This window comes from Quercus robur, chromosome 2 (genome assembly GCF_932294415.1).
Source record: "Quercus robur chromosome 2, dhQueRobu3.1, whole genome shotgun sequence".
Classification (NCBI taxonomy): domain Eukaryota; kingdom Viridiplantae; phylum Streptophyta; class Magnoliopsida; order Fagales; family Fagaceae; genus Quercus; species Quercus robur.
The window spans coordinates 63,372,257-63,511,701 of NC_065535.1; the positions used below are offsets into that span (position 1 = coordinate 63,372,257).

The following is a 139,445-nucleotide window of genomic DNA, read 5'->3' on the forward strand; positions in this document are numbered from 1 at the left end:
TTGAGAAAAAAATAATGAATGCATTTTATAGACATTTATATTATAATTTTTCTGTTTGTTTCAACATAAATATTTTTCGGAAAATAAATCATTTTTTCAAAATATATTTTCTATAAAACTATCTCATTTTTCTATATTTAGTCAATGACTTTAAAATGAGTTGAAAAATTATCTTTTAACTTTCTTCATTTAATTTTGCATGAATAAAGTTTTTTTTTTTTTAATATTTAGTTCCGCGTGAGATAAAATTGTTTTAAAAAAAATTTTGCGTTCTGATTATTTTGATGGAAAACTTTTTGTAATGATAGTTTTCTGTGTTTTTCAGTGTTTGGTAATATAAAAAAAATAAGTTAAAGGAAAACTATCTTTAGTCAACAGAAAAAGTATAACTTATTTTTAGAAATTGTTTTCTATTAATTTTTTTTGGAAAACAACTCTATCTCATAGCAAGTTAAATAAAAGAAATTAGAAGATTATTTTTCAACTCATTTAAAGTAATTACCAAATATAAGAAAATGAAATAGTTTTATGGAAAATACCTTTTAGAAAATGACTAATTTTCTAGAAAATATTTTTGCCTAAACAAATAGAGCATAAGTGGAAAACATTTTTATTTCCTGCTGAGTTAAAATATGGGAAGTTAAAAGATAATTTTAATTTGACCTTTTTTTTTTTAATATACTAACAAACAAATAAAAGATACAGAAAATTATTTTCATATAAAGTTTTTTATTAATATAAACAGGCGTGAAGAAAATTTTGATGTGACAAAATTTTATTGGGGGTATCGTAAAAGTTATTTTAAGAAATCTTTATAGAATTAAATTTTTATTTTTAAAATACAGAGGTCAAATAGTAGCTTTTGATTCCTTCAGGGCTTTCCTTTCATGCATGGCAATGAATTCTTCTCCAAAGATAATGATCACATTTTCCTTCCTTTTTCTTGAAGACCAAACACCCACGACCCACCCAACCCCTAGAAATATTTTAAGCCCTTTCCCATATTAATAGTCCTAGGAATTTTGGACAATAAACTCACTACCCCCACTCTACTAACTTCTTATATTCTCCATTAACTTCTTTTTTTTTTTTTTAAATGTTATATTGGATTCAAAAGAAGCTTGTCGTATACCATCTTCATTTTGGTTGGCGGTGTCAAAGATCGACCGACACGAAGTTTTACGAATGCGACCAAATCTTAGAATTTTCGGCGATCATTTAAACCCACCATCAACTTGTGTTTTAGTTGGTGCTAGATTGCCATTTATTAGTACTACAAATTTGTGGTCCACTTCTTTTGTCCTAGAATTAACATTTCATTTTGGCTGGGAATTAAAAAAAAAGAAGAGAATTATATACCCATTAATTGGTTCTTCACCACAGAGGAGTTAAAGGAAGAAAAGGACCACTACGCAATCGTCATTTTCCAACGTAGAAAAGAGGGGACGTCCTAATTGGTATAACCATGTTTTTAACGAAAACATTCAGAATTTAATTATCAATTTATAAAAAAAATTAATAATAGAAATAGACTTAGAAAAGAGCTATGGAGAAGGCATCTTTGTTACAAGTACATAGGCTTATTTTATTGAACTATTATATAGGCAATTATGCGCATGATATCTTCTTTATAAGGACTTATCCCAATGTAATTTGAAAAAAAAAAAAAAAAAAAAGCCCTTTCTTTAATTAGCCCTGAGAAGGGAGCCAAAGAACTTTATAGCCTTTACATATTTCTTTAACTGATTGCTTTGTGATTGTGATTCAGGGTGGAAATTTTTCTTTAGTTAACTAATTCTTCTTTCTTTTTTTGGGCTTTAACCCTTTAATTGATTAGAAGTCAAGTTCTACTTGCTGCTATATTTTTGTATTATAAATTGAACATATTTAGTAATGTTACTGTTCATGGACTATATTCATTATTATTTGCCACTTTAGGCATGTCACAGAAGAATTCACACCATATATGGACCTCCATTGGAAATTGCATAGACCGAAATTATACTGAAGTGAGACTTTGAAACTAAGCTACTTTGAACACTCAAAAGACAAATTCTTTTTTTTTTCTTCTTTGGTTGACAAGTATGGGAAGAATTTCATGTGCTAAGAAGTAGAACTTTTTAGAGTTGTCAAAAAGTCATAGAGAAGGCTTTCTTGTTGCCCCAAGTTTCTTAACAACTAGAAGGAAAGGTGGAGGGAATATCAAATAAAAACTTTCTAGATTCATTTTAATTCTATTGATTACCAAATTAATTAAGATGGATTGGCTTTTTTTCAAAACCCCTTTAAAGGTATCATTTGCTTTTACATTCAATAGTAGCACTTTCGAGATTGAAATTGTATAGAACTTGCAAGAATAGCAATGCGAATGTAAAATCAAAGAAAGGCACAGCTTGTTTTGGATGGTTATGAAAGTCAAAGATGACCTTGTCTTTGTGAGAGGGATCAAGAAATTAATGTAGTTGGTGGTGGTTCAGAAGTCTATTGGATCTCAATGAGCAGAATCGTAATGGACGTAAACAAATAAATCATGCAAAGGAGGTGGATATATGGAGTAATAAATAATGGTCTTATTCAATTGTACCAATTTTTCTTCTTTTTCATTTTTTTTTTGGATAATCAAATTGTATTTAGCATATCACAGATCCTGCAGGTACATGTATTATTTAATTTTTTTTCAGTAACCATATTGGTAGTTGACATTATTTTATTCATGCTAGACAAATTTGTTCGATGAAGTCATAAATTTCAAACTGTGTAAAAACATTACCTGTAAAGCCCAACTTTCAGCTAAGAAACGATTCTCTGAGTAAAATTGAAGCTATACTGAAATAAGAATTCCACACTGAATTGGCTTTTTCTTTATTATTATTATTTTTTACCTACTAATGCTGAGCTTATTATCAAGAACTATTTGCAATTGATGATTGAAAAACATTATGTGTGTCCATTGTACACTTAGTACCTACGACCTACGGGGACCATACAGAAATAAATGTTCTCAAATGATTGTGGTTCAAGATCTTAAAGATAGCCCCCAAACCTTTTCAAAGGATAGTTCTGTTTATAATTAATCAGATTAATGCCAGAGTATCCTGTAGTTGCAAGCAATAAATGAGTTATGCACATTTGCCAGAACCACCTAAAAGCTTATTTCATTTGAATACGAGAGAGCAGAGAGATCAGTAATTGTTTAGAGGCTTCACATGCTTTTTATGGCATAAAGAAGCTTACCATACCCCATTAAGCATTTTAATGTTGCAGTTGAATAAACTTTTTTTCTTTTTTTTTTGGTTCTCCTCTTTCTTCTTTACCATTTGGTCAAATCTCCTTTACCATTTGATAACATAACAAAATATTAAAAAAAGAAAAAGAAAAAGTTTCCAGTTTCTTTTAAGTTTTGTATGATCTTTAGTTCTGTGAAGATTCTACAAAAGCAGGTTCGGCCCTGATTCCTGAATGTCAATATATTTCTTTAATTGCTTGTGACTCTTTTTGCTTTCTGTAAGCAAGGTATGGGTGGTGGAAAAGAGTGGTTGCAATTTGTATACTTTAATCAATGCCCACCCACATAGCTGAAATTTGAGATAACTTCCCAACTGTGCAAATCTACTCAAAATTAATTTAGCCCTCTTTCTCTCTGTCCTATTGATTGCTTAAGCTTAAGCTTCACTCTGAACTGGTTTATTCAAAAACTAAGTGCTTTTGTAATATAAAAGTGTTATTAAATGATAGTATTGGCATAAAGATAGCTAAGCCATTTGGTGGTTTCTAATTAGGGGTTGCAATTTGTGTTTGCAGGTCGGGTTTGTGTCATGTCAAGCCATGAGTATTTGGCTGTATGGGTTGACCCAAACCCAACCTATTTACATGTCAGGAATCTTCAACTTGAACACGACCTGTTTATTAAATAGGTCAACCCGACTCGACACGTTTAACTCGTTTAATTAACAAGTCATGTAAAGGTCAATACAAATGACCCATTTAATAATCTATTTCATGAATAGGTCATACCAAACCTATATAATTTTTCTCAATTCCCATATATCTAAAACTAAAATACAATTGCAACTATAAATATAGTAATAAACATATAAAAACAACCATTAAAGTATTCTAAAAAAAAAAAACCATTAATTAAGCAATAATATCAAAATAATTAATAATTTTATAAGCTAAACGGGTCAAACGGGTTCGCATATTAAACACGAACACGACCCGTTTACTAAACGGGTTAACCATGTCAACTCGAATATGACCTGAACCCGTTTAACCTCAACCCATGACCTGTTTATAAATGGGTTAGTCATCTCGGGTTCGCGGGTCGTGTCAGATTTTGCCACCCCTATTTCTAATGATTCAAAATTTTTTTTTTAATTTTAATAAAAGGCCAAATTACTCAAAACTGAACTAACCGACTTTTGTAGAAATTTAAGATGGGGTTATGGAAAAGGAGAAGAGAGAATAGACAATATATGCGAATTTCAAACGGTTACGTATGGCCTACATCCACATATAGGGTGAGTTTGGTTCAGCTTTTTGAAAAAGTGCATAATGAAAAAGTGGAGTTTTGTAAAAGTGCATAATGAAAAAGTGGAGTTTCAAAAAGCTGAGTGTTTGGTAAAAACTGTTAAAAAGTGCATAATGAAAAAGCTGAGTGTTTGGTAAAAACTGTTAAAAAGTGCATAATGAAAAAGCTGAGTTTTTGGTAAAAACTGTTAAAAGTGGCTTTTTGAGGGATAAATGACCAAAAAGGACAATGTATATATAATCAATGTAAAAAGATAATAAAATATACACCAATAATCCAAGTTTAAATTATACTACATATAAATGTAAAAAAGATAATAAAATACATAACAATAAACAAAGTTTAAATTATACTATATGATATTAAAAAAGAAAAAAAACAACTACTAATTATTATCCCCAAATAAAATTAACAATGGAATAACGGAGATCCACCATTGCTCTTTTTCACCTTTTACCATATTTTCTATTTAAATAATATTTATTACTATTATTTTATTAATATCTATCTTTTTAATATCTAATTCATCTTATCCTCATCTCAAGTCTCCACCGTGTTTCTCCCTCTCTCTAAATTCTTCTCTGCCTCTAGGACTCCCTCAACTCTCTTCCTCTTTCATGTCTCAAACCAAAAGGTCTGGTACTCTCTGAACTCTCTTTTTCTCTCATATATCAAACCCAAAACTCACACATGGCAGAAAATCTAGCGGCGGAAGCAAGCAGATCCGGGCAGCAGCAAGGCAGATCGGCAGCGGCAACAACGGTAGCAGATCTAAAGACAACAATGGTGGCAGATACGGTGGGTTTGGCTTGATTTTAAGTTGGATTTTCTGATGGTTTGGTTTGATTTTCTGTTGATTTTATGTCAATTTTGTGGTGGATTATCAACTGTTGAAAAAGGATTGCAGTGGTGGGCGTTTCGCTCTCAACTCACCAAAAAGGAAGACGAAGCGGAAGAAGAAAAGGAAGACAAAGAAAAAAGACAGAGAGTAGAGAGACTTACGATGGCAGAGCAAGGCAGAGAGAAGAGATGGAGGCGTCAAATGCGAAGGGAGAGCAGAGATGAGAGATGAGGGGCGTCAAACGTGTGGGTATTTCGGTCTTTCAATGATTGCAACGGTAATATAACAAAACGCGCATAGCGCGTTTTGATTTATGGATCGCTGATGGTCCATTTTCATTGTGCATTTTGTCTTCAGTTTTTTCTAAAAGTTCAAAACGCAACTTTTATAAAAAAGTTGCGTTTTGAACTTACCAAACGCAGAAACGGGCTTAGCTTTTTTGAAAACGCCCGTTTTGGGCTGAAAAAGTGGAACCAAACGGGCTAATAAAAGTTAAGATGAAACTATACTATTAGTCTATGAAGTTTACCATGTAAGTGCAATTGGTCCCTCAAGTTCTAAGTGTGCACTAGTCTCTCAAGTTTTTAAAATTAGTAATATTAGGATTCGTTTGGAATTCGCTTATTTTGCTGAAACTAAAAATTTTTTGCTGAAAATACTGTAAATAAAGGTAAAAGTTAGCTAAAATAGTACAGTGGGACCCATGAATAATTAATAAAATGACTAAGTGTCCATTTGGCAAAGATTATTTTTGCCAACTTATTTTACTATCAAGTTTATTTTTGGTACTATTTATGAGTCCCATTACACTTTTTGATACTACTCATGGATCCCACTATACTATTTCAGCTAACTTTTACCTTTATTTACAGTACTTTTAGCAAAAAATTTTCAGTTTCAACAAAATAAGTGGATTTCAAACGAACCCTTAATCATTTTGTTAACTATTGTTAATGTATCGCTTATGTGGCTAACATAACCATAACTTGACAATTTTTTTAATGAAAAAATTTACAAAAATGATTAGACTAGAATCAAAATGACCCGGTTTCAAAATCTAATCTTAATTCTATCTGGTTCCAAATCAAAACCCCACTTGGCCATCAGATTTTGAAATGAGAGAGAGTGATTAAACGGACCTTACTCACATCCAATTCAGACGGCCCAAAAATCGGATCCCATAGTGCAATCCTCAATGCCGACTGACTCAATTTGAGATTGGGAATAGGCATTATGAATTTCTCTATCTTTAGTCTTCACAATGCTGTAATTCTAAATGATCCCAAACAATAAAGAAAAAGTTTGGCTTGCAATTCAATTATACAATGATCAAAGAAAAAAAAAAACAATAGATAGAGTAGGAATATAGATCCAGATTCCAACAATCTTCAAATGAATAAGTAGCAGAATTAAATAATCAACAATCAAAGCACATGATATACGAGATAATAACAAGGTACAATGTCATTGATCTCTTAGAGAAAGAAAGAGAGAAGTCCTTCTTGGACCACGGTTTTTTTTGTGTGTAGCGTTAGTTAGAGGAACAAGGAGAAACAAGTGCAATGCCAGCCAACAACGGAGCCCATTATGTCTTCTTCTTTGATTGATTGAGGCGATGAGGGCTTTGCTGAAGAGAGATCTTCTCTCTCCTGCGTTTCAGAATCAGATGGGGATAGCCAAGCTGGGTTTGATTTAGAACAACGTAGGATAAAAATTTGATTTTGGTACCGGGTCAGTTGCGTGTAAAATAATTTTTGTAATTTTTTTAGTTAAAAAAATTTCAAGTCACTATTCTGTTAGTCATATAAGCAATATTACTAATGGTAGCTAACAGATGGACTAATACTGTTTATTTTTAAAATTTAAGGGACCAATAGCACATGCTTAAAACTTGAGGGACCAATTGCACTCATAAAGTAAACTTCAAGGACCAACAGTGTAGTTTCGCCAAAAATTAAAAGTTACATGTTTTTTCATTAGCTAATTGTAACAATTTTGATTGTGTACACAGCTCTATATTTAGAGCTTTATAATGTTTTTTTTTTCTTTTTTTTCTTTGATAGGTAGATGATTTGGGCGGGAGGGAGCTTTACAATGATTTTGAAATAACATGAATAAAGACAATATCATAATTTATGGAATCAAATTAAATATCACTCACTAATTTGTTGTTGATGCATAGTCCTTAATCTATAATCTATAATATTTTTTTTTTAGAACCCTTTAATCTATAATCAAAAAAAAAAAAAAATATATATATATATATATATATATATATATCATATATCATATACTATATAATAAAAATTGAGTTTATAAGTCATGATTGTGTCAAATGGTTACTCTCACTAATTATTAAATTAATTTTATATTATTTTTTTGAATAAATTTCCTTAAATTGAAGGATAATATTTAACAATTGTTTAATTTAGATCAAACATATCATTTAAACTTCAACAATTTCAAATTATATTTAAACTAAAAGTCTATTATCAAAAATTCTAAACTTAAATCGTAGACAAAAACCAAGTTTTCTTTCTAAATATATAAACAACCTTTTGACTTCTACTCTAACTAAAAGTCTATTATCAATGTCCTAAGAACAACTAATTAGTAAATTAATTTATATTATTTGTTATGACATATTTTCTTAAATTAAGGGATAATATTTAACAAATATTTAATTTAAATAAAACTAAAAGTCTATCATCAAAATTTCTAAACTTAAATACCACATAACTCACGAATCATATCATATACTATATATATAATAGGGATAATTACAGTAAACCTACCTGAGGTTTGGCCCATTTACACGTTACCTACCCGTGGTTCAAAACTTATCACTTTGCCCACCTGAACTTCAATTCGTTACCCACCTTTGGCTTTTCCGTTAGAAAACAACTTTTACAACCAAAACACAACATAACATGAATCAAAGAGTTAGGGTTTGAATTTTTTCTAAAGAGCTTGGAATATGGGGTTTTGTGTCTCTATGCAACAACAACCGTGTCATCTCTCTCTCTCTCATCTCTCAACCTCCGTGGACCTCCAGCTACTCAAAGTTACATGCCTCGGCTTATGTACCTTGAGTCCCAGCACAGCTCGAGCCAAATCGTTCAACCCAGCAAAGTTGGAGAGTGGCAACTGGGTTTTCGATGTTGTGGTTGAAACAGGGTCGCCACTCGACGTCGAGGCCGACAATGAGGCGATGGAGACGGCGGCGGTGGATGCGGTAGATGTCAGAGAGCCAGGAGTCGACCATTTGGAGAGTATGGGTGACGAGGGTCTAGATATGGTTGGACTCGAGAGTGACTTCGAAGAGGTCATGGGTGTCTTGGTTCACTTCATCTCCAGCGACTGCATCTCCAGCGACTGTGACTTCGATCCGCCTCTCTCTCTCTGCTATCTTATTTTCTTTGCTGTGGGTGTAGTGGGTCTGGGTTTTGAAGAGGGGTTTGCTTTGGTTTTGGTTTGAGATTTGAGAGAGAACGAAGTTGTGTATGATTTTTGTGAATGACTGAAAGGATTTTTGTGAAATTAGAGTACAACACTTTCAAGTGTAGGATTTTTGTAAATATTTTTTAAGATTTGTGCGAATATGAAAATTTTATTCGGATTGATTGGCTCAAGATTGTTCATACCAAGAGCAAGTGTGTTCTTGAACCCAAGCTACAAACCCCCTCTTTGATCTTGTTTGTTTGAGTTTTCTCTATTATTTTTTGTTTTTAGAGGAGAGATGAACAATGGTGTTGTTTTTCTCTCTTTGGTTTGTTTCTATTTTCTGTTTAATCTATGATTGGGTTCTAAAACTTTTTTTATTACAGTTTGGGTTTGAAAAATGTGAGGGATTTTGGTATGGATTTAGAGGATTTAATTGGTTTTGGATGTGTGTAACTGAAAATTTTGAACTATATTTACAAATGTTGTGTTCTTGTGTTTGTGAGGAAAAGATTTGATGGTTCGTGTTTGATCCGTGTTATGTTCTATTTTTAATAAAAGGGTGTTTTTCTAACGGCAAATGGAGAGGTGGGTTACGGAAGGCTAACAGAACTAACTTCAGGTGGGCAAAGTGATAAGTTTTGAACCACGGGTAGGTAACGTGTAAACGGGCCAAATCTCAGGTGGGTTTACTGTAATTATCCCTATATAATAATAAAAGTTGAGCTTAGAAACTGTGGTTGTGCCAAATGACTACTCTTACTAATTAATAAATTAATTTTATATTATTTATTAGGATATATTTCCTCAAATTAAAGGATAAGAGTAATGCTACAGATACAAACTATTTTACAACATTTTTACAAATTGCTAATGTGGCAAATTCTTACTAGTTCTAATATGGGTTCATCACTAATATCACATTTTTACTTGCAATAATTATGTGGAAAATACTAAAGCCACATCAGCAGTTTGTAAAAATGTTATAAAATAGTTTGTGTATGTAGTATTACTCTAAAGGATAATATTTAAAAACTAGTATTTAATTTAGGTAAAATTTTATCATTTAAATTTGAACAAATTTAAATTCTATTTAAACTAAAAGTCAATTATAAAAAATTATAAACTTTCATCTCAAACAACTACTCAGGTTTTCTTTCTTAAAAAAAAAAAAAAAAAACCCCATGTTTTGACTTCTACTCTAACTAAAACTCTATTATTAATATTTTAAGAACAACTAATTAATAAATTAATTTTATATTATTTGTTATGATATACTTCATCAAATTAAGGGATCATATTTAGCAATAGTTTAATTTAGATAAAACTTATCATTAAACTTCAACAAATTTAAATTCTAATCAAACTAAAGGTCTATTTTCAAAAATTTTAAATCTAAATCCCAAACAACAACCTTCATTTTCTTTCTCCAAAAAAAAAAAAAAATCATTTTGACTTCTACTCCAACTAAAAGTCTATTATCAACATTTATAGAATAATTAATTAGTAAATTAATTTATATTATTTGTTATGATATATTTTTTCAAATTAAGGGATAACATTTAATAAAGGTTTAATTTAAATAAAACTAACAGTTTATCATCAAAATTTTCTAAATTTAAATACCACACAAGTCACAATTTTATTTTTGTTTTGTTTCCTCAAGTTGCATCTTATTAAATTAATATTTTATTAGAATATTAGTCTAAAAGACTCTTGACAAAGGGATAAGATTTAAAAATAATTTAATTTAGATAAAACTTTATCATCTAAATTTTAGTAATTTAAATTCTACTCCAACTAATAGTCTATTCTACTCCAACTTTATCATCTAATTTTCAAGTTACACTTAGTGTAATTCTAAGTAATGTTACACCACTCAATAACTTATTATTGAATTTATATTTTGAAAATTCAACCATTGAATTACATGTTTTATATGTTCTTAACAAACATGTCAAATTTCATGTCAATTAAATGTAATTTACCATTCGATTCACAACTAATTTTTTGTGCATTATTTCAAACTACAAAAACTTAAATTTAAATAATTGATTGATGACATGTCTATTGATCTTTGATTACTTTGAAATTTTGCAAGCATGGAGAATATATGAAGATAACGTAATCTAACGGTGGATTTGTCAATATTCGCATCCAATTAAAAACTATTGGTTGTGGTAACATTACTTAGAGTTACACCAGGTGTAACTTGAACCTAACTATATATATATATATATATATATATATCTCAAGTCATGACTTTTTGATATAATCACTCTTAACCAGTAAAGTCATCCATATAATTAAATCCTACATAATACTTCCCATGTTTTTGCATTTTTTTCACTTTTTTTTCCCAAGATGCAACTTACACTTATCCTTCATCACACTTATTGTTTTAATTTAATAAATTCATCTTACTTGTTGTTCTTTACTTTTGAATTTGTGTGAAGAATATTATGCCAAAGGAAGTTTACTATAAAGAAACAAAACCATAGGCACCATTTAAGTTCTTGATTCTCTTATGTAAGTTTTTAATTTATTTTTTATTCTTAAATTTTGAACTCTTTTGTGTCTATTTTGATTTTGGGTTTTGATTATTATTGTGGGGCCCAACGATTTATGGGCCGAGCCCATTTATTCATGGGGAGCCCTAAGGCCCAAGCCGAAGAGGGTTACAATCCAAACTTAATAACATAAAGCCCAAAATGGCCCAGAGATGTTGCCGAGGACAGTTCAGTCCTCGGCAGACCCAAAATTCCACCGAGAAGAAGGGCAAAAACGGTATAGGAACAAGCCCGAAAGAAAATCCAAAATATCTAGAAAAAGCTGCCCTTCCCATGCAAGGCTCTGACCTAACAGAGTCGTATTCGTCAGCTTTATCAACCATCCCCAACGACTTTGGGTTTGGATTGACGGGACAAGTATCAGTCTTGGAAATGTCGACCCTACACGTGGACGAAGGAAAGTGAATGCAGACTAGTATAAAAGAAAAAATAAGTAATCTAGAGAGTGGGGGCTGGGAAGACTGGCCAAAAAGGAAGGGCTTCCAGTCCACCTCCAGGAGAAAGACTCCAAGAGGGAGGGCACTTTAATCACATATGAACACCACAACAACCACCGCCGGGTAACTAAGGCCTAGCCTTTTGAGTCCACTCTCTACAAATGATATTGTTTGGGCCCATTCACGTGCGAACCCAACACTACTGCGGTTCGTCGCGGAACGTGACCCTACAATTGGCGCCGTCTGTGGGGAAGGCTTGCGCGTTAGCTCGAGCGGCGGTGGAGTTGAGATTCTGTCGAACAAGGGTCTACGAGGATGCCTTTACGACCAGTGACACATTGTTGTTGTTCCGACACAAGTCTCCACTAGGGGCTACGCCTCGTAGTGCCAATGGCATAGCAAGTCTAGGGGCTTTAAACATCAAGTTAGCTTCCCTCACCTTATTCGAGGAGCTAACCTTTAGGAAGTAGGTAAATTAAGAAACGGAATACAAGTTTTTGACAGAACCAAGGCCTTGTATGGTCCTCGGACCCAAGCCTCTGGGGAAACCAACTACTTACAAGAAAAATACAAGTTTTGGACAGAACTAAGGCCTTGTATGGTCCTCGGACCCAAGCCTTTGGGGAAACCAACTACTTACAAGACAAATACAAGTTTTGGACAGAACCAAGGCCTTGTATGGTCCTCGGACCCAAGCCTCTGGGGAAACCAACTACTTACAAGACAAATACAAGTTTTGGACAGAACCAAGGCCTTGTATGGTCCTCGGACCCAAGCCTCTGGGGAAACCAATTACTTACAAGAAAAATACAAGTTTTGGACAGAATCAAGGCCTTGTATGGTCCTCGGACCCAAACCTCTGGGGAAACCAACTACTTACAAGACAAATACAAGTTTTGGACAGAACCAAGGCCTTGTATGGTCCTCGGACCCAAGCCTCTGGGGAAACCAACTACTTACAAGACAAATACAAGTTTTGGACAGAACCAAGACCTTGTATGGTCCTCGGACCTAAGCCTCTGGGGAAACCAACTACTTACAAGACAAATACAAGTTTTGGACAGAACCAAGGCCTTGTATGGTCCTCGGACCCAAGCCTTTGGGGAAACCAACTACTTACAAGACAAATACAAGTTTTGGACAGAACCAAGGCCTTGTATGGTCCTCGGACCCAAGCCTCTGGGGAAACCAACTACTTACAAGACAAATACAAGTTTTGGACAGAACCAAGGCCTTGTATGGTCCTCGGACCCAAGCCTCTGGGGAAACCAACTACTTACAAGAAAAATACAAGTTTTGGACAGAACCAAGGCCTTGTATGGTCCTCGAACTCAATACAAGTTTTGGACAGAACCAAGGCCTTATATGGTCCTCGGACCCAAGCCTCTGGGGAAACCAACTACTTACAAGAAAAATACAAGTTTTGGACAGAATCAAGGCCTTATATGGTCCTCGGACCCAAGCCTCTGGGGAAACCAACTACTTACAAAGACAATACAAGTTTTGGGCAGAACCAAGGCCTTGTATGGTCTTCGGACCCAAGCCTCTGGGGAAACCAACTATTTAAAAGGAAAAATTACGTTACGTGGACCTTAGAATCTCCCCGAGGAAAACTCTCCATTAACAATTGGGTTAATTCCTGAACTACATGGATTCTCTAGTTTGCCCTCGGATCATCAACACCAAAGGGACTAGTACGGAATGGAGCAACATGTTTCCAAAAGCATAAGCGAAGTCATTCAATGCTCGGTCATCCCTTTGGATGAATTATTTAGAATTTGTCGTTCTCAGACAGTATTCTCGCACTTATTACAGAACGTTCAACCATTATCTCGGTTAGTTTCCTAAGTTCAACTTACTATGAATTGTTATTATTATGCCTGGTAGTGTCGGCAAATTAGAATTAGTTGGATTGTATTTCACGGGTTCTTGCTTTAAATATCGCCGAGAAGAAACAAATACGTGGAGCACACCCATTCACAAAGTGGTGTTGCCAAAAGAACAGTATTCAAAACAAGTAAGTAAGTTTCCATTTTCACTAAAACAAAGAAACAGTACAGCGTACAATGAAAAGCTGAAATCAGCTTATGTTAGAGCTCACTACATAATTGGAAAGGAAGATACAAGAGAATAAAACAAAGCAGAAGAGGCAGTACAGACGAGAGGTTGGCTTCTAAAGCTAACCACATAACCAAAAAGAAAGAAAGATACAAGAAAATAAGATAAAGCCGAGGAAGTGGATCAGAGGAGAGGTTGGCTACTGCTCCAAGACCTTGTTCTTCCTCAATGCCTTTATATGTCCATAACTCAGGCAGCAAAAGAAACCCAACTTGAGCCTCACACCGCTGAAGGAAAGGTGCAGGGAGCCGGAAGTTGAGAAGCCTTCACCAAAAATTTTCCTGCGACAGGGCAGAGACGCTGATGGCGGAGAATCTTTCTTCTGACACACCAAAATTCTGGCATGAACAGAACCTGCTTCGGATTTTGACTAGAAGAGGGAGAAACACCCTTTCCCCTCTGTCGAAGTGGAGTATTCTCTTAAATTTATGCTTCCTTTGCTCGTACCTCACTATTCTGAGTCTCAAGAGGACACGGCACCTCTGTGGCGGAGAGAGTTTCTTCTCCCCAACCCTCGCCTCAAACATGTTATGCTAAGGGGGGATAGCAATGGATATGGGAGTGGTGATTTGGGAGGAAACTGAAGAATTGGTGCGTAGGTAAAGCAACTTTCTCTCCTATTTATTTAAAGAGATAAGGTGGTGGCATTTAATTCACGCAGCGTCCCAAGGAACTCTACAGACAAGATGGCTCTGGCTCAATCTCCAACGCCACCTGCAACCATGGGATTAAAGGAGTCTCGGGAAGGTGCACCTCGAACATTGGGACGCCAAAAAGTACTGCGTGACCAAAAACTACATAAATACCCTTTAAGTTGTGGGCCTAGTGAATTCGCGGCCCAGGCCCGTTCTGCATGGGGGCCTAGGGACAATGGCCCACGCCGAGGAATAACCGTTGCCGAGGACAACCTCCTGCTCGGCACCTCGCGAAATACCTGAGGAAAGGGAGAAACTGAACTACAGCCTTCGGACTCAAGCCTATGGGGAAACCAACTACCTGGGTGACAAAACTAGGTTTTGGACAGAACTAAGGCGTTGTGAAGTCCTCGGACTCAAACCTATTGGGACGCCCATTACTCAAATGGGGAAAGCCCTCGGCTCAAATACTTTAAAATGTTGAGGCCGATAAAAGTGTTAGGATGATGGCGAGGTGCCCCACTATTTGGTAGCCTACGGGGGTTGTTCATTCTTGTGGGAAATATGTCTTCGGATGATTATATCCTACACCGCATAGAGCATCCAGTTCTAATGTCGGCATTGTTTTGGGTAAGTATCGTTATTCACAGTTAGGCATTGCTGTGTCAAATAATGCTATTAAAGTTATGGTGACATCTTTTTATTAGCAAGTATTTCGGCCTTAGTTGTCATTGATTCAAATGCTATATTATTGTGCCGAGCAGCGCTTGTAAACTTGTAAAAACATAGAAACAGAACGTGCGAAGAAAAATAACAACAATTTTTACTAATATGAAAAATTATTACAACGTACAAAGAGGGGCTTAAACAAGCCTATACAAAAGGTAAACTGCCGAAGCAACAATAATATTCGCAATACAGATAAGTAAACAGTCAGGTGTCTTTTAAACTCGTCTTCAAAGTCTCTCCAATCTCTGCCTCAGTATTGCTCATATTGAGAGAAGAACTTTCTTTAGAAAAGTTGAAGGAGAAGGAAAAAGAAAATGAAGGACAAGGAAGAAGAAGATGGAGGAGATGAATGAGGAAGATGGAGGAGATGAATGAAGAAGATGGAGGACATGAGTAAAAGAAAGAGGAGAAGAAGAGGGAAAAGATGAGAAGGAAGAAAGAGAGGCGGAAGGAGGCGCCAGTGAACGAAGAGAGGAAGAAGCAGAGGCACTTAGTCCCTGCCCCAGTCCTGACTCCTAACACACTGGCGCCATATTAGATATGCTCATGAGAGAGCGGGTAGTACTGATGATGTGTGTCCTCGGCTCAGTCACGCCAAAAATGTGACGTGACGAGTCCTTGCTTCGGATTTTGGCTGAAAGAAAGGCGAGACAAATCTTGAGTCTCCGCCATCCTTGCCCTGATTGAGCCATTTCGAGTTTCGTTAGAACATAGTGTTTCTGGGAGGGGAATAGTTTTTTCATTGCTTATTACTACGGTGAGTGTGTTTCGGGTTAAGGTATAACCGGAGAATAAGAGTAAACTCCGGAAGGAATCTAAGGGTTTCAAATTTTGGTGGGAGTAAAGGGATTCATTTGTGGGAGAAACCACTCCTGTTTCTCCTCTTTATATAGGGGACGAAGAAAAGAGTGCTTAATGAATTCAGATCTCCAAGGAAATCTGCAAACATAAATACGTCTGTTTCATTCCCCCACGCCATCAAAAACCGTTGAACTTGGGAGGTCTCGTAAAGGGAAGATATTAAATACGCGCTTCAGATAACCAAACGGCATAAACGCTTCGTACGCAAATCAAGGGGAATATCTTGTAGACCGGTACATTCCCTGGGCAGGTGAAGAGTCGCCAGCGTCAGTCAAGGGCTGAATTAAATGAGCTATAATAAAGGCTCGGTATTATCAAAACCCCCTTCTCCAACCAGGAAGTCGGACAGCAGGGTTTTGAGGGGCTATTGTGGGACCCAACGATTTATGGGCCGAGCCCATTTATTCATGGGGAGCCCTAAGGCCCAAGCCGAAGAGGGTTACAATCCAAACTCAATAACATAAAGCCCAAAATGGCCCAGAGATGTTGCCGAGGACAGTTCAGTCCTCGGCAGACCCAAAATTCCACCGAGAAGAAGGGCAAAAACGGTATAGGAACAAGCCTGAAAGAAAATCCAAAATATCTAGGAAAAGCTGCCCTTCCCATGCAAGGCTCTGACCTAACAGAGTCGTATTCGTCAGCTTTATCAACCATCCCCAACGACTTTGGGTTTGGATTGACGGGACAAGTATCAGTCTTGGAAATGTCGACCCTACACGTGGACGAAGGAAAGTGAATGCAGACTAGTATAAAAGAAAAAATAAGTAATCTAGAGAGTGGGGGCTGGGAAGACTGGCCAAAAAGGAAGGGCTTCCAGTCCACCTCCAGGAGAAAGACTCCAAGGGGGAGGGCACTTTAATCACATATGAACACCACAACAACCACCGCCGGGTAACTAAGGCCTAGCCTTTCGAGTCCACTCTCTACAAATGATATTGTTTGGGCCCATTCACGTGTGAACCCAACACTACTGCGGTTCGTCGCGGAACGTGACCCTACAATTATATATATATATATTGATTATTATATTTAATTTGTGAGTGTGTTTATTTTTTTTAATTAGACTATCACTAGGAAAAAAAAAATGAATTGAGGAACTATTTTGTTTATTATTAGTTGTGTTGGCTATGGCATAACCCAAATAGGAATAATCAAACTCATTACATATCTCATATTAAGAAATTAACACAAAGCACAAAGAGAATTTTAATATATAAAAATAGATAAACACTGATAATGTCCAAACTCTAAACAATCAGAACTTAAAGTAATTTTTTTTATTAAAATTACTTACTTATTTTAGAATTTATTATTACTTTTTATTTAATAAATTTGTTTAAAAAAAATTAGCTTGCATATGAATCTTCATCAAACTGTGCATCGTACGAGAATAATACTAGTTTATATATAAAAGTAGAGATCTTATATGGATTGCATAAGATTCTGCCAGGTGGCATATTCTTCATTCATGCTTCCACCTCAATAAAGATTACATTTATGTCAAAATATTAATTCATTGACTGTGCACTATATATGTATATAAATAGTTTTTTTTTTGGTTTTTTTTTTTTTTTTAAATAAGAAAGCAAAAATCTCATGTGAGAGACCATGAGGTTCTGCTATGTGGCACAATTACACTATATAATAAACATCAATAATATTGAATGGATTAAAATGCTTTTATAATTATTTAAATTACAATATTCCTACATTATTCTTTAATCGTTTAATTACTTTTTATTTTAAGTGAAAAATTGTAATGGACATGTGTGCGCAATTTTAAATTCTCACTTTTCATGATGAATTCACTACTTAAACTAATTTCTATGGCATACTCTATTTCTTTATCCTCTTGAGATTAAAAAATATATATTTATGCCCTTAATTTCGTATTACTTTAATTTAATAAAAACATGAATATGTTTTTATTAAATTAAAAACATGAATATGTTTGGCTATTAGTTACTATATATATATATTAATAGCCAAAACTCAGAGAAAATCCAATTAGATTTTAATTGAATTCTCAATTTTAAGCCACGTGTCCCATTTTATTTTTAATTTTGCACCAAGTGAATTATTGATTGTAAAAATCAAAGAGTCCAAATCCAATTAGATTATAAATTGGAGTCCAATTTTCCTCAATGTGTTCATCTAAGTTTTTAATTTTTGTGGCAAGTAAATTACTGGGTGCAAAAATCGAAGAGTATAAAATTAATTAAATTCTAAATCATATATATATATATATAGAGAGAGAGAGAGAGAGAGAGAGAGAGAGAGAGAGAGAGAGAGAGAGAGAGAGAGAGAGAGAGAGAGAGAGAGAGAAACCATTATATATTTTAGAAATGTATGGTTTTTAAAAAATGTAAACTAATACCAAGTATAATTTGAATCTCTTCTAAAAATTATGTATAATTTGAACCGTATAGTTGTGATTATTTTTAATTGTACCCATACATATGCACGAGACTACACACTAGTACATATAAAATCAAAGACGTTTGATTTTTGGTTAACGTTATAGTATTCTAGCACATAGGTTTTTAAAGGCTTACAACTTTACACAACATTATTCTAATATAATTTTTAATTAAAATTAGACTCTAATCTATATCAAAACACTCCATTAGAATCTTAGAACATCATATTTTTATTAAATGGTAGAATATATAGTTCTATATATAAACACAGTCTTAATAAATGCCTAATACTAAAATATATAATTTCATATACAAAAACAATCATAATAATTACAAATAAATTAAATCTCATAATGATTGAATTTCATATTTAGAAAAAAAAAATCATATTATGTGAAACTTTTCATATCAAATTTCTTGCTTTTTATAATTAGACTAATTCATCAATTGGTTTTTGATTTAAACGAGGATTGAACTCCAAATTTTTTATTCAACTATTAGAAACTTTATTTGTGGAACTAACTAAAACTCATAACATTCATCCCACATTGATTTGTTGTTGGTTTTTTTTTTTTTTTTTTGGGGGGGGGGGGGGGGTGGGTGAAGGGAACAAAGAGGAGGACATTGGGTGCTTCAAAGGCACATCAACAACTATGGTTTGACATTATTTAACATTAAAAAAAAAAAAAAAAAAAACCATGTTGACATTGACTATTCTAACCAGAATATGGGGAATGATCTGTTATGATAAATAAAATATTTTAAAAAAATACTGTAGATTGAGAGCAAGAGAGAAGGAGAAAAACAAAGACGTGATTTGTTGGGATCGAAATAAGATTAGAAATGGAGAAATCGTGTCGAGGTAAAGCTTTGAATAAGAAAGGATCTGTTAGGAACTTAGGATCTTAGTGACAGAATTTGAGATTAAAAAAAGAAAAGAAAAAAAAGGATCCATTGAGATCGGAAAAATATGATTATATATTATTTTTTGTTTTAGAGGGAAAGACACTTTTTAAAGGAAATATGAGAATAAAAAAAAAGAGAAACGAGTTTTGGGTCTTGTGGCATTAAGCATGGGTGGTATTTTGTAATGAGTAATGTTTATTACACACACTCTTGCATGTAACCGTACACACAAGTAAAATTTGTAATGAAATCGTGACTTGGCATAGGTGGTATTTTACAACAATTGGTCTAAATCACGATTTCAATACAAATTTCGTCATGTATGTGTATGGTTGTGTGCAAGAATGTGTCATGTTTAGAATTTCCATCCTTGTTGATATTGTGATTGCAAAGGCTTTGACCAATGGAGGAATTGAAGAGTTCTTGAAAAAAATCTCACTTTTGGATCAAATGGCTCTAATACCATTTGTTAGGAATTTGTTGGTTCATAAGAGAATTTAATCACCTTGGATATAAATGTAAGAGAAATTTAGAAGAAAATTTCTAAAGAGTAAATAGAGAATGTTTCATCTTATTTTTTCATTGTCAAAATGCTATAGCTTACAAATATTTATACAGGTTGCTTGCAAAGCTTATTAGCTAAGAAAGCCCAATAACAACATGTAAGTTGTAACCAACTTCTAGATTACAAGGGTTAGTATATTAGTACAAAAATTATACTTACACACCTGTAGCACATATTTGGGTCCTTACACACTCTTTGGTGGACAAAGGGTACATAATTATTTATTTTGGCACCTAATAACATTTACTCTTTTTTTGTTCTTGTGTTTTTTATAAGAAAGAAACTTTCTCTTCCCCATAATAAAAATTCAAATAAATGACAAAATTAAAATAGGAATTTGAGAGAATTTTTAATACTCAAAATTGAAGTTAATAATGGGCAGGTTTTGTTCAAATCAGAGATGGATTTAGGACCACTTCTTCTAATTCCATCAGGCTTTTGCAACCGAAGTGAATACCACAAAGACATCATAACGAAGAATATGGTTTTGTACTTCCATCATCAACAAAGCATTATGGATGAAGATTTATATATACAAAGCATGTGGATGATTAATCATGGGATACATGATATGCACTTGATCCCAGTGATCCTCTTTCAAAGTAACATGTGGCATAGAACTTTGGCATGCTTGACTTTAAAGGGTTTGTGCACTTGAAAAGCTGACAAAAATGTGATCATCTGGTTGATGCCACTGTTTTTAATGAGGCAAAGAAGCCTAGACTTGTAGTCAATTGCTGTTAAACAATCTCTAATCTCTTATTTTTAAGCAGATGATTTGTGTATACCAATGTCTTTTTTGTTGTATATTATTAGTTGTCCTAAAAATACATGTGCCTGCTTGTGTTGTGTATTTGATTGGGTGGTCCAAGTCCAACTCTTCTTCTATGGATCCGTAAGTACAATGAAAATTAAGCAGGACCACTACACATTTGAGATGCATACGGTGGTCATCATAGTCTGACATGGTTCTTAAGAAGTGGGTTGCAATAGGATGTTCTCTTTTTAAACGTTGGGGACATTGGACTTGCAAGGAACCATCATTCATTTAAAGTCCAACAAAGTGTTTATAACTATTTCTTTTTGGTTAGATTAAGTGTTAACAGCCTACACGCTAAAGAGGCAACAAAACATTTAATGGTCTGCTTGGATTGTGGAGGAAGGGAAGATGAGTAGATTAAAGTTGATAGGAAATTAGACTAATTTTCGACTAACTCTACTCTACTCATCTTTATTCACCCCCCCCCTCCCCCCTTCCCCTCAGAGTGAGTGTGCTCTTTGTTTTTATTTTTTAAATGATAAGGTGTTAAACAAGCCAATTATCCACACACACACACAAAAAAAAAAAAGCCTTACTACCTAGTTAAATTAATGCTCTCTTGACCTTTTAAAAAAAATTATATTAGTGCTATCAAGACTTTGACGTCCAAGTTTGCTATATAATCCTAATAAGACTACAGACACAATTTCCTTCAAAAAGAAAAAAAAAAAAAAAATTACAGATACACTAAATTTCACAATTCTTTTTACAATTTGTAGAAGTAATAGATTGTGATTATTGTAACATCATTTTCATGGGACTATTCGTGACATCAATTTTATTGTACACTAATCACAACCTATCATTTTAATCTATACTATTTATAATAGGACTATTTTTTTGAAGGTCAAAAATACCCCATCTAGTAACCAATGACTTCTCCTACAAATGTTTTAGCAATTAGATCAATAATGTTAAAAAATATTCCATAAAATCTCTTTCTTGAACTCAATTTTTATGGGTTTCAAAAATACCCATATACTGTAAGTATGAAAAAACTTGAGAACAACATGGTAAAGATACATCTTTAACTTCACCTAATAAAGCTTTGCCCACAAAATATGACCACTCTCCTACTAACTTATGTCTTTAAAACAACTCTACTTAAAAATAAAAATATTTTATGATATCTATAAAATGATTTCCCTCTTTGATCTGGACTTTTCTGGAGGTAAAAAAAATACTCTATCTAGTAATCAATGACTTTTCTTATAAAATTTTTAAGAATAGGGCCAATAAGATCAAAAAAATTCCCATAAAATTCTCTCTCTTGAATTGGCCTTTTATGCGTTTCGAAAATACCCCTATACCCTAATTTAAGCATGACGAAACTTGAAGACAACATGGTAAAAATATATCACTAACTCCACCTAAAACTTTGCCTACAAAATAGGACCACTCTCCCATTAGCCGATATCTTTAAAACAATACTTTAAAAATAAATAAATAAATAAAGGTCATTGCGTTTCACCTTTTTTTACTTTATCAACGGGACTTACTAGTTTATTATTATTATTATTATTATTGAATTTTTGGTTTCCTTAATCCCTTAATCTCACATTTTTTTTTGTTCGTTTTGTTTTGTTTTTTTTTTTTTTTTTTTTTTTGTTTTGTTTTTGTTTTTGTTTTGTTTTGTTTTTTTTTTTTTTTTTTTTCGAATTTTCCATTTTCTTAATCCCTACTCTTACATTTTTGTTTTTTATTTTTCCCTTCTCAAATTTCCTATTCTTTATTTTGAATTTGAAGAAAAAAAAAACACCCCTAATATAAAATTGTAGGGTCCTTGGGCCCAGAAGTGCATTATCTATTCATATGTTAGGCCTATAGCCCAAGCCGAGGACAAAGATCCGTCCAAGGATGAGATGTCTTCGTCAGCGAAAATTACATTGATGAATAAATGGTGGAGTTTAGTCCTAAAGGCTCCAGAAAGTTTGCCGAGGACGAAAACTTCCTCGGCCGAGCTTGGTTGAGGTCCTGGGAAATGGATTGACAGCAAAGATGGCAATCCCTAAAATTCGTTTGGGGTGGACAAGCACGGTAGGGATATGAGATAAGGATGAACCCCAAAATATCTGGGGAGAAAGCTGCTGCCTCCGCATTAAATGCACTGCAACTAATCCCCTGGCCGCATTAATGTGGAAGTGATGCCTGAACAGTGTATTTCAGCCTTACAGCTACTGCTTGAAGACTTATGAGAAGGACTGATGGGACAAGTATCAACCCTAACCATCTAGCATATAGGTGGACGGTTGAGGTGAAGGGAGAAGAGAGTATAAAAGAAGAGGAGAAAGAACAAGAGAGGGGGATCGAAAATAAGAAAGAAAAAAAACTGTAGCAATTCACAATCAAACTTGTAACACTTTCTAAGAACATTATATTAGAACTATTGTCCTCGGACCAAGCCGAGGACGTTCCTTCTTTATTTCATAAAAGTTCATTTTTATCTTTTTGTCATGAAGCCTATCCATGTCGTTGTCTGATTAACTACAGCCTAGTGTTTCGACCCATTTCTTTACAAATTCATTTTTTTGGGCCTCTTGGGCCAAAGTCTGTCCACGTTCTGGGCTAGCTTTTCCAAACCGGGTCTTTACAATTGGCGCCGTCTGTGGGAAATTACTGGTGCAATAGTGAGTTAGACACTCAACGATGGTAGGATCAGGTCCAAATCCAGCAAAATCTATGGGCTCTCAGCATCAAGATCATTTCCGTGAACTTGAGCGAAAGAGAGATTGGGAGGAAAGTGTGCACACTATGCACACCAGCAAGAGTGAGTCTTGAGGTAAAAACCATATCTCTCATGAGGAAAATGCCAGAAACATGCAAAAGGAGATTGACCACCTAAAGAGAAGCTTACGCCATGAGCGCAGAAAGCGATCTCCATCCAACTCTGACTACTCTTCTGATGATGAGGAGGATCAAGATTATAGGCAAAGGTCAAGAACTCCCCCCCAGTGAATATTTCTTGTATGACGAAGATTACTGCCATAGCCGTAGAAACAACAATTCGTCTTCAAGAGGCCTGGTGAATGATGCTTTGAATAAAGCACTCAATCAAGTTTCTAAATCACCCTTCACCCGTTGGATTGAGGAAGGAAGATTTCCTCGGCGATTCACTTAACCCACTTTCACCTTGTATAATGGCAGAACGAACCTTGTTGAACACGTTAGCCACTTCAATTAAAAGAAGACGGTACACTTTAACAACGAAGCCTTGATGTGCAAGGTTTTTCCGTTCAGTTTTGGGCTTGTGGCAATGAGGTGGTTTGATGGTTTGAGTGTAGGATCCATCAAATCGTTTAAGAAGCTCATCCAGACGTTTGGGTCTCGTTTTATTACGTGCAGTAAGGCGCCTCGTCCTTTGGCTTCTTTGCTATCTCTGTCCATGAGAGGGGGCGAAACTTTGAAAACATACTCGGACCGATATTGGGAGATGTTCAACGAGATAGAGGGCAATTTTAAGGACATGGCTATCAATACTTTCAAGCTCGGCTTATCTGCAGAACACGGTCTAAGGAAATCTTTGACAAGGACACCTGTCACTAGTATTCGTCAGTTAATGGACCGAATTGACAAGTTTAAGAGGGTTAAGGAAGACCAGCTGCAAGATAAGGGGAAGGGGAAGGGTAAGGTTATCCTTCAGGAGATGAGGGATTTCAAGTCAGAACGTTATAATAATAACAAACACCGGCGAGATTTTGCCAGATAATTTGAACCCGTAGCCCCACAGGTAGTAAACACCGTGTTTCGAGAACCGGTGCATCAAGTTTTGGAAAAGATCAAGAGCGAGCCGTATTTTAAATGGCCAAACAAGATGAGTGGAGATCCTTCAAGGCGTAATCAAAGCCTCCATTGCCAGTATCATCAAGACCGAGGGCATACCACTGAAGATTGTCGAACATTGTGGAACCATCTGGAATAATTGGTTAAGGAAGGGAAGCTGCAACAATTTCTGTACCGACCAAATGGACAGGGAGATCAGGCGAGGTCATAGGGCCAGGGGAGTGCTTCTTCAAGGCCACCATTGGGCACGATCAATGTTATATTTGCTGCACCTAGAAGGACTGGCTCTCAACTTGCCAGGATGATGTTTGTGGCTAGGTCGCTAGCCGAGGACTTAAACTCTTAATCGAAGAGAACCAAGCTAGAGATCCGACCTTCATTGAGTTTCTCGGATGAAGATAAGATCGGGACTATCCAACCACATGGTGACGCTTTAGTGGTTACTCTTCGGATAGGGGGGGTATGATGTGAAGAGGGTAATGGTGGATCAAGGCAGTTGTGTAGAAGTCATGTATCCTGACCTATATAAAGGATTGAACTTGAAACTTGAAGACCTGAAAGCTTATGATTTGCCTCTGGCGGGTTTTGATGGAAAACTTGTTGCCTCGAAGGGTTAAATTAGATTACCAGTGCAGGCTGGTTTAGAAGTGGTAGAAGTGGATTTCATAGTGGTGGATGCATACTCTCCCTACACGGTCATTGTTGCCAGACCCTGGCTTCACACCTTGGGTGCCGTTTCTTCAACTCTGCATAAGAAGGTTAAGTATTTGTCGGGAGACAAAGTTGAGGAACTAGTAGGGAACCAAGCTATGGCTAGGCAATGTCTCGTATCTGCAATTCAGCATCAGCCAGTAACTGAGTCCTCGGCCGTAGTCAAAGAAGGTTTATAGCAATCAATGTCTCCGGAATCACCAAAGGGGGGGGGGGGCCTACCGAGGATGCCAAATGTGAGGATTTGGAGAAATTCCCCATTGGTGATGACCCAAACAAGTTCTTTCAGGTTGGAGCTCAGCTTCTATCTCGGGAGAAGGAAGAGTTGGTTATCTTTCTTAAGAATAACATTGATGTGTTTGCTTGGGATGCTTATGAGGCTCCGAGAGTGGACCTGAGCTTCATTTGCCATCACCTAAACGTATCCATCAGTCATCCCCAGGAAACAACCACCTTTGCGTTCATCCAAAGAGCATTCGGACGCTGTAAAGGACGAGGTGATGAAACTTAAGCGAGCTGGGGCTATTAAAGAGGTTTTTTACCCTGAATGGTTGGCTAACACCGTAATGGTTAAGAAGAAGACAGGAAAGTGGCGTGTATGCGTAGATTTTACAGACTTGAACAAAGCTTGCCCAAAAGACCCTTTTCCTATGCCTCGGATTGATCAATTAGTGGACGCCACTGTGGGCCACCCTCGAATGAGCTTTTTGGATGCCATTCAGGGGTATCATCAAATACCTCTAGCCCTGGACAATTAAGAGAGGACGGCTTTTGTTACTCCTGTGGAAAACTATCATTATAAAGTGATGCCCTTAGGTTTGAAGAATGCAGTTGCTACTTATCAAAGGATGATGACCAGGATGTTTGAACCACAGTTGGGAAAAACCATTGAGATTTATATCAATGATATGGTGATAAAAAGTAAGGCAGAGTCCAAGCATGTTAGTGATCTCGGGAATATTTTTGATATCTTGAAGAAGCACAAACTACAACTTAACGCTTCCAAATGCTCTTTTGGTGTTGGGTTTGGCAAGTTTTTGGGATACATGGTCACGCACTGCGGAATTGAAGTCAATCTTGACCAGATTAAGGCAATCAACAATCTGTAGCCACCTCGGAATCCAGAAGAGGTCTAGAAGCTTACGGGAATGACCGCTGCCCTGAACCAGTTCATCTCTCGGTCAGCTGACTGGTGTAGACCTTTCTTTAAATTGTTAAATAAGTGGAAAGGGTTTGGATGGACTGATGAATGTGTTCGGGCTTTCTAGGAGTTAAAAGAATACCTTTCTTGGCCACCAATTATGTTAAGGCCTGAGACGGATGAAGTTCTTTTCGCTTACCTTGCCGTGGCCACTTATGCAATAAGTCTAGTTTTGATTCGTGTCGACTGTGGTGTGCAGAAACCGGTCTATTACATAAGCAAGTTATTACATGAATCTGAAGTCCGATACTTACCACTTGAAAAGGCTATTTTGGCAGTCGTGCATGGTACACGTAAGCTCCCCCACTACTTCCAATCACACATGGTTGTTGTTTTGACTCAATTCCTGCTCAGATCCCTACTTCAGAGTGCCAATTACACAAGGAGAATTGCGAAATGGGGCACGATCCTAGGGGCTTTTGATATCAAGTATATGCCTCGCACTTCGGTCAAAGGTCAGGTCCTCGCTGATTTGGTAGCTGAGTTTGCCGAGACCCCATCAGAAAATAAATTAGAAGAGCAAAACATGGATGAAAAGTCGGTTGGCATAATCTCTTTGCAAGAACCTTTGTCATGGAAAGTTTACGTTGGTGGTGCAGCTAACTACAGAGGATCTGGAGTGGGGCTAGTCTTGGTATCCCTAGAAAGGATCACAATCGAGAAGTCCTTGAGATTGGGATTCTCGGCTACAAATAATGAAGCCGAGTACGAGGCTCTTTTAGTAGGGATGACTATGGTTCAAAAGATGGGTGGAAAGGCAGTAGAGATGTTCTCTGATTCAAGACTGGTGGTAGGCCAAGTCCAAGGGGAGTTGAAGGCAAGGGACCCCAGAATGCAGGAGTATTTGAGCCAGGTTAGACACTTGCAATCTGGATTTGAGTCTTTTGTTTTATCGCAAGTTCCTAGGAATAAGAATGCACATGCAGATTCTCTTGCCACATTGGCAACCTCCTCGGCACAGGGCTTACCTCGGGTAATCCTTGTGGAAGACCTACATAGACCCTCCGGAGAGGTAAGAAATATGATTCAAGTTCATCAGGTTAGAATGGGGCCTAGCTGGATGAAACCTATTGCACTATTCCTTAAAGAAGATGTATTGCTCGAGAATAAGTCTAAGGCCGACATGGTGCGAAGAAAAGCACCTTGGTTTTGGCTGTTCGAGGACCAAAAACTGTATAAAAGATCCTTTTCTGGCTCGTATTTGTTGTGGGTGCACCCTGAAGCAGTGGAGCTGCTCTTAGAAGAATTGCACGAAGGAATATATGGAAGCTACACGGGAGGTAAATCCTTGTCTCACAGGGCCCTCGCGCAAGGCTACTGGTGGCCAAATATGCAAAGGGAAGCTCAAGACTATGTGAAGAAGTGTGACCAATGCCAAAGGTTTGCACCAAACATCCACCAACCTGGAGGAGTCCTTAATCCCTTGACCAGCCCTTGGCCTTTTGCTCTATGGGGCTTAGATATTGTGGGGCCTTTCCCTAAAGCAGCAGGGAATAAGAGATATTTGTTGGTCGGCACAGATTATTTCACTAAATGGGTCGAAACTGAACCCCTGTCAAACATCAGGGACGTGGATGCCAAAAAATTTGTTTGGAAGAATATCGTCACACGGTTTGGGATTCCTCAAGCTCTCATCTCAGATAACGGGCTACAGTTTGATAGCAAAGCCTTTAGGAGGTACTGTTGTGACCTTGGAATTAAGAATAGGTATTCCACTCTGGCCTATCTACAAGGAAATGGGCAGACCGAGGCTGTAAACAAAGTTATAGTGAGTGGACTTAAAAAAAGGCTAGATGATGCAAAAGGGAAATAGGTAGAGGAATTGCCATATGTCCTTTGGATCTACAGGACTACACCTCGTAGATCCACTGGAGAGAAGCCTTTCTCAATGACTTATGGTGCCGAAGCTGTCATCCCTTTGGAGACTGGTTTCCCTACACTCAGAACAAGTTCTTTCGACCCAGGCGGCAACGATGGGATGTTGGAAAAAAGCCTAGATTTAATTGAAGAATGGAGAGAGAATGCCAGAGTCCAATTAGCTTATTATCAATACAAGCTCAAACAAAAATATGATGCTAACGTGAAGCTAAGGCCACTGATGCCTGGAGATTTGGTTCTAAGAAAAGTTATAGGGACAACCAAGAACCCAACATGGAGAAAGTTGGGACCTAACTGGGAAAGGCCCTATTGCATTACATCAGTGGCCGGGATTGATGCTTATTATCTAGAAGATCTAGAAGAAAGGGTCGTACCACGCCCTTGGAATGTATATAATCTAAGGAGATATTATTATTAATGGAGGTTCTTTTTGCTTCATTTTGGATTTGCTATATTGTTTGTCACGTGTTCTAGGCATCTACTTAAGTATCAAACTGAACCTTGGCCCTGCCTGGCACCTCGAACCACATGCCTTGGGAAAATTGATAACTTTATTCATTATTCTAAGTATTAAACAAAACCTTAGCTATGCCTGGTTCCTCGGACCATTTGCTTTGAGAAAATTAATACTCATTGACATCTACTTAAGTATCAAATTGAACATTGGCCATGCCTGGCTCCTCGGACCACATGCCTTGGGAAAATTGATAACTTTATTCATTATTCTAAGTATTAAACAGAACCTTAGTTATGCCTGGTTCCTCAGACCATCTGCTTTGGGAAAATTAATATTCATTGGCATCTACCTAAGTGTCAAACTGAACCTTGGTCATGCCTGGCTCCTCGGACCACATGCCTTGGGAAAGTTGATAACTTTGTTCATTACTCTAAGTCTGGTTATTTATCCCTTTGCCTTAAGTATTAAACAGAACCTTAGTTATGCCTGGTTCCTCAGACCATCTGCTTTGGGAAAATTAATATTCATTGGCATCTACCTAAGTGTCAAACCGAACCTTGGTCATGCCTGGCTCCTCGGACCACATGCCTTGGGAAAGTTGATAACTTTGTTCATTACTCTAAGTCTGGTTATTTACCCCTTTGCCTTAAGAAAGTAAAAGCAATTAGACCATCACCTAAGTGACTAAGCGTGACATACTCTAGGTACAGTTACAATGGTCTAAATTAGATGCTCATGAGCATCACTTAAAGCATTTGCAGGTATACCCATGTTTGTATGAAAGTGGTCTACTACTCAACTCCTTTAAGGTTATTTTTAAGTAAGTTTTTTTAAAAACAATTTATGCTGGGCCGAGGTATTTAACTTAATAGATTCAGGTCATTTTAATATTGATCATATTTTTGTGTAAGGCACGTGTTATTACTTAGATGGATTAGTCATTCAAGTTATATTCCATCACAACAAGTAAAATCATAAAAAGAAAATCTGCAACTTCCATTAAAGTTTAGTCTTTAACAAAGGCAATTAACTAACAAAGAAGAGATACATTTATTTTTTCATCTTTATTACAAGTTTTTCTTTAACATCTTTGGGAGGCTGGGTATCTACTGTTGTAGGGGTACTTGAGCCCTATCCTTAGGATCTGCTTTTGAAGGTACAACAAGGGTTAACAATACCAGCTCCATGTTCTGGGAAGTTTCTTTGGGAAGATCCCCTGGAATAGTTGGAGCTAAACCAGCACCCTGGACTGTAACTTGGTTGGCATCTCCAACTTTTGGAGTATCCTCGGCTTGCTCCCCACCCTCAAAAGAAGTGTTGACTGTAGGAGGGGCTTTGGTTGGACTTCCTTGGGCTTCAGCTGCTTCCGAGGACGCTGGGTCGGCCTTAGAATCCGAAGAGCTCGCAGGGCGTATGGCCGGCGGGTAGTAGACACTTTCTACCCTCTTGAGCACGGAAGAGGCCTCAACCCCAGCCTGGTTGAGGGCTTCTTCCCATGTCTGGGCGCAGTAAGTTCTGCAAACGGCTGGGACCTCGGCCCTAAAGGTGTCCTCAGTCTCAGCCACGCCTACGTCATAACCGTGTTGCTCAGCTTCATCTCTGGCTTTCTCTGCCTCCTCTTGGGCTTTCTCGACAATAGCTCTGGCCTTCTAGACCTCTTCCAGTTTCTTTTTTAATGCGGTGATTTGAGTTTTAGAAGAGGTAAAGTTGTCCTCAGCGGTACGCAGTAGCAACCTCTAACTTTCAGCTTGCTTTTCTACGCTCTCCAGAGATGCCACCACATACTTCCTTTCCTTCTCCTCCTCCTGCAGCTTCTTCTTAAGCTCTTGGATGCTTTTATCAACCACTTGAAAAGCTTCCACGACAGCGTTGCGCCTACCTTCTTCTTCCTTCATCTGCCTATGGTAGGAATTGGTAATCTCCTCTGCCCGGAAGGAAGCCTGAACAGCCTGCCAAAAAAGTTAACAAGGATTAATAAAAGAAGGTAAAAGAGAGTAGACTAAGGATAAAGGAAAAGAGTGTACCATGGCGAGGTATCTTTTAAGGCAAAGGAAGACCTCATGTCTCCTTATGCCTCGGAGCTCAGCCATATCCCCGAGCAAGAGCAAAGCCTGCTCCACCGCGTCTACAATGTATCCACCCTTTCCTCCTTGGAAATCGCGGATAAAGGCATCGGCGAGAAGAGGTTCTCCATCCAACATTGGGGCAGGGAGCCAGGCTGGGGGCCTCATCTGAGGGTCACTTCTCTTCTCGGCTCCCCTTTGCCCCACCCTAGCTTGTTTGGGGGCCCTTTGAACCTCATCCTCGCGGGGAGGAAGGATTTGTTCAGCTCCAATCACCCTCTTTCCCTTTGCATCTCTTTTCCTTTTTAGCTCTGCTGCTTGAGAGGGTAAGGTGGGTGAAGGAGCGGGGACCCTAGTCTGGGATGGAGTGGGAAGTTTAGCCTGAGCAGCCTTTCCAGGCACATCCCTCCCGGGTTGTGACTCTATTAAGTCAAGCAAGTTGGACTTGGGTTTGCGTTGTATCCCCATCTCGTCGATTAAGGGTGAGAACGGAGGGCCGAGATCAAGATTTGAAGCTTCCGAGGACAATTCTTGGTTGAAGACTTTAAACTCGTCCTCGGAATCAGCTACCTCTACCACTTCTTCTCCTTATATACTGGGGGGGGGGGGTAAGATGAAGTGGTTACACTGGTTGTTTGTTGTAGTGAAGAGGCCCCTACTGTTGGTATACCTTTAGGAATGGGGGTTGTAACTTCTTCGACTTCTACTTTTGGGTCAAGAAGAAGGAAATAGGGAGCAACTACACTAATTCGATGTAAGCGGGGGTCTCTGGCCCTTCTAACGCACTTCGGAGCTTGAAAGTTGGACGAGATCGGCGTGTATCCGAGGATCAAGTGAGCCGCTCGTAATTGGCTGTCCTTATTTACAAATACCTCGGCTTTAAGGATTTTGTCTAGGCTATCCTTGTTGACCAAGTTGAAATTCGGTTCAGCAACGCGTCTGTCTGCAAATTCATCAATGAAATAAAATGTTGTCAAAAATAAAGATATAGTGAATCAAAAGAAGGACTTGTAAATGAATACCCCAGTCTAAGTACCCCACCTGGTTCTCCTTCTCTTGTCGGGCAAGGGAGACCATCACTCCACTCTCCTGACAAGATCAGGAAGTCTTTATTCAGCCCCTTGTTGGATTCGGGGAGACACTGAATGAGTCTAACCTCGGGATACCTTGATTTCAAGTAGTATCCCTGTCCCTTTAGGCAGTGAAGGTTATAGACCTAATTAACATCATGATGGGTTAGACTAAACCCATTTTTTCGTTGAGGGCATCCACGGAGCCTAGGATCCTAAACATATTAGGGGCACACTGAGTGGTGGCCAACCTATGAGCTCTAAGGTAATCTCTAGTGACTCCACCCATGGGGATTTTCATCCCTCCTTCTATAAATGCCATCATCGGGATCACTACCTCCCCGACCTGCCTATCCTCATGCCATTGACTTTCATCACAATATCTAATTCCTACTCCTAGAGGGATGTTATAACGAGCCCTAAAGCTTTCTATCCCCTCCTCGGAATCTACTAAATTCTTAAATCTACCCATTTCCAAAAAAGGCTGGGAAAAACTAAAGAAATTGAAAAAGAAAGAACGTGAAGGAAAGAGAAGGATGTAGAAACTTAAAGAGCAAAAGTTTAAGAAGACTTACGGGGAGAGTAAAGGTGTCCTCGAACGGGTCCTTAGTATTTGTAAGGGCTCAAGAAGGTTGAAAGGGTGTGCAGGTTCAACGTATGAGTGTTAGAACAAAATGAATGCTAAAGTGAGGGAAAAAGTTGATTTAATTGGTATTTATACCAATGAGAGAGCAGAGAGGGGGAAAATTCCTGCTCAATTCCCAACGAAGCTCTCAGCCTTACGATTTGCATCACGTCGTAGTACGTTGGGGACAAAGAGCCGCCATAATTTATTAAGGACGTGCCTCGAATGCTGCAGCGTTAGGAGCACGTTTTGGGCAGGCAAAAAGGCGTCTTCATAAGCAGAGGAGGAATGAAATGGGCATGGAGCTAATTTGGAGACATAGAAATCCTCCTTTTTTTCCCGAGGAGACAGAAAGGAGAATCTTGAGGGGCTATTGTAGGGTCCTTGGGCCCAGAAGTGCATTATCTATTCATATGTTGGGCCTATAGCCTAAGCCGAGGACAAAGATCCGCTCGAGGATGAGATGTCTTCATCAGCGGAAATTACATTGATGAATAAATGGTGGAGTTTAGTCCTAAAGGCTCCGGAAAGTTTGCCGAGGACGAAAACTTCCTCGGCCGAGGTCTTGGGAAATGGATTGACAGCAAAGATGGCAATCCCTGAAATTCGTTTGGAGTGGACAAGCATGGTAGGGATATAAGATAAGGATGAACCCCAAAATATCTGGGGAGAAAGCTGCTGCCTCCGCATTAAATGCATTGCAGTTAATCCCCTGGCCGCATTAATGTGGAAGTGATGCCTGAACAGTGTATTTCAGCCTTACAGCTACTGCTTGAAGACCTATGAGAAGGACTGATGGGACAAGTATCAATCCTAACCATCTAGCATACAGGTGGACGGTTGAGGTGAAGGGAGAAGATAGTATAAAAGAAGAGGAGAAAGAACAAGAGAGGGGGATCGAAAATAAGAAAGAAAAAACACTGTAGCAATCCACAATCAAACTTGTAACACTTTCTAAGAACATTACATTAGAACTATTGTCCTCGGACCAAGCCGAGGATGTTCCTTCTTCATTCAATAAGAGTTCATTTTTATTTTTTTGTCATGAAGCCTATCCATGTCGTTGTCTGATTAACTAAAGCCCAGTGTTTTGACCCATATCTCTACAAATTCATTGTTTTGGGTCTCTTGGGCCAAAGTCTGTCCATGTTCTGGGCTAACTTTTCCAAATCGGGTCTTTACAAAAACCATTACTATGACTTCATATATACATTCCTTCAATTTAGGCACTATCACATATCTTCTTCTTTTTTTGGAGGACAAGTCAATTCCCAACTATCACATCACAACTTCTAAGAGATGACTATTTGAATTAGTAGCATTTGTTCAAGCATTCAAAAAAAAAAAAAACTACCATCCCACATAATCATGATTCCATGATTCCATCAAGAAAAAAAAAATCATGAATCCATGATTAGTTGCCAATTGCCACACTTCAGTTTTTCTCACTTTTCCCACTTTATTGCACCAAAAAAATATGATCATTTCAAGCCCAAATTCCACGGGAAGAATATAGGATATTTTTGTAGTTGGTGACACCATTTTGCTGTTTGGTGGAGGAGTCTAAAACTTTACAGTTCTTGACTTTTTCTATAAGTCTATTCTCCTATAAGTGTTTTAAAAATAGGTATGTTATATTTTTTTTTTTTTTTGAGAAAGAAGGTATGTTTATAAATTGTATTTTGTTGTTCATTAAATTTTTTTTTTTTTCATTAGTGAAGAATTAAGACACTAAACCCAAAAAAAAAAAAAAAAAAAAAAAAGCCTTATCACATGCACAAAGTGTATGTGAAAAGGCTAGTAGTGAAGAAGGTTGTGATTTATTTTATTTTATATTATTAGACTTATTGATACAAATACAATTGTGCTTATCATCCAATACCTTTAGCATATACATCACTTAATAAGTGTGAAGATGGAGTTTATAAAATGCTCATGTATACAAAAAAATGTGCAAGAGTAACTTTTTATTTTATTTTATATTTTAATGTAAAACAATAGTTATAACGAAAAATGAGGATTTAACATTGAATGTGTTAGGATCTAAAAGTTTAGAATAATTGGCAAACTGTGAACACAAACTTGTCTAGATGTAGATCTTAGAGTCTATGAAGTCATATTAGACAATATTCAAAGTGCTGCAAGTAAAAATTCAAAAAACATACAAGTTGTTGGTTCAGAAAGTCAAAATCAAACTGGTTCAATCGATCAGGAGAATTTTTGATTGATCGAAAGTCGCAGATCAGCAAAAATCAACAAACGTAAAAAGCTCATAACTTGTCTGTTTGAAGCCCAAATCGCAATCCCTTTTTTTCTAGTATTTAAAGGACATTATAAGCTAACCCTAAGAGTGGTTTTTAGAGAGAAAAGAGTGCATCTTGTGCCTTCAATTGTAGATCTAGGGTTTTTGTACCCAACACTCTTTCAAGTCTTCTGTCGGCAATATTCTTTGAAGAAACTCAAGATCTAATATTGTAGAAGTTACTGCTACAAGATCAACTACTGATGGTGATCTAAAACCTTTGAGGGGGGATTTCAAAGTCACAAACGTGGGTGTTTGTGTGCAACAGATTCAAGATAGAAGAGTCCGTGGATTTGGAGTTGGACATGATCGTGTGAGTAAGTACTACAAGAGGTAGCAGTAGATTTAGGGTTAAGTCTATTGTAAAAATTTCTATTTTATCATAGCGAATCTTTTACCTTGAGGATAGTTAGGTCAAATTCTCCCTAGATTTTTTACTTTGAAACTGGATAGTTTCATTGGTTTTCCTAGGTAATCATATCGTTGTCTTCTTTATTTTTCCGCACTTCATGATATGATCTTTTACTATTTAACCTAGATATCATAATTAACCTAAGTAAACATTTGGCTAATTCATTAGGTTAAACAATCTTTTTTAAGGGGTCTAAACAGAATAAACAGAATGTCTTTGAAACATGAGTTGGTGTTAACTGGTTGAGTTATAAGATTTTTGACAAATTTATGAGAGTAACATTAGTTCATAACAATGATGCGTTGATGGTAGACTTAATTTATTTTTATTTTTTGGGGTAAGTTTATAGTATAATACATCATTCTTATAGCGTCCACAGCAGATGTTCTATAGAAAATGTCATTTTGACACACCAAAAGCCTATTTTATTATTTTACCACATCATTTTACAACATCTCATTTATCAGATGTTTTATTATTCAATTCTATACATTAAAATAATATTTACTACACATTAAAATAATATATTAACTCTTCCCACCAAATACCAAGAAAGAGACAGATTAGAGAAAGTAAAAAAGGATAAGAGAGAAATGAATAAAAAACTTTTTTTTTTTAGCATTCTTGTCCATACCGTTTCAAAATGGAACGGTACTGTTCACATGTGGCAAAAATTATGAGATTTGAAATATCTCATAAAGAGGGTTTTTTGGTGTTTGGTGTGCCAAATATATCAAATATTTGACATTTGGCATATTTGACATATCTATTGTGAATGCTCTTAGAGGATAGAGTATTTCTCAATTATTGTACTAACTCAAATTAAGTCCCCATAAAAAAAAAAAAAACGGTGATTGCACGTGTCAATAGACTTGCATACCTAGTGATACTTTTAAAGGAGAAGTTAAATGTTCAAATATCTTATTCTTCTCTCAAAATTATCGAATTATAAAAATTAAAAAAAAAAAAAAAATCACATTGTACGTGCAATGCTCATTTATACCTACCAAAAATTAGCGAAAAAGAAAAGAAAAAAGGGCTAGTCAAGTCGCAAACCCAACCCACCCAGAGTTAAGAAGTTTGTAAACAAGCTTTTCTGGGCTGACTGTGAGAGTTCATACTTTTCTAGGCTGGGATACTGGGCTTGGCTTTTATACGACTTTTGGTTTTACAGTAAACGTCGTAGAATATGTGTGAGGAATGAGGATCCAGTTTTAGTCTTTTCATTTATCCCATATATAAACATAAACATACCGTGGATTTCGTCTTCTTCTCTTTTTCTAAAACTCAAAACGGGCGCCTCCACCAAACAAAAAAGGTCACAACTCTCTCTCTCTTTTCTCTGACTTTTTATGGTTTGGACAAGCTATACTCATTTGAATACAAAGAATGGTAATATCCTAATTGCTTTTGTGTGTGTGTGTGTGTGTGTTTTTTTTTGGTTGGTTTGCTTTTGTGTGTTTTTTTTTTTTTTTTGGTTGGTTTTCTCAGAAACCAACCAATCAACCAGAGTGCATTAGTTTTTGTTAGTTAACTTGATTGCCTTCATTTGGTGATTTGTGGGCGTGTTAGTTTTGTGTCTGTAATCTATATTCTTACTTTAATATGATTTGATATGATATGTTTTGGGTATAAATGGGCAGAGGCGGCCCTAGACATTTTGGGGCTTAAGGCGAGAATTAGAAATATATGTGTATGTGTATGTGTATGAGTGTGTATGTGTATGTGTATGTGTATGTTTATGTGTGTGTATGTGTATGTTTATGTTTATGTTTATGTGTATGTGTGTTTATGTTTATGTTCATTTATATTTATGTATGTTTATATATGTGTGTATGTTTATGAATGTGTATGTGTATGAGTGTGTATGTACGTGTGTATGTTTATGTATGTGTGTATGTTTATATATATTTATATTTATAAACATAAATATAAACATAAACACATATTTACATAAACATACATGAACACAAACACAAACACAAACAAACATACACAAAAACAAACAAACATAAACACACATACACATAAATACGCATAAACAAACATAAACAAAAACAAACAAATATAAACACACATACACATAAACACACACACATAAACATAAACATACATAGACATAAACACACATACAGACTAAAAAAAATTAAACCTTCATATAGACTAGAAAAAATTGCAAATTAACACCAATCCTCAAACAATTTCGTTAGTTACTTTAGTGTGCTAAATCGAGTTTTTATGTGTGTTTATGTTTATATTTAAGTTTATGTGTGTGTATGTTTACGTTTATTTGAGTTTATACGTGTTTTTGTGTATGTGTATTTATGTTTATGTATATGTATATTTATGTGTATGTGTGTATATGTTTATGTGTATTTGTATGTGTATGTATATGTGTATGTGTATGTGTGTGTATGTGTGCTTATGTATGTGTATGTGTATGTGTTTATGCGTGGTTATATTTATGTATGTTTATGTGTATGTGTATGTGTTTATGCGTGCTTATGTATGTGTATTTGTATGTGTATGTGTATTTGTAGATCTCTTTGTCTTTTTCAGATTCAAGTGCAATACCCTGATGCAATTATAATTAATGGCTGAGATTAAAAGTTGAAAAAACAACTTTCAATCTCAACCATTAAATAAAATATATTAAAAGAGAGTTAAAAAGTAAAAAAAAAAGAGTAAAAAATGTATAAAAAAATACCTGCGACAGTGCACCTGATCTCAGTTCGTCTTTCTTCTCTCACTATTTTTCTTTTCTTCTTTTTTATGCGGTGCTTTGTTCTTCTTCCTTTTATTTCTCTTTATACGTCGTCTAGGCTGACAGGAGAGGAGCGAGCGAAAGCCACATTAAGAAAGGAAATTGAAGATTGTGCTGCCGAGCCAAAAACTATGAAAATCTCTTCCTCTCAACTCAGACGATCTATTTAGGTGAAATTGTAGCTCACGAGACTTCACCAGATTATGGTGTGTGATTTTTGTTTATTTATTTATTTGTTTGATTAATTTGGATCTAAAATTAGTTCAACAAGATGATTATTCTTCTAAAATATAATAACAAAACCAATATATATATTTTTTAATGGTGGGTTCACTTTCAGTGTTTTCATTTTGTGATTTTGGTTGTTTTGTGAGTTTTGTTTTTTGATTTCGGTGGGTGTGATTTGATTTGTGATTTGGTGGGCTTTTGGGTTTTGGCCGTGGTGGTGGTCGTGATTTGATTTTGGCTGGGTTTCAGTAGTGATGCATGATTAGAGGTGATGAGCTTAAAAAGCTCCGGCCATAGAGGTTTAGAAGGAGAGCTTGGTGATCAGCCATGGAGCACGGTGTGACGTGGGTTGAGGCAGAGAGAGGATGAGAGGGAAATAGGGGTGACCCTAGACATTTTGGGTCCTAAGGTGAGAACTAAAAATTGGGCCTTTTTTTATACTTATATGCTAATTAAATTAATGTTTATTTAATATTTTTATATTATATTTTTCATAATTATTTTCATTTTCTTCTAAATTATTTTGAAGTTCATTATCAAGATTTGTTGTATTGCAAAATTGAACATCATCTTCTTCTAAATTATTTTGGTGAATTTCTTGCTTATTTGTGATATTTTCATCTAAATTTTGTGTTATATTTTGTTTATTATTAATAACAAATTTATCCATTGATCCTTTTTGAGACTTAATTAATTTTTCTTCTTTTTTTAAGTTTTTCATATCCAGATATATATTTTCTAGTAGACATTTCTAATCAAACAATATATTTATAAAGACTAAAATAAAAAAATAACTTTCAAGTGTAGAGCAAATGAGAAATAGAACTTGATTTATATAAAAAGTATTGTTGTAGTTTCACTGAATAATAACAAGTTTTTAGCAATCTCAACCTACATAAATTGAAAAAAAAATTAAGTACAAGCATAACAAAAATTTAAGCACAGCCATAACACTGACACAAGACTTATTAATAAGACCCACCCACCAAAAAAAAAAAAAAAAAAAAAAAAAAAAAAAAAAAACAAACAAACAAACAAAAAACAAATCCTATCTATAACTAAAAAAAAACCTTGAAGGCCCAAACTTAACGCCCAGTCCAAGGAGGGTCCAGGCAGCCATAATGATAAACTGATAAGTGATAAACAAGTTACAAAACCAGCCAGGGAGGGCCCAAACAAACAAAGTTATCTTAAGTTCTTAACAAATAAAAGCCCAAATATTTATAATTTTATACCTGATTCCTGAACCTCAGAACCTGATACGGTGAGGTGAGGTGAGCAGTTGAGACTTGAGAGAGGCGGAGAGCAGAGAATCAGAGAGAGGCTGAGGCGGTTCAGCTGGAGACTAGAGAGAGGCGGAGAGCAGAGAGTAGAGAGAAAGGTAAAATTTTTAGGGTTTTGAGTGGATTTATTTGTTTTGATTTGTGATTGTTTTGTGGTTAATCTCTTAGATCGGATTTGTAGTTTATCTGGTTGATTTTTGGTCAATGATTTTGTTTAGAACCAATGTTTAATAGGATTTACCAAAATTTTTGTTTTTTTTGGTTAAAAGGATGTGCCAGATTAATTTTGTAATTCATTTGAAACTAAATATATATATATATATATATATATATATATTTCTTCCACTTGGGGGCCTTAGGCAATTGCCTAACTCGCCTAAGGGAAGGGCCGGCCCTGTAAATGGGTATTGAAATGGTTTGGTTCAATGAGTATGAGCATGATGTCCAATTACTCTATTTATCATTTACTTCTCTTTTTCACATTGGCTAATATGAGTTCACCTAGTGGGATTTCCAATCTCAGTAGTAGCTTTTCAAAGAAACATGATTAGAAGTGCTTGTTATGACTTTTAGTCTCATAATTTAGCTCTTACTATTACTTTTTAATCCTACTTAGTGCACAAAACTCCCACTTCTTCAGGGTGGGAAAGGTGATTGTTAAGTAGCCTTATCCCCAAATTTTTTTTTTTTTTTTTTTTGGAAAGGCTGATTTCTGAACTTGAACCGTGACTTTTACTTTTTCCCCCCAATAGAAAGTTAGATAGAAAAAAAAAGTTAGTTATCTATATAATCACATAGTAAAGAGAATTTTTGGCTATCACTATAAAATTTTTCCCTTTTCGATACTTAGATCAGTCTGTTAGCAAAGAAGGTTTCAATATCATCATAACTATAAATCTTGGAATGGTGTCCCATTATGCATTTTGTGGACAAGTTGGCAAGAGTGTAATAATAGAATTTTTGTGTGTAATGCCCAATTCATGTTATCAATCAAGCAGTCCTTGCTAAGATGTTTGTTTGAGTGGATGGTTGTCTTAGGTAACATTCCCTCTTGTTCTTTCTTAGAGTTCTTAGATAGCTTGCATTTGACTTCGTGATTCACCTTTGTGGTGTGCATGTTTTCTTGTTTGCGTTGAATTAAATTATTTTCAACTATAATAATAATAATAATATTTAGATTAATCAAATTGACTGTAGCTTAGTTATCTTAAGGAGTATTGTGATTACATAATTTTTTATTACATTTTCTTTAATTCACGTTGGCCCTAAGGTTGTAAACAGTGGATTAACTTTGGTTTTGTGGATCCTGTAGGTGAAAATATGCATAAATTTCTTGCAGAGTTTTCCATTCAAATGGTTAGTGTGGCTGGAGTTTGAATAAACAATCAGATGTGATAATTTTGTTTGGATGGTGACTGTGTTCAGATTTTGTAACTTATTATTTCATTGAAGCATCCACCTGATCCCTTGTAATTAAATGTTAATTGAAATTATGAATAGTGAGACCTGTCACCTGCTTATTTAATGGTGCAAGTGAATTTTGGCGAGTGAGCACTTGTCTTAGCAACCTCCTACGGCATCTTATGGAGCCTATAAAGGAGATTTGTTGGCAACTGGAATCCTTGATTTCAAATACTTGTTTATCACTTTATCTTCAAATTACTTGGGCAGGTTACAGTTCCTGGCCTTTTTTTTTTTCATGATTTACAGAGCTATATGTATAATTATTTGTATGATTAATGATCCTGAATTGTTGCTTAATTGACCCATATATCTTTTGCTGTTTGTTTATGCTTTCCTCTGTCTCTGTCTCTCTCTCACATGGAGGTTTTGTCATCTCATTTGAATCATTTTCCACTGTAAATAATTGTGCAGGGCGTATTAAGCGAAGGGAATGATAAAGGATCCCATAAAACATGTGGAACCCGATCCAGTTAGGGAAAATAATAGAAAACGCTCCATACATGAAAGTTATAAGGTCTTTAGGAATACTAATTCTTCCTCAATGGCCAAAAATGACGTGCAAGATACAATCTTAGAAATAGATCCGACAATGTGCCCTCCCTTTGCCGGTATTAAACAAACGGGCATAGAATCAACCCTAGATCCTGTGGAAGTGAATCTGTTGAATAGAAAGAAAAGGAGAAGGAAAAATCGGAAAAAGAAGACAAATGTACTTCAAAATAGTGGACAAGTTCAAAAGTTGCCAGAGGAAGGTTGCCCTACTAGCATCAATCATATGAGTAGTACATCAGAACTAAGTATATCAGGTGAAAGAAACTGTGAAGAAAAAGTTATTTTATTGGGCACTGATGAAACTAATTCCTTTTCAGTGACTAATCCTTCACAAATTCTAGCAGATGACAAATGTAAGGTCTTAACCAGCGCACATTCTTTTTCAATGCCAAGGAGTGAAGTGGAAGATACTATCTCAGGAGTAGAACAGACAAGCATGGAAGCAACCCAAAATCCTGCGGAAGTGAATCTGGTGAGTAGAAAGAAAAGGAGAATGGGAAGTCCTATGGCAACGACTAATGCACAGCAAAACAATGGACAAGATCAAAAGCTTCTAGAGCAAGGTTTTCTTACAAGCACCAATCACACGAATAATACATCAACACGAAGCCTATCAGGTGAAAGAAATGGTGTAGAAAAGGCTGTTTCATTAGGTACTGATGAAAATAGTCCTCTTTCAGTGATCAATTCTTCACAGAGTTTGTCACATGGCAGTTATAAGGTCTTCAGCAATACTAGTTCTTCTTCAATGGCCAAGAGTGAAGAGCAGGGTACTATCTTGGGGGTAGAATTTACACTGTGCTCTCCCTTTGATAGGATTGAACAAATGGGTGTGGAAACAACTCAAGATCTTGTAGAAGTGAATCTGGAAAGTCAAAAGAGAAAAAAGAAGAAAAATTGGAAGAAGCCTCCTAAGGCACTGCAAAATAGTGGACAAAGTCAAAAGCTGCTTGAGGAAGGTTGTCTAACTAGCACCAATCATATGAATATTATGTCAACATCAAGTTTGTCAGCTGAAAAAAACAATGGAGGAAACATTAGCTTGTTCGGAACAGAAGAAACTAATACTTCTCCAGTGGCTAATTCTTCACAAAGTTTATCACATGAAAATCATAAGGTCAATGTTAATTCCTTTTCAATGAGCAGGAGTGAAGCACAAGACACTGTTCCAGGGGTAGATTCAGCACTGTGCCCTTCCATTTCTAGGATTGAGGAGAGGGGCATGGAGGCAACCCAAAATCCTGTGGAAGTGAATCCGGGGAGTCTAAAGAAAAGGAGGAGAAGTCGGAAGAAGAAGCGTAATGCATTACAAAATAGTGGACAACCTCAACAGCTGCCAGAGGAACGTTTTCTGACAAGCACCAATCACATGAATATTATGTCAACAGTAGGTCTATCAGATAAAAGAAACAGTGAAGGAAAAGTGATTTCACTGGGCACTGATGAAACTAATACTTTTGCAGTGACTAATTCCTCACAAGGTCTGTCACATGAAAATTTTAAGCACTTCAACAATGCTAATTCTTTTTTGATGACCAAGAGTGAAGTGCAAGATACTACCCCAGGAGCAGATTCAACACTGTGCCCTCCCTTTGATGGGATTGACCAGTGTAGGGAAACAACCCAAAATCCTGTGGAAGTAAATCCAGTGTGTAAAAAGAAAAAAAGAAGGAAAAATCGGAAAAAGCACCCTGATGCTTTGCAAAATGGTGGACAAACTCAAAAGCTGCCAGAGGAAGGTTGCCTGACTATTGCCAATCATAAGAATATTATATCAACTGTGAGTTCATTAGATGAAAGAAATACTGAAGAAAAAGTTATTTCATTGGGTACTGGTGAAACTAACTCTTTCTCAGTGACCAATTCTTCAGCAAGTCTATCACGTGAAAATTCTAAGGTCTTCAGCAATACTTATTCTTTGCCAATAATGTGCCCTCCCTTAGCTGAAATTGAACGGGTGGGTTTGGAAACAACCAAAAATCCTGTGGAAGTGAATATGGTGATTAAAAAAAAGAAAAAAAGAAAAAGAAATAAAAAGAAAGAGCCTAATACATTGCATAATGGTGGACAAGCTCAAAAGCTGGGTGAGGACAGTTGCCCAACTAGCACCAATGATATGCATATTATGTCAAATCTAAGTCTATCGGATGAAAAAAATGGTGAAGAAAAGTTTTTTGCACCAGCTGGTGATAAAATTGAACAAGTTTGTGTTGCTGTTGCTGATGAAGGGGATAAAAACTCAGAGATTTCTCATATTTCTCTTTTGAGAGCACCTGTTGGTCATTTGAGGAAGAAGCTTCTCATTCTTGATATAAATGGGGTGCTTGCTGATATAGTTCTACCTGCTCCAAAGAATTGCAAACCAGACTTTAAATTTGCAGGACGGGCACGTGAGAATGATGTTGTATATATTTTTTCACTTATTAGATTCTATATAAATTTTATCCGTTTAATCTGATAAATGTCTTCTTATTTCAGTATTCAAGAGGCCATTCTATCAGGATTTCCTGAAGTTCTGCTTTGAGAGATTTGAAGTGGGCGTGTGGTCCTCAAGAGCCAAGTACTTTTCTGACAATGCTAACTGGATGTCATTCACTTCATCTCTTTATGTATCAGTTTCTTTTTATTTTCAGTTTTAAAAGAAACAGCTTCTGTCCTCTCTCTCCCTCATTTTGTTTTTCTTTTAAAAGCATGTGACTGCTGTTGCCAATCAGCTTAGTGTACAAGCGTTAATTGCAATTATTTATTAATTTTCTGAAGGAAAAATGTGACAAGGGTGATTGATTATTTGATGGGAGGTGTGAAGTGTAAGCTGCTACTTTGTTGGGTATGTACTTTTCATTTGTTTTCTTTGACATTTTTACAACCTCTGCCTTCTCATTTATCAATTTCAAGCGTCTTTCTGCCAATATGTTTGTGTTACTGTAACAGTCTAAATACATCTACATAATTCTATTGATATTCCGCCCCCCCACACCCCCCCCCCCCCCCCCCCCCCCCCCCCTTTCTTATGGTGGAGGAGGTGCCACCGTTTAAGCTAGAGCTCATTGGCTACATTGGCATTTTGTTTTCCCAGGATCGATCTCATTGCACTCCTACAAAGTTCAAGACTCTTGAAGACAAGCACAAGCCTGTGGTCTTAAAGGAGTTGACAAAAATTTGGGAAAAACATGACCCTAGTCTTCCATGGAAGAAGGGGGACTATAATCAATCAAATACGTTGTTGTTGGATGATTCTCCATACAAAGCATTGCTTAATCCTGTAAGTTGATCATCAGCTTTTGTTGTTCACCTTTTCCTGGGGGAGGCAATTATTTATTGATTATGTGATCTTTTGATCTTATAGCCGCACACAGCAATCTTCCCTGATTCATTCAATTTTCAAAATACGGGTGATAAATCATTAGGTAAGATGGCTTCTAACCTTATCAGCTTGGATTTTACTCTTCAGAAATGTATTGTATGTTACTCTACTCTGTAACTACTATCTTCATGCCTAACGGTGGCAAAAGGTGATGCTTGAGGCATGGTAAGAATAAGACCCTTAGATTATCCTAGTTCCCTTTCCTGCTGATTGCCCTACCTTTTGTTTGGATCTTAGAAAAACAAGGAAATATTAAGGTATATTGTTGAAATCCTTAATAAAAGAAGCTAAATTCTTTCCCCCTTTTTTTAGTTTATAAGATCTAAATGGAGCATAATTGTGGCAAATAATGGAAAATTAATTAATGCTCAGTAGGTACATCTTATGGGTGAGATCAAGTGGTTGGATGCTTGAGGCTGGGTTATAGATTCTACTGTGATTCGTTTTGGTTCATCTATAACATATCGCTGCAAGCCACATTGGGCAGTGATGCCACATTAATTAGATGGGATTTTTTCAATCAAAGAAAAGGAAAAAGAAAAAGGGAACTAAGAATTATTTGGATGTTCTGCTTTATTTGAATAATTGATCATTCTTACATGTAGTTTGTACAGAAAATTCAGTACTATCAATTTGAGCCACTAGCAATTTTTAAAATATGGACTGCATGTGAAATTATTTTCTGTAAATACCAGGTGAAATGATTAATGACATAAATGCTATTCATGGTAGGTGCTGGTGGCGAGCTTCGGGTTTATCTGGAGGGATTGGCTGAAGCTGAAAATGTACAGAACTATGTAAGGGAAAACCCTTTTGGTCAAAGAGCTATCACTGAAAGAAATACATCTTGGGAATTTTACGAGAGGATTATAAATTCGTTAAAATCCTAACTAACCACAAGATAAATGTGACTATCTGCTTTGCTTTGAGTATATGCACTAGAGAGAGAAAGCATGAGTGTTTATTTGCGGCTTTGTCAAGAGTCTTGTAACTCAATTGATACCACATGTTTTTAATTGAGACGTTTAGAGTTTAAATATCATTTTTGTTTTTATAACTATCGAATTATATATATTAAAAAAAAATTGTTTTCCCCCCCTAATTACTAACCTTAGCTTCCCTTGAAGCATGCTTTCATTATTTTTGGCAGCATGCTTTCCATCTTATTCCATCTTATTGATTGCATTGAATGGTGTACTTTTTAACAAGCTGGTAATAGTAGCACCATAATTGGATTGGCATCAGGAGTAACTCCCATTTTGAGGAACTCTAAAATCATCATTGTTCTCTTGTTTCGAGAATAAAAGGGGAGATTCATTTTTCATATTTAGATGGCTAATATTCTATGAGCAGCTGTGTTGGAAGGTTAGTTTAATGTTGTTTTTGCAACTGCCATTAGCTTTGCGTATGGGTTATGATAGCATATTTGTAAGAACCGAAGAAGCTATTTAGTTGGCAATAGCTATCCCATTGGAACGTAATCTATTTGCCGAGTATGTGTAAAGAACTTATATATTAGACTGATACTTGAAGGAGCATAATTTCAGTTAAAGCTTTCTCTTTGAGCCCAATTTGTCTTTAACAGTTCCATGTCGAAACATAATTTGATTGTTATTAATTTGTAATGAAGGGTTTGATGTAAGCATTTTCTTGACTTTGTACTACTCCCAATCCCAGTTCCTCTTGGAACCATCCTTGGGGGCTTTAGGCGGATTCAGTCACTCAACAATGGCTGCAAAAAATTAGAGCAAAACCCTGAACTCAGCCAACTTGCAAAAAGCTGGTCCATTTTGGGACAAGATTTCTTCTCATTTAAATCTTTTGATTCCATTTGATTTTTATTTTTTTAATTTTTTTTAGAGAGAGTTTCAACCTATAGCATTCGCTTATGATGATAATTTATTTGATTTTTAGTTAGATGTGAGACGTGTGCTATTTATTTGTTTTTGTATGGTTTATATGAATTTTTATAAGACCTTTTATTTTTTATCACCGCATACCTTTTTCTTTTATTTTTTATTTTTTATCTTCATCATCCAAGTGTCACTCATTTCCATTATTAGGATTTAGGAAAGTAGTGTGGATCATTCTTTTTATTCTTAGCATGTTATCAACATGACTCTTAGTTTGATTATCAGTTATGTTGTTAACTCTTGGCTGGTCTTCATATACAACTCATAGAACAAAATCTAATGAGAAAAAGAAATTAGTGGACGGCCCATTGCCAATGTAGAAATTGGAAATAAATACTCAGTATATTGTAGCACAGAGGGGTCATATATATAGAGAGAGACGAGATAACAAGTAATTACGAAGTACATTAATTAGCAGGCTAAAGAGTGGGCTTGGGTGATAGTTGATACATTAATAACACCGCCTTCAACATAAGTAATGTGCTTAGATCTAAGACAAGTAATGCACAAACCACTAGTTTGGGAATAATTTTCAAAATCTTGTCTTTGATACCATGTTGTACAGATGGGGCCTATGTATATAGAGAGAGAGATTGGATAACCAAAATAGTCTTAAAAATAAAATAATATGGTAGATTGTTGTCCAATAGTACAAGAAAGTACAAGGACAAGTATAGTGGACCCAAATAATGGGCTTGGGCCTAATACATTTTGCAGCCTAGTTGTGGAAAAGAGCTGACCACGTTTAAAATACTGGAGTTGAACCCAATCATGAGGGCAGGGACTACCATCTCCAAAATGTATATATATATATATATATATATGGGGGCGGGGACTACCATCTCCAAAATGTGTATATATATTTTTGGGTAGCATACATAAGTATTTAAAATGTGGTCCAAATATATATCAAAAAAAAAAAAAAATGTGGTCCAAATAACATACTTAAAATCCCCCAATATTTCAATTGCCACAAAGAGGTGAAAGAAAAAGAAAAATGAAATGGTCTGTTGGTCCATGATATGTGGCCCTCCTCTCAAAGCCGAAAAGGAAAGCAAAAAAGTTTTTAACATATATGTTTTAACAAATCAGAACCATAAAATTTTCCTATAAAAAAAAAATCTTCAAAATTTTAATAAAGATCGTAGTAAATACAAAGAACATATATATATTTTTTATTCTTCATTTTTTCCACTTGAATTGTATTAAATGGTTAATAAAGAGCAGAAGATCAATAGTCTATTAACCTATTAATAGAGTGGTTATAGTTTTGCTTACTCTTCTATCTCATAGATGAAACAAATATTTTCAGTCATGAATATAAAATTAGGCTTACAACAAAAGTGAACATGTGCCTTTGTGTTAGAACTCCTTTTTCTCTCCCTTGTATGTGTGTGTTTGTTTCTAAAAAAAAAAAGAAAAAAAAGTGAACATAATTTTGTAAGAGATTCTTTGATTTTGTATATTAAAAGAGAAATTGTTAATAATATTAGTAAAAAATCAATTCCATATGATATTCAAGACTTAAATTTTTTTTTTTTTTATACATTTCGATAGGCTATTAAAAGGAAATGTATTTAGAATTTTTTTTGTTTTGTTTTGTGTCTTTTCTTTAGTTTATATTTTCTTAACACTAAATCTGCTAGTTTGATTTTCATGTATTAATTTAGTTTTAAATGAATCTGATTTTTAAAAAACTTTTAGTCTATTTCTTTTTAATTTTAAATTCCAATTTTTTTTTTTTTTTTTTGTTGGTCATACTTTGATCCTTAAAATTTGAAATTCTAGTCTCGTTTCTGGGTTTATTATCGGTTGATTACAAAATAATAAATGACCTATATATATATATATATTGAGAGATAATAGTTTTAACATATAATATCTACTCTATAATGATTATTTCTTATTATCAAGTCAAGATATCAATTAATTTTTAATATAAGTGGGCTTTGAACTGTATATTTCATATTTGACGACAAGAGTGTTTTATATATAAGTGTTGCGAGTAGACTACATTGAGCAAATATGACACTAACGAGATACGATTATAAATGTTGAGATTAGCTAGACTACGTTGAGCTTATATGACACAAGAGTAATTTCACCTTCAACAAAAGCAACAAAAAAAGAAAATTGAGTTCCAATTGATACCAATAAATGATGACCATTGCATATTTTCTCACCATATCGATCACCTATAGCTAGCTGGGATCTGACAAAGTTGCTGACTATAACATTAACATCTTGGCCTAGCTAACCCTTCTTGACTTTGGCATGCAATCATGATATTTTCCTCAATTTTTCTACTTTACTGTAACACACAGATATTGATTGTTGACCCTAAACCCATTTGTGTCTAAATGCTTATTTCTCATCCAAATTCCTTTTCCACGTAAATTTCACACACACTACTACTCTTTCTGCAATAAAAACCATGACGTACACTACAGCAAATTATAGACAAGATCACATGTATCTTAACAAAATTTCAACAGGGCTGGTATGATAATAATAATGCTTGTTTTCCAAAACAAGCATCAATATGTCAGATTACTATAGGGACGTATAACAATATTTGGACCACAAACTAGATCAAGTAAATGTGAAGAGTGGTTAAACTAAGAAGAGCTTATAATAAAACTTTCCTAATTGTTTTTATTTTTAATCTTATAGAATAGAGATTCACAATCATGGCAGAAATTGGATAAACTAGTTAATAAGATAGGATCCAGGATATGGTAATTATAATATATAGTAAAATAAACTGGCATGTGAGTTGTGACATAGATGACTTTGGGAGTTGAGACTCTAACCTGGCAATTTTTTTTTTTTTTTTTTGAGAAACCACCTGGCAATTTGGTTGTATGATTTGTTCTTGACTTTTTGCAACTGTCGATCTTGGGAAGTGCAGGAATATTTATAGCCACGCTAATTGCATAAAAAATAACAAGATTTTAGTGGAAAAATATCATTTTCTTCGTACACCGTTACACGTGACGGTGATTAATTGTTTTTTTTTTTTTTTAAATGGCAATAATCTCTTCTCTTTTGGTGGGTTTAGATACTAAAAGCACAAGGTTTTGCTTTGCTTATTTGTTAAGGACAGGTCACATCTTTTTAAATAATGCTAAATAATTTAGGTTTCCTTCGCTATAAAGTTGTCTGAAAAAACAACTAGAAGCTATAGCCTGTAGTATATAGTATATTCCGTTCACTTTTGTGTTTGTTGATAATTAAATAAATAAATAAATATATATATATATATATAGCAATAAAAGATGGTTTCCAAATACAACTCTTTAAATTTTCTCTAATCATATATATATATATATATATTTTTTTTTTTTGACAAAAGAGGATGTTCAGGCCTTAAACCTCTTGTAATATCTGACTATTTCTTTGAGTGTGTACAGTCTCCTTTCCTTAGATGTATGCAGTTCTCTCATCCCATACACATCAGATTATTATAAAGAGGAATTCATAAGGATAACTCAAAGATACTAGAAAGAGATTTTGAAACTAGGATTTCTTAGGAATCGCTAAGCTAACCCGTTACAATTTTCTAATTATAATCTAAATATAAGATACATGGCATCTAAAAATTCAATGATATTAAAAACTTATGTAAACCTCAGTATAGGAAATCAAATAAGTGCTACATATCTTAGAAGTGGGTTAAAAATGAGAGAGAATTGAAAGGATTCAAAAATAGGAAAGGAATATTAATTATTGTGAAATTCAATTTTGGGGTTGTCTTTAACCCCAAGCAGCTTAGATATATTTGAGAATAAAATAAAAACACCAAGCAATTTCATGTGGAAAAGGGATAAGATGGAATCTTGATTCACCCCCACATTGAATGAACCCCCTAACGTCGTGGGACTCTCCCTTGTTTAATGGTCACACAATGGGGTCCTTTATATGAAACTCTCTTAGAATGTGGATAGGAACCTAACAATCACATTGGCTTGCTTTTGAATTCTCTCTTTCTCTCTTACTATAATTGTTTATTTGATTTAAATTATACCATTCATCTTGTTGACTTAAAAATAAAAATAAAAATAAAACAATTTTTAATGTTAATAATATATTGAAATGGTGATTTTATTTATATAGCGAGGGATGAGTGGGAGACATCATGTGCCCAATCATGGTAGGGGTGATGGGGTATAATGCTTCTTGGAACCTAGTTTAGGATGATGGAGATGACTTAGTTTTGGTCCCTGTCTAATGAAGTTAAGGGAACCCCTCATGTGATATCTTTACTTTTTCCATGTGCCTATGCATCCTTTTTTGCTATCTTATTTATTTCAACCATCAACATCATCACCCCCCTTCTTCCTCTCCCTCTTTACGCGTCCTAAACCATATTTTATGTCCAAGAGTGTGTCATATGAACTTATCTTATTGTTATTTTTTTAAAAATTATATATAAAAGTACACTTGTATTTAGGAAAAAAATCTATTTTAAAAAACTCAAAAATGCAAAAACACCTTCTTGAAATTTGAGCCAGTTACAAAACCACCTTCAATTTCTCTGTCTAATTATTCACATAATCATCATATGATCATATTAAGTAGACTCACCAACTAATTTGTATCACTGCTTACATGATCATTTTTCAATCCATAAGAGGTAATTAAATTATTCACAAGGAATGAACAATTAAAACCTTAAGACATGTTTTTGCAACTGACTCAAATCCCAAGAGGTGTTCTTATATTTGAACATTAAAAAAAAAACGATATTTAACTAAATAAACTACAACAAACAATCTCTAAGATAAATTAATAAATGTGTGGTGTGGAAAAGTGCATTGATGATTAATTAATATTCAATTAGTTTGAAAGTATCAAAGTTCATAAAGGATCCTTCTAATGAATTTACTTTGTTGTACTATTTAAGGAAAATGTCTATTTTGCTTCGAAAGTTCCCCGAGACACGCAAATACTGTATGAGTATGACTTCTACTGATACGAACATGACACATAGATCCGAGGACAGCCACAAACATGAGATGAGAGAAGTATATTTTTCATGCAATTAATACATCCCCAATATGAGAAATCATATAACATGTAATATGTTGTTCCACAGCTATGTACCAATAAATATTGGACTAAGAGAGGCCAACTTTGCAAATATTGACTTGGTTGGCAGTGAGTTGTATGGAAATCTGAAACCTAACCTGATGAGATGCGAACAATAACAAAGATAAATTAGAAGAAAAGATCAAATTAAGCACACATATACGGAATTATTTCAATTTTTATTATGAATAAAAGGAGTTACAGTGATATTATAAGTCTCTTTCAACAATTATTAAGGTTATATATAATATCTGTGAGATTACCATATATAATAGAATGATACCCAATCTCTTAACTTTTTTGCCTCACATGAAGTCACACTCACACCTTACGAGTTGGGCGACATTGCCCCCTGGCAACTTACTGTAAAGTTGGATATGGTTACCACCAAAAAAAAGAAAAAAGAAAAAAGAAAAAAGAAAAAAGAAAACAAAAAAAAGAAAAAAAAAAAAGAAAGAAATTAAAGAAAAAGAAGTAAAGTTGGATTCAAAAGATATGTGTAAGGTGTAATATAGATCGGCTTCGCACAATCCTCATTCTAATCAACATCAATGGTATATAACTATATAAATATTTTAAAATAATTTGATAACTGGGGAGAGAATTTGAATGTTGAACAATCACTATTGAATGACTCTTAGAGTTGTTAGTTGGGCACAAAATTCTTGACTAAGGAATACTACTTCAAAGGTGGAAGAATGAAGAGTGTTTTCAAAGGTAGAATAATGAGTTTAAGAATCTAGCTCAAGCTTGCAAGAATGCTTCTCTCTTAGAAATGGCCTACATGAGTGAGTAATATAATAGGAGAGAGACGACAAGGACATATGAATTTTTTTTTCTTGTCTTTAAATTAAGTTGTTCATTGAAGAGTTCGCTCAAGCGAGAGCAGTTCGCTTGAGCAAGATAGTTACGGATTGTTTGTTCATTTTGTCTATATATATATATATATATGTATGTATGTATGTATGTATCATTTTTGTAGAAAATGAGTGAGATAAATTTGTTTTTAGAATGTTTGTCCTAACACAAGTGAACTTTCAAAAGTGTCTTTTTATTATTAACTATTCATTGCTTAAAACCAAGGACGGAACCAGGATTCATACCTGGGGGGGCCAAAGCTTAAAACCAAAAAAAAATTTATGAAAATAAAAATTAACATTTATTTTATATTCAACAAAATACTACCTACAAAATAAGTATTTTTTAAACATTTCATATTATAAAACACATCAACAAGTATAACATACAAAATAAGTGTTTCTTATTTTGTGTGCGATTTTTGTTTAGTCTATATATATTTTTTTTTGGTTTTGTAGTTAAAGGGGCATAAATTTTATTTATTTATTTATTTTCTTGTAGGTCAATATCTAAATATTTTAGAGGAGGAGAGACAAATATATATATAAAAGGGCAAATCTTAATTTTTTTTATACTAGTTTTTTTTTTTTAATTGTGTGTGTGTGGGGGGGGGGGGGGGGGGGGGAGGAATGGCCCCCCTCTTGCATAGTGTAGGTCCGTCCCGGCTTAAAATTAAACATCCATATTCCATATATTTTTTTTATATAAAGATTTTGTTCTTCGAATAGGAATCATCTTCTAAAAGATCCTAGCTTTTGTGCTTTCGTGGGTCTTCGATATCCTTTTAGCTTCCTTGTTTGTAAACAAAGCAAATTTCAAATTGGTTTTTATTTCATGGCATAACTTATAACCATGCGTTTTGGATTTGCTTGAAATTCACTCCCAGAAATATAGCCATCTTTACCCCCTCATGCCAATCCCTTAAATTCTCTTATTTATGAACATTCGATCATGACAGGAGAGAAGGTTAAAATAGAAAAAACTATAATTGGATTTAGGGATAATTGGGCTTGACAATGTTGATTTAATCCAAATTTGAATTTATCTATATTTTTATGAAAATGTAAGTTTTATTGTAAAACCTCAACCAAACAATGTAATGATATTGAAATAGGAAATTTTCGATTAATTAAATTTTTTTATAAGTCCTTGGCATTCGAAGAAGTGTGAAACATGTTGTCAACATTGTTTTAGTAAGTAATGTTTCAGTTTTAAAACATAGTATGTGTAAAAAAATACACGGTGTATAACATGATTTTCCCTTTAAACTCTCTTTCTCTCTCTCAAAATTAGAGGGAAATAAAATAAACTGATTCATAGACAACACGCAAATCCAAAAGGCAAAGGGGCTCTAAGTCAGTCAGGGAGACCCATAAGCTACAAAATCCTGCACAAAAAATTATTCCTTAATTTCCTGAACTAGTGATTAACTGTGCTATGATGGAACGTGGATATAGGAGCTTCCTGCCGTCACAGCCAAAGGCATCGACAAATTTGGTTGGATGGCGATTGTTCTTAAAGAAGTTGATAAGTCCAACTGCATCAATCTCTTCTCAATTTTATCTTTTTGTCTTTCTTTAGAAGAGTTTCTTTTTCTTTCCATGAGGAATAAGACTAATGGACTATTCACAAGAATAATAGCAGTTAAGAGTAAACATTATAATTCACACAAACAATGACAGTTCAAAAAAAAAGTTTCCCATGGATTATGGGTAAAAAGTACTCTTGGCTGTCGATTCCAATTCCAACCAAAAACGAAAACAAAACAAAAACTATTATGAAAGCATGCATGCATGTACTGTCATATGGAAACAAAGAACAATAAAATGATGCGTATATATGTGAACATAATCACATCGATCTATCCTGGTTATGTAGATTATGAAGGACCACATCATCTTTTTCGAGTTCTACATGTAATCGATCAGACTCCTTAATCATGGTACTTGGCATGAGACAGTTTTGAGGAGATTCTTTTTTCATGTTGTCTTATTATGAGGCCATGATAGTCGTGACCAGCAATCCCATTCCTGCTCTTGAATTCGATGTAAAGAAGGCATCGTCATATGTATGTACTACAAATCCCATTTCACAAAAGCTGCAATGGCCTTTGGATTTCATTTAATGAACGTACTCTTTTTCTAATCCCAGAATGTTTCTCTTATAATAACTCACATTTACAATTAGTTGATGATCAGATCATGTCTCATGAAGTAAAGGCCACAAGTTCGAATAGGACCAATAAAACATAAAAATAAAAATAACTTACAAGAAAAAGACTACAATTCTCTCACTTTCAAGGGGTCCAAACTATGATATCTCCTGTCCCTTTCTTAAATGGCCCTTTCACTTTTATATATGTACATGTGATTTGTGTTGTTATCTTCAATTCTACTGCGGAGGGTTTTTGTGTGCATAGTAGATTAATGGTGGTATTAATTATAATGGTTAAGTAGGACTCCATCCTAAAATCCTCAAAATTAAGCATGATGATACAAGATGAAAGTTAAATATATGATATATATAGCAAGAAAATACTAAGAACAATCTATATCACATCACAAAAAAGAAGAAAGCAAGGCTATATATGGAGGGCACCTATTATTTTTTGCTTCTGGACAATTTTAGAAACCCTAGAGATCCAATAACTTCTACTTTTAGACAACATGGGTGTCTTACACATTAAAGACTAAGACTATATGGACCGCACATGCTACAATGTACAATGTACTAATATAAAGCAGAAAGATCTATATGATGATTTTCACAGTACTGGCGAATATCTTTATTTTTTTTGGAACATCAAGACAATTTTAACCAAGCAAAAAGAAAATGAACATGACAAAAATATTACGAGAAAATTGATGGAAGGTATAGTGAGTCTAGTACTCTCTCTCTCGATCTGATAGAATACTATGATATATAAAAAAATGTAAATCATGTTAACAAATTAATGAGCTAATTAAGTACCTTGTGTACCCTTATGAGACAATTAGAATGTGCCATGTTAATAGATCCGATTTTAATTCCACTTAGTTTAGAAAATAGCAAAAAAACAAAGAATTTAGTTTTTTGGGGACTTTTATGTATAATCCTAGCTTCTAAAATCCAAATTGTACAAGCTGTGCCTGTACTAATCTAAAATATGTAAGAAAATAACTACGTATTGGACCATGATTCTGCTTAAATGCACACGCATAAAGCATACGTAACCAAGTACGTACACTGCGGTTTCCAGCAAGAAATTTCTGGAATAAATTTAAAGAATTACGAACATAATATACAAATAGCAAGTAAATGATGCTTCTTTTTTAATGTTTTTGTGAAGGACATCATTGCCTAGGATTATACGAAAAGGGAAAAAAAAAGTAAACAATAATTCTTTTCTTATATACCGTTGAAATGATATATTGGTGATTAGTATAATGTTATTTTTGTTGTCATCACTAACATTATTTTTATTCTATACTAAATCAGCTTTTGATATTGGATTATAAGAAACCTTTTTTGCTTTTAGTTTTTATGGGCAAATTTATAAATATTTTATTTAATTTTATTACATTTTTTTTCCACATTTTAAAAATACAAGTATATTTTAATACACTTCAGCAAATATATATATATATATATTTTTTATATAACATAGAAATTCTACTTTAACTTAATTTAAATGTATATGTGTATAAAATTCCCTCTTAGAAACTTAAACCTCACACCCCACAATCACTTATACTTGTGAAGTGACCATCGCATCAAGAATGTGCGGTGGTCAACAAATAGTTAAATAAGTTGTTTCCAAACAAACATTAATTACAATATGTCGTATTAATCTCTATGAAATTTGTTGTATTAATTATTAGATTTATTTAAAATACTAAAACAAATTATTACCAATAGAAATGCCCTAGAGAGAGCTGAAGAGAAAGTAATACAGAAATAAATGGTTGATGATGAAGAATGCGAAGATAATCTCATTAATGACTGAAATGCATGCACCTGAATTGAGGTCTATGCATAATGACTCAACATGCAAAGAGTCTATTTAATGAATACTGACTCTCTATGTGGAGTTCATTTTAAATTCGTTTTTATATGCGGGAAGACAGTCCTCGCACGATAAAAAAGATCTTGTTTGTAAGGTCAGATCATAACATGTACAGAAGAAAGGCCAATCTATTTGGAGGGTATTCAAAGAAACAATGTTACGGATACAATAATTTTCACAACAATTAAGTTAGTAAATTTTTTATATTTATTTTTATCTTACTAATAACTTTTCACCTCAACAACTGTAAAATTTTGTTCGCAAAACTTATGTTCTCAAAAACAATTTTGGAGCCATAATTATTTTTTTAATGATGTATTATTATTAATAATTTTGTAAATTATGATGTGTTATTATGATTAATGTACTAATTTAAAAATTAGTGTAAGTGATGAATCAAGATGAAATTGATAATTGTTTCAATCACACACTAGTTATTATCAAGATGAAATTGATAATTGTAAATTATGATGTGTTATTATCAAGATGAAATTGATAATTGGGAAAAAAAACAAAGTTAAAAGAGGAAAAATTATGTAAGTAAACAAAACTCTTCAGACAAAAATGAAGGGAGGTAGGAATAGTTGGAAAAGAGGTTTTAAGAGTGTGCAGCTTTCCAGTGCATATATCCACTTTCATATTTCTTCAACTCTCTGACAGGCTCCACATGCTAATGTATAGAGAGAAAGGTCCAAGTTCCAGACCACCCACATTATTTTTGTCCACATGGGAAGTGGGAGAAAATGATCAGTCCCAGATCTCACCTACAAATTCACACACCTCTCTCTCTCTCTCTCTCTCTTTCTCTCTTCAATTTAGTAATACTTCTTGTGCTACACACAACCTCCAAGACATGACCCACACATTCCATTTCCCACATCTCTTTCTTACGTAATATGATCCAAGCTTTAATTTTGATGATTTTTATAGAATTGCCAAAGCCCTTCATATAATACCAGCAGCAACACAGAGAGACGCATATAAGCATAGTCTAGTCTAGGCCAAAAAGACAAGAAACTATTCTCTTCTGCTCTGTGTGAGGAATTTTATCCAAAAAGAACATTAATACTTCTTGGATTTGCAGAAACTTGCTTGCACTGCAGATTTGTATTGGTTCTAATCCTTAGAAGGTGGGGACTAGTTGTAGCTTTTGGGTCTCGGGCCTGGCCCCCTTCCCATTTCCTTTTTTTTTTGTTCCTTTGGTTTTGCAGAAGATTTTGTCTGCCTTGTTCTGTAAAACCCCAATGCTACTTTATTTTATTGCTCTTGTGTAGGGACATATTTTGGGGTTCTGTACTTTCTTTGTTTTTCTTCTTCTCTTTAAGCCTGTTCCTCCATTTATTTTTCTTTTTCCATTATTCGAGAAATTCTCTATAACTCCAAAAAAAAAAAAAAAAAAACCATTGAATTTTTGCTGCAGAGTGCTGGAACTTCAGTTAAAGAACACGTTAGTGCTGTGTTTCTGATCCTTATGTTTCTGTAATTAAAAAACAAAAACAAAAAACATTAACCTTAGCAAAGCTAGAAGTTCTCTTATTATGGTTTATGCTAAACTTTTGTCAATATTATTATATGTCACAGAGGCAATGCTCTGAGATTATGAAACACAATATACCTGGAATCCTGTTGTTTTCTTATTGATTCTTGGGGATGGAATCATAAGGGAAGCTTACCAAGTGTAAACTTTTTGGTTGTGGAGTAGAAAAGAGGAGGTGAAGATGCCTGCAAAGGTTTTGCATCCCTTAACAGATGAAAATCAAGATCTGCAGAAGCAGATTGGCTGCATGAATGGATTTTTTCAGCTTTTTGACCGCCATCATTTCCTTACCGGCCGACGTATCAACAGCGACAACCACAAGAGACTTCCTCCAGGTATGCTGTATTTCTATCATTTCAGTCAATCTCAATTATTTCACTAACGTGGATCCCAAGTAATAGTATTTATTAGCAAAGTGGGGTTAACAGTATGTTTATCTCCTAAGATTGATTCTGTAGAGACTTAATATTGTGTTAATTTTAGAGAGACATTTTTCAGAAGTCGTAATTACATATGAATTATGATTATCATTTGCTGGGATGTTTCTCATTCACTTTCCCTTTGATGGCGCATATAAATATTCATGAGTTATTCAATTTTGTGTAAACATATATGTTTAATGTTTTCAATTCAACATACCAAAGCACCCTGGAAACATTTTCAATTCAGTTTGAAATTTTTTTAGTGTGTTCCAAATTGACATCAGAGGCTATTGTTCAACATAGCTTCCCCTTTTTTTTTTTTTTTTTTTTCGCTTATCACCAGGGCTTTGTCCTCGCTACCCACATTTTCATGTCCAGATCTCAGTTGGCTATGAAATTATCAGCTCTTTTTGTTTGAAAGCATTCTGCATCATAACATATTAGTAGCTTTCAGTAATATGCCTTTTATTAGTTGATTCGTAATTTATTAATTGGGTCCTCGTAAGTTTCACTCTTTCCCTTTGTTTTGTTTTGCAAGCCTCAGCACGTTACAGCATTGACCATCATATCAATTTCTTCAGCATCTTACATTTCTTTTGTTACAGGTCAAAATGACAAGAAGGCATCAGAGCTCAGCAATGCATCACAAACAACTACAGTAAGAATCTAAAACTTAATCACTACAACAATTGTTTGTTTCTAGCAGAAGCATTCAAGTTTCACTTACAATTGCAGGAAAAAATCCCGAAGAAGCTTGTAAAAGAGAAACAGAGGGTCTCGACAGAATCATCCAAATCCTCCTTTTCATCTTCCTCACGTTCATCCAGCTTCTCATCTCTTGATCATAACAAAACAGCTCAGATTGAGACATCTTCATTCAACCAAACAATTTTCCCTGAAACCCACACTCGGCCCATGAAACAAACAATTTTCCCTGAAACCCCCACTCAGCCCACGAACCAGCCAAATGTTTCTTCGCAGTTAAGACAGCCATCCCTTGATCTCCGAGACATTGTCAAAGACTCCATATACAGAGAAGCCCGTGCATTGTCTGTAAAAACTGGTGGTAAGGAGGAAGCAGTGGGTAATACCTTGATATACATAGACTCCCCAAGGCCCTTGCAGGCACCCAAATCTGTCAAGCCCAGAGCTACTGGTCTCAATGATTCCTTTCGCATTCTTGCTAAGCTCCGGGAAGCACCTAGGAATTACAAGGAACAGAGAGATGGTTTTACACTTTCGTCACCAAAGGATGCACCTCGGCTCTCCTATGATGGAAGGATATCACAAGATGCATACAAGTCTACCATAAAGCTCAAAGAACTCCCAAGGCTATCATTGGACAGCAGACAAGGCTCCATAAGGGGTTCTGCACCTGAACCAAAATCAAATTTTCTTTTGAAGGATCTGCAGAGAAGGAATGGAAACTCCAGCAATATGCTTAACCATCAGCAAGAGCCAGAAATTTCAAAACGACCATCCAGCATTGTGGCAAAGTTGATGGGATTGGAATCTACCCCACAGTCAACATCAACCAGTGAGAATTCATTAGAAATTATGAGTAGCTGCCAAGCTGATAAATATGACCGCTTCTCAGAAGCAACTGATGAAACCAAGCAAAATCGAATTTCCAGGTCCCCAAGGAATTCACAGGACCACATCTCACCCCGGTTGAAAAATGCTGATTCAGTTATGAGGCCCACCTCAGGTTCAAGGTTTCCAATAGAACCAGCTCCATGGAGGCAGCCAGAAGGCAGCCAAAGTTCTGAACTTCCAGCTTTCATGTATGGAGAAACTACCATAAAAGCCCCAAACTGCCCCTCCGTTTATGGTGAAATTGAGAAAAGGTTGTCTGAACTTGAGTTCAAAAAATCTGGTAAGGATCTCAGAGCACTCAAACAGATACTCGAAGGAATGCAGAAGACTAAAGATGCATTAGATACCAAAAGAGAAAGGGCTGCAAATTTTGCATCTCAAACAAGCAAAAATAGCAGCTCTTACCAAAGCTCAAATTTAGCAAGCCCAAGAAAGCTACAAAATAAGGACCCAATTTCTGCCACAATCAAGGGGTCGCCTTCACCAAAGAGTCATAAATCCCCAACTGTCATTATGAAACCAGTTAACCTTATCAGAAGAACAAGTGATCCTGCGTCCAGCATGATTCCAACTGAAAATATGTCAGTGCTCCGGAAGCCTCATGGCAGTGCAGATGGGAGAAAGTTTTTGATGCAATCAGCTAAAGATCTAGTTTCAAGAAACAATCATATACAAGGCCCTTTCAGTCGACTGACTTGCGCTACAGATAAGACTATCAGTGTTAGAACCTCAAAATCAGCATCAGCCTTAAAGCTGCCTTGGCACATCATTGGAGAAAACAACACATGCTCAGCAACTGTGAGCCCGAGACTGCAACAAAGGAAATTTGGATTGCAGAAGCAGTCACCACCTCCCACCGTCCCATCATCTGATTCAAGCAAGACCAATAGGCAACATACTAAACAACCAGTAGGACCAAACTCCCCAGGTAGAAAAGTCCGACCAAGGTCTCCCAATTTGCAGCAATGTAATGAGCAATTGAGTGAGATCAGCAGTGCCATCAGAGATTTAAGTCACGAAATTGATGCTATTTCTCTGAAATCTGAGAGCAGCATTAACTTCAACTCTCACATGGACACAGAACTGACAGAAGTTACAAGCACCAATCAATCTGATAAGATCAACACTACCTTCTTCCAGCAGGATGGCCAGAAACAAAGTGTAAGTGTACTTGCTATTATTTACCCATGCGAATATTTCAATTATCTGGTTTAATATGTTCTATTTTATCTTTTTCAGAGTCTAGAAGGGTTCAGGGAAGACAGGTTGATGGCAGAACCTGCAATAGCTACCATGGAACAACCGAGTCCTATCTCTGTTCTTGATGCTACATTTTACAGAGATGAGTCACCATCCCCTGTGAAGAAGATATCAAATGCCTTTAAAGGTGCAGTTCTTGTGCATTTGACACTTAAAAGTTAGTGGTGAAATGACATGGGTTCCTTTATCTCTGTACTAATGTTTCTCTTTCATAATCTACTAGCCCAAATTCAAAACAAAAGTTCTACCATTTTAGGAGCTCAACACAGTTCATTCCTAAATATAATATGAAAGATGAAATATGTGAGCTTTATTACAGAATGCTAGACTTGTTAATGAATTGAATTCTCAAATTTTTTTGCTACAGATGATGAGGCTTTAAATCCTGATGAAGGGGAATGGAATCCAGAAGATCTAGCACAATTACCAAAGTGCACAAAACCCAGTTTCAGTGCAGACATTGATAACAAAAAATTAGAAAACATCCAGCATTTTGTTCAGAATCTTCGACAAATATACTGTACTGAAGAGGAACCCATCACCAATTACATTGCACCCCTCCATGAGAGCACAAATTCAGACCACAGGTACATCTCAGAAATATTGTTAGCATCAGGTCTCCTCAGAGATCTTGACTTTGGTTTGATGACCATTCAGCTCCAAGCATCCAGCCACCCCATTGATTATAAAGTGTTCCTTGCGTTGGAGCAAAAAAAGGCAGGTGCAGGGCTTTTAAACGATACGCAGCATGATATAAGGCTTGTTAAGTCAGAACCTACTGAGAAAATTCAAAGAAAACTCACATTTGATGCTGTTAATGAAATTCTAGTTCGCAAATTATTATTGGAAGGTCCTCACCAGCATTGGTTCTTGCCAAATAAGCTAGCAGGAAGAAAACCAAGAGGGCAGCAGCTTCTGGAAGAATTGTGTTCAGAGGTAGATTGGCTAAAGAATAACAACTTGAACAGAAGCCTAGATGAGGAGGATGACAGTTTGAGGAGCATCATATTGGAAGATTTAAGGCATCAATCAATGGATTGGATAGATTGCCATTGTGAAATTTCTGGGGTAGTGTTAGATGTTGAGCGGTTGATTTTTAAAGACTTAATAACAGAAGTTTTAAACAGTGAGGTAGCTGCTCTGCAGGGCAGGCCTGGTGGGCATTGCAGGAAGCTGTTTTCCAAGTATGGGATTTGATAACATAGTTCTAGAAGGGATTCAGTCTTATCTCTCTCTCTCACACACACACACACACACACACATTTTTGTTTCCAGTTGGGTGGGTATTTCACTCTGCTTAAAACTACAGTAATTCTTGAGTAAGAATAGCTCTTTACTAGCATGTAAATCTCCATTAGAGGCTTATAACTTACTTGTAGATTATAGACAATGTATATATAATTATATTTCCTTTCAAGTTTGGGTTTCAAGATATGCTTTGCCTTCAGAGTGGCTGGACCTGAACTCTTCCATTTCTTGTAGTAAAAAAATACAATCATTTCTAAACACACAAGTTGACATGTACTGCTACTTTCTCTAAAGTTAAATTGAGTCAAATAACATAGATGATGAAGTTAAAGACAAAGCCTTCCTCAATCCGTAGCATTATTCCACAAGAAGGCTCCTTATATTGATAAATTCTAGTATCTGTGGAATGCATACAGGTTCATTCTCCAAAGCAATTGTAATTTTGCTTGCCATACATTTAAGAGACTTAAGGCTCTTCTAGAAGAAATTGCAATTTTCTTTTTTTTGATAAGTATTAAAATTGATAAGTTGTTGCTGCCCAGGATCGAACTGGGGAGCTTCAGTGTGTAAGACTGAAATTGCAATTTTCTAAAGAACTTTAATAGGGTCCTTGAAGCTGAAAATACCTTTAAGGCTATAGTTGAAATTTGGAGCTTTTAGGAAAAAGCTTTACAATTCACTGTTCATTCTTTATATATATAAAAGTTTAAAGCAATATTCACTGTTTTTTGTCACACACTCAAAAAACCAAAGTCCTTTTCAATTAAAGCTCTATATTATTAAAGCTCTATAGTAAGACCTCTATTGCCTATAGCAACGCCAAACAGGCACTATACCCAAAACTAGTTTGTCTAAATTCATCAAATCTAATATTGACTGATATAATTATTTCTGTTTCTAGCATCCACTGCCTTTGAGCACAAAGTGTTCTCTAGTCCACTATATTAAAGCCATAAGTCATTTAGAGTGCTTAAAGGCTAACATAGCCTAACAAACAATGAGAGAACAACTCTTACACCTATTATGCACTGTTTATTTCTCTCTTACACATCCCCAGGCATGTAATGCCTCCCTATCTAGGTAACAGGGAATGTTAATGGAGCTGCTGAAAGAGTAAAATTTTCCAATCTTGTATATACAGCTAAAATGCTGCATTGTGACAAGTCAGGGAGGCTATGGATTTCAGGCTTTCAGAATACCAATGTAATACTAATCAGAAGGCAAGGCAGTAAATGAAAAAGTTTCCTATAATTGATGCAGCTTTACCGTACTGTACAATGTTTGTAGAATATTTCTTAGCAGGACGAATTTGTTAGTTTTGAGAACAAATAACTCATGCACATTGTCCAGGCAACAAGATCTCTAATTCATAAACCTTAACAGAATGGAATTTATTCTGAAATAAGATGTCACGTCAAGCACATATAATATTTTCTTGCTAATCAAGAAACGGAATTCAATAAAACTGAGCAAATGAAGATACCTGTTGTCCAACATTAATCTCATTTAAAAGAATGAAAGTATATCTGTCATTCAATTATTCTGATATTTCTTAATAACAACTACCATTAACATGACATTGTATTGCAGTTGATTTTATCAGGGACAATATAAATATTCATAGCAACATTCAACCAAGGTCAGCACCGGAGAAAACCATGTGCCATTCAGTATAAGATCATAATAAGAGAAGAAAAAGAATTTCAATTAGAAAGAATCATTCACTGGGTCTACCATCTCAACTGACATACACATACCTCAAAAACTTGTTAAAGTGGAAACATTTTCCTCAGGCAGTTTGTAATATCCAATCTATAATGCCCTATGCAGAAAACATTATGCCCTTGACTATGACTACCCTGGAACCATCCTCTGCTGCCAGTCTCCTAAACAAGTGTACAAATACTAATCAAACTTAATTTACAAATGATCCAGTTCCTGTAAATTTCCCATAGATTCTTTCAGAATTTGCTCGGCCTTCCTCTTCTTGTCATCCTTTTCATTTAACCTCCCAAACCAGGATTCAGTTACCTCAAAACTCTTGTTCTGTGGGCTTGAATCTAACATTGAACCTAAGTATTTCTTTCCAGAACCAAGCCTAAATTGCACAGTTGGCCTGGTGTTCAAAAGAACCTTTTTGTGTCCCTCCTCAGAATCACGTAATCTGCTCTTCATTACTTCAATATTTGGAGCAAATGCCTCTAACACTGAGACATGGTTGTCCATGCCATGGTATTTCACAATAGGATTTCCTGTAGTCATATCATTTGAAAGCTTAGTCTTCGCTGGAAGAACAGGAGAAACCTCCTTCTCTCCATATTGTAGAGGTGCGGCAAGAAATGGGTTACTTTCAGCTGCTTGTTTTGCTTTAGCTGCTGCTTGTTTTGCTTTAGCAGCATCTCCAGCATCAACAGAGGAGGGTCCTTCCAACTCATTACTGGCCAACCATTGATTTAAGTTCAACAAAGACCTTTCTGGCTTTCTGTGCTGGTTTTCCTGTTCAATTTTAGCCATTTTAAGTTCTGTTGTTCTGTCATTTGGAGTAGACGACTGAGCATAAGTACCAGGATCAGGAAATGCAGGCAACCAAGCAGGTATATGCTCACCAGGTGGCTCTTCCCCAATTTGCAAAAAACTTGGAGTCAGCTTCCGATCTTTAACAACTGGAAACTGTGGAAGAGAATAGGCAAATGGGATCTGCTCAGATTCGCCAACATACTGGGCAAGTTCCCTAACTGTGCCTGAACTTGCAAGGCAATGCTCAATATCCGAAGCACCCAAAAACCCCTGTGGCAAACCCAAATCTTCCAACCCTTGAATAATATCAAAAACGTTGGACTCTGTTCTACCCGCTTGATTAGCATATACATGTGCAGTCTTCCCAATGTCACGAATATACCGAACTGTAACGTCAGATAATGTTTCAAGAGCAGACTGCTGAAAACTCTGAAACCCTTCACTCTCACATATTTGTGCCACCGCAACCTTCACGAATGCTCGGGCAAATTCTTCGCCACCAGGTTTCCTCTGGGGAGCTGGTTTTTCAGGCCCTCTTTCACTCTCCCGACCTCCATCGCTCATATTCAACACCTCATATCACTTCATTCGATGTCACATACATATAACCAAATGTACCATTCCTCAAAAACAAATTCCCCAAAACTTGGATTACTAACATTCACCCACAAATCATAGTTTCATCCATCACCCTTCTCTTAGGACTGTAGCTGGAAAAATGCTGGAAAACACCAGAAATCAAAATTCTGAATCATAATTTTTTCTCAAAAAAAAAAAATCATTCAGAAGTGAGTCTAATTTAGTGTTATTTTTAAGGTTTTCCAAATTGGTCCACAAATTTTGGCTGTATAAACACACAAACACACATATATATATACAAACTTTGTGCACTGGTACGACCTTTTCCCAAATCATCCATTACTCCACAAACATGAATTTACAATTTTACTCTGAAAACCTTTTCTCTAACGACAAACAAACTCAAAGTAAAGCTTAATTTCTAGTGGAATGAAAAAAGAGCATAGCGAGAAAACCCTAGAGATTGGCAATTTGAAAATAGAGGAGCAGAATTATTGACATAAATAATAGAAAATTGAGCTCCGAAGGGCTTACCAGTCATTTTCTAGGGTTTTGGATCTACAGTACAGTGAGCAAGTGAACCAAAGTAAGAAGTGTTGAGCTCAGAACACGAAGCTTGGAAAATGAAGAAAATAAACAAAAACAAAAACAAGGAGCTTCGAATTGAATAATGGAAAGAGAAAGAGCAAGATTTTAGGGGTTTGAATCAGAAATCTAGGGTTTGGCGTTTTTGTCCGAAGAATCGTCTGGGGTGGAAGTTAGAACCCCAGTAAAACCCTCTCTGGATCGAAGGGAAACGGACAGAGAGAGAGAGAGAAAGAGAGAGATCGGTGAGTCTGAAGGAGAGAGAAAGGGGGAAGAAGGCGGTATTTATAGAAGGGAACTAGAAGAAAGAAAACGATAGGAACACATTGGGTGAGGTAAAGGAAACTGACAATTGCTGTCTATGCTTGACAGCTGTACCCCATTAGATGTGCAAATTATTTGAATCAAAATTTTGGACCAAATTTTGATGATTTCTTAATTATTATTTATCTATACTATTATATAAGAGGTTTTTTTGTTTGGATTCCTCTTTTTTTTTGTTCAAAAAAGTTGTTGCACTCCTATGTTTAAATAGGGACAAAACTAAATGACAATTCAGTAAAAATGCAACTTTAACTCCTATTAAAAAAATAGGACCATTCTCCTGTTAATTTTTAAATTGCTTTATCTACTTATAAATTAGATTTTCAAAATAAATATTATATATATATATATAATAAAAAAAAACTCTACAAAATAAGATCACTAACAAAAAAAAAAAAAAAAAAAAAAAAAACTAGCCTCATCTCTTCTCTATACTATTATTTAAAGGGATTTCCCTATTTGGATTCCTCATTTTTTTTTATTCAAAAAAACCCCTACTCCCCTATGTTTGAGTAAAGACAAAATTAAAGGACAATCCGGTAAAAATGCAACTTTAACTCCCACTAAAGCATTACCTAAAAAATAAGATCACTCTCCTGTTAATTTTTAAATTGCTTTATCCACTTATAAATTAGATTTTCAAAATAAATATTATATATATATATATAATAAAAAAAAAACTCTACAAAATAAGATCACTAACAAAAAAAAAAAAAAAAAAAAAGCCCCATCGCACGCGCGAAGCGCGTGTGATGAGGCTAGTATTTATTTACGATGAAGGAGGACTAGCATGAATGTGTTAGTGTTTTCGCGCGTGCGATGAGGCTAGTATTTATTTACGATGAAGGAGGACTAGCATGAATGTGTTAGTGTCCATTTTCCTTCGAGTCGCTCTAGGCGTGTACGGGTTGTCATCTTCTCCTATACATTTTTTATTTTACCAAAAGAGAGAGGACTAGCATAGATTAAGAAGTTATGCAGAGTTAGGACAAAGACTCTCATAATACTTACCAATATTGTCGTACTAAAGCAAAAATGCAAATGAAAACAGCTAGTTCTTTGGTCTTTATTATTTTACTAGTGTGTAATTCTGTGCATATGCACATGATGCAAATTGGACTATAATTGAAATCCAATTTAGAATCTAATTGGATTTGAGTTTTTCAATTTTTATACTCAATAATTCATGTAGGGACACGTTTTGCTGCCCAAGCCCAAAGTGGAAGGGATATTGGCCCAGTGAGCCCAATACAATAAATTTGTAGAGAGTGAGTCAAAGAACTAGATCCTAATGAATTTGACAACGGCTAGTATGGATTTAGAAGATGATCAAGCAAGAACAACGAACATAGAGCTGAATGAATTCACTGTCTGAGGAGGTAATTTTTCATATAAATCAATTAAACATGTTGCAAGTGCAATTTTGATGGCTACAGTGTTCTTCTCTCTTAATTTTTGGATCACTATCCATGAAGGACTTCTTACATTATATAGTTCCCTTTGGACGATCTTGATCCTACACTTGTCGATCATTTGAGCCATTACTTAAGTGCTTATCCCATCAGACACCCTTTCTAGCTTTTTGTGAGCTGTGGTAGCAAAAACAACACTGTTCAAGGGTCTTCTCCACATAAATGCGGCCAGAAGGTTAGCTACAGAGCATTCAATGCGGTAGTAGTGCTTTCCCTTAGATATTTTTGAGTTCCCATCCTTCTTGTGTGTTCATGATGCACGTCCCTATCATTAGAGTTTTCTGGAAGATCCCCCTGATTATTGGGACGTACATTTGAGCTGTACCTAGCATATTCAAGGAGTTATTCCTCCTTAGACTACCCTCCCATTCGTATCTCACTCATTAGATTCTAAGCTTGACCTATCCAACACCATTAATTTGTTCTCAGATTACTATGCTCTCGGCCAAGGCCCAAGGCCCAATATACAATTTGGGCCCTTAACCCTACAATAGCTTCCCAAAACTCCGATTTTTTCCTCTTATTCGAGGAGAAAAGTGGGGTTTTGATTTTTCATGCGTTAATATTATTTTGCCCTTTGATTTGCACACATCGGAGTGCCGTTTTGCGCACCCTATGATTGCTACTGACGCTTTGGAGCCCGTGAGGCGTCATTAATTGTTCCAAGCGGCATTTTGTTCCCCACATCCAACGATGAGGCGCTAATCTAATGGTTGATATTTCTCTTTGGGTTTTGAGCGGGATAACTCCCACTTAATTTTGCCCTCTATATAAAGCACCAAGGGAAATCACCTTCCCCCCATTTCATAAGTCTTCAAACTCTCCAGAGATTCCAAGCACTCAAACTCACAGAGCTCTTTAAGTTACTAAGCCTCCCACACCTTTTCCTTAAGAAATCTCCGAAAATCTTCCTAAAGGTTTCAGGGATTGACATATATATTAGTTCTTGTAAGTCTCTACTTCTTAAAACTTTTCTTTTTCTCCTTGGCTTTCCAGTTTTTATTACTTCACTCACCAATTTTAGTCATTTCCCTCTAACTTGTCTAAATGGGTAGATTTCAGCACCTAGTAGACTCCCCTACCAAAATAGAGGCCTTTAAGGATAAATACCATATACCACAGGAAGTTGCCCTGCGATACTGTTTCCCAGAACAAATAGTGACATACAGACAAAAGGGGGAAGTCATCATTCCCATGATAGCTTTCATAGAAGGGGGAATGACTCTCCCTATGGGTAGGATAACACAGGACTACCTCATCAACCATAGGATATGCTCCCATCAGTGCGCGCACAACCTATTTAGGATCTTAGGTAGTGTCGATGCTCTAAACGAGCATCTGGGCTTGGGGCTTACCTGGCACGATATGGTTCACATGTACGAGTGTCACTCACTCGCTAATGCGGGGTTTTACCTCAAGTCTAGATCGCCTGTAGTTAGGCTCATCTTGTGCCTTCCCAAATCTAATAAGGGGATGAAAGATGACTACCTGATTGCTTTGGGGGCATGGCATGATGGCCTTCATTGCCCAGTTCGAGAGGGAAAACTAGGTGGGATACCTTAAAGTTAGGTTCCTTAGCAAGAGATTTAGATCCTTTAACCCTAACCATGTCATTATTTCCCTTTCATTTTGCATTCTTTTGATGATGGATTTTAACTTTCTAACCATGTTATGCTTCTTTGCTATTTTTGCAGATAAGAGGCAAGTAGCTCCTAGGCTCAGCCTGACCAACGTTGCAGCTCTCAATTACTTGCTGAGATCCGAAATCTTTCTAAGTGAGGACAGACAGCTGCGAGCCGTCCACCTGATTTTGGACTTCGAGCCCATCTCAGAGATATACCAAGAAATAGGCCACACCATAAGAGTAGGTGACCCACGGCTGGCCCAAATTGACGTATCACAACCAAATTTCCTAGCCCAAGACGATCTTCCATCGGTCGTACTGCCACTCCAACAGAACCTTCCACTGGTCGTACAACCATTCCAACAGGTTTTGCCCGAAGCAGTAGCAGCAAAAGAAGAGATTGCCTCCTCAAATTCCTCAATCGAAGAAGAAATTGATAGGTTTTGTTTTGAAGAGGAGGAGACTCAGGAAGTGCAAGTAATTCCCATCTCGGACGTTGAGGACGAGCCTGATAAGCATTCAAGTGTCCATGCTCCGATCCTAGTACTTGCCCGTCCAGATAGATCATTCGAGGAAGAAAAGGATGAAATGACCTTGAATCGGGGGAACAAAGGCCTAAGGGAGTTGCTGATAGGGAGGAATACAGGGTCAACTTCCAAAGAAGTCCCCAAATCTAAACTTCCTCCTACCCTACCCCCTCCTCCCCCTCTAACCCCCCCACTAACCTCAGATTGCACGTCAATTCAAACTTGAAGAAGAAGAGACCAGTGCAAGAGCTGGAGGAAGGGGAGGTGGTCCCTCAAAAGGGTACCAAACAGCAAAAAACGACCAAGGACCCTAAAGACAAGAGGGCCACCTCTGCGGACAGCAAGGAGGAGCATAATAAGGTCGAGGTGCGACTTCAGCAACGCACCTGGTCTACCTGGTTGGAAGTGGATAAGATTGCCATCCCTTAGAATGCCTGAGTCAGGGACTTCCAAATGAGGCATACTGCTTATATAACTGAGGCCTTAGAGCAGTCCCTCCTTCTTCCCAATGGATGCTGCTTGGAAGATGAGGCAGTAAGACCTGTTTATGTCCTTGAAAAGGGACCTTGCCTTAGTAAGTATACTGACTGACATTTTTCTTTTGAATATCACTATGTTTTTCCCCTTTTTAAATTTTTTTTTTTTTAAATCTCTTTTCTACTCACATGGGATTACTATGTCATTCTTGTGCAAATCACCCAAGAGGTCTTTGTGGTTGAGGAGTGGGTAAAGGAGGCTCGGAATGATGTTAAAAATGAGGTTTTCCTCTGCCTTGAAGTTGAGAAGGCCTTGGGGGTTGCAAAGGAAGAAAATAAAGAGCTGCTCTCCAAGCCGACCGTCGAGGAGAGAGAGAAAAAGTGCTCAGGCAGGGCTGAAGAGTGCCGAGACTCAAGCTGAGGACCAATGCAAGCTGCACTACCAAACCGAACTAGAGTTAGCTACTTCAAGGTAACTTGCGCTGGATCTGAAGGCAGAGCTCCAGAAGACTAAGGAAGCAGCTCAATTAGTTAAGGAGGTAGTAGAGGCTGAGAAGCAGCCGTCCTATCTTCTCAACATGAAAGAAACATAAATCAAGCTCGCCGAGGAGCTAGTCGAGGTATGTAGGGATTACTGCTTGGTTACATGGGCGGAAACCCTTAACCTTGCAGGAGTCCCTGCAGACTTGGAGTGGAGGCAACCGGAGAAAGTGTACTTCCACCTGGAGATTCGCGAAGTCTCGGTTGCTTTCCTATCTCCCTCTGCCACTACTCCTGAATCTTCAAAGTAGCCCTTAAGTACTTAGGCTGCTCTCACCCTCCCTGAGGCTACGAAAGGACCCAACCAAGCTAGTGATCAAAGCCAAGGGGTTGAGGGGGCAAAAGACAAAGGAAATGATAAGGAGACAAAGCCCCCTATTGAAGCTAAGGACACTACAAAGGCCAAAATACAAGAGACTGAGGCTAGGAATAAAGAGATTGATCCCAAGGCCAAGGACGTCCCTCCCTCCAAGCCGAGCCAAAAGGAAAACCCCCCCAAGGCTAAGAAGTAGCTCTTATGATTCATTCCGTAGTTTCTTTTGTTATTTTGTTTGTTGTTTTTGTTTTTGCAATGATATTCTGTCATTGTATATAATGTACTTCCTCTTTGATTTAATGAAAATACCTCTCGTTTTATCTCTTGCACTTTTACTTTATGTGCTTTGAGGAGTATTACTATTATAAATAGCATTGAACTGTTGCTACTTCATCTTTAATAAAATTTGACAATAATGCACTGCTAACAATTTAAGCAATTTAACCAAGTACCAGCAATAGAGAAGTTTACCACATATTTGTATTGTGAATTGACACTTCTGCAATGGAGGCTAAATCTAATAAAGATAAGTAATATACTTTGTAAAGAATAAAAGGGTAGATATCCTTCATTCTTCCCAACACTTAGATAAATAATTAAGGACTTTAACTTGCTCAAAGCCAGCTATCCGAGGAGTTGGATATAATCCTGAATCTGTTTTAACACTTAGTGAAAAACAAATAGATGTTATAGTGTTAATTTTTCCCCAAGTATATGATCTGAGGAGCCATGTATAACTAAGTTTTTGTTTAATACTTAGAAGGAATGAATAGATGTCACAGAATGTTAATTTTCCCAAAGCATGTGGTCCGAGGAGCTAGACATGACCAAGGTTTTGTTTAAACACTTAGAAAAAATGAATAGATGTCATTGAGTGTTAATTTCCCCAAAGTATGTGGTCCGAGGAGCCTGACATAACTAAGATTCTGTTCAACACTTAGAAAAGATGCTAATAAGTATTAATTTGGCTAAAGCATGTGGTCTGAGGAGCCAGGTATGACTAAGGTTCTGTTTAATACTTGGAAAAAATTAATAGATGTCATTGAGTGTTAATTTTACCAAAGTATGTGGTCCAAGGGACTAGGCATAGCTAAGGTTCTGTTTAACATTTATAAAAAATAAATAGATGTCATTGAGTGTTAATTTCCCCAAAGTATGCGGTCCGAGGAGTCTGACATAACTTAGATTATGTTTAACACTTATAAAGATGTCATTGAGTGTTAATTTTACCAAAGTATGTGATTTGAGGGATCAGGCATGACTAAGATTCTGTTTAACACTTATGAAGATGTCATTAAGTATTAATTTCTTCAAAGCATGTGGTCTGAGGACCAGGCATAGCTAAGGTTCTGTTTAACACTTATAAAAAATAAATAGATGTCATTGAGTATTAATTTCCCTAAAGTATGCTGTCCGAGGAGCCTGACATAACTTAGGTTCTGTTTAACACTTATAAAGATGCCATTAAGTGTTAATTTTACCAAAATATGTGATCCGAGGGATCAGGCATGACTAAGGTTTTGTTTAACACTTACAAAGAACGAATAATGGGAAGTACAATACCTTTATACAACAAAAGAACATATTGATGTGAGAGACTGCGCCCTCGGCCCATTTTTATAGGATGTTGAGCCAAACCCACGTGAATGGGTGGAGTCGTGTTATTGCCTCTTAAAATGGAGGTTTGACTAGTTATATTTCCCCCTCTAGATTAAGGGTTTTACAATGAAGTTACCATTTATTTAATTATTGGGATAAATAAGAAAACCAAAATTGAAAAATTTCTCATTTTATTAATTTTCAATTGAATTTACATTGATCATAGGAAAATTATATGGCTTTGGTCCTAGATACAATCTAAGATAAAGTACATAACTTTATTTCCTAGTTACAATCTAGAAATTGAAAATTACAATGATAAGTATTGGTCTATCAACCCTTGATCTAAGTTCGGAGGCTATGTTACAAAGTGGGGAAGGTGTTAGGCACCCACATTGGTCGGTGAAACTGGTTTTTTAGACTATGATGGCCAACATTCAGATTACATCATCCAATATGTTATCCATCAATTTGCATGTTGAATTCATCGTGTGTGCATGTGATAAATCCTAATTCCATTTATTAAGCATGTCATTTGAATTGAAAAATAAATTCTAGTGAATGTGTGTGGATGGTGATATCCTAAATTCAAGGATTTGAAAGAATTATTAAACAAACATATTTTTCATATTTTTGATGTGGATTTAAGATTAAAATTAGTGTTATACATGAACATGTGATGAACAATCAAGAACATGTAAAGAACATATAAGAACAATTAAGAACATTCAAACATATTCAAGGGAATTTAAATGATTATTATCATGTTTTAATCTTAAACTCTAATCATGTCAACACAAAAAATAATTAGGGAAAAGGATTATACTTTTATGCAAAATCCATATGGTGGAGGAGGAGACTCTTGAGGGAGGTCCTAACGGTGGAGGAAAAAAAGAGTTAGGAGAGGGAGAGTGAGTCTCACTTAATACCTTGAGTCTTAGGAAGACCAAGATATGACAAAATTATTTAATTTCATTAAAACTCAAGAGAGGAGAAGAGAGAGAGGTTTTTTGTGTGCTTTGGAATGAAGGAGAGAAAGAGTTTATATAGTAGTGGTGGAGGAAATATGAATGGAAGGATATTTAATGAAGGTTGACAAAAAATCATTAACCTAAACCTTATTTTAGCCTTGGGGAAAATCTGGTGCATTAAATGGAGAGATTGGTAGGAGTAAAGAGCAAGTCAAATTTCAGTTTTTCCGTAACTGCTGCAACAGCCTATAGAGCCAACTTTGAAAAATCATGTCTAACTCAATTCTGATTGGAATTGTCTCGTTCTTATGCTCAAATTGAAGCCCCAGATGTCTAGTTTTTGGGAAAATTAACCTCATTCATAGAATCAAAATATTCTGAGAGATATCGATGAAATGGTGAGCAAAAGTCATTTGTTAGAAAATTATTTCAGCACAATTAACATTATTAGGTCCCAAATTAACTCTCAATTAATATTAAATGGCTCTAATCACTCCTATTTTAGACTTAATTGGTTCCAAATTTACCCTAATTAAAAGATAATTGCACAAATTACTCGTTGAATAATTAATATTTATCTATCTAATTAATTAGGTGTATGCAACCTCACCATAAAATGTAGTTCTAACTAATCAAATCATGATACATCATTAATCTCAAATTGATTATAATTATAATCAATTGGAATTAATTGTTCATAGTCATATATAGTCGAACTCAATTTGTGATAATGCATCTCGGCCATTAAAACTTGATTTGATGATAACTTTCAATCTGATGGTCCGATTAGGGTTTATGATCAGTCGATTTGATCGTTACAACATCAAGATCATTTTGGTGAAGTGAGATTAAGGACTAGTGACCAGAATCAAGATGCATATTTCCAAAACGAAATTATCATTTTACCCTCCATGTGAGGTTAAATGCAGGTTGCAAAATGGAGTGTCAACAATTGACAAAGGAAACTTTCATTAATAATAACACATTTTTAGGTTGTTTACATTCCAAGGGCGTGGTATTACATGCTCATCTAAGTCTTCTAGAAAATATGCTCCTATATCAGCCATCGAGGTGATGCGATATGGTCCTTCCCAATTGGGCCCTAGCTTTCCCTACGTTGGATTCTTTGTAGTACCCAGAACCTTCCTTAACACTAAGTCACCAGGCACTAATGACCTTAGCTTCACATTGGCATTATAACCTTGCTTGAGTTTGTGTTGGTAATATGCTAATCGAACCATTGCATTTTCTCTTTTTTCTTCAATAAGGTCCAAGCTTTTTTTCAAGCAACCCATTGTTACCACTCAGATTGAAAGAACTTTTTCTCAGTGTTGGGAATCCAATCTCTAAAGGAATGACAACCTCGACTCTATAGGTCATTGAAAATGGGGTCTCTCCTGTTGACCTACGAGGTGTAGTTCTATATGTCCAGAGGATATGTGACAGCTCTTCTACCCATTTTCCCTTCGCGTCATCTAGCCTCTTCTTGAGTCCATTCACTATGACCTTGTTTACAGCCTCGGCTTGTCCATTCCTTTGGGGATAAGCTAGGGTTGAATACTTGTTCATAATTCCAAGATCACAACAATATCTTCTAAAAGATTTGCTGTCAAATTGAAGGCAATTGTCTGAGATGAGGGTACGAGGGACCCCGAACCGTGTGATAATGTTTTTCCAAACAAATTTCTTAGCATCCACGTCCCTGATATTTGCCAAAGGCTTAACTTCCACCCACTTGGTGAAGTAGTTTGTATCGACTAGCAAATATCTTTTGTTCCCTGCTGCTTTAGGGAAAGGACCAACAATATCTAAGCCCCATTGAGCAAATGGCCATGGGTTAGACAGGGGATTAAGGACTCTTCTTGGTTGGTGTATGTTTGGTGCGAATTCTTGACATTGATCACACTTCTTCACATATTCCTGTGCTTCCTTTTGCATATTTGGCCACCAATAGCCCTGTGTGATGACTCTATGAGATAAAGATCTGCCTCCTGTGTGGCTTTCGTAAATCCTTTCATGCAACTCCTCAAGGAGTAATTCTAATACCTCGGGGTATATGCAGAGTAGATATGGCCCAGAAAAGAAGCGTTTGTACAATTTTTGGTCCTCGGATAGCCAGAATCGAGGTGCTTGTCTCCGAACCTTGTCAGCCACTAATTTCTCCTTGGGCAGGATATCCTTTTTCAAGAATAGTACTACAGGGTCCATCCAGCTAGGCCCTATTCTAACTTGGTGATAGACCCCCTCTTTCTTTACCTCTGTGGGCTTGCACAAGTCTTCTACCAGGATAACCTGAGGTAATCTTTGCGCCGAGGAGGTTGCAAGTGTGGCTAGGGAATTGGCATGTGTGTTTCCACTTCTAGGGATATGCAATAGATTGAAAGATTCGAACCCTGCTTGCAAACGCCTAACTTGAACTAGGTACCCTTGCATTCTCTCGTCTCTCGCTTCTAACTCCCCCTTCACTTGGCCAACAACCAATCTTGAGTCCGAGAACATCTCCATTGCTTGTCCACCCATTCTTTGGACCATGGCCATTCCCATCAATAGAGCTTCATACTTAACTTTGTTGTTTGTGGCTGAGAATCCCAATCTTAATGATTTCTCTATGGTGATTTTCTTGGGTGAGACCAGAACTAGCTCCACTCCGGACCCCCTTTGATTCGCCACACCATCAACATATACCTTCCAGACTAAGGGTTCTTGCAGGGAGATTATGCCAATTGATTTTTCATCCATGTGTTGTGTTTCCACCTCTTTCTCATACGGGGATTCAGCGAACTCAGCCATCAAATCTGCAAGGACCTGGCCCTTGACAGAGGTACGAGGCATGTATTTGATGTCAAAAGCCCCTAGGATTATACCCCACTTGGCAATTCTCCCTGTGTAATCAGTACTTCGGAGCAAATCCCTGAGCGGAAGTTGAGTTAGGACAATAACGGTGTGTGCCTGAAAGTAATGGGGGAGTTTACATGTAGCATGTACTACCGCCAAAATAGCCTTTTTTAGTGGTAAGTAACGAACCTCGGTCTCGTGCAGTAATTTGCTCACATAATAAACCGGCCTTTGCATGCCACTATCAACTTATATCAGCACCAAGCTCATAGCATGAGGGGCCACAACAATATAAGCAAATAGGACCCGTTTATCTCAGGACTAGACATGATAGGCGGCCGAGAGAGATATTCCTTAAGCTGCTTGAAGGCCAAAGCACATTCCTCAGTCCACTTGAATCCCTTCCATTTATTCATCAACAGGAAGAAGGGTCTACATCTATCCGCTAATCGAGAGATAAATCGGTTCAAGGCAGCGGTCATTCCGGTTAGCTTTTGTACTTCCTTGGGAATCCGAGGTGGTTATAAATCGTTAATCGCCTTAATCTGGTTGAGATTAACCTTAATTCCCCGGTGAATTATCATGAAGCCCAAAAACTTGCCTGATCCCACTCTAAAAGAGCACTTAGAAGTATTAAGGCGCAATTTATGTTTCCTAAGAATTTCAAAAATGCTCCTGATGTCTCTCATATGCTCGGACACAACCTTACTTTTCACCACCATGTCATCTATATAGACTTCAATATTCTTGCCCAATTGTGGTTCAAACATTCTAGTCATCATTCTTTGATAGGTAGACCCAGCATTTTTCAAGCCAAAGGGCTTCACTTTGTAACGGTAGTTTCTAGTGGGAGTGACAAAAGCTGTCTTTTCCTGATCACTTAGGGTTAGTGGTATCTAGTGGTATCCCTGAAAGGCGTCTAAAAAACTCATTCGAGGATGGCCTACGGTTGCATCTACTAGCTGGTCTATCCTAAGAATAGGAAAGGGGTCTTTTGGGCAAGCCTTATTTAGATTTGTGAAGTCCACACACACTTGCCACTTCCCATTCTTCTTCTTAACCACTACAGTATTGATCAACCACTCAGGGTAGAAAACCTCCTTGATAGCCCTTGCCTACTTAAGCTTTGTCACCTTGTCTTTGACAGCATCAGAATGATCCTTGGATAAGTGCCAATGTGGTTGCTTTTTGGGGGTGATAGATGGATTAACATTTAGATGATGACAGATGAAGTTCGAATCGACCCTTGGGGCTTCCATGCAAACATGTCAGCATTTCTTCTAAGAAAATCTATTAGCTCTTCCTTCTCTTGAGGAGGCAGCTGAGCTCCGATCTGAAAAAACTTCTCCGGATCATCGCCTACAACAACCTTCTTCAAATCTTCGCATTTCGCCTCCTCGGCTGATCCATTGATAGACAACTCCAGAGTTTTTAATTGTTATAAGCCCCTTTCAGCAGAGGCCGAGGATTCAGCTTCGGGTTGATGTAAGATGGCAGCTACTATGCATTGCCTAGCTGTGGATTGACTCCCAACAATCTCTTCAATCTGGCCCCCCGCCAAATATTTCACCTTTTAGTGCAGAGTAGAAGAAACGGCTCCCAGGACATGAAGAAGCCAGGGCCTGGTCATAATGGCCGTGTAGGGGCAATAAGCGTTCACCACGATGAAGTCCACCTCTACCACTTCTGAGCCAGCTTGCACGAGTAGTCTAATTTGACCCCTCGGAATGACAACTTTCCCATCAAAACTCACCAAAGGATAATTGTAAGCTGTTAAGTTTTCGGGTCTTAAGTTCTGCCCCTTGTACAAGTCGGGGTACATAATCTCAGCACCATTGCCTTGATCCACCATCACCCTCTTCACATCGTACCCCCAATCCTTAGGATGATCACTAAAGTGTCATAATGGGGCTATATGGTTCCAACCTTATCTTCATTTAAAAAGCTTAACGCCAGTTGGATACTTACTTTAGCCCTTTTAGGTTCGGAATTTGAGTCCTCGGCAGACAGTAGAGCGACAGGAGTCGATCCTCCCTGGAGCTGCGAAGATGACGTTTATCGTGCCTAAAGGAGATCTTGAAGAAGCATCTCTTCGTGGTTCCGAACCTGCCTGGCCCCCCCGGCCACTAGAATGGTGCAAAAGCTGCTTCAGTTTTCCCTCTCGGACCAGCTGGTCCAAATAGTCCCACAAATTCTTACAGTCTTCTATGGTAGATCCCTGGTCCTGGTGATATTAGTAATAAAGACTCTGGTTGCGCCTCAGGGGGTTTCTTGCCATCTTATTTGACCATTTGAAGAATGGCTCATTGTTAATCTTCTCTAGAACTTGATGCACTGGTTCCCAGAACACCGCGTTAACTGCCTGGGCATTGGCAGACCCTAACTACCCAGCAAAGTCCCTCCGAGGTCGATTGTTATTGTATCTGTTTGACTTGAAATCCCTAATCTCTTGAGGGATAACCTTAGCCTTTCCCTTCCCTTGCTGCTGGTCTTCCTCAACCCTCTTGTACTTATCAATCCGGCCCATGAGTTGGCGTACATTGGTGATAGGCTTGCCAGTCAAAGACTTCCTTAAACCGTGCTTGGCTAGGAGGCCGACCTTAAAGGTGTTAATGGCCACGTCATCAAAGTCACCATCAATCTTATTGAACATTTCCTAGTATCTGTCCGAGTATATCTTCAGAGTCTCCCCTTCTCTCATGGATAAGGACAGTAGGGAATCTATGGGCCGAGGGACCCTGGTACACATAAAAAAACAAGAGCCAAATGCCCGGGTGAACTCCTTAAAGGAATTTATGGAATCTGCCCTTAAGCCGTAGAACCATCTTATCGTCATGGGTCCTAGATTGGATGGGAACACCTTGCACATCAAGGTTTCGTCCTTAGAATGGACAGCCATTCTCTGACTGAAATGACTCACATGCTCCACCGGGTCCGTTCGTCCATTGTAGATGGTGAACGCTGGCAAATGGAAATGCCGAGGAAGAGTTGCCCCTTCAATCCTCCGTGTGAAAGGAGACTTAGAAATCTGGTTCAACGCTTTGCTTATAGCATCATTTCCTAGTCCTCTGCGAGTTGGGCTCTTGTATCTGCGTTCATGGTGGTGTTCCTCTTCATATGAGAAAGACTCACTAGGAGGAGTCTTTGATCTACGTCGATAATTACCATCCTTCTCACCATCAGAAAAGGAGTCAGACCGGGAGGGAGTTCGTCTTCGTCGTGCATGGCGTAATTCCTTCTTTAGATGGTCAATTTCCCTTTGCATGGCTCTGTTGTTCTGCTCTTGAGAGACGTGACTCCCAACTCGAGAGTAACTTTTACTAGTATGTGTGGTGTGTACGCTACCTTCTCGATCCCGCCTGCGTTCGAGGTTGAGGAAATCATCTTGTTGTTGGGAACCCATGGATTCTTGTTGATGGGAACCTGATCTTACCATAGTTAACCGTCACACTCACTATTACACAAGTTCTCCCCATAGACGACGCCAATTGTAGGGACATGTTTTGTTGCCCAAGTCCAAAGTGTAAGAGATATTGGCCCAGTGAGCCTAATACAATAAATTTGTAGAGAGTGGGTCAAAGAACTAGGCCCTAATAAATTTGACAACGACTAGTATGGATTTAAAAAATGATCAAGCAAGAACAAGGGACATAAAACTGAATGAATTCACTATCCAAAGAGGTAAGTTTTCATATAAATCAATTAAACATGTTACAAGTGCAATTTTGATGGTTACAGTGTTCTTCTCTCTTAATTTTTGGATCACTATCCATAAAGGACCTCTTACATTATATAGTTCCCTTTGGTCGATCTCGATCCTACATTTGTCGATCATTTGAGCCGCTACTTGAGTGCTTGTCCCATCAGACACCATTTTTGGTTTTCTGTGAGTTGTGGTAGCCAAAATAGTACTGTTCAGGGGGTCTTCTCCACATAAATGAGGCTAGAAGATTAGCTGCAGGGCATTCAATGCGGTAGTAGCAGCTTTCCCTTAGATATTTTTGAGTTCCCATCCTTCTTGTGTGTTCATGATTCACGTCCCTATCATTAGAGCTTCTTGAAAGGTCCCCTTGACTATCAGGACGTACATTTGAGCTGTACCTAGCATATCCGAGGAGTTATTCCTCCTCGGACTGCCTTCCTATTCGTATCTCACTCATTAGATTCTAAGCTTGACCCATCCAACACCATTCATTTGTTCTCAGATTACTATGCTCTCGGCCAAGGCCCAAGATCCAATATACAATTTGGGCTCTTAACCCTACAATTCACTTGGTATAAAAATTAAAAATTGCACTTGGTGTAACTCTAAAGAGTTGCATCTTTTCAACACCATTAAATTTAAGTATATCTAACGGTAAAAAAAAAAAAAAAAAACTCATTAATGCTGATTACAATAGCATTTATTTTGATTACTATTTCATTTATTATCGCTTATTTATTTATAAATTTCCATATTTATCTCTTCTCCCCAAAAATATTCTCTATGTTCTCTATCTACCCTCCCTCATCTGCCCTTTCCTCCTATTCAACTCTCTACCCTCATTTTCTCTCTCCTCCACTTCCATGGCCAAAAGGTTCCATCATTTTTGACCATCGGCCACAGGATTCTACTACCATCGGCTACAAGGTTCCACCGTCGCCAGCCATCGACTTTCTACCTTTAATTAAATTTGTGGGAAGTTTTTCTTAACCCGGAAAAATCTAAAATTAGTGACAGCCTTTTCCATTTGTAAGTGAATGATTGTATCGACAATTGAACATACAAGGTATTTCTATAGGATCAAGTACTTAAACTTAACACGAAGTCTAGATATGTGAAACAATACGTGTATACACACAACAATAAGTAAAGTACATGGTACAATGGCTAACAATGTCTCCTTTAAGCTTTTCTTCTACGCATCTACTCCTTAGTTCTAAGTGCACTAACAACACGATCATAGTGAAAATTAAAGTGTAGTAAACTGAAGGCATCTAGATTTTAATAATCAAAAAGCTCGTAGTTAACATATTTTGGAATGGATAAGATGAGATTAATTAGCAAAAAAATAAGAAAAGAGCATATGAGGTAGGGTAGATAGAGAACACGGTGAATGTTTTTGGGAATAAGAGATAAGTATGAAAATTTATAAATATGGAATAATAAATGAGATGGTAATCAAAATAGGTAATATTGTAATCAACATTATTGAGTTATTTTTTTACTGTTAGATCTACTCAAATTTAGTGGTATAGAAAATGTGTAACCTGAACCTATATATAATATATATATATATATATATATATATATATATATATTATATTCTAAATCGTGTATGTATATATATATATATATATATATATATATACGATTTAGAATTTAATAGGATTTAGACTTTTCGATTTTTGCACCCAATAATTCACTTGTCACAAAAATTAACAAATTAGATGGATACGTGGCGCATAATTAGATTCAAATTGAAATATAATTTAAAATTTAATTAGATTTGGACTCTTAGATTTTTACATTTAATAATTCACTTAACACAAAAATTATAAATTAAATGAGATGCGTAGTGTGAAATTGAGAATCCAATTGAAATCTAATTTAATTTTCTCTGAACTTTGGTTCTTAACACACACACACACACACACACACACACACACACACACACACACATATATATATATATATATATAGAGAGAGAGAGAGAGAGAGAGAGAGAGAGAGAGAGAGAGAGAGAGAGAGAGAGAGAGAGAGATTATGTTTTTTATTTCAAAATTATGTGAAAAATGAATATTATGTTTTTTATTTCAAAATTATGTGAAAAATGAATAATGCTAAGATCAAACAAATCACACAATTTTTGCCACAATTTACCACGTAGGATCACAACATTATTCAGGAAGAATATAAAGAATAGAAAAGTAGTAATAAAGGAAAATAAAATTATTTGTATGTATTTAAAATAAAGATGAAAAATGTAGAAAATTTATTTATTTTAGTTGAGAGGAAAAATGGAACTTAAGAAATAAAAGTTGATATTAGTTATTATCGTACTCTAGAACGTAAGAAATAGTTTTTTTTTCCCCTAAGACTTAAATTTTTTATTTTAAAGATAAACTGTATGAACAAATAAATATTAGGATGAATGCTCAAAATTCATTATCAAATTAATCGGTGTACAAAGAAATATGTTGCATTCGCAAATATGAAGCTTAAAATTGCCAATTTATTATACTATAACGTGGATCATGTACAATATATTATTGCACGCACAAATGAATTTTTAAATTATGATTAAAATTATTTTTCACTTTTTGTAATATTCATTTGTGGATTTTATTGAAATGTAATATATACGAATCCAACTACTAAGTATTTTATGTACAAACTGGAGTATTGGACCTCCAAAAAAAGAACTTTTTTTTTTTTTATTTGAGAAACACACACATATATGGTGGAAGGGGAGGATGAGTCCGAAAAAAGAACTTGATATCATTTTCCTATTATTTTGAATTATTGTAGTGAAGGAAAGAAAGCAATTAGTAATGATGTAATTGATCTTGCCATTAATTGTTTCAATGGCGGAGGCTGGTTTCAGCCCACTTATCATAATTAATTGTATTATTTGGAACTGTCATGGGGTGGGGAACCCACGCATAGTTCGTGAACTCATCAATATGGTGCATAGTAAAGACCCCAAATTTATTATGTTATTAATTGAAACTTGGCAAAACAAGGCTCAACTAGAATGGTTGAGAATGTGTTTAAAATTCCAGAGTAAATTGGTGTGTGTCTAAACGAGGATGGGGAGGAGGACTTGTTCTGTTTTGGAAGGCTGAAGATTAATGTAACGGTGAAGAGTTATTCATTACACCACGTACATAGATGTTGTAGTTGAACGGGAGTGCTTAGTGCTTTACTGGATTCTATCATCTATGGAAACCCCGAAATGTCAAGATGGTGAAGATCAGAAACCTGAGACTTGTTACGGTTTCTTAACGGCCAGTGACAACTACCTTGGCTTTGAGTTGGAGATTTTAAAGAGATTGTGTGAGTGGAAGAGAAAGATGGCATGGGTTATGTCGTGCCGAATCGCAAATGCAGTATAAAGGCCACACACCTTTCCAAAATATTTTTCAAAATCTAAAACAGTCTGCACCGAAAGCTTATGCTGATATCTATATTTTATCTGCCAATAACCAAAACTGAGGAACAAATTAAAATAAAGCGTCAAGTGATAGGCGTCGTAAGGTGTCTAATACCCTCTCCATGTATAACCAAAATCCAAGAATCTAACTTCAGATTTTCTACCATTGTTTAGATTAGGAACTGTGACATTTCTGCCATCTAGGTTTGGTAATAAAATCAACTAGACATAGATACCAATCACACCTTAGCAATTCCAATGATTGGTGGTGACTCCCAAACTTAAACAAATCACTAATAACCCCTACCCACAGTGCATACATAGGGTTCACACACTTATCACGCACTTATTCCACACCGCCTTATTTCACCATGATAAGAGAGAAAGGGAAGGGGAGGTTGTTGTTGTCTTCCTTCGCCCCACAATTTTCACACCTAGTTTTCATAGGTAGTCAAACCATCTTCCCACCGATGGGAGGGCGTCAACACTCATGATGAGCCATTGAATGAGCAAATGGCTATAGTTTTAAGATTGACAAAGATGACTTTGTGCAAGAATGGGCTTGTTCATGTTGACAACACCGAGGCATTAGCCTTAAAAAATGGATATATTCTTTATAAGATCTCATTATAATTTAGATATTCAAAATATTCGAGGGTAAGAATAAGATGATGCAAGTAATATGCAAGAAGAGTGGAATAGATTATAAGTTTTGATTTTAAATGATTGTCCATATGTATAGTACATCCACTATTTCACACATTATTTGTAATTGACATTAGTAGCAGCATCAAAAGAAAAGTTTCATGTTTATCAAATTTTTTACTAAATTGACTTTGATTGTTAATATTATTGGTGCTTTATGCAAGTGTAACTGGAAATTGAAAGTTGTCAAAATTGCTGAAATTGCCCATATGATTGTTATTGATTAGCTTAAGACTAGAAGTGGACTTGATCTGATGGGCACTTTACAATGACCTAGAGATACTCGTTGGAGTTCTCACTTTAGATTGATTTTCTAGCTTGATAAAGATGTTTAGTCCAACCTATGTAGTTTTACTAAAAAAAATACATTGATGAATAAACAATTTTTTCCCAACAAGGAGAAGCATACTTAGCTTATGAGATACTAACTTTGTTTGAATTTGTCTTTATCTTTCATCTTGTGAAAGAAATTATGAATATCATTGATTTATTTTGTTAAGCTTTCCAATGTCAAGCTCAAGACATTTTAAATCTCATGGGAATTGTTTCATCTACTAAAGTAATTGTCCACAAATTTTGAGATGATGGGTGAGATGGCTACTTACTATTGTGATATCAGTTTGTAAAGAGCATAGCATAGATGTCCCATATATTAATGGTTATTATGTTGAGAGACGAGGTTGAGCTTGTCATAAGAGAGATGTTATAATTGAGCATTATTATCAAGTAAATACTTTTTTGTGTTACATTTATTCTCAATTGCATGAACTAAATAATCATCAGTTTTGTGAGCATACAGTGGAGTTATTTATACTTACTTCAGCTCTAAATCCTTGGGGGACACATGAATCTTTTAAAATAGATGATATTTGTTTGTTAGTAAATTTTTTTTATCCACTAGACTTCATAGATTATGAAAAATAAATGTTGGAAGGGGGAATTTGATCTTATGAGCATAATTTATATAGTTTGACGCCTAAACTTCAAAATTTTGTATTTATGAATTGTGTCAATGGCTAGTGAGGACCCTAAAACAAGAGCCTACCAAGTTATTTATAGGGGGGGTTATACTAGTGCTTTCTCTTTTAGTTTCTTTCTTTTTTTTTTCTTTTTTGGTTGAGAAAACTAATTGCTAAACACACACACACATACACTTAATTACACCCTCTCACTAAACTCACACACATTGCTTAACCTAAAGTATCACTACAAAATGACCTAACTCTTGTAGTAGTAGAGTGGGGCTTTAAGCAATGAGAAAGAGTTACACTCAAGATATGGGACAACACCCACTTTTATTTTTTTGAGAGACAAACTAACCGCTAAACAAACAAACACACACACACATTTAATTACACTTTCTCACCAAACTCAAACACATTACTTAACCTAAAGTACCACTACAAAAGGGTCTAACTCTTGTAGTAGTAAAGTTGGGTTTTAAGTAATGGAAAAGAGTTACACTCAAGCGATGTGAAACAACACCCACTTATAGTTTCTAATACAACTATAAAGTGAGCATTTTCAGATATGAATATCGTCAAAACTAAGCTTTGCAACAAAAGGAAATATTTTTTAATAGGCCCCTTAATTTTATACATTAAAAGGGAAATTAATGTTACATTTACTAAGAAATCAATCAGAGATGATTTTTGAGATTTAAAAGAATGTTGAGTTCTATTTTGATAAATAATTACAATGTAACATATTAAGAAACAATTATTTTTTATTTTTTATTTTTCATTTTTCATTTGCTAATAGCTTGTTAGTACTAAATGGATGCAATTTGGATTTTCATGAAAATTTGTTGGTTCATACTTTGACCCTTAGTTGAAATTTTGACTTCATCCTAGATTCCTGCCCTACCCTATCAGCCCCTATGTCTAATAGATAAATATAATCTAAACTACCAGAGCTATGAAGAAATATGCTGAGTTTCTTTTTCTTCTTCTTAAGTTAGTGAGGTCCTAACTCCTAGCATTAAAGTGTGTGGGCCCATCTCTTACACAAACAAATGAACAATGAACCACAGCTGATCCATATATAATTCCGCCAAACCCTAATTTTCGAACAGCTTTTTTGTTTTTCATTCATTTATTTTATTTTGGAAAAAAAAAAGTTGTACATTTATTTTCTTCTGTTTCTTCTGAATAAACCTTCATATTTCAAACAGTAGGAGAAAACAAAGCTAGAGGAACTAACTCCACCTATTTATAAACCTGGCCTGTAGCTGTATTCATAATTCATGTCCATCTTCATCTCCTTTTCTAGTGTTTTGCAGCTTTTGCTGAGGAGACGACAACTTATCTTTTCATTTGAGGCTGCATTGGAAGGCTCTTTTACTGTACTCTATATATATTCTTACCCTGCATTATTTTGTTGGATCTTGTGCACTGTTGACACTTGACACTCCTTTTCAAATCTTTCATACTTGTCTTAACGCAGCAAAAGCATTGTCTCCCTTCTTTCTTTTTCCCCTTCTCAACAGTTTTTAAAGGGAGACAATGCTTTTGCTGCGTTAAGACATGTTTTTGAGGACTCAGTTTCTTGGTTAATGCAATTTCCTCTTTACCAAAAAAAAAAAAAAAAAAAAGGCTCTTTTAGTTTTCGGATTGATCTTTCATATATTTGAGTAGTTTTGGGTCTTAAGGTCGGCTTCTTTACAAGGTCACTGCTTACTAGTCTATCTTTGATTAAGTTTATACTTTTGAGTTTTGAGAGTTTATTTGCTTACTTTTTTTTGAATGGTACTTTATTAGCTTTATTTTCTTATATATATAACTTTTTAAAATACCACTTTTTTTTTTAAAGTACAATTCTACTTTCATCCATTTATAACAAATCAACAAAAAGTTAAACCAAATGCACATTGCAATATTAATTACCTCTCAAAATTATTTATAACAACATCTAGTAAATTATATATCATATCCATTGAATTTGTTCTTTTTTCCTTTTTGGAAAGGGCAAGGTCTATGTCTCACCATTCTTTCTTGGGACTGTTGAATTAAGTTAAGGAAAATATGAGGCGACCTCTAATTAAAAATTGAATACAAAAAAAAAATCTATATATACCTTTTCTTTTCTCTATTTAAAAAAAGAAATAAAACTTTTTCCATCTTCTCCTCAATTTTCTCTCTTTCTCTCCCTTTAAAAAAAAAAAAAAAACTCCTAATCTCAAGAGCTTTGTACATGTTTTCCTTCCTTAGGACAACCATAGTTCAAATTTTCCTATCCTTTTGTTGTAATTATCAAATTACCAAAATATAATAATAATAAATCTATTAACAATCAGTCACAATCAAACCATATTGTTTTTTTTTTTGTTTTTTTTATTTTATTTTGTCTTAACTTATTCTTATGGGTCAACTTTAAGGAAAATAATTTTTTTTATGACTCTCAAAAAAAAAAAAAAATTTATTATAAATCTTGCTTTATAGTACAACTGATGCAAAAGTCATATTGTTCATTTGATATTAGGTGAAGTATATGTTGAGACTATTAGGTGATTTTTGGTTAAGCGAAGCTACTATAATAGTGGATTTGATAACTTTAACTCCATTTTTTCTGTACTTAATTTTTTTTTATTGTAATCATATTTAAAATTTTATATTGTACGAGTTTTTTTAAATACAATTTTTTATTAGAAAATATTAATTGGGATATGAAAACTTAAAAGAAAGAGAATAATAGAAAAATTATTGGCTGTCAACAAAGATTTCTTGATAAATTTTTCAATAGCAATAAACAAAAAATAATAAAACATTATTTAGGTGAAAATCACACTAATGAATAAGAAATTTATCAAAAGAGTTGGGAGATAATAAAATAATGTAATAGAGAGATAATAGTGAAAATAATCATAATAATTACAAATGTGAATATATAAAACAATTCTTGATGAACACACACATATATATATATATATTTTAAAAGAAAAATGTTAATGATGCATCTAATAAATATCTACAAGGAAAATAAAACATTTGAAATTGGTGCTTTAAGCGTCAAACCGTATCGAATCCTCCTAGCTAGCAAAGTTTTAGAAAACTTCTACTCCTACAATGTTTTTGGCCCCCCAAACTAGGGTTTTAAAATTTAAGTGCTGCTATTTTCCTTGAGAGAGAGAGAGAGAGAGAACCTTGCTATGAGATTGCAAACATGAAACTGTGTCCTCAAAAACATGTAGCAAAATTTTGAAAGACATAATATTATATATTATTTACCAATGATGAGATAGAGTCCTGTTTCTTTCACTTAAATCTTGATTAATTTAGGACAATGTGTTTTTAACATAAAGTGTACAATTTCAGATTCAACATCATATTTTCTAGTTTCATGCACACATAACCTCGTATGTGGTCAATGAATTAAAAATACAAACGGTGGCCACTTCATACAAACGGTGGCCACTTCACTATGGTGTCTCACCAATATCAAACTCTTCCTTCATACGGCATCAAATACATTGAATTCTTTGTTTACGATTGAAATTGAATTCAATTGCATATTTGAATACTAATTACCACCATGAGGCAAAACTAGGTAGGAAATCAAACATGAATTCATAATAAGAAATATATCCACACTAGATAAGTATAATGTCTTTAAAGTAATGCACCTTGCCTTCCTTACTGTTTAAGAAGATCTGAGGACTGCTTGTTTCTTGAAACGAACTGCATCTTTCGATGACCCTTTATTGTTTCTGTATCATTTTGAAGGAAACTCTTGGTCATTATTTGGCTGACATCCACTGCTGGTTGGAGAATGAAGAGGCTTAGGAGGAGTCAAATTGAAATTGAACGACCTTATTGTTTGGCTTGTAGGGTATACAGGTGGTGTAAGAGAATTTGGCAAATGGGTATGTGAACTTGAGCTCAACATTTGAAAATGGTTCACTTGTCTCATATCAGTCTCCCCTGAAGCCATGGCATGGGAAGGGAAGAAAGGTTGTGTTGTTCCTGGAGGACATACCAAAATTTGAGGCCCCCCAGTCGATAAAGACAACGTGGAAGGCAATGACATGACACTATAGCTGGGCTGATCTTCTGTTTGGGATGTGAATCCATGGCTTCCAAAATGTGTTGGTGGAAAATTTGAAGGATCCCATTGATAATTATATGGTATGGAAGTATTCAACAAACCTGCAGGTAAGGAAGGGTGACTAGCTCTTGGCAAGAAATTATTAGATGAAACTTGTGCACCATGACTTTCATTACCTTCAACTTCATTCCTCTTTGTCCAATTTTCTTTTGGATTTGTTCCCCTTGCAGCTTCTTTAGATTTAGCCCTCCAAAAAGCATCTGAACTCCAAAGGTTTGATTTGGATAATGCACTTGAACCTTCCCATTCAAAATTGCTATTCATCTTAAACCCCTCATTACATTGAGAAACACCAACTTCAATGTTAGAAGGATCTAGGCTGAAGTTCCCAGGGGGTATTGGCAGTGGTGGAAGCTCATTGATCTCATGCTTAGCTGCATTGAGTAACCAATCAACAACTTTGCTTGGCTGATTGAGCCCAAGCCTATCTTGAAGATCATACAATTGAATTGCAGTGGGTACTGAAAGCCTCACTCGCCTGTCTCTCAATCCTCTTATAGTGCAAACTTTGCTATGCCTGTCTTTTCCTCCAAAAGCACGCGACACCCGGACTATCCTTGGATCCTTCAGTCTCAACCATGTTGTTGAACTGGAGGAAGCCTTAGTGATTTTGTCATCAATTGAATTGCCTTCCTGTTTATCTGAAAAATCTGCTTCCTTTGACCTTGATATCATCTTATGTCTCTCATCATTGATTAACCAGGATATACTTAGATTTCCTTACTATTCCCTTAGAAGATGCCTGCTGCCACATAAAGTTTCATGTGGTTTTTTGTGACCATCTGCGTTCAGATCCATGAAGAAGAATTGTTAGATGCAAGAGGATTCAGTAGAAGAAAATGTTTTCCAACATGAATACTATATATATATTCCTTCTAATGAAAAAAGTGGTAGACAAGGTAGATCCCCTCCTCCAAATTCTTCCAAAGAAAAAGCACAAAACCATTTTTATTTTTTTTTTAAATTGCAACAAGCATGATGGATATGTACTGAATTGCATGTGGGGTAACTCTAAAAGCTATATATCTGACAAAAATTTCAATCAGAAATGAGATTCGTGAGACTGTTATAGCTTCCAGTGAAGTCAAAATAAAAACAACACAGCTACCTAATCCTTAATCATATATACAACAAAAAAAAAAAAAAACATTCCATGTTAAACAAGAACTTGAAGTAGTGAGAACTAAACATATATCACAAAAGTATAAAATATCATGCTCTAGTCAATTGTAAAGGTTCAAAGAACCCTAGGTTATATAGATCTTGTACCAAGTGAATACTTACATGTATGAACTCCAGGTTGCTAGTTCAAATTTTCTGCTTCTTGAGTGTGGCTTTTCAATCTGACAATGAACTAAGACCAAGCAAAGTAGTAGAGTTCCTAAAGTTAGAATTTTGCTTTAATTGAAGAGATAGAAGGAGGAACAAACGTGTAGAAGAAGTTCAGCCGCGGATGAGAAGAATAAAAAAGAAGATGCCGGAATTCAACCGACCATGCTCCATGAAAAGATAAAGCAAAGGCACATACACAGCCACGTGGCACATCTCACCATCGGTTAAATCAATGTTCTTACTTTCATTACATATATCTTATCATTTTTTTTTTCTTTGTCATGCACAGTTATAAGCATTTAATCATTGCTTCAGTGAATTACAAAATTAGGGCTAATCCTGTACGGGCCAACGTCACAACAGGACATTTTAGTTATTAAGGAACATATATAATTATATATGTTAATATTTGCTTCTATATATAAAGTGTCTCTCACACACACATAGTTATTTATTTTTTAAACTTGGGGACCAGGCTGCACGTTTTAAAAAGTGGTGTGTGATGCTTTATCGACGACTACAAAAGGTAATGTGTCTGAATCTCTATCACGTGGTTTGATGAATGCACGCTTAGTACACCAAGGAAGAGTTGATTTGAAGAAAACTTTTGTAGCCGAAGTTTGCATCTCTACTCTTTAAATTCTGTGGCCCAATTCTCTTATTGTAGCATAATTAACATATGTGACATTGAATTTATGTTTCTTGGCATTCTTATTGACTTGTTTATTTATAAGAAGTAGTACAGGTTGCTTAATAATTAATCACTTTCTAATGAACTATTAATTAACATTTTTAGAATACTAAGTATTTTAACACATATGGGAAGAGGGGGAGAAAGCAGGGACGTAACTAGCTTTGAACTAGGGGGGCAATGGTTTCCCTAATTTTTTTAAAAAAATATTATTATATATATGTGTGTATACTAATTTTAGCAATTTTGTTCTATAAAATTACATTTTTTTCCCTTAAATAGTATCATTGATTCTTTTAAGAGTAATGTTATACTCACAAATTTTTTTTTTTACAAACTTTTTTGGTTGCAAATTCTTATTAGTTCGCACATGGACCCACCACTTACATCATTTTTTTTTATTTACTAGTAACCATTTACTACATCAATAATTTATAAAAAAAAGTTTGTAGTGCTAGTATTTTCCTCATTTTAGTGACTATAAAAAAAATTTATAGATCTAAAATCTAAAACAAAATATACAAGCCCCCAAAAAATAGCTCAACAACAAAAATTACCAATAGTAAAACTTAAAAAAAAATTAAGCTCAATTAACCAATTTTATTTAAAATAAACAGCCTTGTCATTTAAAAATTTCTAAACAAAAATAATATTGTTCTTACCGACACACACACAAAAAAAAAAAAAAAATCTCAGCAACTAAGTAGTAGCAGAGTCAAAGGTTAAAACCGCTGCACACAGCTAACAGTAAAGTCACCTCCCTTAACTCAAAGCTCTGACTCCGTCCTTGGGAGAAAGTCTTAACATGTTTACAATATAAAAAAGGCGTGAAATTAGAGAGTTGATGATTTTAAGGTTATGATTATATATTACAAATTTAAAGATGTATTATTCAATATCATGTCATTAAAAAATTTAAATGACATGATATTTTGTACACAATTAGATTCAAAAAAATAAAGTCAAATGATATATATATATATATATATATATTTTTTTTTTTCTAAAATGGTTTAAAGAAATCTCCTCTAAACTAGTTCTAAAAAAAGTGGTAATTAATAAAACCATTAAAGTTGATTAATTAAACAAGTTACATAGCTCATTAAAAAGTAAATGTGAAATGGTTATGTAGTGAATTGAAGGAATTTTCTTTCAAACATGTTTAGAGGTAATTTTTTTGCAATATTAACATTCTTCATTTTATTTCACTTGAAATTGAGAGGATTCAATTCCTTATAATCAAGTCTATTATAGCATTTGATATCATGCCTTGCAAGTCTGTTTTTAAAGTAATCGTGAATCGAATTGTGGTGCTAACAATCCCCCTCACAATGAGTCTCTCATGACTCAAACCCATGACCATAACTCTAATATCACTTGTTGGACCATGATCTGTGCTACTCCACCTCAAAACTAATTGGTAACGAGGAAGACATATTCAAATCTTTTATGACATTTGGCATCATATCTTACAAGTTTGTTTTTAGAGTGATTGTAAGGAGTTGAATTATGGTCCTCTCATTGATGCTACAAAATAAAGCTAGAAAGGAGAAAAGAAATGTTGGAAAAGTAACATAAATTATAGAGTGGATAATGTATAGTAAGATTTCACATGGGAGAAGATATTAAAGACAAGAAAGTAATTATCTTTGACAAGTCTATTCATGGCCTACAAAAGTTGTGGTCTATACCGTAAGTGCATTGCCATCTTGATGTGTATGACAGCTACTAGGAACAATAAGAAGCTACCTATAGGTGAGGGACCAATATATTTTCTTTTAAAAGACCCCACTGATCGAATAGATAGAGGACCACACAACTTTTCCTGCAGAGAGATATGCATGGAGCAAGTTGAAGTTCAGAACCTAATAGCTTAGTACTCGCAAATGGATTAGTCAAAAGAAGTCATTAAAACTATTTGAGAGATACAGAGACGTACTCAAGTTTCTTTCTCATCTTTGGGAATTTGGAAATGTGCATAATTCTCACCCGTAAAAATGATTAGGTTTTCACGCTTTGGGCGGTGGATTTCAACTTCAAAACCCTAGCATTTGTCTGAGGACACCTTGGCTTCTGAGTCAAGTGTAGATATATTCATCCTATCAACAAAAAAATAGTGCAGATATTCATCAGAAGTTTGCTTCCTTATTTACTATTGGTGTTAGTAATTAGTGCATTCTACTAAACAAGCAAAACCCTTATTTTAATTTACATAGAGATCATGATTTCTAATCTAGCCCCTATGAGCTTTACCTAGTACATTTGTCCTGCAATGGCAACAGATATAAAGAGAGACAGTTTCCCTAGCATTTTATACACAGACATAAACAATTAATTACTCCATCTCTGTAATGACTTCATAATTTTTTTTATTATAAAAAAAGTAACTTTTGAATTTCTCCCGCATTTTACACACACAGACACACACAAAATGACTTTTAAAGAGAACATAGAGCAAGATTGAAAACCCTAAAACATATTATTTTTTATTTCTTCCTCAAGGAAGGTAAGGAGTTAGCTTTCATGGAACCACGTGAAGTTGCACCAATCTATCAGATACAGATCTATATACAACATACAGAAGCAAGAATTCTGAAACCCCAAACCTTAATTTCCTCTAAAGCCCCCCAAAAAAAAAAAAAAAATGAACAAAACAAGATGTGTTGCTTATATCTAGTAGGACTTTGCAGTAAAATAAAAAATCTAATTAGTGTAAATATATTTTTTTTATTCCACACTTCCTAAAGGGGAAAAAAACAAGGGAAGAAGAAGAAAGAAAGGGCCAAAAAACAAGGGAAGCAGCAGAAGAAGAAGAAAGAATGAGAGAAAAGCCTAAGATCTCTATCACTGCTTTTTGAAAGAGTTATTATAAAGAATTTTCAAGAAGCTATGAACCATGAGTGGTCAGGGGTTCTTCAATTTTTCTTGAATGACAGCATAATTGATTCACAGAACAGAGAGAAGGAGAAGACAATTCACTGGTTTAATTATTAGAAGGAAGTAAACGGATGGGAGGGAAAATCGTTAGGGTTCTCATCTCTCTGTCTAAACAAGCAGTGGCGCGCATCCCTAGAAGGACACAGTGAGGTTCAGACACTGGCCTGAGTGACTGACTACAAAAGAGGCACCATTATTGTCTAATAAATGGTCCCTAGATTCCAGACACAAAGCCTTTGATCACCTTACGACTAATCCTTCTCAACTTTCTGAATACTAGCAGACAGGAGCAGGAGCAGAAGAAACAGCCCATTAGGGTCATCTATATTGGACTATCTACCAAATGAATGAACTCTAAGTTAATTAGCTTTAGGGTTAGACTAAGCAAAACTTAAATATAATATTTAGGTGTAGTTTCTTAGATTCTCCTCATAAAACTAAGCTATGTGGGTAAACTTAACTTAAAATACATTTTTATTTCATGAGAAAAAAATTACATGACTGAATTTAAAAAAATATATATATAAGGAATAACAACTAAGTATTGTATATATATCTATATTTTGTCCAAAAAAATGTATGTTAGACATAAAATTATTGTTTTAAATTTATTAGTAATATGCATAGTCCATTTCATTGTAAAACATTATATCTTATTTAATTATTACAAATATTAATTTTTATTAGTTTGTAAATGAAAATTGGCATTTCTAATTAACTCAAAAAATTAATCTAACTACTGTAATTAAGTAACTACTAATTATCATGGGTTTATGAAAGGGGTACAAAATTTTAGTTATAGTATTTATTCTATTCAAGGAAATAATATATTAATCAAGTTACTAGTTAGCAAGTTCAACTTGTTTGGAATCTAAATCAACAAAGATTAAACATTATATCTGTCTAAGTGATTGGCTCAAGTTAATAAGTTGCAAACAAATTTTAGTTGGAATTATATCTAGATTAAACATGTATCTAGTTGGTAAATTTAATTTTAGTTATGGCTGAGCTTTTCATAGGCTTCTCATTTATTTTTGCCTCACTTGCACCATTCTGTTTCTACTTCATTCGTTAATTTTCTTCAGTTTGATTTGAAGTAGAAGTTGGACTTAAAAATATGTCTGCGCGTGAGAACTATATATGCATCCAAAAATAGGCTCTCTCTCTCTCTCTCTCTCTCTCTCTCTCTCCATTAGTCCGCTCAAATTAACTTGGGTTACAATTGCTTATTGACAAGCTAAACCAAAGGGAGAAAAACAGCTGTAAATGGTAAGAATCAATTTGTGAGTATTTTTAATGTGATCATGTGATGGTCATGCATTTTTCCATTATAAGAGCTACCGGAAGTAAATGCCAAGGATCATCTTGGCGAATATGAAAATCTTAGAGAATTATAAGGAAGAATCGAAATTCCAAGGGAGTTTTTGCAACTGACCCATACCTCAAAGGATTTTATTATCTATATATATATATATATAACCGAAGTCTCTGTTGACAGTACAATTTTTCACATCAGCACAACATAATATTTAAAAAAATAAATAAAATAAAACACTATTTTTCTCTCCAAAACAAAATTATTAGTTTTAAAACAAAATTAATAAGGAGTGAAACTCTATATCTCTAACAAGTATAACTTAAACTCAAATTCAAACATTGATAATTTATCTCCAAATTTGCAAGGTTAATCATGAATGCTATAAAAGTAGTGCAAACTTGTTTTTAATCCAACTCTAAAATCAATGCAAAATAAAATTAAAAAAAAAAAAAAAAAAAAAAAAAAAAACTATTTCTCCCCATCCTCTCTCTTCTCTAACTTTTCCTTCTCCATCCTTACAAAACTTCTATGACTTACTTTGGACCGAACTGAAGAAGGGGACTATGTGCAGCAATCTTCAAAGTAATGTAACTTTTCTTTTTATCCTCAAAAAATTACAATATCACGCATCTGCAATTAACTCTGCCCATCTGTGACTCTATTCTTAGTTTCTTCCTCTCTCTGCGTTCTAACTTCAAACTCACTAATCACTATGTTAAAGTTAAGTTTGATTTACAATTCTTTTTCCCCTTTTCTTTACTCATTAGCCATTTATGAAGTAGACAACTAGTCTGCATTGCTCCAATTTTTGAGAGAACGTGCACCATGTGTGGTTAAAATTTGATGTTTTCATCAATTGAAGTGGTGGCCCGGTATGACTCCTCTTTCTTCTTTAATTCTTATTAAAATAATATATATTATACTACATAACATTATTATTATTATTATATATATATAACTATTATTAAACTATTGTACATCATATAATATATAATAAAAAATAGATATAACATGATTTTTTGGGCTAAGCAAAACAATTGATCATTTTTTCTTATAGTAATTGATTATTTGATTAGATTTTTCATATATTGAGATTTGTCTACTTTCTAGTAAATCTTTAATTTATTATTATTTTTTTATGAATGAATAATTTGTTATCTTCTTCTTTGTCACCCTTATATTTTCTTCTCCTTTACTTTGATTAAAAAATATATATTTATTTTATGGTTTTTTATGTATTTTTTAAATAGTGATTTTCATACATGAACCACTAAACCCTATGTTTGTGACTATGTATAATTTTATTTAAAGTTTAGACCCGTTAAAATTTAAAATTTATTACTTTATGGGTTCATGTACTTTTTTCTTTTTCTTTTATTTCTCTTTTGAATAGTCATATATTTTTTTAATTGTTTCAATAACTTATTATTTAATTATATATCTTTTTTGGCATTTTGGAAGATTTAACATCTGAATTTATGTTAGTTTTTGCAATATTTGAACATGTTTAGCAGATTTCAATGACTATACCATGTATTATTTTTTTGAAGGTAATCAAATTTTCTTTTATATTTCTCTATTGTATAATTATATACATTTTTTTTTGTTTCAAAAATTTATAGGAAGTAAATCTTATGATTCTTTAATTTTTTTGGTCTTTCAAAAGTTTTAATATCTGAATTATTCTTTTGATGGTAACACATCTTTCTCTTATATTTCTCAGTTGTGTAGTCACACACACACACACACACACACACACACACACATATATATATGTAGGGACACAAAATCTTTAACGGCCCAACAACGATGTTGGGCTCGCACACGGAAAGTCCCTCACAATAATATTTGTAGAGAGTGGGCTTGAAAGGCCAGCGTTGGATCACAGGGCGACATTTCGGGCCGGACTATAGGTGAACCAATATGAGAAAGAGCTTTGGGCTGGATATTCAGGCCCTTCAATCTTGTATCTAGGAGGGTTTGGCTCCTCGGATCATGTCCGAGGAGCGATGGTGCTGTCCCCGGTTACCCGTCGGAGAGTTTTTATGTGGTGTCCGGCGTATATTATCCAGACATTCTCTTTCATCAAGTCTTTCTCAAGAAGCTAGATGGGAGAGAGCCCCCTTTTTGGTCACATAACATTCTCTTTTATACTAGCCTACGTTCGTTGTCCTTCGTCCACGTGTAGGGTCGATCTTTCCAGTACAGATATCTGTCCCATCAGTCTAATCCCAAAATCGCTGGAGATGATCCATAAAGCCTAAGATCCCGGCTCTGTTAGGGGCAGTGTCATGTCAGGGAAGGGTATTAAAGACAACTTCCCCAGGATATTTTCTGATCTTTCTAGCTTACTCGTGTTCCATTCCTATCCCTGAGGTTTTGGACCTGCCGAGGACGAAACCGTCCTCGGCTGTATCTTCGGGCCACTTTTTTATGTTTCCTAGTTTCGAGCTTGGGCCCTGGCCTCCTTCAGTTTAGGACCGGTGGGCTTCCCATAAGCGCGGGGGCCGGACCCATAAACTATTGGACCCCACATTAGCCCCTCAAAATCCTGCTGTCCAACGTCATGGTAGGACAGGTGGATTTTGATGATGTCAAGCCCTTATTGCCGTTCACTTTCTTCGGATCTTGATCAACACTGGCGACTCTTCCCCTCCCCAAGGAACGTACCGGTCTACGAGCCGTTTTTCCTGGATTTGCATACGTTGCCGTTATGCCGCGTGGTTATCTGCAGCGTGTATTTAATATCTTCCCATTTACGAGACCTCCCTGATACAACGGTTACTGATGGTGTAGGAGAACGAAGCGGCGCGTTATACTCTGGATTTCCCTGGGGATCTGAGTGCGTTACATGCCCTCTTCTTCGTCCCCTATATAAAGAGAGAAGACAGAGGGTGACTTCTTCATATCCGAATCCCTCACGTTCTTCCCAGAATCCACTTCCTCCATCCGGTTACTCCCTATTCAATAATACCTCTCTCATAGTAATCCACCATGAACAAATCATTCCTTTCCCAGAAACGCCATGTCCTAACAAAACTCGAGATGGCTCGGTCGGGGCAAGGATGGCGGAGGCTTAAGATTTGCCTCCCCATTCTTTTAGCCAAAATCCGAAACAGAGACTCGTCACACCCCATTTCTGGTGTGATTGAGTCGAAAACCTCCCTTGTCATCTCCATCTGCTCTCTCATGAGCATACCTAATATGGCTCCCCTTCTCCCTCTTTTGCTCCTTTTACTTTCTTTTCATTGCTTCCCTCTTCTTCTCCTCCTTCCCGCTCATGTCCTCCATCTTCTTTTTCCCTTGCATTCTTTAGCGACAAGAGCTTGCTGAAGTGCTTCCATGTGTTCCAATTCTTCTTCCTTCTCCTTCATTATTTTTGTATAAGGTTCTTCTCCTGATATGAGCAGTACTGAGGCATAGATTTCAGAAAGACTTTGAAGGCGAGTTCAGAAGACACCTGATGGTTTACTTATTTGTATTACGGATGTTGTTACTGTTTTAGCAGTTCATTTTTTGTATAGGCTTGTTTAAGCCCTTCCTTGTACGTTGTAACAATTTTTCATATTAATAAAAGTTAGTGTTACTCTATTTCGTATGTCTTGTTTATATATTCTAACAAATGTGAAAGCGCTGCTCGGCGTAATAGTATGGCATTTGAATCAATAATAACTAAGGCCAAAGTAATCGTTGATAAAAAGATGCCACGATAACTTTAACAAAATTATTATTCAACATAACAATCCGACCAGTGAGGAATGAGACTTATCTTAAAATTAGCCGTGATGGGTGTTAAATGCTCGATAAGGTATATGAAGTAGTTATCCGAGGACATGTTACCCACCGGATGAATGACCTTCTTAGGTTGACGATCATTAGGTTATTCTGCCATCTCCATGATACGCGAGCCTTAACCTTTTCCAGTGTTTAAGCCGAGAAATTTCTTCATTCGGGCAGTTGATTTCCCAAGAAGCCTGAGTCCGAGGACTTTGCAAAACCTGGGTTTTGTTCAAGACTTATGCGTTTTATCTTATGTACTTGATTTTTCCCTTAGGCTTGAGTCCGAGACTTGTGTCTTTATCGGTACTTGGTTTTCCCTTTTAGCTTGAGTCCGAGGACCATGCAAGTCTTAGGTTCTGTCCGAGACCAATGTCTGCACCAGTACTTGGTTTTCCCTTTTAGCTTGAGTCCGAGGACCATGCAAGCCTTAGGTTCTGTCCAAGACCAATGTCTGCATCAGTACTTGGTTTTCCCTTTTAGCTTGAGTCCGAGGACCATGCAAGCCTTAGGTTCTGTCCAAGACCAATGTCTGCATCAGTACTTGGTTTTCCCTTTTAGCTTGAGTCCGAGGACCATGCAAGCCTTAGGTTCTGTCCAAGACTTTGAGTTCAGATTTTCCCTTTCATTGAGCATTTCCCAAGGTGCCAAACAGGGTGTCCCTGGGCCTTCACGCCAAGCGGGCTTGGGCCGCGAATTCAATGAATCCGCGGATTAAGAGATATTTCTGCAACCTCTGGCCACGCAGTACTTCTCTGACGCCCCAAGGGTCGAGGCGCGCCTTTACGAGGCTCCTTGAGTCTCTTGGCTGCAGTTAACGTTGGAAGTTGAGCCAAGACTACTTTGTCTGTAGTGCTCCTTGGGACGCCGCGTGAGTTGACTGCCATTATCTTGTCTTTTCAAATAAATAGGAGGGAGAGAGGGTTGCTTTATATATACACCCATCCTTTTATTTTTCTCTCACATCACGCTTCCCATAACCGGAGTTCTCCTTTCTTGGCATAACATGTTGAAAGCGAGGGTTGGGAAGAAAGAACTTTCTCCGCCGCAGAAGCGCCGTGTCCTCATGAGGCTTATAACAGTAAGGTATGGGCATAGGAAGCACAAGTTCAGGAGAGTACTCCAGCTCCACCGAGGGGGAACGGCGTCTCTCCCTCTTTTAGTCAAAATCCGAAGCAGGCTCTGTTCATGCCAGCACTTTGGTATGTCAGAAGAAAGATTCTCCGCCATCAGCGCCTCTGCTTAGCAGCAAGCGAATATTTAGAGAAAGCCCCGTAGTTTCCCACTCCCTGCACCTTTCCTTCAACGGTGCCAGGCTCAAGTTGGGTTTCTTTGGCTGCCTGAGTTATGGGCATGTAAGAGCGCGGGGGAAGAATAAGGTCTCGGAGCTGTAGCCAACCTTTCCTCCGACATACCTCCTCGGCTTTCTCCAGCTTTCTTGTATTTTTCTTTTTCTTGCTTATGTAGTAAGCTTTGACGTAGGCTGATTCCAGCTTTTCATTGTACACTGTACTATTTCTTCGTTGCAATAAAAATGGAAATTGATTTACATGTTTTAAGCGTTGATCTACTGGGCAATACAACTTTGTGAACGAATGTGCTCTATGTATGTGTTGCTTTGAGAATATTTGTAACAAAGCTACTTTGAAGCATAATCTAATCAACTCTCATCTATCAGCACTATCAGGCATTATATCGATAATTTGTAATAAATCAAACTTAGGAAACTGACCGGGGTAACAGTTGACTACTCTTGTGATAAACGCGCAAATGTCGCCCAAGAGTGATGACCTCCTCACAATCCATCCGATCTATCGAACGGGAAGTAGGGTACTCCGATCGTGCTTTTGTGTATCTGGTTTTTCATTTGCGTATTTGGTTTCCCCATAGGCTTGAGTCCGAAGACTATGTAATGCCTCGGTTCTGTCCAAAACTTGTAAGACTTCTTCTTTTTTGTACTTGGTTTCCCCATAGGCTTGGGTCCGAGGACCATGCAAGGCCTTGGTTCTGTCCATTACGTGTAAGATTTCTTTTTTGTACTTGGTTTCCCCATAGGCTTGGGTCCGAGGACCATGCAAGGCCTTGGTTCTGTCCATTACTTGTAAGATTTCTTTTTTGTACTTGGTTTCCCCATAGGCTTGGGTCCGAGGACCATGCAAGGCCTTGGTTCTGTCCATTACTTGTAAGATTTCTTTTTTGTACTTGGTTTCCCCATAGGCTTGGGTCCGAGGACCATGCAAGGTCTTGGTTCTGTCCATTACTTGTAAGATTTCTTTTTTGTACTTGGTTTCCCCATAGGCTTGGGTCCGAGGACCATGCAAGGTCTTGGTTCTGTCCATTACTTGTAAGATTTCTTTTTTGTACTTGGTTTCCCCATAGGCTTGGGTCCGAGGACCATGCAAGGCCTTGGTTCTGTCCATTACTTGTAAGATTTCTTTTTTGTACTTGGTTTCCCCATAGGCTTGGGTCCGAGGACCATGCAAGGCCTTGGTTCTGTCCATTACTTGTAAGATTTCTTTTTTGTACTTGGTTTCCCCATAGGCTTGGGTCCGAGGACCATGCAAGGCCTTGGTTCTGTCCATTACTTGTAAGATTTCTTTAAGTATTCTTCTCTCTATACTGATTTATTTTTCGAAGGTCAGCCCCTAGGCCAGGGAGGGAGGAGTTGGCTCGAGGCCGCAAGCCCCTAGAGCTGTCCGCTCCGTTGGCAGTGCAAGGCGTAGCCCCTAGCAGAGGCTTATGGCGGAGCAACAACTGTACGTCGCCGGAGATGGGAAAAACTCGTGAACCTCTGCTTGCTGGAGAGCTGACTCATGCGCCACCCGTGCCAACGCGCAAGCCTTTCCCACAGACGGCGCCAATTGTAGGGACACAAAATCTTTAACGGCCCAACAACGATGTTGGGCTCGCACACGGAAAGTCCCTCACAATAATATTTGTAGAGAGTGGGCTTGAAAGGCCAGCGTTGGATCACAGGGCGACATTTCGGGCCGGACTATAGGTGAACCAATATGAGAAAGAGCTTTGGGCTGGATATTCAGGCCCTTCAATCTTGTATCTAGGAGGGTTTGGCTCCTCGGATCATGTCCGAGGAGCGATGGTGCTGTCCCCGGTTACCCGTCGGAGGGTTTTTATGTGGTGTCTGGCGTATATTATCCAGACATTCTCTTTCATCAAGTCTTTCTCAAGAAGCTAGATGGGAGAGAGCCCCCTTTTTGGTCACATAACATTCTCTTTTATACTAGCCTACGTTCGTTGTCCTTCGTCCACGTGTAGGGTCGATCTTTCCAGTACAGATATCTGTCCCATCAGTCTAATCCCAAAATCGCTGGAGATGATCCATAAAGCCTAAGATCCCGGCTCTGTTAGGGGCAGTGTCATGTCAGGGAAGGGTATTAAAGACAACTTCCCCAGGATATTTTCTGATCTTTCTAGCTTACTTGTGTTCCATTCCTATCCCTGAGGTTTTGGACCTGCCGAGGACGAAACCGTCCTCGGCTGTGTCTTCGGGCCACTTTTTTATGTTTCCTAGTTTTGAGTTTGGGCCTTGGCCTCCTTCAGTTTAGGACCGGTGGGCTTCCCATAAGCGCGGGGGCCGGACCCATAAACTATTGGACCCCACAATATATATATATATATATATATTATCTAATTTGTAGGCTCTAAATCTTTTGATTAATTTTAATAGTTATAGCCATGAATTATTCTTTTGAATATCTTTCTCTATTGTTTAGTCATACATATTTTGTTTTGTTTCAATAATTTCTAAACCATAAATCATCTGATTTTTTTAATATTTTTTGGTCTTTCAAAATTTTTAATATCTGAAATTTCATCATTGAAAATAAAAAAATCCATGCAAATGTTATAACATTAAAATTAGATGATATAACATTTTTTAATATTTATATAACATTAAAATAAAAGTTAATGTTATATAAATATTAAAAATTTATAAATTAGAATAGTATTCCTAAATACAGATTTACTTTATGTGAATAAAATATAGGATATTTTTTTCTCTTAATGTTTAAATGTGCATTTTTATACCGTATTCCTGAGTAATTAATGTAAATCCGTGCAATATATTAAAATCTCTATGTTATTTTACAATTTTTTTTGTAAGTTATTGCACGTTCAAACAATTGTTTTTTCATCAAATTGTAAAACAAATTAAAGTCATACAAAAGCAAATCGTGCAATAATGTAGTTTTTTAATCAATTTAGGATTTTATAAAATTATTTTAGCCTACCTCACAAATAAATAGGTTTCCGTGCATAGCACAGGTTAGTGATTTGTTGTTGTTGTTGTTATTATTATTATTATTATTTTTTTACCTTGATTTTTAAATACCATATATCTTACATCTAAATAAAAATTGGAGGACTCAATCAAAAGGGATCTCTTTCAGGCAGCTTTTGGTGGGCTTTCAATCCTATTCAACATGCTAACATATATACATCAAGGTTCTATTGGGATATGTTACTACTTTTAAGTAAAGACGTTTACTGCTTGATCCCCTTTGCTACCCTCAAATTCCCTGTATCCATAAAAAATTTTATGTCAATTACAATTACGGAAAAACTCAATTGAACAAATACGTGAAAAATAAAATAGATCTGGTAACTGTTAGAATAATCAACCAATACTAAGAATCCAAAAACAAAACTGAGATAGTTCTAAATTAATTCCAAACAAATAATCTATAGCATTGATATTAGTTTATTGCGACTTTGATATAGTGTAAAAGGGTTTAATCATAATGGGTTTATGCAAAATAAAAATAGAAAAATTGAACACATATTCACACACGTAACATAAGGATTTACATGGTTTGGTCTTAAACATAAGATTATGGTGTTATTGAGAAAAAAGTTTCACTAACAAAATAAGGAAATTGCAACAATAGCACTAAACTTTTAGAAAACCGAAATATAAGGTATATCCAAAAAGTTCTCTCTCACAAATAGCACATATAATATGTTAACGAGAAAATAAGGAGCTAGACGTATCTCTAATCTATATAAAATCAAATACATCTGATTTTAATTGATCTTATAATATTTTTTCCCTTAAGTTTTTGTTGTCTCACAATTTTATATGTCATTATTTTAAGGACAAAATTTAGTTACAAAATTGGTTATAACCTAAATCTACAACTTTACTCAAGAAAAAAAAAATACTACATAATTTGAAAATCTAACTGTTGAATTGCATATTCTTTACACTCTTAACACACATATCAAATTTTGTGTCAATCAGATATTATTTACTATATGATTTATATGCTTATATTTTATGCATAATTTTAAATTACAAAAACTTGCAATTTAAACAATTTATTGATACCATAACTATTGATTTTTAATTTTTTAGAAAATTTGCAAGCATGAAGGATATAAGAAGATATAATCCAATGGTAGATTTGTCAAAATTCACTTCTAATAAAAAGATATTAAATAGGGTTGTAATCTAAGGCAACAACTAATTTTGTAATTAAACTTTGTCCTTATTTTAATAACTAGTTTTACACCATATTTTTAGAATTTTTTTCATATTAGAATTTTTAAAGATAAGTGTTATGTTTATAATATTTTTACAACACTTTCACAATAATAAATAATTTCATATATAAATACAATTATAATAAATAATGAGATTAAATTATATAAGGATGTAGTGTAAAACGCAAGTTTTATCTCTCTAATCCCAACATACTATATCATCATATTACATATTATAGAATAGGTACAACCACACTCAATCAATTCTAATATCCATTTGAAAAATTAACTTAATTGTGATTTTATTGAAATGTTATTATGTGTAGTAGGATGTATTGAAATTTGAGTCCGAATTTGGTAAGAATGTGATTTGAAAATTAATATTTTGAGAATTTGAAAATCTAAATTAATTATCATAATTTATGGATCTAACATCTTACTTAAAAATCATAGTTATTAAAACCGAACAAAGAATTAAACCATCAAGAAAATGGTATGATGGTTCAATCTTCTGGTCATTGGTTCAACCATTGAATTAATATTTGAGTTAGTCTAAAAAAATATTTGTAAAGAAGTTAAACAATTTCTTAAAAAAAAAATTTTTTTGAGATGACATTAAATTTAAATATAAATATAAATATGCAAGCATACCAAAAATAAAAATTAATAGAATATTATTGTTTAGAAAATTTATTCAAATATATAATTTTGTATATAAAAATGACTAAAAATAAGAAGTTTGAATTGATCAGTTGACTCCTTTCCTCAATTTCTAAAGCAAAAGACTTATAGCCCATAGAGAAAAGTTCAAATTGAAGGAAAGTGTGATTGGTTCAAATAATAAGACTATAGAAACCATTGGTTTTGCAGAGTTTAAATGATTTATTTTTTTATTTTTTTTTTTGCAAATCCAATATTTCTTTCATGTCAAACCGTAGTTTTGTACGGTTCACCAGTTTACCTGGTTCAGTACAAATCTGAATTGCTAATAGCTATGCTGAAAACTATAAATTTTAATATCTATGTCTTGCATTTAATTAAAATTGTCATAAATCATGGCTAAAACTAATAAATGATCCTTATTAGGTTTCATCACCAACCATAATGGCCATCATGGGTTGCTTTCTATTTCCATTAAACGTACATTCAAATCTACGGATCACTGAAATCCAATTTATCAAGAATTCATACAAGAGTAAGAGTCTCTTTGTGAATAACTTATTTAGTTGAAATTGAAATTTTTTTGGTAAAAGTATGGTAGATAAAATTAAAAGATAGCTGAAATAATACAGTGAGACTCATGAATAGTAACAAAAATAAACTAAATGGTAAAAAAAAACTGGCTTTTTAAGTCAATGTTAAACGCAACCTATGTATATCATACATATTTGCAATGGAACCAAGTGCATTCACTATAGAGTTAGAGTTTCTGATGGTTGAATAAGAAATCTGTAGTTCAATTCTTGTTTATACTAAAAACCAATTGGTGTCTTGGTGTTCGTTTGACATGAATAATTTTGTCAACTTATTTTACTATTTAGTTTATTTTTGTTACTATTTATGGGTCTCACTGCACTTTTTGATACTATTCATGAGTCTCACTATATTATTTTAATTAATTTTTACCTTTATTTACAGTACTTTCAATAAAAAAATTTTAAATTTAAAAAAATAAACGAATTATAAACAAACCCTTGGCCTGATAATAAAGAACAAAATCATAAAAATTAACGTCATAAATCGAATTTCTATAAAATAAAAAACTATACAGTCTATCTTGGAAATTTATTTAATAGTTTGGGAGCCATACTTATTTCTCTCACGTCATTCTTAACATGAATTTAATTAATAGGCTTACTTGCGGATTACTCGATAATTACTCTATAATCTTTTACTTTCAGCCTTTCAGGCAATGGGTTGGGGACACGTACATATATGATGGCACACTGAACAAACGACTTACAAAAGCAGCATCCATTCCGCTGAGACAATAAATCATTTTATTATTTAATTTATTTTTACTATTATTTATAAATTTTATTGTACTTTTTGACACTATTTAAAGTTTTCACTATATTATTTTAACTAATCCATCATACCCTCTGCTGCATGCACTATTCACTGTACGCATTTATTTTGCTCTGTCACCTGCTTTTAACATTTCCTTCTTTTCTTTAAAGTTTTTATTTATTGTATCAAAAAAAAAAAAAGTTTTTATTTATATACTTTTTTAGGGTTATATTAGCGTGTAAGGTGCAATTTTTTCTCTTTTTTATTTTTTATTTTTTAAAATATTATCTTTTTTTAAAAGTGTAGAGTCAACTTTATAGAGAGAAAAAAATACAAGTCAGGTTAACGTGTGCCTTTAACGTAATAGTAACAATCTATTTTAAAAAATTTTTGACATGAAAAATGAAAAAAAAAATTGTTAAAATATTAATTATTTTGTTTTTTTCCTATAAAAACTTTCTTTAAATAAATTATTAACCATTATTCTAAAGTATCTATTTGTATTTTCCAAAATAATATTAAAATAATCACCAGTTTAATGTTTTTTTCTTTTATTTATCTAATTTTTTTATTAAATGAAACCACAAGCACTGGTGCATTGCTTGTTAACCTTTGCATCTTTTTTTTTTTTTTACATGGTCTAAGTACTGCTGCTTCAACAGAACAGAAGAGACGCAGAAAGAAAGCTGCAGTTAATAGAATGAATGCAGAAAAAAATAATAAATAAAAACCCAGTGTAACTCTCACTACACTATTTTTCATAATTTGCTGAGTATTGTGGTTAATATGAAGCGGTGAGTTACACAAAATAGAAAATATCGATCACTAGCAGTCATACAAATCGGCAAATTGTGAAATTGTATGTATAATTGATGGTGTCTCTAGAAATTTTCAAATTTTTACTGTTACAACTGCAGAAGATGAATCTCTTTCTCTCTCTCTGCCATAAATTGGACTTGATGATCATGTGTTTTTATTTTCTTCCTGTTTCGTACATGTCATGATGGTAATGATAGACATTGTAAGACTGATGGTGACAGTAAGCAGGCAGAATGATAGATGCATTTGTTTGGTCTGCTTGATGGGGAGTACCGAGTACTGCAATCAATTTTATGGAGCAACTCAAATGTAATTTGGATTTCATGGAAGTCTGTGTACTATATATGCATTCTCCTTGATTGTGAAGGGAAAAAAAATTCCAAACTTTTGCTTGATAGAGATCGTAATACTACTTTAAATACTACCATTAAGTGTAATTTAGAAAAAAGAAAAGGAAACCATTAAGTGTGGCTTTCCTATATTTGCAAGTGCAAATTTCTCAATGATATGTATTACTGTATTAGCATCAACCAGGAGAAAATGTGACATCTTTTGCTATATCCTTTCACTTCAAGAGCAACACTATGGGTTGTACTGACAAGGCGATGAGGAATCAGTAATCACACAGCTGACAAAAGAGTGGACATAACAAAGTGCATATGCATGTGAAAATGGCAAAGCAGCTTATATAAAGAATTGGTTTGGTAAAAAAGGGCATATAGATACGACATGACAACATGATTGCACAAGACTCAGCGCGTGCTAGAGGACAGTGTATGTGGATCATTGCTACCAATCAGTATATATACGGATGATGTCTTCATGTGCCTTTTCTACAACTTTTTGTCATCTTATATTGGTATGTAGTTTTATTGCTAAATATCAAACTAGCAGTGATCAATTAACCAATTAATACACGAAACTCCACACCTAGCAGGCTAGCACTAAGAATACTTCTAAATAGCTTCCTAATCCTGTGAAATAATATCTCCCCAAGGTCAAACAATTATAGTTGCTTGGACACCACATTGATGGAAGTGTATTTGGAAATCCTGGTAAGGCAAGAGGAGGGGATTTTTAGAGATAGGTATTGGGTAATAGAATTTTTGTTGAATATTGGTGTTACAAGGAATAATCTGACTGAATTATGGGTTGTCAAATATGGATTAAGCTTAATTAGCATGGAGATTAGGCTATAAACTTATTATATTAGAAGTAGATTCAAAACTTGTGATTAATTGACTAACAGCCAACAGTATGTTGGCCTCGCTGGTTTATGATTGCGGGTTTTTGTTGGAACGGGACTGCACCATTTATCCACATCATGTATTCAGAGAAACTAAAGAATTTGCAAATGGACTAGTGAAAAGAGAAAGAAAGCAATTAAGCAACGTGAAAAAATTTGATAGTTGCACATCTTTTATTTATCACTATTATGTATGAGAGGGAATCCTAGGGAGTGCCCAAAAGACTGCTAATTTTGTTTAGACTCTCTAATATTTATAAATAATTCCCCCCTTTCTATAATTTAAAAAATTATTTCCATCAAATTTGAAGAAAAAAAATGTTTGTTGGTATAGATTAATTTATTGGTATGATGTTATACGAAGATAATGTAATACAATAGTCGATTTGTTAAAATTCACATCTAATTAAAAAATATTGAGTGGTGTAACATTACTTAAAATTGCACTTGGTGTAATTCTAAGTTATATTACATCATTTAATATTTCTTTATTGGATGCGAATTTTAACAAATTTACTGTTGGATTAAATTATATTTTTATACTCTGCATGCTTGCAAAATTTCAAGATAATCTGAGATCAATAACTATATCATTGATCATATGTTTAAATCTAAAGTTTTTGCATTTTAAATTGTGCATAAAATATGGGCTTCTAGAACAAATGATAAATGACATTTGATTGACATGAAACTTGGTGTGCGTGTTAAGAAAATATAATTCAATGCTTTAATTTTTTAAAGGTTAATCCAATAAAAAGTTATTAAGTGGTGTAACATTACTTAGGGTTACACTAGGTATAACTTGAACTCTACCCTCTCTCTATATATATATATATATATATATTGAATGGGCCTCATGCTTTGCTTAACAATACCATATGCTTGGACGTTTAAGGTTTTTGCATAATTTGAAAAGATTATTATGCAATGTTGAAGCGAATGATGGCATGAAATTTTGGCTGCCCTTCTCTTGGAAGTTGGTTGTGTAACAAGGAAGAGAACACTTTACTTTTATTTATCTTCATTGCTTACAGATGACAAATGCATGACGTCATATATAGCCCTATTTTTTTTTTTTTTTTGGAGATAGTTAAAATTTTACTCTAACTTAATCTAAGTGTATATATATATGTGAAGCTCTCTTCTAGAAAGTTGTACCTCGACCTTTACTCTCCATACCTCACAAGCACTTATATTTGTGGAATGATCATCGTGCTAATAATGAGCAGTAGTATCATATATAGCCCCTTTTTTATACAAGACAAAAATTCTATTCTACCCTAATCTAAGTGTATATGTGTGTGAAGTTCTCTTCTAGAGACTTGAATTCCGGCTCTTATCTCCCCTACAACTCAAAAACACTTATACTTGTGGAGTGACCATTGCACCAAGGATGTGCAATGGTGTCATATATAACCCTTAAGTACTCTCATAACGTTCATCATATTTATTACATTTATTATATAACTTAATTGATTTAATTTAACTTGGGGTTTTAGCCTCTTTAGTTCATAAACTCCTCTTATCAATAACGAGAAAGGCTAACGCGTACCCTAGGTGCGGTGGTCACTCCATAAGTATAAATGCTTATGGGGAGTGGGGGTAAGGGCCAGAATTCAAGTCTTTAGAAGAGAGTTTCATACACATATACACTTAAATTAGGTTAGAATAGAAATTCTATCTTGTATAAATAAATAAATAAATAAAATACCGAGAGAGGTGGAGAAAGAGGGTGGAAGGGAAGGAGGAAAGGCGGCAATTGCCTCAGACCCACCTAAACCATCCCAACAAATCAATTTCTACAATGTTGTATACTTTTAAAGGATTTATACAATAACCCCACCTTTTTTATAGTTGGAAACAAAACGTAAGATAAAAGAAATAAACATTAATACTAAGTTAATTAAAAATAAATAAAACGTTATATAATCAAAACCAAGATACACTTAAAACCTTTTTAAAAATCATAAGTATCATCGTACTTCTATGCTTAATTATGTGTAATTTTCATTTTACTTCTAAGTAAACAAATGACTTGTTCGAATATCTTATACTTATATGTGTTAATCTTTTAACTTCATATATTAATGACTATATTAATTATTTTTATTTTAAAAAAAAATATATTTATATCCATTTTAAATTATCAAGCACCTTAAAATAAACAATAATTATACTAAAATACTAGACACGTAATAAATAAATAAAATAAGCTAAAAATAAGAAGTTATACATTTTAAGAAGTTGTATATAAAAAAATAAGCTAAAAATTAAACAAAAAAAATATTTTATATGTTAATCAAATTTTTTGATTAATTAAGTAATAATTACTTATATTAAATAATATTTTTAGCAATAATTTTGTCTTCAATCTTTGATTTAATCTTGTTCTTGTTAATCAAAATCTTGAGTCCACTCAACTGATAAAATCTCTGATAGTTGAATAAGAGATTTGAGGTTCAATCTCCGCCTAAACCAAAAACCTATTGATGTCTTAGTTTGATAATAAAGAACAATCATCAGGAGCATACCTGTTTAAAACTCAAAAAAAAAAAAAAAAAAAAAATCTTAAGTCTGTAACTGATCAATGTGGTAAAATGAAAGGAAATAGTTAGACAAGACAGAAATATGAAGATGAAATAATATATAAGCTTCTATATCCAAGGGATCCTCCATATATATGATACTAATGAATGTAATTGTATTATGGCCAAAATAGGAAATTAACATTAATTTTTAAATAATATAATTAGTAGTAACAGTTTTCAAACTATATTTTTTACTAGTATCTTGAGTTTAATAGATTCGATTTAGGGCCTATAAATCAAGTCTTTGAGACTCGATTTTCATAGGTTGATCACATCTGATGTGACATTTTTTCCACGTGACGTCTACATGAAAATCGAGTCTCTAACACTCGATTTATAAACCCTTTATGTATTTTTTTTAAGGCCTTTACACCTCTCATCTCATCAGAGAGAGATGAAAAAAAAAAAAAAAAAAACCAAAGATTAGATTGATGTAGGCCGTGTGTGGTCGTGGGGCGTGGGTGGCTGTCGGTGGTCGTTAGTGCTCGTGGCTAGCCGTGGGTTGGGTTCAGATCGCCGTCGAAACTTAACCAACCATCAAAAAATCACCCACAGCCATGCCAATCTCGCCGCCACCGTAGCCACCCAAATCCAACCCAAACGCCAGAAACCCATGCCCAACGCCAATCTCCACCCCACACTGATCTGCAACGAGAGAGAGAAGAGAAATAATGAGTTTGCTTGGTTTAACCTCTCTGATGTGTTTTGCTTGGTGAGTTTTTCTCTGTAACTTTGTTTGCTTGGTTTCTCTGTAACTTTGTTTTTTTTCAAAATTTTTCTTGCTAAGTTTTGCTAGGTGTTGTGCGTGTTGTAAATGGTTTATAAATCGAGTCTTAGAGACTCGATTTCCAGGTGGTTGTCATGTGGAAAAAATGCCACATCAGACATGATCATCCCATGAAAATCTAATTTTAAAGACTCAATTTATAGGCCCTAAATCGAGTTTCTTAAACTCGAGATGCTAGTAAAAAATATAGTTTGAAAACTGTTACTACTAATTATATTGTTTAAAAATTAATGTTAATTTCCCATTTTGACCTTGTATTATTTTACAACTGATCACTTTTACATATAAATACATCTCAAAGTCGGTTTAGGGAAGAAAATTAGAAAAACCTCACTATAATAGATGATTGGCTAGTTGACTGCCGTATAAGACAAAGGACACCGCCGATAATATTGTAAGTTTTTTTTTTTTTGAGAATATAATATTATATTATAATAATATTGTAAGTTTGTAACGTTCATAGCTCATGTGTCAAATGTGGCATGAATCATTGAAGGTCAAGTGCATCACAATAGTTTTGCTTGTTTAGCATGCTTATGTTGTTAATTCCTATGTCACCAACATATACAAATTTCCAGCCTAAGAATTCTATCAAATTAAATTATTTTTTTAAAGGACTATCAAAATTAATTAGATTCATCAATCCGCGAAAACTGAAAAGATGTTAGAATACTGTTTTTCTATCCATTCTTCAAGTATATATATAATCTGACACCACCCCCCACCTCCCCCCCCCCCCCCAATAAATCATCAACTTTAAACATGGTAGATGCAAATGCATAAAGGTTGTACGTCTGATGGAAACGAAGATTATTGCTGTAAACATATATTTCTAAAGAAATTCAAAGAAATTGAAAAGCTAAAAGAAAAGCGCATCATGGTTAAAAAGTTTTAGTAGGACCACTACCATATCTAACACATTTAAATCAGTGTCACCACTTATATCTATATTTCCAACAATCCTGTAAACACAACAACAACCTCATTATAATAATAAAAAAAAGTAAAAAAATAAAAAAGTGGAAGAATGTGACAGCACTTAACCATATATCATAAACACTAAATAAGAATATAAAATCGATGGAAAGAGTTATTAGAATAAATGACTATTACCTAGCATATATTTGGGTGAAAAATGCATTGATCAAAAAAATTTTTTTTTTGAAAGTTTTAATTTATGGCGTCTACTTTGGATGATAACTCTTTATCATCAAACTAAGATACCAATTGATTTTTGGTGTAGGCGGGAATCCAAATCTAAATCTCTTATTCAACTATAAAAAACTTTAACAATTGAGCTAACTTTTACTTATAGACTTTCTAAAAAAAAACCCTTGTACTTATAGTATTAATGGTTATATTAGTTTGTATTAGACTACTTGCACAAAAGGAAAGAAAAAAAAAGCCCATATCTAGTGCCCATAGTTGAATCTGGGTTCGAGTACATAAGCAATATAAACAAATATTGGATGCCCACCAGAACAAAAGGCCCGGCCCATAATACGACAATTAATTTAGGTAGCTATGGACAGGTGTGATTAAAAAGGAGCCCAAATTATAGGCTCCCAAAAGTAAGCTAGCCACCTTAAAAAAAAAAAAAAAAAAAAAAAGGTAAGCCAGAAATTTGCTAGTATTTAGTGTGGGGTTGTTTTGTGCTGGGGTGTTAGTTGCAATGTGTGGCCAACTTTTAAGGAAATGGAAATTTGCTGATACTGTTGTTTGTATATTAAATTGCATATGATTTCAAAATCGCACTGGGTTGTTACATTGTTGTAATTTTAGATCAAAATTAAAGATACAGAAGAGTGATTAATACAAAAGATGTAAATAGATGAGCTAGCATGTACATCAAATCTTTTGAAATTTTGGGCGAATGTTAAAGACCCATAACGGTAGAAAGAAAGCACAACCTAAGAATTGAGCTTAGAATATTAACTCACACGCTTACAAAGAACTATTGGCAAAGCTTGGTATTAGTATTTTACAAGAGTACTTATTAGTGCACACCTTATTGCACACTGCACACTCAATTTATTTTTTGAAGTAAAATTTTGCTTTCAAATCATGATTTCAGTGTGTACGATGTGTAATAAACGGTGTTTAATAAACGTTGCATTTTGTGCAAACCATTTAATACTCTTCTCAATTACATTATAAAAGATTCAGAGAGGCATCACTGATCTTACCCCCCTCCCTCTCTCTCTCTCTCTCTCTCTCTCTCTCTCTCTCATGGCAACACAAAATTCGATGAAACTGTTGGAAGTTTGCAGAGTCTCTCCGCTCTTTGACTCCCCAAACACAGCCACTGAGTTCTCACTCCCACTCACTCTCTTTGACCTCTTTTTCTTCAAATCCACACCAATTGAGTATCTTTCCTTCTACTCACATACTCACTTAGACGACCATCTTTACTTTGACTCAATCCTCTCCAAACTCAAGCACTCACTCTCCCTCACTCTCCCACACTTTCTCCCACTTGTTGGGAAACTAATATGGCCTCCTAATTCTCAAAAACCCATAATCCATTACACTCCCGGTGATTCCATTTCACTCACTATAGCTGAATCTGATGCCAATTTTGACAATCTATCTGGACACCACGTAACTGAAGCTAGAGACTTTTGTCCTCTCGTACCCCACTTGGAAACATCAGACTCAGAAGCTTCAATTTTGACATTGCAAGTCACTCTCTTTCCAAACAAAGGGTTTTGCCTTGGCATTGTTGCAGACCATGCGGTTCTTGATGGGAAAGCCATGTCATTGTTCTTGGACTCATGGGTTTATATAAGCAAACTCGAAAAACTGATCACCAAGAACAACGCAACTTTATTACCAGAACTAACACCATTCTTTGACAGAACCGTTGTCAAATACCCAGCTACACTCGACTCGATGTTCTCAAACCGTTTGTTAGCAATGAATAGCCGTCGAAGCCTGAAGTCATTCGATTTTGAGGTTCCAGCAGACATTGTTCGAGCCACATTCGAGTTAAGCCGTACAGATATAGAAAAAATCAGGAAAAGGGTTTTGTCATGGGGTGATAAGAATGGTGAAACTAAAACAAACACATCGGAACCACTCCATTTATCAACCTTTGTCCTCACATTTGCATATACAGTGGTTTGTGTGGCAAAAGCCAAAGAAGTAGAAAGTAACAAAATGATCTACCTATATATCATAGCTAATTTCCGGTCTCGTTTAGACCCTCCGATTCCAGCCAATTATTTTGGTAATTGTGTTGGAGTAGGTGGTATAGGTGCCGAAGCAAGAGAGTTAATGGAGGAATCTGGGCTGGCCATTGCTGCTTATAGGATCATTGATGGCATCAAAAAGATGAAGGGATTTCTTAATGAAGCAGATAAATTGATTGAAATGGTGACGAGAGAGAAGGAAGTTGAAGGAACCCAAACCCAACCGGAAGTGATTTCGGTTGCCTGGTCAAACAAATTCAGGGATTATGAGAGGGATTTTGGGTGGGGAAGACCTAAGAAAGTGGAGCTCACGAACATACACAGAACTAAAGCAACTTCTATGGTGGATAACAAAAATGGGAATGGAGGAGTTGAAGTTGGTATGGTCTTAAAGAAGCATGAAATGGACCGATTTGCTTCTCTCTTTGTTACTGGCTTACAGAGCCTTTAAGATCATCTTCATGTTTTCACAAGGTGCTTTAGAGAGAGAAAAATAGGAACTCTGTTTTCATTACTCACTAAATTATTAAATAAAGACGACTTATATTATACTTGTCTCAAGTGGTATGACTCAATTTTATTTAGACAAATAAATAATAATGATTACTTTTTCTATATTTATTTTAGTTTATATGTATGTGTGTATATATATATATATATATATATGAGGATTTTTTATTTATTTGTTTTTTGGGTATAGTATCATAATGCTTAAAACAATTGTGTATTTTTCTTTTTTTTTAGAAAGAGATGAGATAACTTGAAATAATATTTAAAGTGAGATAGAAATAGTACCCTAACTTTTAGGCAAAAAAAAAAAAAAAAAAAAACTTAGGAACAGTAAATTACTCTTTTGTTCAGCCTAAAACTTAAAAACATTAAATTACTCTTTTAACTTTTTTTTTTTTAATTATTTAACTAAAAGATAGAGATATTTTAGAAAGTTTAAGAATTTGTATGAGAATATTTTAGTACGCAAAATAATGAAACCCAAAGGGAATCCTATTATTAGTATTTAGTAGTATAAATATGTATATGCTACAGATAAATTAAAAATATTAATAATGTTTTACACATCTAAAATATGGAGTTAATATGTGCTTTATTTTTGGGCACCTACCTTCTTTGAAATTAGTGTTGTGGAAATTTTAAAGTCCTTGCAAGTGCAAGAACCATGCCGAAGTATAGTTTGACAAGAATGAAGTTGAACTCATAGGGACTTGTATGAATGTAGGAAAATTAATCAAACCTTACAAGATAATCCTAATCTAGTTTCTAAAAATTGGTTTTTTGAATTTAAATAAACTAGACTAGAAGTTAATCTAAGAAAAAGATATAAAATAAAGCAGTAAAGAGAATAAACAATCTATTGAAAATAATTAAGATTTTGGAATCTACCTTGTTAATTCATACCAGTGAGTATTCATTATCATTAATTTTACATAGATAAAGAACTAATCTAGAATCCAAGATCTAAGCCCAGATGCTATGTTGCAAAATGAGAATTTATTGAGCATACATGTTATAGACAAACATACATTCAATCCAAAAACATGTCATCATCATTCAACCATATTATGCAGCATACTCAAAGAAAATTTTAACACTTTTCAAATAAGAATCATGGGTGTGGAGTGATTACTCCACTATATATATGTTACCCCTTAGATTGAGAGTGTTGGGTTAAGATAGCTTGACCCCAGTTAATTAATTCAATTATCCAAGTTGATTAATTAGGTTCAATTGCATGCAAATCATGAAAATACCAACAAATTATTAAATAAACTAAATGCATCGGAAATTAAATTAACATAGTAATTTGTTGACAAATGGGGAAAACCTCTCACAAGACAAAAACCCCACCGGGTGAATTAAAGTCACCATTCCTAAGAATCCACTAATCAATAATTAACCGGTTACAAATATAATGAATTTTACCACTACCCTGACCTATTCCAAAATACCAACCTACAGTTGAACTTTCACTCCAATACCCAATTGGACTTGATCTTGTTGCAACCTTCTTTCCTTTGTTGAACAAATCTCTAATTTGTGACTAACTCCTTTGCATGGATCCTAGTACGTGACTAAGTCCACAGCAACCCTTTGATTGTTGTAGTTGATTTGCAACAGTTTCACATAGAAACACTAATAAGATCTTCAATGTTAGGGCTAGAGAATTTGCTTGGTTACAGAACCCAAAGGCGTACAAGAAACACAGTAAGAACTCTTTCTTCTGTAAGAGGAGGCTAGGGTTTCAAAAAGAAAACCTTATGAAGCTTTTTAGGGTTAGGGTTTTCTTTCTCCACCTCCTTATTTAAATTGGAGTTTAATGGGCCTTTTGAATAGGCTCTCCTATTCCAATTAAGTTTACACAAACCTTGGGCTTTCCTAGTTCTATAGGGATTATGCAAACCCATAAACAAATAGCCTTCAAGAATCAAAACGTTACAGGCTATATCAGAAATCTCGTAAGCTCAATAGATCGAGACAGGTATCGAGCGTCAGTAAACCTCGATAGATCAACAGATATCGAGGAGGTATCGGAACCTGCAAATTCAGCTTTTCTTGAGTAGTTCTTGAGTAATCTTCATGTTTTCAATATAACCACTTGTAATCATCTTGAACCTACTTAAATTTACCCAAATACAAGTACAATGCGTTTTGTCATAGGATATGCCAATTACATAAAAATATAAACCTAACAAAGAGTTTTACAATTGAGTTGCCACTTATTTTATTTAGAAGGTAAAAATAATAAAACTTTCATGAAATAAAACTTTATTAAATAACTTTGAAATTACATCACAAAGAAGAAAAGTTACATGACTTTGGTTCAAGTTAAAATCTTGGAAATAATAAGTACATTATTTTGGTCCTATATATAATATAAGAATCAATCAGTAAATTACTTTGGTGCTAAATACATCTAATAATAAAAAGTACATTGCTTTGGTTTCTGGTTATAATATGGAGAAAAAGAAAATTATATTGGTAAAGAATGGTTTACGGGCTCAAGATCTAAGTTCAAAGGCTGGGTGACGAAAATGGGAAGGTGTTAGCAGGGACTGACCCATGATTTCAAGTTAGGAAGGCTAGAGTATAAATGAAAAAAAAAATGTGGGTAAGTCCAAATTGTATTATGTTAAATTTGTGTGACATTTTAATTAAAAGGAAAATTATAGTAAACCCATAATTTTAAAAATCGGTACAGTAAAATAATTGAAAAAGGAACTAGTTATCGGTTTAATGGTCCAACTGATGTCATAAATAATTTACTTAGTAATTTTTAAATTATAAAAATAAATAATAAGTTTTTTTTTCATATACTAATGAACAAATAGTAATAAATATGTATGCTTAAATATATATATATATATATATAAACTTTTTAAAAAGAATTTATGTAATTTTTTAGCATTTTACATCTTATATTTAGAAAGTAAAAAAACCAAAATATAACAAAGGGGATCTTATTTCTAGAAAATTAAAATAACAAATCCACATGTACTAAAATTAATTATTATTTAATATTTTAAAATTATATATTAAATATTATTGTACATTTCTTATATATAATATTATACTATGTAAGTCATGTAACTATGTAAGTCCTTCTCAAAAAAAAAAAAAAAAAGTATGTCATGAAAGACTTTACGTGGCTCTCTACTCTCTAGTACCTAAAAGACTCTACAAGACTACAACTACATAATAAAGAACTCCATTAACCAGTGGCAAATCATTAAATACCCACCTATCCCCACTTAACCACTTATGTCCATTTTTACCACCCTTTCTTCTTCCAAAGTTCCAAACTTGTCTAGTAAATTCATGTACTCAGCTGCCCTATTTTCAATTAATTTAATGGTGGTTAGGATGTTGATTAGAGTACCACAGTGTTCCACTTGATTCCTTACATTCCATATAGATTCTAAAGTAAAAGCTATGTAAGCAGAGGATTGATCTTTTAATATACTTGTAAACGTCTGTAAGGGCATTTAAAGAATGATGTTAAAAATACTTTGAGGAAAAACACAATTATTAACAAAACAATCACCCATAGTTTCCCCCATACACAAAATTCTCACTGAGACCCAACATCAAAATCCTCACAAAAATTATTATTTCGAAAACCCTAATTTTGAACTCAACATATTAAATTTGGGGGGGGGGGGGGAGGAATCCAAAAAAAAAAACTCAAAACACAAAATTGAAATTTTTAGTTTCGATTGCCATAACCACCATTCAATTTCAATAGCCAAATGGGTCTTTTGAATCAAAACCTAATAGTTGTAATCTGCAGGATCAAAAGGCTACAATATGATTAGAATACCTCACATGTGTGAACGGGGGCTAGAGCGATGCATCTATCACTTGGGCTGATGTCTTGTGTGAAGGCTATGGCAGGTGAAGGTAGCTATGGTAGTGGTGGAGTCATTGATAGTGTAGATCAGTCATGGCTGGGAGAGAGAAGGAAATTGAGGAGGAATTTCTTGCATTTTCTTTATGGGTTTTAGGGAGATTTTGCGTAAGGGTTTAACTATTTAAGAATGGTTAGGTTCAGGATGTAGTGGTTGAACGATAAAAAAAAAAAATTTTAAAAAAATTGTGATGTGGATACTTGTGGGAGCAGCAAAACTTGTGTGGCACACCCACAAAATATCAACAAAAAGTCAAAAGTTTAGGTTATATATATAGTATTTATAGATTATAGATATGCCACAAATGCATATAACATCATTGTGCCAGGTTCTTTTCCTACATAATTTACAAGGATTTGTTACTTGTAGATAATTATCAATATTTATATTGTTTTAATAAAGATAATTATCAATTAATTATGAATAGAAAATTTATCTTTATCTAACTACAACAAAAGTGGGCTATGGTGATAAAAACATTTCGTCACAATATGTCCTTATTTCATCACGAATACATATGGTGACGAAATGGTGATGAAACAACAATTGTCACCTAAGCTCCGTCACCTTATGTATTGGTGACGAAAATGTTTCGTCACCAAAAAAAAAAAAAAAAAAAAAAAAAAAGATAGGTGACGAAATTTTTTTTGTCACCAATAAAAAATGATAGGTGACAAAAGTTTTTCATCGCCTAATGTTTTCATCAGTAAACCTTACTTTTAGTGATGAAATATTTCGTTACCAAATGTATTTTTTCCAATATCAATAGATTAGGTGAAGAAGTTTTTCGTCAGCAATTTTTTTTTTTTTTTAATTTCAATAGATTAGGTGACGAATTATTTTGTCACCAATTTCTGTTTATAGTCAGATATAGTGACGAAAATTATTGTCACCAATTTTATATTTTTATTAATATTCTTTATATTTACTTGCCATTACATTAACCTGTCCATTTCCAACCACATCCATAAACAAATCATCCATTCATTTTTAACCACATCCATACAATCTAAAAATGCAATAAAGATGTTCACAAAATAATTACAGCCATTTATATACAAATGATGTCTTCCAAACTTTATAGAAAATTATTTGAGTTCAAGTAGTATCACAAAGACTGTCTTTTTGCCACCAATCCCATATCTGCTCAAGTATAAAGGAAAATACATCAATAACAATCTAGACTGCAAACCTATATCCCTGATAAGATGTACAACAACAAAAAAGAGGCATAATTATTAGTAAGACAATGCAAAAAATGTCCATAGAAAACCCAATAACAAACAAGACAAAATAATCATAATGCAACATCATATGAAGCCAAACTATCAAAGAAAGAAGACCCACAACATTCTCATCAAATAAAAACCAAACCCACATTACAAACCATGGAGAAATCATAAAGAATGCAGAAAAATCTCAACTTAAAACAAAACAAATAGAGTGAAATCCAAAACAAAAACCCAACCACCACAATGAACAAAAAATCCAGCCACCACCATTTACACAAAACCCAGCCACCACTATTAAACAAAAAACCCAGCCACCATCATAAGCAAAAAACCCACCACTGCCTTTAAACAAAAACTACAGCCACTACCATTAATACAAAAACCCAGCCACTACTATAAACAAAAAACCCAACCATCACAATAAACAAAAAACCCACCACTAACATTAAACTAAAAACTCAGCCACTACCATAAACAAAAAACCTACCACTACCATTAAACAAAAAAAAAACAGCCACCACTATTAACACAAAAACCCAACCACTACCATAAACCAAAAACCCAGTCATCACAATAAACAAAAAACTCACCACCAACATTAAATAAAAAAACTTAGCCAACATCATAAACATAAAAACCACCCATCTACACAATGAACAAAAAATCCAGCCACCACCATTAAACAAAAAACCCAACCACCACCATAAACAAAAAACTCACCACCACCATTAAATATAAAAAATAAATAAAAATAAAAATAAAAAATAAAAACACAATTGTAGCACAATTGTAAAAAATTTTACAATTGAGAGACCGGCAATGCTTGTTTTTGTGTTTTTATGCTAAAATATAACAACATATACCATATACAAGCCCCAAAACTAATGCTCTTAGGCAAGAAAATAAAACACTAATCAAGGTGTGTTCTCGTTAGTAGATGAGCTCTCCCCACTACCACAAATGTCACTCTCACCCTTGCTCTTCAAATATTGTATAATGTAATCCATCTTCTCCTCCATCCTAATTTTTGCATCCTGAAGCTCATCTATTTGACTCTCATGTTGTTGAATATACTGAGTTGAGGAAGATGATGCAGGAGTCCTAAGAGATGAGGAAGGTCTCATGCCAAGTCCTTTTACATAGCCAGATCTCAGCTTAAGAACCATCTTAGATATCTCATCTTCGGTCAAAGGCTGTGCATCAAGAGTGCTACAATGCTCATCTTGTACTCTCAACATCTCTTGTTATCATTTCAAATAATAGAAACCACTAGAAATACATATGTTCTAGTTTTGCAAACATATATAGAATAGAAATACATATATTCTAATTTTGCAAACTCAAGGCATGTACTGATATACATACATATGTATGTTTGCAATCAGGGTGTACCCACTATTTTGTCTTTGAATTGAAGCGGGTATCATAGTAGAGTTGTGTCAAGTTAGGAATATGACCTCCATTCCGTCTCTGATTAGTTTGCATTCCAATGTTAGAAGACAAGATAATCAATTACAACAAAGTAATATAATAAGCTTTTGAAAAATTGAAACAACACACCTCCTCATCCACCCTAACTACAAGCGACTTGTTTCCACATCTATGAATGTGTTTACTAATCGTTCCTTCTCCATTTCTGTTTGCAGCATTCCTTTTTGAGACTTCCTATAAAGAACAAAGACCAAGAAAATATTAGAGTTTTGACTTAAGTTATATATATATATATATATATATATATATATATAATTTACAATATAAATTTATTTCACCTTCCAAATAAGTATAATACAATGAATTTGATAGATCGAATAATCTAATAAACATGACACCATAATAAGATCTATGTAAAACATTAATCCAATGCATATATATAGGTAGGTATTATTTGGGTGAAAAGTGAGAACATACTTCACTTGTAATTAAAATTTTCAAAGTATTAATTACCAGCCAATTTTCATCACTCCATTTTCCATCAATTAGCTCAATCCATTTTTCTCGTGTGGCATTTTTCGGTGGGTAGTTTCTTGTATACGTGCTTCCTTTATCCTTTACAAGTTTTTATATTGGACAAACAACCTACTGTTATGACTGCTCAATAATCTACCACGCTTTGTATTTAAAGATTTTTTTCACAAGTACAGATTCTCCTTATAGATCAAATTGATCCTGCAAAGTGAGGTATGTATAACAAAAAAATTATTCCTTGAATTCAATATGCATGGTGACACCATCAACAACACACTATAAAATACAGCATAAAGTATAAAATAATGTAATGAAAACAACAAAATCAAGCTCATGGACAACTATAAACATTTAAAGTACCACCACATTTTGAATGATCGTCTCCCTTTTGCTGCTATCAACATTCTTCCAACTATAAAGTTTCATAGTGGACAAGTTCATACACACTTGTACACCAATTTGACTAGCAAGCTTCCTTGCATGTTCACCACTTGGATCACAAAACTCCGGGGCAATGCGAACCGGTAGCTTCCCATATTTCTCAACAAGTCCTCATACTCCTAATCCACGCATCATGCCACGGGCACGTCTACTAGTTGATACTATCAAGACATAATATAAATTAAATTAATAAGTGAACTAAATATAGTGTGATTACAAAATCAAGTAATGGAACTTAAATATCTCACCACTTGTGGTAGACGGTGTGCCCACAAGTTGTGCCTCTACATTAGTAGAAATTTGGGTAAGAGAATCTACACCAAGATGTGTGCTCGATGATGGGCCGATATGCTGACTGCTGGGGTAGATTCCTCACGCCTATAACAAGCCATCTGTATCATACAAAAGTATATATAAATATCTAAATTTATTACAAGTTAAGATATAAACAAATTATTTCATAGTTATTTCATCATTTAAAATATCTTCAATCAATGATTTTCATTGATCATTCCAAGCACAATTTTACGAAGACAAGTTATTTCATCACAATATTACAAAGAGCGAAGTATCACATGCACCAAATCATATATATAGTATCTCATTATTTAAAGAACTAAATGACTCATCATCACTATCATCTTCACCAATAACTGGTACATACTCGTCATCATCTACTTGAACACTTACTCTTTTTCTTCCCACATTTGCAAATTTAGGCAGAAAAGTTGACAGATGCTTCAATCCCAAATCATTCATTCTCTCTTGGTTTTGCTTGATTCTTTGTGCTCTTTCCATCTCATATTTTGTTATTTTATTATGAGTGTCTTTGCCTTTTTTGGCCATTTCTACAACTATAGATTGACATAGAAAGTAAAATACAATGTCTATTAATTACAAATTCTTCCCAAGTAAGAAACATAAAACAAAAAAAAACAAAAAAATCACAATTTAGCTGCTAATATGGAAGCCACATACAATAAAAATGGCATGTTCAAGTTAGAGGGCAGCAAGAGTAAACAAAATACCAATTATAAAGATAGATGATTTTCATTGTAAATTTTAGACAATAAATAAATAAATAAATTTCAATAAGTAACTTAGGTATATACATAAATTACAAGTCTAGCATTCTAGCAAAAACTAACCTTGATCGTGTCAGTCAACTTTCTTAACTACTTGCTTTTGAGGATAAGCTTCTAATCTTCCCTTGCCTACCTCGTTGTGATCTGGTAAGAATGCAAAACCCTTGGTATTATTAATATCTAATATCCCAAAAAATTCAGTAATAGAAATAATACAATATAAAAATAAATGAGCAGTTCTTGATTGTAAGCAAGATAAAAAGGCAATGGTAACCACTGTTATACAAGATTAAAGTAATAATAATCCAAAGCTAACATTTCAAAGTATTTTAATTGAATAACAAGTATTTTAAGGCATTTCTAGTTTTCTGTTGCCCTAACAAGTTATACAGAGTGGGGTAGTAGCACGTGCATTAACACATCGCATGCTATTTTTATATCATTTCCTAACTTAATTCTGAACCACATACCAAAAATTGTGTACGTTTTTAGACCCCTGTAAACTAGATTGTTTAACCTAATTAATTAACCAAGTGAATACTTAGATTTATTATTCAGATCTAGGTTAAAACAAAACAATCATATCATGTAAAGTAGCAGAAAATATAAAGAACACAATGATATAATGACCTAGGAAAACCAAACCGGTAAAAAACCTAAGGAGGATTTAACCTAACTATCAAGGTAAAAAGCAAATCCACTATGAAAGAATTGAAATTTGTACGATAAAACTTAGACTACTAACATCCTATTGCTATCTCGAGTAGAAAACTTACTACCACGACCATATGATAGCTCCAAGTCCACGGACTACTTCTTTTCTTGGCTTTTGCAAAAACACAAACTCTCCTGTTTGTGACTCCAAGACCACCCTTTAAAGTTTAGATTATCAACACCTTTGATGACTAGAGAAGGCAGCAACTTCTATAACACCGAATCTTGAGTTTTTTCAAGGAATAACACCAGTAGAAGACATGAGAGAGTTTCTTGGATACAAAATCCTAGATACAAAGGAGTCACACTCTTCTCTCTTTGGAAAGCCTTATAAAAACATGCTTAGGGTTTCCTTTATATACTAGTAGTGTTTTACTTGAAACCCAATACGTTTAAGTAGAGTTTAGGCTGAAATAGAATTTTGTAGATACGTATTTCGATCAGTCGAGCCTGTCTTTCGATCAATCGAACCAGGCAGTTTCTGAACTCTTCTTTTTGCAGATTTTATATTCTTGAAACTTGACTTGTATCACCTTGAACATTGTCTAATAATACATATAGACTCTATGATCTATATTAGACAAGTTTGTGTTCACGATTTGCCAATTGTTCTAAACTTTTAGGACTTAACAAATTGCATAAGCATTTGTATTTGTCACAAATCCTATTTATCAAATGCAACCAAGAGAATGCACAAATGTTACATACAAAAATCAACGTCTTGTCATAGAGCTAGTACTTACAGTTTCAGGATTGGGGTCTAAAATTCTATGAATTAAGGATTTTGCTGCAACTGGAAACCAAGATGTACATGAGAACTCTACTTTCTCAATCTACAAAGAAAAAAAAAATTTGGACTGATGAAATTCTAACATATTTTATGAAAAGCGAATAAAGGGAAGCATAATATATTAGGTTTGGACTGACAAAGGAGAATTAAATGATGATCAACACCAAAATCCACAAGGAAGTGCACCTAATAACAAGATTCATGGACAAAATAAGACATAGACCAGAGATTAAATCTCCATATTCCTTCCCACCAAATATAGGTGCCACAGGATTGCTTGGTCATTGTTTTGGCAGTATAGACTAAGCACAGTAAATGGGCTACTAATTCACTAAACTTAACTGAACATAATTATATATCGCTGTAACACACAAATTTTATTATATATAATATATGAAAGATATAATATGAAGTATATACTATAATACTGTTGTGAAATATATCAAGTGCATTACCACACATATTCTTGTAATTATATCAACGTAAAATGTTAGTCCCATTTTCTCCAACTTCATTTCATTTACTGAATCTCTTCACGTTACTTTTATTTTATGTTAAAATTAGGAGCATTCTCTCTTAATAATATCAAGTTTTGATACTAGATTTTTAATTAATTGGCTATTATACAGAGGTGAATGAGTCAAAAATAATACAAAACTGTAGCTCCTAACTCAATTTGCAATGAAATTTCCCAACGTTAATCCTTAATTTAGATGTTTATAGATTTTAATCTTCCTTTCCAACTACATATTCACTGGAATCACTATTAATTGCAATGAATCACTTCAAATACGTTGAAATTTGTTTTGCAATCAAGCTATTTCATTCTACTTCACTGCTCAAAATCCAAAGCTAAAATTTGGTTTTTTTGCTAAGCCTTCTCTAGAAACAAATAAATAAAACTTAAATTTTAAGAGAAGTAAAATACTATACTTGTAAGTTAGAGAAATTCCTCAAACCAATCGGAATGAGAGATTGAAATTCCTTAAAGAAAACCCAGTAAAAGAGACTGAACTTCTTCTCCACTACTCCTCCAATCACAATCTTTGCCTCCTTCTCATCTCACTTTTTTGTTTCTCTCTCTCTTAAAAAAACTTTTTTCGGTTGTTGATAGTTTCTGGTTGTTTGCGTGAGAGAAACCAAATTCAAGCCAGTAGAAATAAGCTTCAAACTTGAGATACGGAATCATGGATGGAGATATAGTCAAAACTGAAAGGATATGGGAAAACGGAACTGATGAGAAAAAAATGGGAAAATAGTTCAACTTTCCCGCTCCCCAATTTTTTTGTCAAATAAAACTTCCCGCTACTAATATCCTGTCCCGTGAAATAGAGTTTGGCGAGAGAAGAAATAAAATAAAACACTAAATAATAGTAGTAGTAGTAATAATAATAATACAATAACAATAACTAATAAGTAATACATTTTTTTTTCAAACGATAAGTAATACATTTTTAATAATGATTATCTCTACAATATGGTTTATTTACAAAAGAACTAGAATTGAGTTTTTTTTTTTTTTTTTTTTTAAACAAAGCTTATAATTTTATTGGAATTTTATAAAACTCTATATTAACTTCATTAATTCAAATCAATACTTATTTTTTTAATTAAAATTTTATATCATTCACTATATATATATATATATATATATATATATATCTGGTGTGTAACTCCGAAATGGCACACCGGTACACACCAATATTGAGTTATGTCATTCTTTGGCCAAACCAAAACAACATCTGGTACGAAATTGACTCCCTTGATAATAGTACTTCATTAACATTTTGGTCAATTCCTTTGTTTTTTAAAAGCCATGGTCAGATGCTTAATAATAATTGAATATGTATGTGTTATTAAAAAAAAATTGAATACGTGTGGCTAACAAAAGCAAAATTCAATTTTGATTCAGTACGTAAATAGGCTAACTTGGCCGAAACCAGCGACCTAAGGTTAGGCCCAAGTTGGTAGCCCAAAGGACAGAGTACACGAATGGGTCAGCCCAGCCTTAGTGAGGGATGAATATGGCCTTCGAAGAAATGTATAACGGCCCAACACAAGCCTATTTGGCTTCTGGCCCAAATCCACCTTAGCGACAATGTAGGACACAAGTCAGCGAATCACGAAATCGATAATTGACACCAAAAACTGGACAGCACATTGTTCTAAGAAGAGAAACTTGTCAAAAGGGCTAGTCAGTGGGGACCATCGGTCCAATTTTCACGTCATGCCACATTCAACGTAAAACATATAAATAGGTAAAGATGAAATTGGACTGGGTGGGAGAAAAAGAGGACCAGTAGTTGGGAAGCACATAAGCCACACCAGCGGAGAGTACACCAAACATCTCACCCAAAGGGGAAGGTACCAAAGGGAAGACACCAAAGGGAAGATACCACGAAAACTCACGCATACTCACTCCCACAAACCCACTTTTACATACAGTTTATTCTGATCTCTAGAGAGTACAATCTAACTTAGGCATCGGAGGGTCCCTCGGGGACCCCAACCCGGTGTCTTTACATTGTTTCTTTGGAATAGGCTACCAAGGTCTTCTAACATTATTGACGAGGATCATGCTAGCAAGCTTCGCAACCATGGGCCCTACCAGGATAGGAAATCCATATCCCACTAATCACTAAATTAACTGTCTGCATCCACAAGCCGATCACGTGCCAGTCTTGGTTGGACTCGCCACAGATTCTAATTGAATTTTCTCTCAATTTTGATGTGTGTGTGTGTGTGTATTACCTAGTTAGTAATTAACCGTACATAGTCATGTTATATTACATAAATAACATATAAATTTGAATTATTTTTAGTTTATAAAATCATTCAAACTCTCTTTTCCTCAAATTTTATTTGTAGAGTTAAATATATGATTAGATTTTTTTATTATGGTTTATTTATATTGGATTCATTGTTTTCTACACTAAATTAACTCACTTGGTACAAAAATTTAAAAACTTAGACTAGATGGGACATGTAGTGCAAAATTATACTCTAATTGAAACCTAATTTTTACACTAAATTAATTCACTTAATACAAAATTTTAAAAGTTTAGATTAGAAGGGATACGTGGTGCAAAATTATAATGATAGTAAAATTTTAAAAATACATATTTTAAATTTTATCAAGTTAAGCTAATTGACATTTTTGATGTCTCTAAATATGCTCAATGTTTGAATTCACCATCCTCGTTGTCATAAGTTGACCGAAATACCCCCTAAACCTAAAAAGCAACCAAAATACTTCTAAACCTTAAAAATGACCAAAAATGATCAAAAACCATTAAAAATGACCAAAATACTCCCAAAACCTAAAAAATGATCAAAATACACAAAAACCTAAAAATTAACCAAAATAGTCCTGAAACCTAAAAATTACCAAAATAGCTCCTAGACCTGAAAAATGAACGAAATACCCCCTGACCTAAAAAATAACCAAAATACCCTTGAAACCTAAAAATGACCAAACTACCCTCGAAACCTAAAAAACAGTCTAAAATACCCCCGAAACCTAAAAATTAACCAAAATACCACATAAGCCTAAAAAATGACCAAAATACCCCTGAAACCTAAAAAATGTCCAAAATGCCCCCGAGATCTAAAAATGACTAAAATACTCCTGAAACCTAAAAATTATCAAAATACCGTTTAAATCTAAAAAATGACCAAAATATCTCCAAAACCTAAAAATTACCCGAAATACCATTTAAACCTGTAAAATACCCCTAAACCTTAAAAAAGACCAAAGATGATCAAAAACCATTAAAAATGACCAAAATACTTCTGAAACCTAAAAAATGACCAAAATACCTCTAAAAACTAAAAATGATCAAAATGCACTAAAAACCTAAAAAAATGACCAAAATAGTCCTGAAACCTAAAAATTACCAAAATAGCCCCTATACCTGAAAAATGACCGAAATACCCCCTAGACCTAAAAAATAACCAAATTACCCCCCAAAACATAAAAATTAACCAAAATACACCTCAAACCAATAAAATGATGAAAATACCCCTAAACCATTAAAATGACCCAAATACACCAAAAACCTCTAAAATGACCACAAATAACCTGAAACCTCTAAAATTACCAAAAATACCCTAAAACCTCTAATATGGCCAAAATAGCTATAAACCTCTAAAATGACCAAAATACCCCCTCAAAATATCTTAAATGACCAAAATACCACTAATCTTATATGATGAACAAAATACACCTGAAGCATCCAAAATTACCAAAAAGGAGGTTTGGGGTGTATTTTTATCGTCCTATTGGTTTAAGTGGCATTTTTTTCATTTTATAGGTTTTGGGGTATTTTAGTTAATTTTTAGATTTCGTAGGTATTTTGGTCATTTTTTAGGTTTAGGGGGTATTTCGGTCATTTTTTATGTTTGGAGGTATTTTGGTCATTTTCTAGGTTTCAAGGGTACGTTGGACAATTTTCAGGTTTCGGCGGTATTTTGGTCAATTTTTAGGTTTCATGGTATTTTGGTCATTTTTTAGGTTTAAGGGGTATTTCGGTCATTTTTTAGGTTTGGAGAGTATTTTGGTCAATTTTTAGGTTTCAAGAATATTTCGGTCATTTTTTAGGTTTAGGGGGTATTTTGGTCATTTTTAGGTTCAAGGGGTATTTCAGTCACTTTTTAGGTTTAGGGATATTTAGATCATTTTTTATGTTTAGGGGGTATTTTGGTAAATTTTTAGGTTTCAGGAGTATTTCGGTCATTTTTTAGGTTTAGGGGATATTTTGGTCATTTTTATGTTTCAAGAGTATTTTGGTCATTTTTTAGGGTTTGGGTTATTTCGTACCTTTTTTAGGTTTCAAGGTTATTTTGTTCATTTTTAGGTTTCGTGGGTATTTAGGTCATTTTATAAGTTTCGAGGATATTTTGGTCATTTCATAAGTTTATGTGGTATTTCAGACATTTTTTTAAAGGCGTATTTTGGTCATTTTTTTAGGTTTCAAGAGTGTTTTGGTCATTTTTTACGTTTCGGAGGTATTTTGGTCATTTTTTACGTTTCAAGGGTATTTTGGTTATTTTTAGATTTTGGGATATTTTGGTCAATTTTTAGGTTCCAGGGGTATTACGGTTAATTTTTAGGTTTCTAGGGTATTTTGGTCATTTTTCAGGTTTAGGGGGTATTTTGGTAATTTTTTAAGTTTCGGGGGCTTTTTTGGTCATTTTTAGGTTTCGGGGGTACTTTGGTCTTTTTTAGGTTTCGGGAGTATTTTTTTCGTTCATTTTATAAGTTTTGGGGGTATTTCAATTGATTTTTAGGTTTCGAGGGTATTTTGGTCATTTTTTAGGTTTAGAAAGTATATCAGTCATTTTTTTAAAAAGTTTATGGGCATATTTTGTTAGTTTTTAGCTTTCAAGGGTATTTTGGTCAAAATTTAGGTTTTGGGGGTATTTTGCTCTTTTTTAGGTTTTAGCGGTATTTTGGTAAATTTTTAGGTTTAGGGGTGTTGTGGTCAATTTTTAGATTTCTAGGGTATTTTGGTCATTTTTAAGGTTTATGGGGTATTTTGGTCATTTTTAAGGTTTAGGGGGTATTTTAGTCAATTTTTAGGTTTCATGGGTATTTTTTGTCCTATTTTAGGTTTAGGGAGTATTTCAGTAATTTTTTATGTTTAGGTAGGGGTGGCAAAATCTGACACGACCCGTGAACCCGACACGACTAACCTGTTTATAAACAGGTCATGGGTTGAGGCTAAATGGGTTCGGGTCATATTCGGGTTGACACGGCTGACCCGTTTAATAAATGGGTCGTGTTCGGGTTCACACATGTGAACCCGTCTGACCTGTTTGACCCGTTTAAATAATAAAGGCATTAAATTTTGTTATTATTGCTTAATTTTTTTTGTTGTAATTATATGTTTATTACTATATTTATGGCCGTAATTGTATTTTAATTTTAGATATATAAAAATTGATAATAGATTATTTAGGTCATATATGACCTATTAATCAAACAGGTTATTAAATAGGTTATTTGTATTAACTTTTTTATGACTTATTAATTAAACAGGTTAAACGTGTCGGGTTGGGTCAACCTATTTAATAAACGGGTCGGGTTAGGGTTGAGGATTCTTGACACGTTTACTAAACAGGTCGGGTTCGGGTCAACTCATATAGTAGAGTACTTATGGCTCGACACGACACGAACCCGACCCGCGAACACGAATTGACACCCCTATGTTTAGGGTGGTATTTTGGTCATTTTTAGGTTTTGGGGGTATTTTGGTTAATTTTTTATATTTCAGAGGTATTTCGGTTAATTTTTAAGTTTTGAGGGTATTTTGGTCATTTTTCGATTTAAGGGGTATTTTAGTCATTTGTTAGGTTTAGGGGGTATTTTGGTAATTTTTAAGGTTCTGGTTATTTCGTACATTTTTTAGGTTTTGAGAGTATTTTGGTCATTTTTTAGGTTTTGGGGATATTTTGATCATTTTATAAGTTTTGGGGGTATTTTTGTTAATTTTTAGGTTTCAAGGGTATTTTGGTCATTTTTTAGGTTTCCGGTGTATTTTGATAATTTTTTAGATTTCAAGAGTATTTTGGTAATTTTCAATAGTTTTAGGGTATTTTATGGTTAGGTGATTTGTAGAAATGGTACTGGATTATAATTGGGTCTTATTGGGTACCCAACTAAAACCCAATAAGCATTTTTTTTTATACAAAGGGTATGTAGTGGTAAAACCCAATAAACATTAATATTAGTTGGTTTAATTGGGTTGATACCCATTTAACCTAATTGATAATTTGGTGGTTTGGGTCATATTTAAGCGGGCGGGTTTAGGTAGGCAAATGGGTTTGGTTCATTTTGCCCTCCATAGTCATACCTATTAATCTTTTGAAAGTATATAAAAAAATATGTGTATTTTTTTTAACACTTGAAATATCTACTATTTTTAGAATAAATAATTTCATATTCCATATAAATAGAACACATTGTGCAGCAATCTAGTGGTTGGGTTTTAGGTGAAATAACTCTTGCTCATGGGTTCGATCCCTCTAGTTGTGCTTAACTGTTTTTTCATCATGACCTGTAGTGACGAAATAAATATTTTGTCACCAATTTGAACATCTTTAGTCACCCATTTTAAATTTTCGAGGGCGAAATCTTCTTTTCCTCACCAAATGCTAACATTCAGTGACGAAATTGTTTATCCTCACTAGATTTCGTCACAATAGCCCACTTTTGTTGTAATTTTGTGGACCCAAATAATATGTGGCAAATTTTAATCCACCAATGTGACATGTGACATTATTTGATCTAATTAATTTAATGACACATAAATTTGGAATTTGTCACTAAATTTTGACGTGACATAAATGGGTTAATTAATTTTTTTCCTCCTACAAACACTTAAAAATAATTTTATGGTTTACCACTTCAAACCATGTTCAAGTGGGTATTTTAGGAGTTAATTTCTTATTCACTCTTTAAATGGTTTTGGGTGAGTGACCATTATTGTTATTTTGTTTTCCTTTCGAAACTCAAAACTGAGAAAAGCATGAAAATGGAGAAAACCCTAATTTCACTCAAATGACTCATGCCTAAAACCCACTCAAAACACTCACATTCAAACTACTTGGACCAAATACATTAGTCTTGGAACCATTATTTGAAGTTCGACCAAGTTTGAATTTTTATTGAGTTTTACCAACTTTGACTAATTTTCACAAACTTTGGCCACACTGTTCTCTCAATCCAACTAACCAGTAAGCTCAAATTCCACCAAAACTAACATCTCACCACATTATTCAAATACTATAGGCAAATTTTTATCTAAGTATGCCATGTGTGCATCACATTTTGTGTTCCTACCCTCAAGGAAACCTTGTATAACCATGTTCTCATAATCCAACTATCTAATTGACCTCAAATTTTATTAGCACCCACATTTTACCTCACTCTTTTAATCTAATGGTTAAATTTTGTATCTAAGTCTAATGCTTGAAGGAAATGTGTTGTGTACCCACTTATTTTTATTACCTCTATCTGATCTTCTATAAGTTTGATCCGAGTCAACCCAATATAGCCTGCAATTTTTTTCACCAAAAAAGTGTTTTTTTACTGGAGAAAAAAAAAATTTAAATAACGAAACATCTTAGGCCACAAGATTCATTTCCTATCTAAGATTTATCTTTTTATTGACCCCTCTAAAAAAAATCCTAGAGCCACCACTAGATGTGACACATCCTTATTGAATTCACTCTCTAATAATAAATATTTATGAATAAAACAAAAGAGGGGCTTCTATAACTTTGTATAACCTTTTATATAATGCCACCCCTATTTTATATATATATATATATATATATATCAAAGTCAGTTTAGGGAAGAAAAACTTCACTAAGAACCCAACAAATGATTGGCTAAATGAATGGAATGTTCTCATAATCCAACTATTTGATTGACCTCAAATTTCATCAACACCCACAATTTCATCAACACCTCAAATTTCATCCTAGAGCCACCACTGAATGTGGCACATCCTTATTGAATTCACTCTCTAATAATATATAGGTATGAATAGAATAAAAATCTGATGATGCGGCACATCCTTATTGAATTCACTCTCTAATAATAAATATGTATGAATAAAACAAAAGAGGGGTTTCTATAACCTTGTATAACCTTTTATATAATACCTCCCCTATTATTACTCTCTCTCTCTCTCTCTCTCTCTCTCTCTCTCTCTCTCTATATATATATATATATATATATATATATATATCAAAGTCAGTCAGTTTAGGGAAGAAAAACTTCACTATGAGCCCAATAGATGATTGGCTAGATGAATGGAATGACAATTGATTGCCATATAAGATAGATGATACCGCCAATAATAATAATAATAATAATATTATAACCTTCATAACTCAAGCCAAACCTCGCTTGAATCATTGAAGGTCAAGTGCATTAAGGTGTGCCTTTGTGTTAGAACCTCTTTCCCTCTCCCTTATGTGTGTGTGTTTGTTTCTCAAAAAAAAAAAAAAAGAATTGCATCACAATAGTTTTACTTGTAAAGCATGCTTATGTTGTTAATATCTATGTCACCAACATATGCAAATTTCTAGCCTAAGAGCATTCTCATCAAACATGTCAAAAAATATAGCATTTAGCATATCAAAACCCAGTTTTATAACATATAACACATCACTTTACAATACAACCTATATCAAATTTTTTTTTTTTTTTTGCCATTTCATTTAAATAATGTTTCTTTATTATTTTTCAATAATATTTTATTTTTCCTCTCTCTTCTCTGTCTCTCTCTTTCTCACAACACTGCCGGCACCACACTACCAACCACCCACCAAAAACCCACCACCCATACCACAACCACCACTAACAAAAAAAGAAAAAAAAAAATCACAACAGAAAGAAACCTCCACATCCACATCCACCCACAACCACCACATCCACTCACCACCACCAACCATAGCAGCAAAAAAAAAAAAAAAAATGTAACCTCCACCATCGCCGCCACTAACAAACCCATTATCAGACCCATCACGCCGAACCAAAACCCACAAGACACGGACACCACTTCCCTCCCCGTTGTCATCTTCTTCCACGGCATGGCTTAACGTCCTCCTTCACACTTGTAAATCAAATCAAGACCCACCCCAACCAAATCAAGACCCAAAATCAAATCAAAGATTTGATAGCATGTCATTTTGTGTCGGCCTTGCACGATCGGAGCCCAATCAGACCCAAGAAGAACCACGCAGAACCAAAAAAAAAAAAAAAACTCCATGCCGCCATCGGACCCACAATCCATGACCACAATCACTAGACCACAGCCATTGGCATCCCACAATTGTCGGAGCACAATCATCGGCGAAGCCCACTCATCGGCGAACCACAGAGAGAGAAGAGAGAAGAAAGAAGTGAGAGATGAAAGAGAAAGATAGAGCAGAGAGAGAGTGTTGAGTGAATTAAAAAAAAAAATCGACTTGGCTTGATGCTCCAGCCTGGGTTTCATCGGAGAGGGAGGCAGAGACGTCAAGCAGAGGGAGAGAGAGAGAGCAGAGAAATGGTGAGACAGGGAAGAAACGGAAATGAGATAGACAAAGAAGAAAAGAAAGTGGGCTCCACCTAAATAAAAAAATATTATAAATTTTACAATTGGTGAACAATATTGTCTCAAATATGAGATTGTACTGTTCATCAATGTAAAAAATTATAGCATTTAAAACCCTTGATGGAGCAAGCTTTTGGGTCAAAAATGCTAAAAAAAATCATCTTTTAGCATATACAAGGCTTAATGGGAATGCTCTAAGAATTCTATCAAATTAAAAAAAAAAAAAAAAATAGAGGACTATCAGATTTAATTAGATTCATCAATGCGTGAAGGTTGAAAACTGAAAAGATGTTAGAATACTGTCTCTCTCTCTCTCTCTCTCTCTCTTCAAAACTATTTTTATATCCAAACTTCAAGTATATAATTTGACCCAACGAAACATCAACTTTAAATATGGTAGAAGCAAATGAATGAAGGTTAGATGAATGGAATGTTCTCATAATTCAACCATTTGATTGACCTCAAATTTCATTAGCACCCACATTTTACCTCACTCTTTTAATTTTGTATTTAAGTCTAACACTTGAAGGAAATGTGTTGTGTACCCACTTGTTTTTATTACCTCTATTTGATCTTCTATAGGTTTGATCTGTGTCAACCCAAAATAGCCTGTAATTTTTTTCACCAAAAAAAGTGAAAAAAGAAAAAGAAAAAAGTGCATCACAATAGTTTTGCTTGTAAAGCATGCTTATGTTGTTAATATCTATGTCACCAACATATACAAATTTCCAGGCTAAGAATTCTACCAAATAAAATAAAAAAAAAAAATTAGAGGACTATCAAATTTAATTAGAGTACAACTGAATTTTTTTTTTTTTATAGATAATATAGACAGAAGACACAGGAGATAAGGAAGGCGAGAGTGAAAAGACAAGACTTACAATACAAGCACTTACAAAAACTCATTTACTAACTAACTGATGTGGTACTTTAGACCACTTTTTTTTTTTTTTTTTTTTTGAGATAATATAGATAGAAGATGGAGGAGGAGGGAATAAGAGTACAACTGATTGAAACAAAAATTATTGCTGTAAACATATATTTCCAAAGAAATCAAAAGAAATTGACCACTAAAAGAAAAGTATACCATGGATTTTTTTATAAAAGAGAAAAGACAAAGCATATCTACTCTCCATTGCAATGTATCACTGGTTACAAAGGACCAAAACTTATGTAATTATGTATCCCTCTAGGATGCCTCCACATGTTCCCATCAGTTGTATCAAACATGACTACCATATATTTCATGAATTCCTTTAATTGAATTCTAATTCACACTCTTGCAAGCTTAGTTTACTTTGTTAATTAAGAGAACATTCTTGAGCATTCTTTATTTCCTATTCTTCATCATTTACAAAAATCAAATTCTTGAAATAAACCTTCAATGATATTTTGCACTTTCTAAAAAAATTTCGTATCTTTCTCATCAAATTCTATTAGTACCACGTCTACCCCGTGTGAATTGGCTTCACCACCCATATCTATATTTCCAATAATCCTGTAAACACGACAACAACAACCTCATTATAATAAAAATAAATAATAAATAATTAAAAAAAAAAAGTGGAAGAATCTGACAACACTTAAATATAGAATGGAAGATTATTGTCTCCATCATAGCGTGCGCGCGGCTCACCTTCTTGTGCAAGTAATGATAAAAGTAAATAGCATATATAATTGGGTTAACACAATGAATTTAATAACTTGTATATATTGACGGTAATATTTGATAGGATGGTTATATTAGTTTTTTTTAAAGAGAGTCTCAACTTATCGTTATATTAGTTTGTATTAAACCATTTGCACCCAAAAAAAAAAAAAAAAAAAAAAGAAAAGAAAAAATGAAGAACGAAAAAAGCCCCATATCTAGTGCCAATATATATAGTAGAATCAGGGTTCAAGTACAGAAGCAATACAAACAAATATTGGATGCCCAGCCACCTCTGCAGTATACTTCAATGAGGCCATTTTTGAGACTTGACTCCAGTCACCTTGGCAGTATACTTCAAGGTTCTTCGATAGCTTATTTCTCCGTGGAGACGATCTGTGAGAGCATTATTCTACAAGCGGAAAGTTTTCGATCTGTAGGTTTCTCCTATGTTAAAAGGAAAGGTAACAAGCCTGCCCATGTTTTAGCCGAAGTTGCTAAACAAATTGGTGACTTTAATTTGTAGTTTGGT

General features: G+C 34.8%; 7 protein-coding genes across 19 annotated transcripts; 4 read left to right on the forward strand and 3 right to left on the reverse strand.

Moving 5' to 3' along the window:
• The first annotated feature begins 26,666 nt into the window (after positions 1-26,666).
• On the forward strand, positions 26,667-28,930 carry LOC126701728 (uncharacterized). Its single transcript, XM_050400070.1, has 4 exons — positions 26,667-27,946; positions 28,133-28,273; positions 28,415-28,832; positions 28,919-28,930. Exons 1-4 carry the CDS (start codon positions 26,667-26,669, stop codon positions 28,928-28,930), a joined length of 1,851 nt encoding a protein of 616 aa, XP_050256027.1.
• Positions 28,931-39,559: 10,629 nt separating this feature from the next.
• LOC126714423 (uncharacterized) lies at positions 39,560-46,130 on the forward strand. Of its 11 annotated transcripts, none has more exons than XM_050414562.1 (9): positions 39,561-39,746; positions 40,961-41,004; positions 41,524-41,918; positions 42,006-44,054; positions 44,143-44,224; positions 44,425-44,491; positions 44,741-44,926; positions 45,011-45,071; positions 45,761-46,130. In XM_050414562.1, the coding sequence occupies exons 3-9, from the start codon at positions 41,543-41,545 to the stop codon at positions 45,916-45,918; spliced, it is 2,979 nt and encodes a 992-aa protein (XP_050270519.1). In that variant the 5' UTR covers positions 39,561-39,746; positions 40,961-41,004; positions 41,524-41,542; the 3' UTR covers positions 45,919-46,130. The 11 variants fall into 11 exon arrangements, 8 of the variants coding, with proteins under 8 accessions (XP_050270521.1, XP_050270522.1, XP_050270523.1 ...); XM_050414563.1 differs by having other exon boundaries at positions 42,009-44,054; XM_050414559.1 differs by having other exon boundaries at positions 41,524-44,054.
• Positions 46,131-57,623: 11,493 nt separating this feature from the next.
• On the forward strand, positions 57,624-63,180 carry LOC126714425 (protein LONGIFOLIA 2-like). Of its 3 annotated transcripts, none has more exons than XM_050414568.1 (6): positions 57,624-58,382; positions 58,517-58,807; positions 59,500-59,552; positions 59,630-61,651; positions 61,730-61,877; positions 62,118-63,180. In XM_050414568.1, exons 2-6 carry the CDS (start codon positions 58,654-58,656, stop codon positions 62,945-62,947), a joined length of 3,207 nt encoding a protein of 1,068 aa, XP_050270525.1. In that variant the 5' UTR covers positions 57,624-58,382; positions 58,517-58,653; the 3' UTR covers positions 62,948-63,180. The 3 variants fall into 3 exon arrangements, with proteins under 3 accessions (XP_050270525.1, XP_050270524.1, XP_050270527.1); XM_050414567.1 differs by having other exon boundaries at positions 57,624-58,065; XM_050414570.1 differs by having other exon boundaries at positions 57,624-58,065; positions 58,638-58,807.
• A 1,502-nt stretch (positions 63,181-64,682) lies between these two features.
• LOC126714426 (transcription initiation factor TFIID subunit 8-like) lies at positions 64,683-66,948 on the reverse strand. The gene is made up of 2 exons (XM_050414571.1): positions 66,629-66,948; positions 64,683-66,236 (listed from the first exon to the last, which is right to left on the reverse strand). Exon 2 carries the CDS (start codon positions 66,077-66,079, stop codon positions 64,919-64,921), a length of 1,161 nt encoding a protein of 386 aa, XP_050270528.1. The 5' UTR covers positions 66,080-66,236; positions 66,629-66,948; the 3' UTR covers positions 64,683-64,918.
• An 8,840-nt stretch (positions 66,949-75,788) lies between these two features.
• Positions 75,789-80,016, reverse strand: LOC126701737 (uncharacterized). Its single transcript, XM_050400082.1, has 5 exons — positions 79,751-80,016; positions 79,117-79,255; positions 78,934-78,985; positions 78,589-78,764; positions 75,789-77,477 (listed from the first exon to the last, which is right to left on the reverse strand). Exons 1-5 carry the CDS (start codon positions 80,014-80,016, stop codon positions 75,789-75,791), a joined length of 2,322 nt encoding a protein of 773 aa, XP_050256039.1.
• Positions 80,017-89,490: 9,474 nt separating this feature from the next.
• LOC126714427 (transcription factor TCP13) lies at positions 89,491-91,858 on the reverse strand. The gene is made up of 2 exons (XM_050414572.1): positions 91,592-91,858; positions 89,491-91,089 (listed from the first exon to the last, which is right to left on the reverse strand). The coding sequence occupies exon 2, from the start codon at positions 90,980-90,982 to the stop codon at positions 89,915-89,917; it is 1,068 nt and encodes a 355-aa protein (XP_050270529.1). The 5' UTR covers positions 90,983-91,089; positions 91,592-91,858; the 3' UTR covers positions 89,491-89,914.
• A 23,706-nt stretch (positions 91,859-115,564) lies between these two features.
• LOC126701744 (malonyl-CoA:anthocyanidin 5-O-glucoside-6''-O-malonyltransferase-like) lies at positions 115,565-116,959 on the forward strand. The gene has a single exon (XM_050400093.1). The coding sequence runs from the start codon at positions 115,565-115,567 to the stop codon at positions 116,957-116,959; it is 1,395 nt and encodes a 464-aa protein (XP_050256050.1).
• The last annotated feature ends 22,486 nt before the right edge of the window (positions 116,960-139,445 follow it).

Bases quoted from the DNA above. Each gene is read 5' to 3' on its own strand.
- LOC126714423 (XM_050414559.1), top strand. From the start codon at position 41,543: ATGATAAAGGATCCCATAAAACATGTGGAACCCGATCCAGTTAGGGAA. The intron at 44,225-44,424 runs GTACTTTTCTGA...AATTTTCTGAAG, and splicing joins GTGTGGTCCTCAAGAGCCAA to GAAAAATGTGACAAGGGTGA. The intron at 44,927-45,010 runs GTAAGTTGATCA...TTGATCTTATAG, and splicing joins ACAAAGCATTGCTTAATCCT to CCGCACACAGCAATCTTCCC.
- LOC126714427 (XM_050414572.1), bottom strand. From the start codon at position 90,982: ATGATATCAAGGTCAAAGGAAGCAGATTTTTCAGATAAACAGGAAGGC.
- LOC126714426 (XM_050414571.1), bottom strand. From the start codon at position 66,079: ATGAGCGATGGAGGTCGGGAGAGTGAAAGAGGGCCTGAAAAACCAGCT.
- LOC126714425 (XM_050414568.1), top strand. From the start codon at position 58,654: ATGCCTGCAAAGGTTTTGCATCCCTTAACAGATGAAAATCAAGATCTG. The intron at 58,808-59,499 runs GTATGCTGTATT...CTTTTGTTACAG, and splicing joins CCACAAGAGACTTCCTCCAG to GTCAAAATGACAAGAAGGCA. The intron at 59,553-59,629 runs GTAAGAATCTAA...TTACAATTGCAG, and splicing joins ATGCATCACAAACAACTACA to GAAAAAATCCCGAAGAAGCT.
- LOC126701744 (XM_050400093.1), top strand. From the start codon at position 115,565: ATGAAACTGTTGGAAGTTTGCAGAGTCTCTCCGCTCTTTGACTCCCCA.
- LOC126701737 (XM_050400082.1), bottom strand. From the start codon at position 80,016: ATGTTCAATAAGATTGATGGTGACTTTGATGACGTGGCCATTAACACC. The intron at 78,765-78,933 runs GTGAAATATTTG...TCAATGGATCAG, and splicing joins CTTCTACTCTGCACTAAAAG to CCGAGGAGGCGAAATGCGAA. The intron at 77,478-78,588 runs GTCATCATCTAA...CATTACTTTCAG, and splicing joins GGTCGATTCGAACTTCATCT to GCACACACCGTTATTGTCCT.
- LOC126701728 (XM_050400070.1), top strand. From the start codon at position 26,667: ATGTTAAGGCCTGAGACGGATGAAGTTCTTTTCGCTTACCTTGCCGTG. The intron at 27,947-28,132 runs GTTTGCACCAAA...GTCAAACATCAG, and splicing joins AAGTGTGACCAATGCCAAAG to GGACGTGGATGCCAAAAAAT. The intron at 28,274-28,414 runs GTATTCCACTCT...TTGGATCTACAG, and splicing joins GACCTTGGAATTAAGAATAG to GACTACACCTCGTAGATCCA.